The sequence below is a fragment of the Leptodactylus fuscus genome, chromosome 7, assembly GCF_031893055.1.
Source record: "Leptodactylus fuscus isolate aLepFus1 chromosome 7, aLepFus1.hap2, whole genome shotgun sequence".
Taxonomy (NCBI): Eukaryota; Metazoa; Chordata; class Amphibia; order Anura; family Leptodactylidae; genus Leptodactylus; species Leptodactylus fuscus.
In genome coordinates this window covers 135,233,859-135,378,037 of record NC_134271.1, presented here as the reverse complement: position 1 = coordinate 135,378,037, position 144,179 = coordinate 135,233,859, and the positions used below count along the sequence as shown (strand labels likewise).

Sequence of the window (144,179 nt, the reverse complement as noted above, 5' to 3'; positions counted from 1 at the left end):
TCTTATATACATGTAGAGGAGAGATATCTATCCAATCACAAAGCAGAAAGAAGATCCCTGGAATAATCAGAAGACCCCGGGGCCGGTATATGCCTGTTATATATGCATATAATTATCTCTATATGAGACCATGGTGATGTCTATGGAAATGTTCTATAATTTGTTCACTTAATTACATAGTATACAGATGACGTGTTAATAATAGAGATGAGCAAACAGTGTTCTATCGAACACATGTTCGATCGGATATCAGGCTGTTCGATGTGTTTGATTCGAATCGAACATCACGTGGCAAACTCCAAAAAAATTCGAATCCCCTCCCACCTTCCCTGGCGCTTTTTTTGCACCAATAACAGCGCAGGGGAGGTGGGACAGGAACTACGACACCGGAGGCATCGAAAAAAATCGGAAAAAGTAATTGGCTGCCAAAATCAGGTGACCTCCATTTTAGACGAATAGTGGATTTCAAATCCGGGTCATATGAGAATGTGAACTTTGTGACTAAGAGACAGGGATAGCTGTACAGGCAGGGATAGCTAGGGATAACCTTTATTTAGGTAGGAATGTTATTAAAAATAACTTTTTGGGGCTCTATCGGGTGTGTAATTGTGATTTTTGTGAGATAAACTTTTCCCCATAGGATTGCATTGGACAGCGCTGATTGGCCAGAGTACGGAATTCGACCAATCAGCGCTGGCTCTGCCGGAGGAGACGGAGTCTAAGGTCGGACCTGAATGGAGACTGGTGTGGAGCGATCTTAGACTCCGCCTCCTCCAGCAGAGCCAGCGCTGATTGGTCGAATTCCGTACTCTGGCCAATCAGCGCTGGCCAATGCATTCTATTAGCCCGATGAAGTAGAGCTGAATGTGTGTGCTTAGCACACACATTCAGCTCTACTTCATCGGGCTAATAGAATGCATTGGCCAATCAGCGCTGGCCAATGCATTCTATTAGCGTGAGCTGAGTTTGCACAGGGGTTCTAGTGCACACTCGGCTCTGCTACATCTGATGCACACTCAGCTCTGCTACATCTGATGCACACTCGGCTCTGCTACATCTGATGCAGATCCAATCTGATGCAGATCTTCGGCCAATCAGCGCTTGCTCTGCCGGAGGAGGCGGAGTCTAAGGTCGGACCTGAATGGAGACTAGTGTGGAGCGATCTTAGACTCCGCCTCCTCCAGCAGAGCCAGCGCTGATTGGTCGAATTCCGTACTCTGGCCAATCAGCACTGGCCAATGTATTCCTATTGGAAAAAGTTAGCTAGCGAAAATCGCAAGCTGACAGGGATTTCCATGAAATAAAGTGACTTTTATGCCCCCAGACATGCTTCCCCTGCTGTCCCAGTGTCATTCCAGGGTGTTGGTATCATTTCCTGTGGTGTCATAGTGGACTTGGTGACCCTCCAGACACGGATTTGGGTTTCCCCCTTAACGAGTATATGTTCCCCATAGATTATAATGGGGTTCGAAACCCGTTTGAACACTCGAACAGTGAGCGGCTGTTCGAATCGAATTTCGAACCTCGAACATTTTAGTGTTCGCTCATCTCTAGTTAATAATTTTGTGTATAAATGTTAAAAAAAAGCAAAAAAAAATAAAAATAAATTAAACACCATTTTTTTATACATTGTTACTATTACCTATAAATTTCTTTACTATTTTATAGAGATGAGCGAACACTAAAATGTTCGAGGTTCGAAATTCGATTCGAACAGCCGCTCACTGTTCGAGTGTTCGAATGGGTTTCGAACCCCATTATAGTCTATGGGGAACATAAACTCGTTAAGGGGGAAACCCAAATTCGTGTCTGGAGGGTCACCAAGTCCACTATGACACCCCAGGAAATGATACCAACACCCTGGAATGACACTGGGACAGCAGGGGAAGCATGTCTGGGGGCATAAAAGTCACTTTATTTCATGGAAATCCCTGTCAGTTTGCGATTTTCGCAAGCTAACTTTTCCCCATAGAAATGCATTGGCCAGTGCTGATTGGCCAGAGTACGGAACTCGACCAATCAGCGCTGGCTCTGCTGGAGGAGGCGGAGTCTAAGATAGCTCCACACCAGTCTCCATTCAGGTCCGACCTTAGACTCCGCCTCCTCCGGCAGAGCCAGCGCTGATTGGCCGAAGGCTGGCCAATGCATTCCTATGCGAATGCAGACTTAGCAGTGCTGAGTCAGTTTTGCTCAACTACACATCTGATGCACACTCGGCACTGCTACATCAGATGTAGCAATCTGATGTAGCAGAGCCGAGGGTGCACTAGAACCCCTGTGCAAACTCAGTTCACGCTAATAGAATGCATTGGCCAGCGCTGATTGGCCAATGCATTCTATTAGCCCGATGAAGTAGAGCTGAATGTGTGTGCTAAGCACACACATTCAGCACTGCTTCATCAAGCCAATACAATGCATTAGCCAGTGCTGATTGGCCAGAGTACGGAATTCGGCCAATCAGCGCTGGCCAATGCATTCTATTAGCCCGATGAAGTAGAGCTGAATGTGTGTGCTAAGCACACACATTCAGCACTGCTTCATCAAGCCAATACAATGCATTAGCCAGTGCTGATTGGCCAGAGTACGGAATTCGGCCAATCAGCGCTGGCTCTGCTGGAGGAGGCGGAGTCTAAGGTCGCTCCACACCAGTCTCCATTCAGGTCCGACCTTAGACTCCGCCTCCTCCGGCAGAGCCAGCGCTGATTGGCCGAAGGCTGGCCAATGCATTCCTATGCGAATGCAGACTTAGCAGTGCTGAGTCAGTTTTGCTCAACTACACATCTGATGCACACTCGGCACTGCTACATCAGATGTAGCAATCTGATGTAGCAGAGCCGAGGGTGCACTAGAACCCCTGTGCAAACTCAGTTCACGCTAATAGAATGCATTGGCCAGCGCTGATTGGCCAATGCATTCTATTAGCCCGATGAAGTAGAGCTGAATGTGTGTGCTAAGCACACACATTCAGCACTGCTTCATCAAGCCAATACAATGCATTAGCCAGTGCTGATTGGCCAGAGTACGGAATTCGGCCAATCAGCGCTGGCCAATGCATTCTATTAGCCCGATGAAGTAGAGCTGAATGTGTGTGCTAAGCACACACATTCAGCTCTACTTCATCGGGCTAATAGAATGCATTGGCCAGCGCTGATTGGCCAGAGTACGGAACTCGACCAATCAGCGCTGGCTCTGCTGGAGGAGGCGGAGTCTAAGGTCGGACCTGAATGGAGACTGGTGTGGAGCGATCTTAGACTCCGCCTCCTCCAGCAGAGCCAGCGCTGATTGGCCGAATTCCGTACTCTGGCCAATCAGCACTGGCTAATGCATTGTATTGGCGTGATGAAGCAGTGCTGAATGTGTGTGCTTAGCACACACATTCAGCTCTACTTCATCGGGCTAATAGAATGCATTGGCCAGCGCTGATTGGCCGAATTCCGTACTCTGGCCAATCAGTGCTGGCCAATGCATTCTATTAGCTTGATGAAGCAGAGTGTGCACAAGGGTTCAAGCGCACCCTCGGCTCTGATGTAGGAGAGCCGAGGGTGCACTTGAACCCTTGTGCACCCTCAGCTCTGCTACATCAGAGCCGAGGGTGCGCTTGAACCCTTGTGCACACTCTGCTTCATCAAGCTAATAGAATGCATTGGCCAGCGCTGATTGGCCAATGTATTCTATTAGCCTGATGAAGTAGAGCTGAATGTGTGTGCTAAGCACACACATTCAGCTCTACTTCATCGGGCTAATAGAATGCATTGGCCAGCGCTGATTGGCCAGAGTACGGAACTCGACCAATCAGCGCTGGCTCTGCTGGAGGAGGCGGAGTCTAAGATCGCTCCACACCAGTCTCCATTCAGGTCCGACCTTAGACTCCGCCTCCTCCAGCAGAGCCAGCGCTGATTGGCCGAATTCCGTACTCTGGCCAATCAGCACTGGCTAATGCATTGTATTGGCTTGATGAAGCAGTGCTGAATGTGTGTGCTTAGCACACACATTCAGCTCTACTTCATCGGGCTAATAGAATGCATTGGCCAATCAGCGCTGGCCAATGCATTCTATTAGCGTGAACTGAGTTTGCACAGGGGTTCTAGTGCACCCTCGGCTCTGCTACATCAGATTGCTACATCTGATGTAGCAGTGCCGAGTGTGCATCAGATGTGTAGTTGAGCAAAACTGACTCAGCACTGCTAAGTATGCATTCGCATAGGAATGCATTGGCCAGCCTTCGGCCAATCAGCGCTGGCTCTGCCGGAGGAGGCGGAGTCTAAGGTCGGACCTGAATGGAGACTGGTGTGGAGCGACCTTAGACTCCGCCTCCTCCAGCAGAGCCAGCGCTGATTGGCCGAATTCCGTACTCTGGCCAATCAGCACTGGCTAATGCATTGTATTGGCTTGATGAAGCAGTGCTGAATGTGTGTGCTTAGCACACACATTCAGCTCTACTTCATCGGGCTAATAGAATGCATTGGCCAATCAGCGCTGGCCAATGCATTCTATTAGCGTGAACTGAGTTTGCACAGGGGTTCTAGTGCACCCTCGGCTCTGCTACATCAGATTGCTACATCTGATGTAGCAGTGCCGAGTGTGCATCAGATGTGTAGTTGAGCAAAACTGACTCAGCACTGCTAAGTCTCTGCATTCGCATAGGAATGCATTGGCCAGCCTTCGGCCAATCAGCGCTGGCTCTGCCGGAGGAGGCGGAGTCTAAGGTCGGACCTGAATGGAGACTGGTGTGGAGCGATCTTAGACTCCGCCTCCTCCAGCAGAGCCAGCGCTGATTGGTCGAGTTCCGTACTCTGGCCAATCAGCGCTGGCCAATGCATTCTATTAGCCCGATGAAGTAGAGCTGAATGTGTGTGCTTAGCACACACATTCAGCTCTACTTCATCAGGCTAATAGAATACATTGGCCAATCAGCGCTGGCCAATGCATTCTATTAGCTTGATGAAGCAGAGTGTGCACAAGGGTTCAAGCGCACCCTCGGCTCTGATGTAGCAGAGCTGAGGGTGCACAAGGGTTCAAGTGCACCCTCGGCTCTCCTACATCAGAGCCGAGGGTGCGCTTGAACCCTTGTGCAGCCTCGGCTCTGCTACATCAGAGCCGAGGGTGCGCTTGAACCCTTGTGCACACTCTGCTTCATCAAGCTAATAGAATGCATTGGCCAGCACTGATTGGCCAGAGTACGGAATTCGGCCAATCAGCGCTGGCCAATGCATCCCTATGGGAAAAAGTTTATCTCACAAAAATCACAATTACACACCCGATAGAGCCCCAAAAAGTTATTTTTAATAACATTCCCCCCTAAATAAAGGTTATCCCTAGCTATCCCTGCCTGTACAGCTATCCCTGTCTCATAGTCACAAAGTTCACATTCTCATATGACCCGGATTTGAAATCCACTATTCGTCTAAAATGGAGGTCACCTGATTTCGGCAGCCAATGACTTTTTCCAATTTTTTTCAATGCCCCCAGTGTCGTAGTTCCTGTCCCACCTCCCCTGCGCTGTTATTGGTGCAAAAAAGGCGCCAGGGAAGGTGGGAGGGGAATCGAATTTTGGCGCACTTTACCACGTGGTGTTCGATTCGATTCGAACATGGCGAACACCCTGATATCCGATCGAACATGTGTTCGATAGAACACTGTTCGCTCATCTCTACTATTTTATAAAAAGACAACTGATTCATTTAGTCTGCAGTCAAGAAAAATGTCCTTAACCCCTTCCCAACATCCGCCATAATAGTATGGGGGATGTCAGGTATTTAAATATGGCGGCTGGTTCAGGAGTTGCCATAGCACTGGGTTGATGCCGGGTCTCTGCTGTATTATAAAGCAGACACCCGGCACTAGTGCCCACAATAATTTCCCACTCTGATCGCGGGCATTAACTCCCCTGGAGCCATGGTCAAAGCTGAAGGATGTGACAACTCGCCAGAGGCAATTGTGCGCCGCCATTTTTACGGGGATTGCCTGCACCCGAAGGGAGCCGACATCCTATTACTGTGACAGGCAGGAGTCTTTTGAAGGCTACCAGGTCTGTTTTTCATTATCTTCTATTGAGCTCTGCTCTATGCAGCCTGCAATAGAAGTGTCATTATATTGTATTGCTTTAGTAATCAGAACCCCTGGAGTTCAAGACCCTTCGGGGGTCTAATAAATACAAAAAAAAATGTAATAAAAATATTAAATATCAGCTACCTTTCCCTAGAACTCATATAAAAGTACGTAAATACTTTGTGCCATAATACTACAAGTGAATACTAAACACCATAGAAGGAAAAGAAAAATAATCAAAAGTGAAAACCTGCTGTTTTTTCTCTGTTTTGCATCTGATAAAAATTTGAATAAAAAGTGATCAAAGCAATAGACATTCCCCAAAATGGTATAACTACAAAGTACACCCGGCCAAATCTACATTGTTACAATGACACTAATCTTCTGATCTCTTCCTAACCCCTCAGGCTACTGGTTTTTCACCATGTCAGATATCATGGGCATGCAACCCGGGACTCCAACCTCCAATAGTAAGAGAGTGGCATGGACCATTATGGAGATATAGGACACTAGCTGCAATAACATCCCTCACTATCTCAATGTCCCGGTAACATTGTTTCCAGAGAACATTAGAATGAAGAGCCAACAATATAACTCAATGTATCCCATAATCACTCAGGATATAACTAGAACCCAGTGAGATCAGTCCTATCATTATTGTTATAGAGAGACATCTATGGTCCTATATATGTCACAAGGTAAGTGGAGAACTGTATGGATAAATACATCAAGACCTTCAATAACAATTCAGGTCGACTCTATACTCTAAACTTTCTAGAGGAGAGGTCCATAAGTCCCCTCACTAGATGTCAGGGCTCCATCACAAGGCTTCTGGTCGCTGAAGTAGAGAAATTAGGCCCCCAAGTGCAGTAGTAAAGGGGTCCCCACACTCTAGTGCTTGGAGCCCCCATGGGTCGAAGTCAGTTGTCATTGAACTCTAGTAACGCCTTACACAGGTAGCTGTTAATGGAAGGTCTATACATAATAATACAGTCGTCCTCCATTGAACAGTTCTTAAATTAAACCAAAGTGAAAAAGTGTAAAATAATACTGGATATTAGTAACAGTTGTAACAATGACTAGTCTATTGTATGTACCTTAGAATTATCACAAAATTATCCACATCAAGAATATGACATCAGTAATCCATGAAACTGCCCTGTATTGTATTGTCCTGGTAATCACCATGTGGTCACATGTAAAGATAATTCTGTATGGATAACAGGCGTATACCGGCCCCGGGGTCTTCTACTGACTGTTACAGATATCTTTATTTCTGCTTTGTAACTGGATAGATTTCTATCAACTACAAGTACAAGTCCACAAAGTACAAGGAACAAGTGTGCAATTACAAGGGACAAGTGTGTACAAGTACAAGGGACAAGTGTGCAAGTACAAGGGACAAGTGTGCAAGTACAAGGGACAATTGCACAAGTACAAGGGACAAGTGTACAAGTACAAGTTACTAATGCACAAGTACAAGGGACGAGTGCACAAGTACAAGGGATGAGTGCACAAGTACAAGGGACGAGTGCACAAGTACAAGGGACGAGTGCAAAAGTACAAGGGACAAGTGTACAAGTACAAGTTACAAGTGCATAAGGGACAACAAGGGACAAGTGCACAAGTACAATAGACAAATGTACAAGTACAAGGGATAAGTGCACAAGTACAAGGGACAAGTGTGTACCAGAGACAAGGGTACAGGTACAAGGAACAAGTGTACATGTACAAGGGACAATTGCACAAGTACAAGAGTCAAGCGCACAAGTACAAGGGACAAGTGTACAAATACAAGAGACAACTATACAAATACAAGAGACAAGTGTACAAGTACAAGGGACAATTGCATAAGTACAAGGGACAAGTGTATAAGTACAAAGGGGGGGCACATGGTGGCTCAGTTGTTAGCACTACAGCCTTGCAGTGCTGGAGTCCTGGTGTTCAAATCCCGCATTATATTACAGTACCAGTGAAGATACAATATGGCTGTTGGATTGTAATAAAAAAGTTATGGCTTACAGAGGGCAAGGAGTAAAAAAATGAATATAGCACTGGTGGGAAAGGGTTAACATTATACAGTCCTATGAAAAAGTTTGGGCACCCCTATTAATCTTAATCATTTTTAGTTCTAAATATTTTGGTGTTTGCAACAGCCATTTCAGTTTGATATATCTAATAACTGATGGACACAGTAATATTTCAGGATTGAAATGAGGTTTATTGTACTAACAGAAAATGCGCGATATGCATTAAACCAAAATTTGACCGGTGCAAAAATATGGGCACCTCAACGAAAAGTGACATTAATATTTAGTAGATCCTCCTTTTGCCTCTAGTTGCTTCCTGTAGCTTTTAATCAGTTCCTGGATCCTGGATAAAGGTATTTTGGACCATTTCTTTCTACAAAACAATTCAAGTTCAGTTAAGTTTGATGGTCGCCGAACATGGACAGCCCGCTCTCAAATGATCTGAAAACAAAGACTGTTCAACATAGTTGTTCAGGGGAAGGATACAAAACGTTGTCTCAGAGATTTAACCTGTCAGTTTCCACTGTGAGGAACATAGTAAGGAAATGGAAGACCACAGGGACAGTTCTTGTTAAGCCCAGAAGTGGCAGGCCAAGAAAAATATCAGAAAGGCAGAGAAGAAGAATGGTGAGAACAGTCAAGGACAATCCACAGACCACCTCCAAAGAGCTGCAGCATCATCTTGCTGCAGATGGTGTCACTGTGCATCGGTCAACAATACAGCGCACTTTGCACAAATAGAAGCTGTATGGGAGAGTGATGAGAAAGAAGCCGTTTCTGCACGTACGCCACAAATAGAGTTGCCTGAGGTATGAAAAAGCACATTTGGACAAGGCAGCTTCATTTTGGAAACAAAAATTGAGTTGTTTGGTTATAAAAAAAGGCGTTATGCATGGCGTCCAAAAAGAAACAGCATTCCAAGAAAAACACTTGCTACCCACTGTAAAATTTGGTGGAGGTTCCATCATGCTTTGGGGCTGTGTGGCCAATGCCGGCACCGGGAATCTTGTTAAAGTTGAGAGTCGCATGGATTCCACTCAGTATCAGCAGATTCTTGAGAATAATGTTCAAGAATCAGTGACGAAGTTGAAGTTACGCCGGGGATGGATATTTCAGCAAGACAATGATCCAAAACACCGCTCCAAATCCTCAGGCATTCATGCAGAGGAACAATTACAATGTTCTGGAATGGCCATCCCAGTCCCCAGACCTGAATATCATTGAACATCTGTGGGATGATTTGAAGCGGGCTGTCCATGCTCGGCGACCATCTAACTTAACTGAACTTGAATTGTTTGTCCAAAATACCTTTATCCAGGATCCAGGAACTGATTAAAAGCTACAGGAAGCGACTAGAGGCTGTTATCTTTGCAAAAGGAGGATCTACTAAATATTAATGTCACTTTTCTGTTGAGGTGCCCATACTTTTGCACCAGTCAAATTTTGGTTTAATGCATATTGCACATTTTCTGTTAGTACAATAAACCTCATTTCAATCCTGAAATATTACTGTGTCCATCAGTTATTAGATATATCAAACTGAAATGGCTGTTATAAACACCAAAATATTTAGAACTAAAAATGATTAAGATTAATAGGGGTGCCCAAACTTTTTCATAGGACTGTATGATCGAAATACCGCTCAAGACCAAGAACCAAAACTGAAAAGAGAAGATATAAATTTTTAAGGACTTTTGCATGACCGCAGACTAAATAATTCAATTGTCTTTTTATAAAATAGTAAAGAAATAAGAAATATATAAAATGATAGGAATTAGTAACCAAGTGTAAAACATGGGGTTGTGGGGTTTTTCACCCAAAATTAACATGACATCTGTAAACCATAAAACCTTGATTTGCAGAACAAATTCTAGAACATTTCCATAGATGTCACCATGGCCTCATATAGAGATAATTATATACATATATAACAGGCATATACCTGCTCCGGGGTCTTCTGACTATTACAGGGATCTTCTTTCTGCTTTGTGATTGGATAGATATCTCTCCTCTACATGTATATAAGACATTCCTGACATGAAGGTTAGCATTCATCTAGGCAAGGAACAATCCTTCTAATATTGTAGAGATATCTCAGCAACATGGCTGAGAAGATTTCCCTCCTTCTCCTCCTTTGTGTAGCCGGACCTGTGACAAGTGTCCCTCTATCTCCACCATTACAGGTAAGATCCATCTATATGTCTACACGACAGCAAGACTCTTACATAAGCTGCGGAGGGATGGGAGACTTATTGTATAAGTATATCTGTTTTTGTTGCACAGATATTGAAATGTTACTAATGATGACAAATATGTTTTTTTTTATTTTTTATAGATTTCCATTCCAGGATTAGAGGAATATGGTAAGAAGTCTACACCTGGTATTTGGGTTATTCTTAGGTGTCCGCACCTCTTATTAGTCTGCGAATGTGACTTCTCAGATTTTATATTTACTGAATATATATCGTTATTTAGTAAATTCATTAGGGTTGAGCCGATCTTGAGATTTCAATTTCAAGATCGATTTTAAAATCCGATTTCCGATCATTTTCCAGCCGATCTCGATCCCAATCTCGATCGTGAAATTTGCTTGATTGCTGATCAGAATACGATCATTTCCAATCCCAATCCTCAACCCTAGTCAATGGAAAAAGTCACGTTTAGGGTTCAGCCGATCTTGAGATAACCTCCGATCTCGATCCTGCTGGAAAAGATCGAGTTGGAATTCTGATCGCGATCGTGAAATTTACAGGATCGCTGATCGGAATCCGATCTTTTCTGATCCCGATCGCTCAACCCTAAAGTTCATAAAACATAATTCACAATATTTATAGAAAATTTTAAATATTATCATTACTTTTAAATTATTATTGAATAATAATAATAATAATAATAATAATAATAATAATACAACTAATAATAATAATAAAATAATAATAATATTAATATTAATAATAATAATAATAATAATAATAATAATAATACAACTAATAATAATAATAATAATAACAACTAATAATAATAATAATAATAATAATAATAATAATAATAATAATACAACCAATAATAATAATAATAATAATAATAATAATAACACAACTAATTATAATAATAATAATGCAACTAATAATAATAATAATAATAATAATAATAATAATAATAATAATACAACTAATAATAATAATAATAATGCAACTAATAATAATAATAATAATAATAATAATAATACAACTAATAATAATAATAAAATAATAATAATAATAATAATAATAATAATAATAATAATAATAATAATAATAATAATCATACAACCAATAATAATAATAATAATAATAATAATAATAATAATAATAATAATAATAATAATAATATGAATACAACTAATAATAATAATAATAATAATAATAATAATAATGCAACCAATAATAATAATAATAATAATAATAATAATAATAATAATAATAATAATAATAATAATAATAATTTCTGCCAATCCATACATGACAGACATGAATGCAACAGAGAACATTTGGAAAAATGCTCTTCAGTTTAGTTTACTTTCATACACCATTGTTGTAATGCTACAAATTAAGATAAGACGTCCTCAGACTATTGTATGTTGTACAGATGATGTCAACCATGAATAAATTAAATGGGTTTTATACTAGCACTAGGACATAAGCAGGAGAATCCTATTCAGGATCAAACAAACCACATGCAGATCCCGAGCCACTGGTTGGGGATGAAAGTCTTGGTCCACAATGTTATTAATCTAAATATAATAAGATGAAGATCATTACACAAGGTCCAATATACTAAGAAACCCTGGATCCAAAGTGTTCCAATTGGGAACATGGCGGCCGGGTCTGTCCTATACAGTCTTTCCATATAAGATCTTACAATAAGCCGATGCCAAGTGTCTGTAAGTGGAAATCAAAAATAGTATATATAGGAAGGAAACATTTACTCAACCATCACTTTCTATCAGGATCCGGTTACGTCACATTCTGATATACAAAGAGGGTTCTTTTCTAAATTTCTTCTGGTTTCCAGGACTTGAGAATTCGTTCGTATAGATGGACTTTGTAACCTGATCAATATTCTTCTCTAATTTTATAGAAAATACTTTAAATATGATCAAGACAATTTCAAGCTCTGACCCAGGTAAGATGACATCATATTGTCCTCTTAAACGATTTGCGGACATCACATCTTATAATATGTCATTTACTGCAAAAATGTTACATGTAAATACAATAACACCCTGAGATAAGAAAAATCTTCTGTTCTTTACTTTGTAGACAGGACTTAAATAGTAAATCCAATTTTGATGAGCTGATTGTCACATTTGACAGTGCAGTTGCTAGGGATGCATTACCTGGCACCCATAGGCTCTTTGAATAGGTTTACCTGCTTATACAGATGTAGCAGAGATAACCTGAACTTCTATTGTGTGATATCTTATCACAGAAGACAACATAAAACTATGAAATGTCAATAGAAAACCACTTTTTAAGGACTTCTCATTGCCTTTTGTCAAAAGTAATAAAAAAAATCAAGAATATTTTCTTGCTTGTTGCTGTCTTCTGTGACAACACACTGCAGCAATTCCAACAATTGCAGAAGTTCTAGATAAATCTGTTACATCACAATGTCCGGAGAAAATGTTACATTACAACTAGTGAGGTCAAGGGTCAAGTCATAACTAGAGATGAGTGAAGAGTAAAATGTTCGAGATTCAATATTCGTTTCGAGTAGCCCCTCAATGTTCGACTACTCGAATCGAATATCGAACCCTATTATAGTCTATGGGGGGAAAATGCTCGTTTCAGGGGTAGGCAACGTTCGATCAAATTATACTTACCAAGTCCACGAGTGAGGGTCGGGCTGGATCCTCCGAGAAGTCTTCTCCTTGCAGCGTCCCCGCGGCATCTTCCGGCTCTGAATTCACTCTGCCAGGCATCGGGCCTGGGCAGAGCCGACTGTGCATGCCCGCACTACAAGCGAACATGTGCAGTTGGCTTTGCCCAGGCCTGATGCCTGGCAGAGTGAATTCAGAGCCGGAAGACGCCGCGGGGAAGCTGCACGGAGAAGACTTCTAAAGGTAGGAGAAGAACCAGTGTTGATTGGCCGACAGTATAGCATTCGGCCAATTAATGCTAGTTCTGCATCAAAATTTTCCATTCGAATAGCGAGTGGTACTCGATCGAATACTACTCGCTCATCTCTAGTCATAACTACAACTAAGCTGAGGACAAAGAAAGGGGCGATACGGCTGGGACTTTATAAAATACATTCTGTATAATCTGGGATTCCATTTTATTCCTTCTATGTTTTGCCTCTTATTTAATGAATAGGGTTGAGCGATCGGGATTGGAAAAGATCGAATTCCGATTGAGTAAATTTCACGATCGCGATCCGACCCGATCTTTTCTAGCGGGATAAAGATTGGAGGTTATTTCAAGATCAGCTCAACCTAAAAGTGACTTTTCCCATAGAGAAGCATTGACTAGGGTTGAGGATTGGGATGGGAAAAGATCAGATTCCGATCGGCGATTGAGCAAATTTCACAATTCAGATCGGGATCAAGATCGGCTGGAAAATGATCGGAAAACATCTTGAAATCTCAAGATCGGCTCAACCCCTTTAATGAACCATTAAAGATGAATTATAGAATCATAACGGATGGCGGAATTTTTATATATAATGGTATTAAGCCGAATGGAAAGAATAACAGTGATACATACACTCACCGGCCACTTTATTAGGTACACCATGCTAGTAACGGGTTGGACCCCCTTTTGCCTTCAGAACTGCCTCAATTCTTCGTGGCATAGATTCAACAAGGTGCTGGAAGCATTCCTCAGAGATTTTGGTCCATATTGACATGATGGCATCACACAGTTGCCGCAGATTTGTCGGCTGCACATCCATGATGCGAATCTCCCGTTCCACCACATCCCAAAGATGCTCTATTGGATTGAGATCTGGTGACTGTGGAGGCCATTGGAGTACAGTGAACTCATTGTCATGTTCAAGAAACCAGTCTGAGATAATTCCAGCTTTATGACATGGCATTGCATTATCCTGCTGAAAGTAGCCATCAGATGTTGGGTACATTGTGGTCATAAAGGGATGGACATGGTCAGCAACAATACTCAGGTAGGCTTTGGCATTGCAACGATGCTCAATTGGTACCAAGGGGCCCAAAGAGTGCCAAGAAAATATTCCCCACACCATGACACCACCACCACCAGCCTGAACTGTTGATACAAGGCAGGATGGATCCATGCTTTCATGTTGTTGATGCCAAATTCTGACCCTACCATCCGAATGTCGCAGCAGAAATCGAGACTCATCAGACCAGGCAACGTTTTTCCAATCTTCAATTGTCCAATTTCGATGAGCTTGTGCAAATTGTAGCCTCAGTTTCCTGTTCTTAGCTGAAAGGAGTGGCACCCGGTGTGGTCTTCTGCTGCTGTAGCCCATCTGTAGCCTCAAAGTTCGACGTACTGTGCGTTCAGAGATGCTCTTCTGGCTACCTTGGTTGTAACGGGTGGCTATTTGAGTCACTGTTGCCTTTCTATCAGCTCGAACCAGTCTGGCCATTCTCCTCTGACCTCTGGCATCAACAACGCATTTCCGCCCACAGAACTGCCGCTCACTGGATGTTTTTTCTTTTTCGGACCATTCTCTGTAAACCCTAGAGATGGTTGTGCGTGAAAATCCCAGTAGATCAGCAGTTTCTGAAATACTCAGACCAGCCCTTCTGGCACCAACAACCATGCCACGTTCAAAGGCACTCAAATCACCTTTCTTCCCCATACTGATGCTCGGTTTGAACTGCAGGAGATTGTCTTGACCATGTCTACATGCCTAAATGCACTGAGTTGCCGCCATGTGATTGGCTGATTAGAAATTAAGTGTTAACGAGCAGTTGGACAGGTGTACCTAATAAAGTGGCCGGTGAGTGTATATTTATGATATACGATGACTATATTTTATACATGGCTTTAGTTGCAGATATTAAGGATACAGAAGAGCCCCAAAACACCTTTGGCAAAATAATCAAGACTAATAAAGGTAATAGATTATTTATAATTACCAGGAAATATAAGGGGGACATTATATAAATTATTACCCTATATCTCAAGTGTTTACAAGTAATTATTTTATTAATTTCTAAAAACAAAAACTAATTCTAAAGGTCATTACAGCTAGGATTGGTCTTCTAATTATTGTAGTATGTCTCACATGGGTGAAACAATAGCACATTAGATTATTCAAAAGTGCCTGGTGTGACGGCTGCGCCTCCTAGAAAACCTGACACATCACTAAATAAGCAATGATAAGAGAGTTCAGGTCTTTGGCCAGCATAAGTAAGTCTGTACTATAGCTAAGAAGTGTATTTGTAACATCCTTGCCCATCTGTGATTTGGCGCCATCCTCTGGCTGCATGTTGCAGATCAGGAGACATGTCCTTGCTTTGGGTTCCTCTCATAGTATCAGAACACTGTACTATTCCCTCACCTCTGTAACTGATTTTACACCATACCCATCTCCTTCACCTTGCTTTCCCTCTGCTCCTCTGACAGCCGATCTTCATATCAAGTCTGGGACAGGTCCTTCCTTCCTATTTGTTTGCTCCCATTCTCCTTGACACTTGCTATTGCCTTGTGCATGCTGGCTATTTACTCTTTACTTTTGGTTATCTCTATACATATTCCTGACCTTTGGATTTACCTTTGACTATTCTCTTAGATTTTTATTCTGTACTGTGCTGCTTGTCTGGTACCAACCCCTTGGCTAGCTGACTTCCGTTTTTGTGGTTGTTTGTATTATCTGTGTTCTGTGATCACTTATATCATAAGAAGGGACTGTCGCCTAGTTGTCTTTTGTTGCCTAGAGCAGTGGAGGCAAGTAGGCAACGATGAAGGGGGTTCAGGTTAGGGCTCTTTGTTTTGTCGCGCCCACCAGGGTTCACCAGAAGCTACTGGGAAATTGATCTTCTAGCAATTCACTTACAGTATTACAGGCTTCTAATATAAGATCAGTACAGAGTACAATGTAAGTAGATTGCAAAATGGCCTCCCATTGTAAACACGGCACTTGCTGTCCCCAGAATATCTTACCTACCTGAGAAGACATTGCAGAAACATCTCCTGTTTGTAAAATACAACGACATAATGTAACATGATACAAAGCAAAATGATATAAGATGAGTTAGAATAAGTTTTTGTTATTCTTCATAAGATTAGTGAAAGTCAATGTTCAACCATTGCTTCATACCTCTGTAATGTCCATGAAGGTATAATACTGTATAATATCATTTATAATGGAAATCTTCTTTATTTAGTGAATCCCACGGCCGTATATCATGATGACATGCTGATAAATCCCGGACGCAGTGCTACAACCTGTACAGATTGCTTGTGGCCCAAATCTACAGATGGGACGGTCAATGTGCCCTATGTAGTTTTCTCTAATTATAGTGAGTTTTTCCTCTTTATTTTATACCTATGGTGGTCCTGCCAACTGCCCAACACTGGATCACCCTATAAATATTCATGTCACCCCCAGGTTCTTGGCAACTCAGCTTGTTTAACAATTCAATGCAAGAATTTGAGACCCTTACCTGTGTGAGGTTTATACCCCGGACAACGGAGAACGACTACCTCAACATTTTGGATACAGAAGGGTAGGTCCTACTACTCAGACTGCAGATTTGGTGGAATAAAAGCTTTTTTAAAAATTTAGAAAAGTTATTATAGAAATGATCATAACATGTTATTTCTTCTATATATTCAGGTGTGTAGCGAATGTGGGACGAGTCGGTGGAGGTCAAAGAATTGGATTGGACGGTGGTTGTATGTACAGAGGAATTATACAACATGAGCTAAACCATGCCCTGGGCTTCTACCATGAACATATGAGAAGTGACCGTGATAACTATGTCACCATCATGTACCAGAATATACCATCAGGTAATGCCCACACCATAAATACATGGTAACATAGTAGATTATTTTTAGATATTAGATATATTTTCTGTAATACAGTTGATGTTCTGCTCATTACAATATCCAGTGTAATAGAAATCTTTTATCTTTCAGATTCTGTTTACAATTTTGCCAAACTAAACACCAATAACCTTGGTCTGGAGTATGACTATGGATCGGTGATGCATTATGACCCGTAAGACTGACATTAATAATAAATACTTAATAATATCTAGATACCATCGAGGACAAAGCTATAATACATCTGATCTATTCTGTTCTATGATGTATCATTTGGTCACATCCTTATGTCTCCTCCTTGTGTCTATCTCTGGCCAGGTGGGCATTCTCTAACACATCAGGACAACCCACTATTGTGACCATCCCCATCGCAAATATCCCAATTGGGCAAAGAGTTGGACTCAGTGTTCTAGATGTTTCTAAAATCAACAAATTGTATCAATGTGGTAAGTTCTTGCAGGTCTACAGTTTTCAAAAAGTTGTATCCAAGATCTATCAGCAAACCATATGAGACCAATAAAGATATTTTTCTAAAATATAAACATTGTTTCAATAATTTCTTCTTTTCCCTTTTAGATGTTTGTGCTAATTTACTGAATGAAGACAATGGGACTCTGACCTCAGCCAACTACCCATCACCCTACCCACATAATACCAACTGTGTATGGCTGATCAGGACGCCATCAAACCAGGTACAGTGATGAAGAACCGGAACTAGTATATCAGGTGGATCCGGTATATCAGGAAGGAGAACTCATATCACTACATGTATACAATCTTTCTCCTGATACATGGGGGTTATCAATAAACCTTCATTCAGCAAATCATACAAGGATTATTGTACCTCCTGCATCAGAAATATGGACTTGTGGTCCCACCATTATTATATACAGTACATAGAAAGGATTATATAACAGGGATTACAGGTTTACCCTTCCTCTGTATTGCTCACATGGATTATTCCTTCTATATATGACTGCTTATATCTACATTTACACTACAGTTGTCTTTATAGTTGAACCATCACTAGGTTTTATTTAACCATGCATTGAATTTCTATTTCTTAGTTTGATATATGTTTTATTCCTCCAGCAATCCTCTTTTATAATCTTATGATGTAACAAATATCAGGTCACTGAGTCCCATCCACAATGTTGTTTAATATCTATTCTATGCATGGATTTATTACTAAACAGTTTCAGTGTTTTTTTTTCTACAAATTGGAAATCTATTTTTTTTATTTTTTTTTTTTTATTTTTTTTTTTTAGATTTCCTTGAACTTTACTGCCTTTGATGTCCAGTCATCTCCCAATTGTGCATCTGACTATATTAGGATTTATGATGGTCCCACTAAGAACTATCCCCTGATTTTGGACAGAACTTGTGGGTCCGGACTGATCCCTCCGATTATTTCTTCTACTAGCCAACTACTGGTGGAGTTTTCCAGTGATGACAGTGTTGCTGGGGTCGGCTTCAAAGCTGTATACAGCTCAGGTATAGGATAACATTGTGATTGTCATATAAATAATTGTTATTTCATTGATGGCCTCTCCATAAGACGGATGAAACCATTGGAACCTTCATGAACAACACAAGAGATCAGACGATTGTTTTCCAGCTGATCATTTGGAACATGACAGATCAGCCAAAATATATATTTAACGCACTACGCACCATGCAATATAATCTCATGGACTGTGTTAAATATCAATGTAATATTTACTGAGTCAAATATTTTCTACCTCTCTAGTTCCCGATTTTTAGCCCTATAATTGCTTTGTGTAATGGGGCATTACTATATCAGGAATGTATCGGTCAGCTGAAAACAAGAAATATATAAAACTAAAAAAATCTTTTTATGTAATTTATTCTCTACAATATAATGTATGTTTTTCATAGTGCAATGTGGAGGAACCTTCTATACACCACAGAGAAACATTACTTCACCTGGATACCCCGTACGCTATTACCCAAACATGAGATGTATCTACACAATCACGGCCCCTGTTGGACGCCGGGTAGGTGTCACGGGATGGTTAGAGTCTATACTATAGGCAATGTGTAATATATATTTCATGTGGAATGTATTCTCTAACCTGTTATATACATCAATGTGTAGTTGGCTGATTGGGGTCTAGTGTGTTAGCACATTGTATGCAAATACCTCTAACTAGTGAGGACCAGTGAGGACAATGGGTGGAGATAATCTGATTGTGTCTCCAAGAAGATGTTGGATGGTGCATTGTCCACAGGAGACAGGGAGTCTGCTCTCCTTGGTATAGGTGAGGGGGGAAGGATCTGTGACTCAGCCCTTCCCACCCACAGATATAGGTGTAACAGTCTTAGTATATAGTATATAGCTAGCAGTTAGTATGTGTTAGCCGGCCTGTGCACAGCTCTGCAGAGAGCCAGGATTTAGTTACAGGACCAAGGAGCCAAAGCTATCATTGGATTGTGACTTCTGTGGACTTATTGTTGTTACGGTTGATGTGACCGCTGCCGGCTACTAACTTTGTGGATTACAATAAATTGCTGTTGTCTCCCGACCTCTTGCGTCCGTGTTGATTCAAAAGACCTTCCGGAGGAAGACGTATACCTTTGCTCCGTGACAACTGGTTGGCAGCGGTGGGATCAACAGTGGACAGCGAGATGGACTACAGCAGCTCAGCGAATAATGGAGCCACAACCTCAGAATACAGGAACTGGACTATGGCAAGTCTACAAGTAAGGGCCCGGGAACTAAACCTGAGTTACCAGGGAAGAACGAAAGAGCAACTGATCGAGGCACTGGAGGAGATGACCCTGCAAAGCGACCATGAGGAGGGCTGCCCCCAGGAGACAGTAGAGATACGGGAGTGGCAGGTACAGACCCAAAAGAGCAGATGGGTTGTTTTGTATGAGGAGGAATTGGCAGTGCTGGGGTAGAAGCAACTGCAGAGCAAAGGAGTAGAGCATTACAGAGGGCTCAGGAAACGGAGAAGGAGGAACAGAGAATGGCGCATGAAAAGGAGAGAATGGCGCATGAAAAGGAAAGAATGGCGCATGAAATGCGAATGGCTGAGATAACTACGCGGAATTATAATCAAACGTCGACCCCCAGCCCAACAGTGAGAGAACCACCATATGTCTCCCATAAACACTTCAAGACCTTTGATGAAGCGGCTGGGGATGTTGATGGATATTTTCAGGACTTCGAACACCAGTGCCGCCTGATGGAAGTCCCAGAGAAGGATTGGGTCCGGTATCTGGTGGGGCACCTACGAGATGGGGCTGCGGAAGCTCTCAGAGCCATGGACCCTAGTGATCAGCGGGACTATGAGGCCATTAAAAGAGCGGTGCAGAAGTATTATGCAGTCACTCCAGAGACCTACCGAGTTCAGTTCCGCTCTTTGCCTTACAATGGGGGAAGCTCCTTCCACATGTTCGCCCACAAGTTGAAGCAAGCATGCAAGCGCTGGCTAGAAGGAGAGGAGGCTGTCACAGTCGATAAGATCCTCCAAGTCATACTTAAGGAACAGTTCTTTTCCCAGTGCCCCGCTGAGATCCGTGAGTGGGTGCTGGAACGGAACCCAGCCACAGTGGAGCAAGCTGCTTCCCTTGCAGATGAGGGCCTGACCATCAAGCCGCAGTGGAAGAGGTTGTTTGCAGAGGAGCGGAAAACTACCACAGTCCGCCAGACACCCTTCAGCCAGCCACCCACCTTTCGTGCCCGGCCTCAGGATTACAATTCCCCCTCTACCCCTGCCCCAGCCCATCGGCCTCCAGCTATGAACAACCCTGTCCCTAGACAACGACCTACTGGAAGAATGCTAGAGCGCAGATGTTTTGGGTGCGGGCGGCCTGGACATTTGCAAGCTAGTTGCCCTGTTAACATGGGGGCACGGGCCACCGTGGCATCCCGGCCTATTCACTACCTGGGAACCACCCCTAGGACAGAAAGTTTGGCCCCATTTCCAGATGACTCCATGAATGACCCATCTGTTCCACCTCCAGGGGTCTATGGGATTCAGCCTTCCGCCACACATCCCGCAAACCTTCAGCGGAAGCACTTGCAGGAGGAGAAATAGATCTTAGGTGTCACTAGTTGGTGCGATGTCTTTATGACCTAATAACACCGCCCTCCTGACAGTACAGAGCCTTAGCCGCTGATCAATCCCAAAACTAAAGTGAAGATTACTCAGGAATTGTGAGGACTAGAGGAAAAATTCCAATTGTTCCAGAATCAGCGGAGCAGCAATGATCAAACTACGAGTTGCACTTTTAAACCCATATTGAGATATTGGCTAAACTTCTGTCCTTGAGAGTCTTGAAATATATTCCCAAACTACTTATTCTAAAGTAAATGGGTTCCATAAAAGATAACATGAGGGCAAATACAATACGGCCCGGCTTATGATGCCGAGGAGGCGTTTAACAAGTTTGCCTGGGATTTTCTGCAACAAACTCTCTATAAATTTGCCTTTTTCCATAATTTATTTCTGCAATATTTACTCCACAGACTTGTCTATTGACACATATTACAGATAATGTTCTCTCCCACACTTTCTATTAAAAAAAATGGTGCAGATATGGGTTCTCCTTGCTGTGCTCCTGTTGTAATATTAAGGGTGTAACAATACAGTAGGTGCTCAGACACATCTTACTTTCTAATAATGTTACCGAGTTTCAGATCTTCGAAGACATTGGTGAGATATCCAACCTTAAAGTAAATAGTGAGAAACCTGAGATATTGTAATATTCCGCCATTATTCCTCATTATTAGTTCCCATTGTATGTTATAGTGTGATGTAATATTCTGTATTACCATTGTGTTATGATAACATTACAATATCTGCTTCTTATCTCTACAGATTTACCTGACCGTCAGTGATTTCCAGGTGGAGTCTTTTACTTTCTGTGCAGTTGACTATTTAAAGATCCTGGATGGGACCAAGAGACTGGCCCCCCAATGTGGTGAAACTAAGATAAATCCCTATACCTCTTCTGGGAACACCTTGCAGCTGTTATTTGTTAGTGACAGCCGAAATGAGCTCCGAGGCTTCCAGGCATCATATAAATTTAGTGAGTATCACAGTCTCTTCTGTATATAGCCCTCCCATACACACTGTAGTACATTATCCCTATCATACTGTAGTACATTATCCCTATCGTACTGTAGTGTGAGCCCCTATAAGAATTAGATTTTATAAGCCAGACAATCCCTATAGTAAATATACCATATAGTAAGAAATGTTACATCTTTTTATGTCTTAAGGATATTGTATTACTCTGATAATCACATGGAAGGTAATGTATAGATTGATGTCCTGTATTTGATCTTCTAATCCATCTTTATGTCTTTCTCTACAGTATAACTGGAGATCACCGCACCCCGGAATACAGATTCATTCTTGCACTTTATTCCGGAAATGACATGAAGAGAAATCTCTATAATATTCTTTATTTTTTTCTACTTTACCAAATCCTATAGAATTAATACTGTATATAGGAAATAAGTAATGATTTCTGTCCCTTATAGACATTCCAATAAAGTTTCTATTTGCATTATCAATAATATTATCTTCTGTGTTTAACTCCTGAAATGTGACTGCATGGATGTTTGGAATAATGTGAGGGGGTACGGTAATGGCTGCCATGTCAATGTGTGTTTAGTATTATAACCTGATGAAGGCCATGATCAAGGACTACAACATAACGCTTTATAAGAAAGTTCATCTTAGCCTGGGACCCCACTTGGTGTAAACGCTGAGGTACTGTTGTCACGGAAATGTATTAAAACACGTGAGGTTTTCAGTCCCTACTCTAGTGAATACAGCAAAATACCAAAATGACCAGTTTATTTCTAATCTCCTCTCACTAAAATGCACCATTACTTCTATAGATGTAACTAAATTGACCAAATGGTTATCCCATTGTTAGAATGTTAGAATTTCCTGAGAAAACCCAGAATTTGCATTTTTTTGTAGCTCCTGATATAATTTGTGCAGAATCTCTCGCAATTCTAGGTTTGAGAATTGGTCTTTGGTACATGTATGAAACGGGAATGGTCATGATTATTCAAGTAATGGCCATCTAAGGTCTTCACATTCTTACCTGAGATCTGCAGGAAGTAGAAGTGAAGCCTACATTAACAACATGCCTCAACCGTACTTCTTGCAAATCTATTCTCCAGGATGTAATTACTTCTAACAGTGCCTCTGAATGTTGCCCTCTAGAGGGCAGCCTCCTTAACATCATGCATGACTCAGTTAAAAAGTCTATTTAATCATGATGCGGAGTTTATTGCAAAATTAGTATTTCTATTCCAAAATCCGCCACATTATGATTAAATAGACTTTTTAACTGAGTCATGCATGATGTTAAGGAGGCTGCCCTCTAGAGGGCGGCATACAGAGTGCACTGTTCTCCTAATTACATCCTGGAGAATAGATTTGCATATTTTTTACCCAGAATCCCTAGCGGAGCAGGAATGACTTGTAATTCTCCGTACTGCCTATGTAGGCACACACTCTCCCTGATGTGTACGATTATCCCCTGACCCTAAGAAATTGGCTGTGATTTAACTTCAATTAAAGCAGTTCTCCTTTGGTCCTCTCCTCTCAACTGCGTCATGTGATACAATCTTATGTTACTTCACAATAATACAGCAAATTTCTTCACTGTTCCTCACAGTTTAGTCCAGTAAAGGGTTTTCTATTATGTGGCAGTAGATTTCTCTGTACAGTACCATACTTCCCACTAGACAGGAGGTGGTAGGTCGATTCCCAGGTGCACAAAACATTGGCTGTACAGATAGTGGTGCCTTTTTGAGCTTCCCAAGAAACAACCAACTCTTACTGCAGCCTGACATTTTACATAAAAAGGTGGGAAAGTCTTCCAATAATAGAAACTTTCCTTCCATTTTTGGAAAATCGGTGCAATAACCCTTCAATGAGCAGTAATCGTAGTGCAAACTTCTCTGTTCCCAAAAAACAGTAGTGCAAGTGACAGAAAGTATTGGGAGAAGTAGGGTCCGAATGACCTATACTCATCCCCTTTATGATAAGGAATCCACCTCTAGTGGATGGAAGGTAGATCCCTAGGGCCATGAGTCCCACAGAATGACTGTTGGGGGCCTGAGAATAAATTCAGTAAACGAGACTCCCAGCATTTTCCAGAGGAGTTGGGCTCCCTAAGAAGTCCTCAAGTGGAGTATAGATCAGATAATTAATATAATTAATATTAATATAGTAATAATAATAATAATAATAATAATAATTAAGATAATTAATCTGCTGACTTCTCAGATCTTCAGAATCACTTCCACATATTCCTATTTCAATACTTATTCATTATGCGTAAAAATCCTTATTAACCCTATGAAAACAGTATATATTTTATAGCCATCATACAGAATAAAAACTAGCTATAACTGTATTTGCATATTCTTTGATACTTTCCAATACTTTTCTGTATCTAGATTGATATGTAAATGAGGTAACCTCAAGAAATCCTGAACTGTAATCAAGCTTGGTATTCATGAAAATGGTCTTACCATTGTTAATAACATGTTGTAATAAAACATTCCTTGTAATTAGGGTTGAGCGATTGGGATCGGGAAAGATCGGATCCTGATCAGCGATCGAGCAAATTTCACGATTGGGATCGACTGGAGAATGATCGAAAATCGGATTTTGAAATCTCAAGGTTGGCTCAACCCTACTGTATATATAATATACAATTAGGGTTGAGCAATCGGGATTGGGAAAGATTGGCTCCCCATCGACGATCGAGCAAATTTCACAGTTGGGATCGGCTGGAAAATGATCGGAAATCAGATTTTAAAATCGATCCTGAAATCTCAAGATCGGCTCAACCCTACTTGAAATGTTTATTGTGCATTTCAATACTAAAATATTTTTACCCAGTGTAAATGGGGTATCTACACTCACTGGCCACTTTATTAGGTACACCTGTCCAACTGCTCGTTAACACTTAATTTCTAATCAGCCAATCACATGGCGGCAACTCAGTGCATTTAGGCATGTAGACATGGTCAAGACAATCTCCTGCAGTTCAAACCGAGCATCAGTATGGGGAAGAAAGGTGATTTGAGTGCCTTTGAACGTGGCATGGTTGTTGGTGCCAGAAGGGCTGGTCTGAGTATTTCAGAAACTGCTGATCTACTGGGATTTTCACGCACAACCATCTCTAGGGTTTACAGAGAATGGTCCGAAAAAGAAAAAACATCCAGTGAGCGGCAGTTCTGTGGGCGGAAATGCGTTGTTGATGCCAGAGGTCAGAGGAGAATGGCCAGACTGGTTCGAGCTGATAGAAAGGCAACAGTGACTCAAATAGCCACCCGTTACAACCAAGGTAGCCAGAAGAGCATCTCTGAACGCCGCACAGTACGTCGAACTTTGAGGCAGATGGGCTACAGCAGCAGAAGACCACACCGGGTGCCACTCCTTTCAGCTAAGAACAGGAAACTGAGGCTACAATTTGCACAAGCTCATCGAAATTGGACAATTGAAGATTGGAAAAACGTTGCCTGGTCTGATGAGTCTCGATTTCTGCTGCGACATTCGGATGGTAGGGTCAGAATTTGGCGTCAACAACATGAAAGCATGGATCCATCCTGCCTTGTATCGGTAACGGTTCAGGCTGGTGGTGGTGGTGTCATGATGTGGGGAATATTTTCTTGGCACTCTTTGGGCCCCTTGGTACCAATTGAGCATCATTGCAACGCCAAAGCCTACCTGAGTATTGTTGCTGACCATGTCCATCCCTTTATGACCACAATGTACCCAACATCTGATGGCTACTTTCAGCAGGATAATGCGCCATGTCATAAAGCTGGAATCATCTCAGACTGGTTTCTTGAACATGACAATGAGTTCCTTGTACTCCAATGGCCTCCACAGTCACCAGATCTCAATCCAATAGAGCATCTTTGGGATGTGGTGGAACGGGAGATTCGCATCATGGATGTGCAGCCGACAAATCTGCGGCAACTGTGTGATGCCATCATGTCAATATGGACCAAAATCTGTGAGGAATGCTTCCAGCACCTTGTTGTATCTATGCCATGAAGAATTGAGGCAGTTCTGAAGGCAAAAGGGGGTCCAACCCGTTACTAGCATGGTGTACCTAATAAAGTGGCCGGTGAGTGTAGTTTAGTACGATTTTTTGGAAAACTGGTTAGCATGTCATAAAATAATAAAGACATACCTTACCGCTCTTCTACAACTGCTTCCTGGTCCTCCACCATTCATGGGTCCATTCACACAGAGTTTTTTGACGAGGAAAAATCAGCTTCAGGAATTAGGAAACTTTTTTTTCCTCCAGCACAGTTTATGGACCTTGAAAAAACCAGTAGTGGTTTTTGCAAATTCCGCGCCAAAATCCGTGCCCAAATCTGTGCCGAGGATTGACTGCACTTTTTTTTACAGGCGGAATTCACCTGAAGGAAGCTTCTTTTCTGCTAGCGTAAAAAAAGGGGAGGCATTTTTCCACATTGAATCTGACACGGATTCAGCACCAAAATCCTCGCAAAAAAACTCAGTGTGAACCCCGAGTCCATCCACGATGTTTCAACAAGTAGCCACAGCAGCCAAACACTGTCAATATTTCTTCATTAACTCAGCTGGATTCTCAAAATTATGGTATCCTCTTACTGGTATATGAGCTAAAACTGAAAATGAGATCCTAATGTTTTAGTGGTTTTTCCTCGTTTTAGTATTTCAAAAGTTTGTAATATCTCCTCCTCAATAATACTAAAAATGATGCCTTCTGTACTGTAGATGTTGTTCTGTGGATTTTTATGTCCTCTTGGATGAGTCATTGATGCGCTCTTGGAGTAATTTTGTTAGGTTGGCCAACCCAGGGAAGGTCCTCCACTGTTTCATGTTTTCTCCATTTATGGATACTAGCTTTCACGGTGGTAAGCCTTAGAAATGGCTTCCAAACCTTTTCCAGACTGATAGATGCCAATGATTTTGCCTCATCTGTTTTTGAATTGCTTCCGATTGGGGCATAATGGGTTGAGATAGTTTTACCTACTTTCTGTTGTCAGACAGGTTCTATTTAACCGACTTCTTGATTCTACAAGTCTAGCAGTACTCCAAAATTTTTTGTTAATATCAATTTTTGTTGGTAATCTGAAGTCTAGGAGATTCAGCCTTCGCATTAGGTGCTCCATAGTATTGTGATGTATTATTGATGCAATATTTTTGAGAGCCAGCACTAATATTAAAGGGATTGTCCACTTTCAGACTAATATATATATTTTTGTTATGTAGATTGTGAGCCCCACATAGAGCTCACAATGTACATTTTTCCCTATCAGTACGTCTTTGGAATATGGGATGGAAATCCATGCAAACACAGGGAGAACATACAAACTCCTTGCAGATGGTTTTTTGCCCTTGGCGGGATTTGAGCACCAGGACTCCAGCGCTGCAAGGCTGCAGTGCTAACCACTGAGCCACCGTGTGGCCCCACTTTCAGACTAATATCGTGAGACAAATGTTATTGCTTGTATAATGAAAAGTTAGATAAATTGCCAATATACTTTATGTCAATTCCTCTCGGTTTTCTAGATCTCTGCTTGCTGTCGTTCATTCTGCTCACTTTCAGTGGATAAAAATCAGTCCATGGTCATGTGATATATGGTTCATGGTAATGTGATGGACACACAGGTGCACAGATCGTTATATTCTCAGCACAAAAACCAGACATCTGCCTGGTAATGAGCTGTGCACGTGTGTGTGCATCACATGACCATGGACTGTATATCACATGACCATGGACTGTATATCGCATGACCATGGATTGTATATCACATGACCATGGACTGTATATCGCATGACCATGGATTGTATATCACATGACCATGGACTGTATATCACATGACCATGGATTGTATATCACATGACAATGGACTGTATATCACATGACCATGGACTGTATATCGCATGACCATGGATTGTATATCACATGACCATGAACTGTATATCACATGACCATGGATTGTATATCACATGACCATGGACTGTATATCGCATGACCATGGATTGTATATCACATGACCATGGACTGTATATCACATGACCATGGACTGTATATCGCATGACCATGAACTGTATATCACATGACCATGGACTGTATATCACATGATCATGGACTGATTTTTCTCCACTGAGAGTAAGTAGAATGAATAAAAGCAAGCAAAGATCTAAAAAAAAAATGTGAGGAATTGATACAGAAAATAGATTGAAAAATTGTATAATTTTGGTCTGAAAGTGTATAATCCCTTTAAGGATTTAAAGTATTCGAAGTTCCCATTCAAGAAATAACTAAAATTAATGTTAATACTTTGGAAGTAGATGAATTACTTATATAATGGGAGACTGGTATACATTCTAAATACACTATTACCTTTATTGGCTTTGACTATTTTGCGGCTCTTCTGTATCCTTAACATCTGTAACTAAAGGCGGGTAATTATACATCATATAGGTATCTGCAACTATTATCCTTTTTATTCAGTTTAATGTTAGTAAAGATTCTGATATAATTTATTACAGGAAGATTTAACATTAATTTAATTTATTTATGACTTATCCTTTAATGGTTTCATATGGGGAATCAAATCGCTTTAATATACACAGTCCAGTCATATTAATGTTAGCACCGCCTACTTTTGACGTCAATGTTAAATAACCAATGGCAGAAGGCACGTGTCATCAGCCATCTGGGTGCACTCATCATTGTGGAGGGCACGGTGGATCAACACAAGTATGCATCTATCCTTGCGGACCATGTTCACCCCCACAAGAGAATTGTTTTTCCTCGGGATGATGGCATCTACCAGCAGGACAATGCGACGTGTCATAAAGCTCGCAGTGTACGTGCGTGGTTGGAGGAGCACCAGGATGAGTTTACCGTACTCCCTTGGCAAGCAAATTCTCCGGACTTGAACCCAATCGAGAATCTGTGGGACCACCTTGATGGGGTTGTTCGCGCCATGGATGATCAACCGCGTAACCTAGCGCAGCTGGCCACGGCACTGGAGTCGGCATGGCTCAACATCCCAGTGACATCATCACAACATCCCCTCTCTTCCTGCACGTCTCGCAGCGGTCCGCTCTGCCAAAGGGGGTTATTCTGGATTTTGACAGTTGGTCACATTAATGGGACTGGACTGTGTATGTTTTTATACAAAATAGGACAATTGAGTTTCCACAGATTCAGAAATTTAATTTAAAACAGATTATATGAGGGATTTTGGATATTGAGAGTGTGTTCTCTGGCTCTGCAGTAATACTTCCCATGTATCTCCATAACGTATTGCCCCTTATTTGCCCCTAGCTCAGTTTTCATGGTGTCTTGACCGGATTAGTTTTAGTGGATCTGATTTCTAGGGACATATATTCTTACCAGCCTATAGACAGATGACAGATATCTATCCAATCCCAAAGCAGAAAGAATTGTCAAAGAATAGGTAAATCTTCTTGGCCATGTTGCTGAGATATCTCTACTAGAGATGAGCAAACAGTAAAATGTTCGAGGTTCGATATTTGTTTCGAGTAGCCCCTCAGTATTCGACTATTTGAATCAAATATCGAATCCTATTATAGTCTATGGGGGGAAAATGCTCGTTTCAGGGGTAGGCAACGTTCGATCAAATTATACTCACCAAGTCCACAAGTGAGGGTCGGGCTGGATCCTCCAAGCAGTCTTCTCCTTGCAAGGTCCCTGCGGCGTCTTCCGGCTCTTCATTCACTCTGCCAGGCATCGGGCCTGGGCAGAGCCGACTGCGCATGCCCGCACTACAAGTGGACATGCGCAGTTGGCTCTGCCCAGGCCCGATGCCTGGCAGAGTGAATGAAGAGCCGGAAGACGCCGCGGGGAAGCTGCACGGAGAAGACTTCTAAAGGTAGGAGAAGAACCAGCATTGATTGGCCGACTGTATAGCATTTGGCCAATCAATGCTGGTTCTGCATCGAACATTTACATTCGAACAGCGAGTGGTACTCGATCGAGTATGAATATTTCGAATACCATAGTATTCGATCGAATACCTACTCGATCGAGTACTACTCGCTCATCTCTAATCTCTACAATATTAGAAGGCTTGTTCCTCGCCTAGATGAATGCTAACCTTCATGTCAGGAATGTCTTATATACATGTAGAAGAGAGATATCTATCCAATCACAAAGCAGAAAGAAGATCCCTGTAATAGTCAGAAGACCCCGGGGCCGGTATATGCCTGTTATACATAGAGAATTATCTTTACCTGCGACCACCATGGTGACAACGAGGTTGATGCAATTCAGGTTGTTTTTATGGTTTATTGATATCTGTTTGTGATATTGATAATTTTGTGGACGTGTGATAAATCTAAGAAAAGAATCAAAATAATACCAATCTTTACAGCTGGTTACTAATACCTATGATTTTTTACGCTTCATTTTAATGGTTTAATTTAAAAATTGTTGAAGAGAGGACAACGGTACTATTAAGTCTGGCGTATATACAGGGTGTAGTTAGTACTATTTCATGGCTAACACTGAGCCTCACCTTAATAATAGATGCTGTCAATCAGATACTCCCGACAAAGGCATTTTCCATTTTTGTTTTTGACTCCCCACCTTCCAAACCCCATAACTTATATATTTTTCCATCCACAGAGCCATGTTTGCAGGACAAATTGTATTTTGTAGCAATAAACTGTGTTCATGCGACTTTCTTACGAGCTTCATTTTTCCAGAATTCACCTGTATTCTATGAGTTGGTACAATTCCCTTTCTGGAACTGGAACTCGAGTGTCCCTACAATAGTCATTGACTGTTAGTAACAAAAGTCTTTAAATACAGGAACTTTCACCTTCTCCCATACACACAGCACTACTATTTAGTTGTCGCCTACAGGGGGCAGAAGGAGAAAAAACATATTAGGGAGATGCACTTGTAACACAGGAGCATACCTTACTAATCTGTACATCTGTATGAGCCTCTTTAAATTTAGACAGTTGATGTACAGTACTTTTACTCATCATTGAGGAGTCAGGGGAGATTCAGTTGGGACACAGAGCAATCCTTTTACTGGTGGGACAGTTTATTTGGAAGATGTTTTACATTTCTATCTGAACTATATCTGTTAGGGAATTGCTAGATGGCAATTCCCCAGAAGCTACTGGAGAACCTTGGAGGAAGGGGCACAAGAAACAATGAGCCCTAAGCTGAAGCCCCCCCACTGTCCCTTCCTCTTGCCAGGCCCTATCCTATGTAATAGGCAGCAACTTGGAGACGATCCCTTCCTATATACGTGACACACAAAATGCAGACAAGACAACGAAGGGAGGTCAACAAGCCAGGGTTCGGTAACAGTCGAGCAATGCAGTGTCAAATCGAAGTCCAAAAGAATAGTCAATAGGAAAAGCCAAGGTCAGGATAAAGAATACAAGTAACTAAACAGCAAGAAAAACGCCAGCAAGCATGAGGCAATAGCAAGCACAGTGTGAATGTGAGCCAAGCATAAATAGGGAGGAAGAACCCGCCCTGGAGTTAATAGGTGAAAAGGCTGTCAATCACATGGCAAGACCAGAATTAACCACTTCATGAACAGAGGCAAACAAGGGCAGAAGACGGGTGTGGTGGAAATTCAATCACAGAACTAGAGCCGTGTTCACACAGTGCAACCAAAAACTTTAAGCAAGGAACCAAACTGCACACGCCTTCTGCACCGCCGTTTGCGAGCAGAGGGTGGTGCAGTGACCCGAACAGGCAGAGATGTTACAATATCCAAAATGGGATAACCTTAGAGTAGAACTGGGAAAGTCTTCTTGGTCCATTGTTGACATGTGGTGGAAGTCCCATCCACACGTGAACACTGAGGCAAGTTAGTGGCTAGAGATGAGCGAACACTAAAATGTTCGAGGTTCGAAATTCGATTCGAACAGCCGCTCACTGTTCGAGTGTTCGAATGGGTTTCGAACCCCATTATAGTCTATGGGGAACATATACTCGTTAAGGGGGAAACCCAAATTCGTGTCTGGAGGGTCACCAAGTCCACTATGACACCCCAGGAAATGATACCAACACCCTGGAATGACACTGGGACAGCAGGGGAAGCATGTCTGGGGGCATAAAAGTCACTTTATTTCATGGAAATCCCTGTCAGTTTGCGATTTTCGCAAGCTAACTTTTCCCCATAGAAATGCATTGGCCAGTGCTGATTGGACAGAGTACGGAACTCGACCAATCAGCGCTGGCTCTGCTGGAGGAGGCGGAGTCTAAGATCGCTCCACACCAGTCTCCATTCAGGTCCGACCTTAGACTCCGCCTCCTCCGGCAGAGCCAGCGCTGATTGGCCGAAGGCTGGCCAATGCATTCCTATGCGAATGCAGAGACTTAGCAGTGCTGAGTCAGTTTTGCTCAACTACACATCTGATGCACACTCGGCACTGCTACATCAGATGTAGCAATCTGATGTAGCAGAGCCGAGGGTGCACTAGAACCCCTGTGCAAACTCAGTTCACGCTAATAGAATGCATTGGCCAGCGCTGATTGGCCAATGCATTCTATTAGCCCGATGAAGTAGAGCTGAATGTGTGTGCTAAGCACACACATTCAGCTCTACTTCATCGGGCTAATAGAATGCATTGGCCAGCGCTGATTGGCCAGAGTACGGAACTCGACCAATCAGCGCTGGCTCTGCTGGAGGAGGCGGAGTCTAAGATCGCTCCACACCAGTCTCCATTCAGGTCCGACCTTAGACTCCGCCTCCTCCAGCAGAGCCAGCGCTGATTGGCCGAATTCCGTACTCTGGCCAATCAGCACTGGCTAATGCATTGTATTGGCGTGATGAAGCAGTGCTGAATGTGTGTGCTTAGCACACACATTCAGCTCTACTTCATCGGGCTAATAGAATGCATTGGCCAATCAGCGCTGGCCAATGCATTCTATTAGCTTGATGAAGCAGAGTGTGCACAAGGGTTCAAGCGCACCCTCGGCTCTGATGTAGCAGAGCCGAGGGTGCACAAGGGATCAAGCGCACCCTCGGCTCTGATGTAGCAGAGCCGAGGCTGCACAAGGGTTCACGTGATCACTGAGGCAAATCAGCGGCTTCAGCGGAAAGGGATCTGTGACGTCACAGACAGTGAGCAGATTCACTTTGAGAAGACGCCAGATCAGCCAGATCGGACCATGCCAGGAGGACATTGAAGTATCGGGGACAGGTGAATATGATTTTTTTTCACCTCCCCTAATGTTTATAAAAATCTATATTTTGCCTCTTTAAAAAATGAGATGTATTGAATTCACAGACACTACATCTCACGTATTTCTAACTTGATCTAAGATGATCCCATTTCGGAGGTAGTTCAGAGAAAATACAATTATCTGCCCCAAAACAGTATCAGTATTACTCTTGGTCCAAATAAACCTCTCATGAAACCTCAATGCCGCGTAAAATTACACGAGTATAACGATGAATATAACGTCAAAGAACCTCATACAGATGTAACCATTGGCATACAATTTGAGGCAGCACCCCCCTCCAATAGAAGTGTACCCCTACAAATTTGTTCCTTCTTCCTCTGTACCTACAGCACCAAGTATTTGAGTAACAGAGCTGTGGATGAATGGGGTGGGGGGCGGCAGAAGAGGGCTTGTGTAATATTGTACAAAACTAGAGATGAGCGAACAGTAAAATGTTCGAGGTTCGATATTCGTTTTGAGTAGCCCCTCAATATTCGACTACTCGAATCGAATATCGAACCCTATTATAGTCTATGGGGGGGAAATACTCGTTTCAGGGGTAGGCAACATTCAATCAAATTATACTTACCAAGTCCACGAGTGAGGGTCGGGCTGGATCCTCCAAGAAGTCTTCTCCGTGCAGCGTCCCCGCGGCATCTTCCGGCTCTGAATTCACTCTGCCAGGCATCGGGCCTGGGCAGAGCCGACTGCGCATGTCCGCACTACAAGCCCCCACAAGAACCCACATAAATGTGGAATACCCAATTTTTTTGACAAGGACCCAATACCATTAAAGACCAAGAACAAAACGCACAATTCAAACAGAAGAATTGAGCTTTTAGACATTTTGCAGGGCTTCAGGCCTTATAATACCTTTGTCCTCCCTTGAAATAACAAAAAAGTGTAGAAAATAATAGGTTTTAGTAACCACCTGCACAAATTTTGTATTTTTGCTTCAATTTTTCATGCATCCACAAAGTTACCAATATCACAAAAAATTCCATCAGTAACAAATGAAACTAACCTGAATTGCCTCGACCTGATAGTCACCATGTGGTCACATATAAAGGTAATTGTATGTCTATAATAGGCATATACCGGCTCCGGGGCCTTATTTTGATCATGCTTTTTTCTGCTTTGTGATTGGTTGGATTTCTCTCCTCTGCCTGTATATAATCCAGTCCCATCGTGAAGGTTAGCATTCATCTAGGCAAGGAACAATCCTTCTAATATTGTAGAGATATCTCAGCAACATGGCCGAGAAGATTTCCCTCCTTCTCCTCCTTTGTGTAGCCGGACCTGTGACAAGTGTCCCCCTATCTCCACCATTACAGGTAAGATCCATCTATATGTCCATAGTGGGAAAGTCATTTTTCATATGTCTTATAATCTTCTATTTATTCTGTTTTGTTTTTCAATATATGTATTCATTTTTATATATATATTTTTTTTACAATAGCCAATGACATTTGACGACAGTGGGGTCATTTATTTTTACTCAGTTACTATTACTAGATTTTTTTGGAGTCTGAATTTCATTGTGAGACATGCTACTAGCATTCTTGGATTAACTTCAATAAAGCTAGGGCAGCATGGTGGCTCAGTGGTTAGCACTGCAGCCTTGGGGTCCTGGGTTCAAATCCTGCCAAGGACAACATCTGCGAGGAGTTTGTATGTTATCCCCGTGTTTGCATGGTGACTCCCCCCAAAAGGAATATCGAATGCATTGACAAGAGGTGAGCTTATGAAAGCACACGGACCCCATAGACTATAATGGGGTCCGTGTGTTTTCTGCATGGTGTCCACACGAGTCATGCAGAGAGGAAAGTACTTCATGAACTAAGTTCCTCTCTACATGACTTGTTCAGACACCGTGCGGAAAACACACGGACCCATTATAGTGTATGGGGTCCGTGTGCTTTCGTAAGCTCACAGCTTGTCAATGCGTTCGGGATTCCATATGGGGGGTCCCCAAGCAGACTCCCCGAATGGAATACCGAACGCAGATGTGAACCAGGTCTTAGATATTTTCTATACTGTACATACAGTATATTACATTGTTACTAATGATTACTAATATTTTATATACAGCGTTCCACACCTGGATTACATCAATATGGTAAGTGCTATTCGGGCGGATCTTCGGCAACCTATAGTCCACATAGTTTACCTGCATTGACTGGTTTAATCTTCAATATTCTTATTTACGTCAATAGAAAATTCATTAACTACGACCACAAAAATTTCAAGATCTGACCCAGGTAAGATTTTACTATGTTTAATTTACAAGAGCATTTTTTATTAATAAAGAATCTTATTTTTTAATAGTTTTGGAACATCTTCTTCTTGTATCGAATATTTCAGTTTTACATTTAAGTTTGATGAACAACCTGAGATGGGACAATCTCTTATTGACTCGAGTATAAGCCGAGGGGGGGAAATGCTGCAGCTACTGGAAAATTTCAAATATTAAAATGGTCGGAGTTTTTGGGTGCAGTAGTTGCTGGGGGCTGGGGAAGGGGAGGGGGTGTTTTGGTTGTCTGTCTGCCCCCTCCCTGAGGTTGAGAAACTGCCCCCCCCACTTGGAATTCAGTCTGGCTGACTATAGGGGATCTGCAGTGCTGCTATTAACCCCTTCCTGACAGAACAGGAGCACTGCAGATCCCCTATATTCAGTAGACCGGGCACTGTCAGACACAGGGATACCTAATGTGTTTGTGTTTCACTGTAATTTTCTACTTTTATATGTATTCTAGGGAAAGGAGGGATTTAGAACTTTATTTACTTTATTTTTTTATTATATTTTTTAAAGCTTCTTTTTTTCACTATTTTATGGGAGATTCTATTCATTACTATTGCGGTCTGTCATAGAACGAAACCCTTCCCCCCCAAAAAAAAACAAAACTTGACTCGAGTATAAGCAGAGGGGGGGCTTTTTCAGCACAAAAACTGTGCTGAAAAATTCGGCTTATACTCGAGTCTATACGGTCAAGATACAACTGGAGTAAGGGCCGATAAGGGACAATGATGCATGGAGCTACAAGGGATCTAAGGTGAAGAGCCAGAGAAAAAACTTTATCAACATCCAAAAACTTCTGAATCTTTTGAAATGGAATTCCATTCTAAGCGGCCGCGCACCAAGGGGTTAAGCGCTGTGAAGATTTGCCGGCCGCTAACACGCATTCCTATGGGAGCGAAGTATTCGATGAATAGTTTCGAATACTATTCGCTCAACACTAAATTGGCAAATACAAGATTGTTCAGAGGTCTATACACTAAATCCCTTTTATATATTATACAGAATAGTATAGAATAGAATTCCATTTCAAAAGATTCAGAAGTTTTTGGATGTTGATAAAGTTTTTTCTCTGGCTCTTCACCTAAGATCCCTTGTAGCTCCATGCACCATTGTCCCTTATCGGCCCTTACTGCCCTTTGCCATTCTATTATTTGCCCTGTATTTAATGAACTACTAAAGGATAAGGCACGAATGACAAATATTAATGATAAATCTTCATATAGTAAGTTCTAGTAATGTAATTGATGGTGGAGTCATTATATACTTATATATAGATATACTTATGATATACAGTCCTATGAAAAAGTTTGGGCACCCCTATTAATCTTAATCATTTTTAGTTCTAAATATTTTGGTATTTGCAGCAGCCATTTCAGTTTGATATATCTAATAACTGATGGACACAGTAATATTTCAGGATTGAAATGAGGTTTATTGTACTAACAGAAAATGTGCAATATGCATTAAACCAAAATTTGACCGGTGCAAAAGTATGGGCACCTCAACAGAAAAGTGACATTAATATTTAGTAGATCCTCCTTTTGCAAAGATAACAGCCTCTAGTCGCTTCCTGTAGCTTTTAATCAGTTCCTGGATCCTGGATAAAGGTATTTTGGACAAACAATTCAAGTTCAGTTAAGTTAGATGGTCGCCGAGCATGGACAGCCTGCTTCAAATCATCCCACAGATGTTCAATGATATTCAGGTCTGGGGACTGGGATGGCCATTCCAGAACATTGTAATTGTTCCTCTGCATGAATGCCTGAGGATTTGGAGCGGTGTTTTGGATCATTGTCTTGCTGAAATATCCATCCCCGGCGTAACTTCAACTTCATCACTGATTCTTGAACATTATTCTCAAGAATCTGCTGATACTGAGTGGAATCCATGCGACCCTCAACTTTAACAAGATTCCCGGTGCCGGCATTGGCTACACAGCCCCAAAGCATGATGGAACCTCCACCAAATTTTACAGTGGGTAGCATGTGTTTTTCTTGGAATGCTGTTTCTTTTTGGACGCCATGCATAACGCCTTTTTGTATGACCAAACAACTCAATCTTTGTTTCCAAAATGAAGCTGCCTTGTCCAAATGTGCTTTTTCATACCTCAGGCAACTCTATTTGTGGCGTACGTGCAGAAACGGCTTCTTTCTCATCACTCTCCCATACAGCTTCTATTTGTGCAAAGTGCGCTGTATAGTTGACCGATGCACAGTGACACCATCTGCAGCAAGATGATGCTGCAGCTCTTTGGAGGTGGTCTGTGGATTGTCCTTGACTGTTCTCACCATTCTTCTTCTCTGCCTTTCTGATATTTTTCTTGGCCTGCCACTTCTGGGCTTAACAAGAACTGTCCCTGTGGTCTTCCATTTCCTTACTATGTTCCTCACAGTGGAAACTGACAGGTTAAATCTCTGAGACAACGTTTTGTATCCTTCCCCTGAACAACTATGTTGAACAATCTTTGTTTTCAGATCATTTGAGAGCGGGCTGTCCATGTTCGGCGACAATCAAACTTAACTGAACTTGAATTGTTTTGTAGAAAGAAATGGTCCAAAATACCTTTATCCAGGATCCAGGAACTGATTAAAAGCTACAGGAAGCGACTAGAGGCTGTTATCTTTGCAAAAGGAGGATGTACTAAATATTAATGTCACTTTTCTGTTGAGGTGCCCATATTTTTGCACCGGTCAAATTTTGGTTTAATGCATATTGCGCATTTTCTGTTAGTACAATAAACCTCATTTCAATCCTGAAATATTACTGTGTCCATCAGTTATTAGATATATCAAACTGAAATGGCTGTTGCAAACACCAAAATATTTAGAACTAAAAATGATTAAGATTAATAGGGGTGCCCAAACTTTTTCATAGGACTGTATGATTACTATATTATATACATGTTTTTAGTTACAGAAGAGCCTCAGGGAACATTTAGCAAAATAATCAAGGCCAATAGAGGTAATAATTCCCTTATAATACCTACCAGTATATATAAGGGACACATTATATAACTTATATCATACAGTAGATGAGATGATTCTTCAAATGAATATTTTATTTGTAAAATATATATTTATATTAAATATAGCAATTAAAAAGTAATATTTTTTTGTCAATTAGCAAATCCCATGGCCAACCATGATGATGACATGTTGATAAGTCCTGGACGCAGTGCTACAACTTGTACAGATTGCTTGTGGCCCAAATCTGAAAATGGGACGGTCAATGTGCCCTACGTATTTTCCTCTAATTATAGTGAGTTTTTCCTCTTTATTTTATACCTATGGTGGTCATGCCAATTGCCCAACACTGGCTCACCCTATAAATATTCATGTCACCCCAGGTTCTTGGCACCTCGACTTGTTTAACACGTCTATGCAAGAATTTGAGACCCTTACATGTGTAAGGTTTGTACCCCGGACAACGGAGAATGACTACCTCAACATTGTGTCTTCACACGGGTACGCTCTACTATGGAGATGTGTTCAAGCTCGGTTAACTAAAAGCTTATAATAAATTCTAAGAGTAAATGTTTGAATCAAGTGAAACAATAGGAAATCGCTTATTCTTTTTATGTGCTGAGGATTATTGGAGATTTATCATTTGATCATATTTAATTACAGTTTATAACATTATATCACAGTTTATAACATCAGGGTCTAAAAGGGTCTTCCAAGGACTTGGATAGTGATGACCTACACTAAGCATTGGTTACGAGTATCAGAGTGGTGGAAGCCCATCACCTGGTAATCCCACAAATCAGAGGATTGAGAGTAACAAATTGCACAAAATTGTGCTTGCTGCAAGTACACAGCTCTGTACACTATGTATTGGCTATTAGAGATGAGCGAACAGTAAAATGTTTGAGATTCGATATTCGTTTCAAGTAGCCCCTCAATATTTGACTACTCAAATCGTATATCGAACCCTATTATAGACTATGGGGGGAAGATGCTCGTTTCAGGGGTAGGCAACGTTCGATCAAATTACACTTACCAAGTCCACGAGTGAGGGTCGGGCTGGATCCTCCGAGAAGTCTTTTCCTTGCAGCGTCCCCGTGGCATCTTCCGGCTCTGAATTCACTCTGCCAGGCATCGGGGCCTAGGCAGAGCCGACTGCGCATGCCCGCACTACAAGCAGACATGCGCAGTCGGCTCTGCCCAGGCCCGATGCCTGGCAGAGTGAATTCAGAGCCGGAAGATGCCGCGGGGAAGCTGCACGGAGAAGACTTCTAAAGGTAGGAGAAGAACCAGCGTTGATTAGTCAACTGTATAGCATTCGGCCAATCAATGCTGGTTCTGCATCAAACTTTTCCATTCGAATAGCGAGTGGTACTCGATCGAGTACGAGTACTTTGAATACCGTAGTATTCGATCGAACACCTACTCGATCGAGTACTACTCGCTCATCTCTATTGGCTATGCCAGGTTCAGTTCCAAATTCCATGGGAATTGAGTTGTTCCATTTACTATAATACCAGATTTATTTCTCATGCTTTATTATTCACATCACTGCACTTTTCATATGAGTAATAATAACATGTTATTTCTTCTATATATTCAGGTGTGTATCATATGTTGGACGAGTCGGCGGAGGTCAGAGGGTTGGAGTGGATATAGGTGGTTGTATGTACAGAGGAATTATACAACATGAGCTAAACCATGCCCTGGGCTTCTACCATGAACATATGAGGAGTGACCGTGACAACTATATCACCATCATGTACCAGTACATACCAAAAGGTAATGCCGTCCCCATGAATACATCATTAAATATTCTCTAATGTTTTTGTTGTGTTGTGGTCATTACAGTAACCAGACTAATAGAAATCTTTTGTACTTTTAGGTTCAGTTTCAAATTTTGCCAAACTAAACACCAATAACCTTGGTCTGGAGTATGACTATGGATCGGTGATGCATTATGACCCGTAAGATTGTCATTTTCTGACACTGTAGATACAAGGGGCAATTCTATTATAAAATCTGATCTATTCTGTTCTATGATGTATCATTCGGTCACATCCTTATGTCTCCTCCTTGTCTCTATCTCTGGCCAGGTGGGCATTCTCTAACACATCAGGACAACCCACTATTGTGACCATCCCCATCCCAAACATCCCAATTGGACAAAGAGTTGGACTCAGTGTTCTAGATGCTTCTAAAATCAACAAATTGTATCAATGTGGTAAGTTCTTGCAGGTCTACAGTTTTCAAAAAGTTGTATCCGAGATCTATCATCAAACCATAAGAGACCAATAAAGATATTTTTCTAAAATATAAATATGATATTTATTTGTCCCCTTTTAGACGTCTGTTCTAATTTACTGAATGAAGACAATGGGACTCTGACCTCAGCCAATTACCCATCATCCTACCCACATAATACCAACTGTGTATGGCTGATTAGGACGCCATCAAACCAGGTACAGCGATGAAGAACCAGAACTATTGGTGTACAAAGCTTTATTCCTACATAAAATTACATATCTATTTGAAATCACAGTCTAATTTTCAGTACAATGTTCCAAACTTGTGTCTTTGGGTCATAGGCGGCAATTTTCTTTCTCCAAACATGGCGAGTTGAGTTAATGCCAAAGAGCTCAATTTTTGTCTCATCTACAAAAACTACAAAAATCTGTTTATTTTTTTAGGTTTCCTTGAACTTTACTGCCTTTGATGTCCAGTCATCACCCAATTGTACATCTGACTATATTAGGATTTATGATGGTCCCACTAAGAACTATCCCCTGATTTTGGACAGAACTTGTGGGTCCGGACTGATCCCTCCGATTATTTCTTCTACTAGCCAACTACTGGTGGAGTTTTCCAGTGATGATAGTGATGCTGGATTCGGATTCAAAGCTTTATACAGCTCAGGTATAGGATAAAATCCTCTTTGTATATTAAGAATAATTGGCCTATCCTTAGTAGGGAACAAACCACTGAGACCTTCATGGTCAATGCAGGAGATCTACCAAATGTTTGTCAGTCGATCCTTTGGAACATTACCGATGCAGCAAAAAATTCCAATCTCGTGGAACGTGTTAAATTTTAATTTTGTATTTCCTGAGTGCAATGAATATTTGCTACATCTGTTGTTCCCAATTATTGCTCCTTTAATTGCGTTGAGATTTCAGGAAAGTATGGTCAGTCTCCAATGATAAATAAATATTAGAGATGAGCGAACACTAAAATGTTCGGGGTTCGAAATCCGATTCGAACAGCCGCACACTGTTCGACTGTTCGAACAGGTTTTGAAACCCATTATAGTCTATGGGGGGAAATGCTTGTTTCAGGGGTACGCAACATTCAATCATATTCTACTTACCAAGTCCATGAGTGAGGGTCGGGCTGGATTCTTCTCCCTGCGCAGCGTTCCCGCGCCCTCATCCGGCCTTGAATTCACTCTGCTAGGCATCGGGCCTGGGCAGAGCTGACTGTGCATGTCTGCACTACAAGTGGACATGCGCAGTCGGCTCTGCCCAGGCCCGATGCCTGGCAGAATGAATTCAGAGCCGGAAGAGGACGCGGGAACGCTGCGCAGGGAGAAGACTTCTAAAGGTAAGAGAAGAACCAGTGTTGATTGGCAGAATGTATAGCATTCTGCCAAAAAAACACTGGTTCTGCATCGAATCTTAACTTCGAACAGCTAGTAGTACTCGATCGAGTACAAGTATTTCGAATACCGTAGTATTCGATCGAATACCTACTTGATCGAGTACTACTCGCTCATCTCTAATAAATATACATTAAAATAAAAAAATAAAAAGTTTTTATTTAGTCTATTCACTCCAATAAAATGTATGATTTCCCAGTGCAATGTGGAGGAACCTTCTATACACCACAGAGAACCATTACTTCACCTGGATACCCCGTACGCTATTACCCAAACCTGAGATGTATCTACACAATCACGGCTCCTGTTGGGCGCCGGGTAAGGACTTTATTTTTCAATAGAGTTAAAAAAAGCATTGTGTTGTTTCCACTGAATTTTTCAAGGAGTTATAACAAATTATAATTATGTCATGATAACCTTACAATATCTCTGTCTTATCTCTACAGATTTACCTGATCGTCAGTGATTTCCAGGTGGAGTCTTTTACTTTCTGTGCATTTGATTATTTAAAGATCTTGGATGGGACCAAAAAGTTGGCCCCACATTGTGGTGAAAAGAAAATAGGTCCCTATACCTCTTCTGGGAACACCTTGCAGCTGCTATTTGTTAGTGACAGCCGAAATGAGTTCCGGGGCTTCCAGGCATCGTATAAATTTAGTGAGTATCACAGTCTCTTCTTTACATATCCCTCCCATACATACATGTTCTCCAGTTCCTGTAGGCCATAATGTCTGAGAAGGGAGATGTTCTATGTAACTGTCCTGTATTCTATCTAATAGGTGGGGGGCTCTGGTGAGCCTTAAAAGAATTAGATTTAATAAGCCAGACAAACCCTATAGTAAATATACCATATAGTAAGAAAAATGTTACATCTTTTTATGTCTTAAGGACATTGTATTACTTTGATAATCACAAGGAAGGTAATGTATAGATTTCCATGTCCTGTATTTGATCTTCTAATCCATCTTTATGTCTTTCTCTACAGTATAACTGGAGATCACCGCACACCGGAATACAGATTCATTCTAGCACTTTATTCCGGAAATGACATGAAGAGAAATCTATATAATGTTTTTGATTTTTTTCTACTTTACCAAATCTAGAATTACTATATTTGCATTAATAAATTATTTATGTCCCTTAAATACTCAGTTTGTCTAAAAAAATAAATTGCCCGAATAAAGTGTATATTTGTATCATCGATGTTCTGTTCTTTATTTACTACTGTGTGAATATATGTGATAATTAGAGATGAGCGAGTAGTATTCAATCGAGTAGGTATTCGATCGAATACTACGGTATTCGAAATACTCGTACTCGATCGAGTACCACTCGCTGTTCGAATGTAAAAGTTCGATGCAGAACCAGCATTGATTGGCCGAATGCTATACAGTCGGCCAATCAACGCTGGTTCTTCTCCTACCTTTAGAAGTCTTCTCCGTGAAGCTTCCCCGCGGCGTCTTCCGGCTCTTCATTCACTCTGCCAGGCATCGGGCCTGGGCAGAGCCGACTGCGCATGTCCACTTGTAGTGCGGGCATGTGCAGTCGGCTCTGCCCAGGCCCGATGCCTGGCAGAGTGAATTCAGAGCCGGAAGATGCCGTGGGGATGCTGCAAGAAGAAGACTGCGCGGAGGATCCAGCCCGACCCTCACTCGTGGACTTGGTAAGTATAATTTGATCGAACGTTGCCTGCCCCTGAAACAAGCATTTCCCCCCCCATAGACTATAATAGGGTTTGATATTTGATTCGAGTAGTCGAATATTGAGGGGCTACTCGAAACGAATATCGAACCTCGAACATTTTACTGTTCGCTAATCTCTAGTGATAATGTGAAGCCATGCATGTCATGTAGATGCCTGGTTGGCCAGAGTCTTCTTTCTGTAAAATATACAATACCCTGATTTTCCTTGGGGTGTGACCAAGCTGACTATTTCTCAATCCTCCAATGTCTTGCACATACAGTGTGTCTTGTTCGGCATGCCAGGAGCAGCCTATCCCAAGGTAGTTAACTGGATACCCAAGGAGGCAATCTGGCTGGCACCGTACATCCTCACTCTGCCTTATGGTTGGCCTGCATAACACTTGTAGTTTCAGAGTAGAACTCCGCCTCCAACTCCATCTCAATCTGCACATTTTATGGTAGCAATTTGTTCAGAGACTTTGCTTGTTCTGTACATTGTTATCTCTAGATCTCTATGTATAAAGATAACACAGACACTGATACAGCATTGTTCTAGTCCTTATCACTTGTAGAAGGCCCCAATAGCCATCAAACTCAATAAAGAAAAGAAAATATAGGTGGTTGGGAACAGAGATTTACATCACCAGCCCATGCACTGCAGGAGGCGTGATGAGCACATTTGGTATTAGTGACTAATTGTTACGGTTCTGTGTATATATATATATATATATATATATATATATAATTAATATTTTTTAACGTTGACCGAACCGCTAGACTGTAAGACACTGCAGTGAGGTCCACAGGCCCCAGCAGGGCAGCTGTCTGTCTGCAAAGTTAACTACCAGTTAAACTGCACTGGCAGTGGTGTTTGTGTGATTCATGTGTGAACAGCCTGCAATCAACTCTCGCCAGTTAACTTCACTGGGAGAGTGCAACTTTGTATAGCTGCTGAGTGACGCCTAATGAGGCCTTGCAAAAGTCATCTGCAAACTATCATCAGAGAGATGGACCCAGCACCTGCTTCACCCAGCTACACAGGAAAGGCTGCCAGGGGTTAACCGTCACCCCTGGTCAGCAACACAAAGGACTCCACAATAGCTTGGAGCTACCAAGTTGGTGGGCAGTTCTATAGGCAATTCACGTCCCAACCAGCAGAGCTAAAGAATCCTAACTTAGATCCCTGACCTGACAACCTGCCTTTCACAGGAACCTAGCCCTGACCTCCTGTCCCAATTTTAGTTAAAGTGTGAGCACCCAGTGGGTGTCAGCTCACACTATATAAAGGCAAGTGCCCGCCCAACAGGGGCAGTGGTCATGACCTCACCAATCATGCTCAGTATGGACAAAATGGGACTTAGCCTCTGAGCGGCTCCAAAAGGTCTGAGCATGCACAGTAGGCCGGAAGCTGGACTTAGACTCACACCTCACTGCATGACAACGAGGACGAGGGTTGGATTGTCTCGCAGGTGGCGCTATGCGCTGGCCGGGACCCCATCCTAACACTAATCTTTAGGATAGCTCATCAATATTTTACCCACAAAACTCATTTCATACCTTAGATGCCCTAAATAACCAACTTAGGGTAAGGTTGAGCCATGGTGCCTGATTAATAACAAGAGGTGTGCCATGGCCCTTTATTTCTGATAACCATGGAAGATCTCAACTTTTTAACCCTACCGACCATGTTGATAGCCTATAGAGATGAGCAAACACTGTTCGGATCAGCCGATCCGAACAGCACGCACCCATAGAAATGAATGGAAGCACCTGTGACGCCGTCCGCATATCGCAAGCTGACAGGGATCCCGACCAGATAGAGCCCCAAAGAGCTGGGTGAGTAATATTCCACCCTAAATAAAGGTAATCCCTAGCTAACCCTGCCTGTACATCTGTCCCTGTCTCACAATCATATAGTTCACAGTTCCAAATTAAGCGAATGGTAAATCCACCATTCGTCTAAAGTGGAGGTCCACCTGATTTCGGCAGCCAATGGGTTTTTTCTATTTTTTTCGATGCCTCCGTTGTCGTAGTTCCTGTCCCACCTCCCCTGCGCAGTTATTGGTGCAAAAAACATGCCAGGGAAGGTGGGAGGGGATACAAATTTTTACTGCGTTTGCCTCATGGTGTTCGATTGGAATCAAACACCTCGAACGGCCTGATATTCGATCGAATATGTATTTGATTGAACGGCGTTCGCTCATCTCTAATTTACAATTCTACATATCTTTCTATACTTCCTATGTCTAAATGTTAAAAACTATTTTGTAATTTCAAAAAAATTCTTAAAAAATGCATCTGACAAACAAAATACCACTTAAGAACCTGAAAAAAAAAAAAATGAAAAGAGAAAGAATATTTCTACAATGTCACGTGTAATAGCTCACTTGTGTTCTCTATAAGAGTTTTTAAACAGTAAGAAAATCTTTAGACAATGACAGGTGCCAGTAACCGGCCGTAGAAATTGGTATTTTTTTGTTTTTCTTACGTTTCACACGTACGCATAAAATCATCAATGTGACAACAATGTTACATTGGTAAACCATGAAAGTATCCGGAATTGTATCTCCACCGTATTCACCATGTGGTCACATCTAAGATAATTATATATGTATAACAGGCGTGTACCAGCCCCGGGGTCTTCTCCTGACCATTACAGGTACCTTTATTTCTGCTTTGTGATTGGATAGATTTCTCTCATCTGTGTGTATGCGGAATTTCTACTGTAAAGGTTAGCATTCATCTAGGCAAGGAACAATCCTTCTAATATTGTAGAGATATCTCAGTAACATGGCCGAGAAGATTTCCCTCCTTCTCCTCCTTTGTGTAGCCGGACCTGTGACAAGTGTCCCTCTATCTCCACCATTACAGGTATGTTCATATTGGAGTAGTATTTTTGTATGTGTTTTGCTATCCATTCTATTTTTTTCTTTTAATTGATTTCTTATTTTTTATTTATGTATTTATTTATTTATTTATTTATTTATTTACAAAAATTTCTGACATCAGAAGAAAATGGGGCCTTTTTTTAAATTCAATTACTTTTTAAATTTTTTATTTCAATTACTTTATTTTTGGAACGTGCATTTCATTGTCATATGTGAGATATACTAGTGGCATTCTGCGAATAACAACCCTAAAGTGAAAAAACCCAAAAATTATCACCAAAATTGTATAATTGTTCATGTTGTTGAGAGACCAGGGATAGTTATGTTTTAGGGAATTTTCTAATTCTTGCAAAATTTCACTTATTGGATATTTTCTGTAAGGGAACTATCAGCATATTGTAAGAATTGATGCAAAAATTCTATTAATATTTTCATATATTGTAGAATTTTCTCTTCACAAATATTCAGTTCACGATTTACATTTTTGCATCAAATTCCACCTAATGTTTTAAAACATGTTTTTACAGCAGACATTTTCTATTTCGGTCTGTTTCGGTTGTACATACAGAATATTACCTGGTTACTAATGGTTACAAATATTTCTTATACAGAGTTCCATACCTGGATCAGAAAATTACAGTAAGAACTCTCTCAGTGTTATTTGAGCCATTCTTCAATGTCCGTGCTTCTATTCTTTTTCCAATTTTAGTGAATTCTTAAAACATTTTGTGATATTGATATTTAATTTTTTAGATAAGTACTCAGCTTTCTAAGGATCTATGCATAAGTCACGAAGAGATAGTCAACAAATATAATGGATTAACAAAAAATAAAGCTTGCATAAAATGTCTATAAAATTAGAAATTTTTAAATTGAATTTCTGTTTTTATCACACATATCTAGTTAATAATAAACTTTTACCTCAGATCTGCTTTATTTTAATATCATTTTGTAAAAATTATTTTTGGAAATTAGAAGTCTTTAGGAGGAATTTTTCACATTTTCAACTAAATTTCTAAAACGTACATTATTATCACCAATCCAGTTCTAAAGTGTGTTAGAGGGGCCTAAATGTATTAAAATCACTTCCCTTGTATATTTTATTTATACCTTTATCATATTTAGAGGTTTCAGTTATGTATCCCCTTTCTCATGCTTAATGTCCATGAACGTGTAAGACTTGATAATATCATACAGTGGATTAGATGATTTTTTTTTCTATAAATTTTTGAATTTGAAAATACAAATTTAATATTGCATTTAAAATGTCAATTTTTTTTTTTATTTAGAAAAATCCATGGCCATACATAATGGTGACATATTGACAAGACCTGGACGTAGTGCTACAACCTGTACAGATTGCTTGTGGCCCAAATCTACAAATGGGACGGTCAATGTGCCCTACGTATTTTCTTCTAATTATAGTGAGTTTTACTTTATTTTATTCTATACCTATGGTGGTCATGCCAACTGTCTTGTCCACCATTGTACTTATCGTAGAAATATTCATGTCACCCCCAGGTTCTTCACACCTCAACTTGTTTAACACGTCTATGCAAGAATATGAGACACTTACATGTGTGAGGTTTGTACCGTGGACAACGGAGGATGACTACCTTAACATTATGTCTTCACAAGGGTAGGTTCTACTACTCAAACGTCTTCAAGTTTGCTTGACTAAAGATTATTTATTTAAAAATATAGAACTGAATATTTGGAAACTTTTTTACGCTTAAGTGAATGAGGATCGGTGTACGTGCACTAATCTATAGGATAATTTGGTAATGGAGGCTTATAGTTTGATTATTTTTAATCACAATTTGGAACATTTTGGAAAAAGAAAGCTGATTGCAAGTAATATTGCCACATTATAATATGGAGGTGTTGATTACTTGTGGCCTGACTTGGTCAACCGTAGTTGAAAGCCATTGGAAGAAGTAATTTTAGAACTAGGTTCTTCCCAGGACCTGGATATTGATGACCTACCCTTTGTGTAAGTTACAAATATCAGATTGTTGTAGACTGAACAACTAGCTGGTTGCTGGAAGTACATAGCTATTACACTTGGCTTGGCCATACCAAGTTGTTTCAGCTTAGTTCCAATTAATGTGAATGGGAACTTAGCTGTAGTAACAAGAATGCCCAATATACAGTGGACAGAACGGAGGTTTCTGGCAAGCTCTGCACACTGTGCTATGTTACTTCTGGTGGTTACTGTTTCTGCTATTACTTGATCAGTGAGGGTGCCGGGACATGGAAGATATTAGTGTTACGGTTCTGTGTATATACAGTATATAAGAATAATAATGAACACAACCAGAACCGCTAAGCTGCAGAGCACTGCAGTGAGGTCCACAAGCCCAGATGGGCAGCCGTATGTCTGAATATGAACCACCAGTTAAACTGCACTGGCAGTGATGTTGTGCGGCACCAATGTGAACAGGCTGCAACAGACTCTGTCCAGTTAACTTCACTGGGAGCGCGTGCCTGTGTATAGCAGTTAAGTGAAGTCAAATGAAGCCTTACAAGAAGCACCTGCTAATTACAGCAGGGGAACCAGGCCCTAGCATATTCTTCACTCTGCTTCACAAACAAGACTGCCAGGGGTTAACTTCACTCCTGGTCAGTCACACAAAAAACTCCTTAACCTGCAAGGAGCTACACAGCAGTTAGACAAGAAATAGGTGTACTGATTCCCACTGGCAGAGCCAAGGAATTCTAACTTGGTCCCTAGATAGCTCCTGCCATTGACTGGAACCTGGTCCTAACCTCCTGTCTCAAAGTATTTCTAGTCAAAGTGTGTGCATTGGGTGGGCGTCGGCTCACACTATATAAAGGCTAGTCCCCGCCCAACAGGGGCGGTGGCATGACGTCACCGATCATGCTCAGTATGGCCAAAATGGGACTTAGCCTCTGAGTGGACCCAAAATGTCTGAGCATGCTCAATAGGGAGAGAATGGCACTTAGCCTCTGAGCGGCTCCAAAATGTCTGAGCATGCTCAGTGGGCCGAAAGCTGGACTTAGACTCCAGACACCTCACTGCACAACGCCGAGGGCGAGGTTTGGGTTGGCCAGCAGGTGGCGCTATGCGCTGGAAGGGAAGCCTGCGGGACGCAATCCTAACAATTAGTAACTTATCCTAACATTAAGTCATCATTATACAGTATATGGCCTGGAAAATCCCATAAATGTGCTATATGACTACATAAGATTACTAATAAAGCCTTATTTGCTCTATAAATTCAGATGTGAATCATTTGTGGGACGATTGGGTGGAGGTCAGAAGGTTGGAGTGGACATAGAGGATTGCATGTACAGAGGAATTATACAACACGAGCTAAACCATGCTCTAGGATTTTACCATGAACATATGAGGAGTGACCGTGATAACTATGTCACCATCATGTACCAGAACATACCAGCAGGTAATTCCCACACCATAAATACACAATTCATCACTTTAGAGCCTATATCTCTGGGTCAGGATTGGTCTTATTTTCAAGGGTTTTTTACATGTGGATTTGAGGGCTATAACAATTTTTATGTTTGGGTTATTTAATAAACTTTTACATCTTTTTTTCGGTGACAGATAGGTTATTTTTTGAATGTTTATGCTACAAAAAAATTTTTAAAAATAGTTTTCCCTCCACGTTACGATAATTTTTATGTAACTGATTCATAGTGTTGTGTCTCTGGGGGTCGCGCTACAGCCTTTGATATGGACTTAGTATTGTTTTGGGGATTTTTTTGTTACTTTTAATTTTCTTTTTGATTTACATAAGGTCATAATAGACCTTCAGGGGCCATTTTAACAGCCCTTTTTCCCCAGATACATTTAACGCCAGTTGCAGGAGGGATACAGCCTCCTAACCTGACCTGGAGAGCTGATCTATGTCCTCTAGGACCCAGAATCTCCTACAGTTCCAGGCTCCTGGTGGATAACGTGGCCACCAGTTCAGAGTGGAGTCAGATCATGGCGGCTCCCATAGCTATGTAACAACAATTGGGAAGGCAGTGATGGTAATAACTGTCCCTGCCTTCTCTAGAGGTGCTCTTGCTGTAGCAACATTCATCTTTGCAGTTGTGCAGTTGCATGGTGGGTATGTTTTTGCAGGGTTAAAAGTGGACAACCCTTAGGGAGTCAATGGGCAGTCCGTAACTGGGTAAATGCATTTGATGTTGTGGTCACAACACTAACCTGTCTTATAGAGATATCTTGACTTTTTAGGTGCTCTTCCAAATTTTGACAAACTGATCACCAACAATCTTGGCCTGGAGTATGACTATGGATCAGTGATGCATTATGATGCGTAAGATCATCAATTGCTGGCAACATTAATAATAAATAGATACAATAAATGCCAAAGCTATTTTAAAATTTGGTATATTCTGTTCTATGATGTATCATTCGGTCACATCCTTATGTCTCCTCCTTGTCTCTATCTCTGGCCAGGTGGGCATTCTCTAACACATCAGGACAACCGACTATTGTCACCATACCTAGGCCAAACATCCCAATTGGACAAAGAGATGGACTCAGTGTTCTCGATGTTTCTAAAATCAACAAATTGTATCAATGTGGTAAGTTCTTGCCCGACTAAAGTTTTCAAAAAGTTGTATCCAAGATCTATCATCAAACCATAAGAAACCAATAAAGATATTTTTCAAAAATATAAACATGATATTTATTTGTCCCCTTTTAGACGTCTGTTCTAATTTACTGAATGAAGACAATGGGACTCTGACCTCAGCCAACTACCCATCATCCTACCCACATAATACCAACTGTGTATGGCTGATCAGGACGCCATCAAACCAGGTACAGCGATGAAGAACCAGAACTATTGATGTGCAAAACTTTATTTTAACATGAAATAATATATTTTTTTGCTTAAATCACAGTCTAATATTTAGTACTAGGTTCCAAACTTTGTGTTGCCAACCAAGTGTTGTGCTGAGGTCCTGTAATGGTGACTCATAGAAGTGAGGTGTGATCTGTGGGTCTTGGCCGCTGTACGGCAGCCACTGACTCTTCCGACACTTTGAATCCTTTGCATCAGAAAAACACCTGACAAATGTTTGTCATTGTCGATACTGTTTAATCAATGGCAGAATAAGAGGCAAAATAAACGCGAATAAAAGGCAGAAAAATTTGACTACAGTCTAAACACAAGAAAAACAATGGTGTGCTCATTGTTAATGTAGCTTTATTCACTATCGAGTTATTGACTTGTCACATAAGTGTCAATAACGCGATAATGTATAAAGCTATGTTACAAATGAGCACACCATTATCTTTCTTGTACAATTCTCCATTTGTTTGATGTGTCACATGACCCCCTTCCCATTGAAAAAATTAAAGTTGAATCCAATATGGCGGCTTTGCAGATGGCTGCCATGGACCTCAAATGTTTCTCCCCTCCCATGTACTAATATGCCACAAACGGTAAGGTGATATCAGCAATAGAGATGAGCAATTAGTTAAATACTCGATATTCGATATTCGTTTCGAGTAGCCCCTCAATATTCGACTACTCGAATCGAATATCGAATCCTATTATACTCTATCGGGAAAAAATGCTCGTTTCAGGGGTAGGCAACATTCGATCAGATTGAACTTACCAAGTCCACGAGTGAGGGTCGGGCTGGATTCTCCGAGAAGTCTTCTCCGTGCAGCGTCCCCGCGGCGTCTTCCGGCTCTGAATTCACTCTGCCAGGCATCGGGCCTGGGCAGAGCCGACTGCGCATGCCCGCACTACAAGAAAATGGCCGCTTATAGTCAAAGCGGCCATTTTCTTGTAGCGCGGGCATGTGCAGTCGGCTCTGCTCAGGCCCGATGCCTGGCAGAGTGAATTCAGAGCCGGAAGATGCCGTGGAGACACTGTGCGGAGAAGACTTCTAAAGGTAGGAGAAGAACCAGCGTTGATTGGCCGACTGTATAGCATTCAGCCAATCAATGCTGGTTCTGCATCAAATTTTTCCATTCGAATAGCGAGTAGTATTCGATCGAGTACGAGTATTTTGAATACCATAGTATTCGATCGAATACCTACTCGATCGAATACTACTCGCTCATCTCTAATCAGCAACAACTTCCATTTTATCTGGGTATATCCAAATGTATGACCCACCCTGTATATGTAAAGTATTGTTAAGTGTACCCATGATCGATCTAGGATATTTTTATTTACCCTAACTTGTATTTTTATTTTTTTTTTTAATGCGAATGTTCAAGGCATCCTCCAACAATTATCATCATTGTTTATTATCTATTACTATGTATTAGGTCAATGTGCCCCAACATAATAATAATAATAATAATAATAATAATAATACCTATTATTATTAGTATTATTAGTAGCAGTAGTATTTATTTATTTTCATTTTTACTTTTAGGTTTCCTTGAACTTTACTGCCTTTGATATCCAGTCATCACCCAATTGTGCATCTGACTATATTAGGATTTATGATGGTCCCACTAAGAACTATCCCCTGATTTTGGACAGAACTTGTGGGTCCGGACTGATCCCTCCGATTATTTCTTCTACTAGCCAACTACTGGTGGAGTTTTCTAGTGATGACAGTGTAGCTGGGGTCGGCTTCAAAGCTTTATACAGCTCAGGTACAGTATTAAGATTTTGTTCATCTATCTAGAATAATAATTGCTTGCAATTTTAATAGTCCAGTACAATGTATTTCATATTGAGATGGGTTTGATGCCATTTTCCAAAATTTCCGACTTTAGGGCGCTAAAATAAAACTTACCTTTTTGGTTGTACCCAGACCACGCACCATCTTCTTCTGCTCCAGGTCAACGAAGGGGAGCTATCCTATGGGGTCAGGCAACATCAACATGATGATGACCCTACATTGTCATCACATATGCTATAGCATCAAAGCTTAGAGGCAAAAGACCTGCGCCAAAGAGGAATTTGGAATTTTTGCCATTTGAATACAACGGTCTAAAAACGGATTCAGTTTCCATCTGTGGCTTTCGTAATTGTTCTGCATTCCTTTGGGAAATATTCAAGAATCTGTCGTTTAAAAATGTGCAAACTTTATTGAGTTTCCTCGTGAACAAAATGTGTATCAAACATAACTAAACCTTCCATGGATTCTTGAATACATTGAAATGAATCAAATTCCATTTTACCAATTGATGGCGACCGGAAATCAAGTTTCTGTAGGCTGGCGTCCCATGATGCAAAAGCACAGTGTTTTACAGTACCTGCAAAGTGGATGGGATTAGCTAGAATCCCATTGCAAATGCTAAAAAACGTTGCGCAGTACGTTGCAGAAAAAAATCCAGACAGGCCCCAAAGAAAATCTGCCATAAATTGTAATGTTTTTTTAAAATCTTCAAATGAGTTTGACTTTTTAATAATAACAGGAAACACAATGTATACATTGTATTGTATACACCTTCTATACAAGATTTTCTAATCCAGCTTTCTATTTCTTTCCCTACAGTATAATGGAGATCATCGCACAACAGGATACAAGTCATACTAACGCTTCATTACGGAAATATTATCAAATTGTCCTCTAGTTTAGCAAATTATAATTACTAGAGATGAGCGAACACTAAAGTGTCCAAGGTTCGAAATCCGATTTGAACAGCCGCACACTGGTCGACTGTTTGAACGGATTTTGAACTCCATTATAGTATATGGGGGGAAATGCTCGTTTCAGGGGTAGGCAAAATTCGATAAAATCATACTTACCAAGTCCACGAGTGACGGTCGGGCTGGATTCTGCTTGAAGTCTTCTCCCTGAGCAGGGTCCCCGCGTCCTCTTCCGGGTGGAATTCACTCTGCCTAGGCATCCAGCCTAGGCAGAGCCGACTGCGCATGCGCGTGCGGCTCTGCCCAGGCCCGATGCCTGAGCAGAGCAGACTGTGCATGCGCGTGTATGCGCGAGCATACCCGCGCATGCGCAGTCGGCTCTGCCTAGGCCAGATGCCTAGGCAGAGTGAATTCCACCCGGAAGAAGACGCGGGGACGCAGCGCAGAGAAGACTTCGGAAAGGTAAGAGAAGAACCAGCGTTGATTGGCAGAATGTATAGCATTCTGCCAATCAACGTTGATTCTGCATCGAACATTAAACTTTGACCAGCTAGTAGTGTTCAATCGAGTACGAGTATTTCGAATACCGTAGTATTCGATCGAACACCTACTCGATCGAATACTACTCGCTCATCTCTAATAGTTACCTATTACGTATAGAATAAGTAATGGATTGTGTCCCTTAGATACTGGTTTAGACTGAACAAGTCATTGCAATAAAGTTTCCCTTTGCTTCATCTATAATGTTATAGTCTGTCTATAACTGCTGTACTTTGACTATATGTGTATGTATGATAATGTAAAGGTTTACAATATTACCTGCATCTAAATACCTGCCAATAAAGTATGATGGAGATAATGGTCGAGTGCTAGAATACATCGCTTATGGTAAGAGTCCATTTTGAATTTGTCTTATTTCTTAAGGAATTTTCTATGTCACTTGTGTACTTTTCCGCATGGCCTCTCCTGACACCTCGGTATAATACTTTGTGTATGACACAAGCATAAAAACAGGAATGATCACACCTTTAGATAATGGTTTTACGTTTTTCAGAAATTAACTCTTTGGCACATGGCAGTAGAGATGAGCGAGTACTGTTTGGATCAGCCGATCCGAACAGCACGCTTCATAGAAATGAATGGATGCACCTGGTACTTCCGCTTGGACGTAGCCGTCGCGCTTAACCCCCCGCGTGCCGGCTACGTCCATTCATTTCTATGCGAGCGTGCTGTTCGGATCGGCTGATCCGAACAGTACTCGCTCATCTCTACGTGGCAGTATGCAGTATCGTGGCAGTGGGTAACAAGATCTAGCTAATAGAGATGAGCGAACAGTAAAATGTCTGAGGTTCGATATTCGTTTCGAGTAGCCCCTCAATATTCAACTACTTGAATCTGAATCGAATATCGAACCCTATTATAGTCTATGGGGGGGGGGGAAATGCTCGTTTCAGGGGTAGGCAACATTCGATCAAATTATACTTACCAAGTCCACGAGTGAGGGTCGGACTGGATCCTCCGAGCAGTCTTCTCCTTGCAGCGTCCCCGCACTACAAGCAGACATGCGTAGTCGGCTCTGCCCAGGCCCGATGCCTGGCAGAGTGAATGAAAAGCCGGAAGACACCGCGGGGACGCTGCATGGAGAAGACTTCTAAAGGTAGGAGAAGAACCAGTGTTGATTGGCCGACTGTATAGCATTCGACCAATCAATGCTGGTTCTGCATCGAACTTTTACATTCGAACAGCGAGTGGTACTCGATCGAATACGAGTATTTCGAATACCGTAGTATAATACCTACTCGATCGAGTACTACTCGCTGGCCAGTGGCTGGCCCATGGCTGAGAATGGGCCTCTTTAGGCTAGCTGATAATAATTGCCTATAGATGGGGCTGAGTGTACATTAATGAGAAATAAAATGAACTTTTTTAATTTTAGCAAATGGCTGCAATGAAACAAAGAGTGAAAAATTTAAAGGGGTCTGAATACTTTCCGTACCCACTGTATATCTTATGAAGGCCCCAATGTGGAGTTGAATCAACTTTTGGTTTCTAGGAAAAGTGTTATACTCCTGCATGGCGTCATGTTTTTGTATTTTTTTATCCTGAGTATCACCCACAATAGAATCAATCATTATTTATTTTTGCTTCTTAATAAATTTGTCTTCTGAATAGAGATGAGCGAACACTAAAACGTTCGAGGTTCGAAATTCGATTCGAACAGCCGCTCACTGTTCGAGTGTTCGAATGGGTTTCGAACCTCATTATAGTCTATGGGGAACATATACTCGTTAAGGGGGAAACCCAAATCCGTGTCTGGAGGGTCACCAAGTCCACTATGACACCCCAGGAAATGATACCAACACCCTGGAATGACACTGGGACAGCAGGGGAAGCATGTCTGGGGGCATAAAAGTCACTTTATTTCATGGAAATCCCTGTCAGTTTGCGATTTTCGCAAGCTAACTTTTCCCCATAGAAATGCATTGGCCAGTGCTGATTGGACAGAGTACGGAACTCGACCAATCAGCGCTGGCTCTGCTGGAGGAGGCGGAGTCTAAGATCGCTCCACACCAGTCTCCATTCAGGTCCGACCTTAGACTCCGCCTCCTCCGGCAGAGCCAGCACTGATTGGCCGAAGGCTGGCCAATGCATTCCTATGCGAATGCAGAGACTTAGCAGTGCTGAGCCAGTTCTGCTCAACTACACATCTGATGCACACTCGGCACTGCTACATCAGATGTAGCAATCTGATGTAGCAGAGCCGAGGGTGCACTAGAACCCCTGTGCAAACTCAGTTCACGCTAATAGAATGCATTGGCCAGCGCTGATTGGCCAATGCATTCTATTAGCCCGATGATGTAGAGCTGAATGTGTGTGCTAAGCACACACATTCAGCTCTACTTCATCGGGCTAATAGAATGCATTGGCCAGCGCTGATTGGCCAGAGTACGGAACTCGACCAATCAACGCTGGCTCTGCTGGAGGAGGCGGGGTCTAAGATCGCTCCACACCAGTTTCCATTCTGGTCCGACCTTAGACTCCGCCTCCTCCAGCAGAGCCAGCGCTGATTGGCCGAATTCCGTACTCTGGCCAATCAGCGCTGGCCAATGCATTCTATTGGCGTGATGAAGCAGAGTGTGCACAAGGGTTCAAGCGCACCATCAACTCTGATGTAGCAGAGCCAAGTGTGCACAAGGGTTCAAGTGCACCCTTGGCTCTGATGTAGCAGAGCCGAGGCTGCACAAGGGTTCAAGCGCACCCTCGGCTCTGATGTAGCAGAGAATGCATTGGCCAGCGCTGATTGAAGCAGAGCTGAATCTGTGTGCTTAGCTCAACTACTCCACCGGTGTAGTTGAGCTAAACACACACATTCAGCACTGCTTCATCACGCCAATAGAATGCATTGGCCAGCGCTGATTGGCCAGAGTACGGAATTCGGCCAATCAGCGCTGGCTCTGCTGGAGGAGGCGGAGTCTAAGGTCGGACCAGAATGGAAACTGGTGTGGAGCGATCTTAGACTCCGCCTCCTCCAGCAGAGCCAGCGCTGATTGGCTGAATTCCATACTCTGGCCAATCAATGCTGGCCAGTGCATTCTATTGGCGTGATGAAGCAATGCTGAATGTGTGTGCTTAGCTCAACTACGCCGGTGGAGTAGTTGAGCTAAGCACACAGATTCAACTCTGCTTCAATCAGCACTGGCCAATGCATTCTATTGGCGTGATGAAGCAGTGCTGAATGTGTGTGTTTAGCTCAACTATGCCGGTGGAGTAGTTGAGCTAAACACACACATTCAGCACTGCTTCATCACGCCAATAGAATGCACTGGCCAGCGCTGATTGGCCAGAGTACGGAATTCGGCCAATCAGCGCTGGCTCTGCTGGAGGAGGCGGAGTCTAAGGTCGGACCAGAATGGAGACTGGTGTGGAGCGATCTTAGACTCCGCCTCCTCCAGCAGAGCCAGCGCTGATTGGCCAAAGTACGGAATTCGGCCAATCAGCGCTGGCCAATGCATCCCTATGGGAAAAAGTTTATCTCAAAAATCACAATTACACACCCGATAGAGCCCCAAAAAGTTATTTTTAATAACATTCCCACATAAATAAAGGTTATCTCTAGCTATCCCTGCCTGTACAGCTATCCCTGTCTCATAGTCACAAAGTTCACATTCTCATATGACCCGGATTTGAAATCCACTATTCGTCTAAAATGGAGGTCACCTGATTTCGGCAGCCAATGACTTTTTCCAATTTTTTTCAATGCCCCCGGTGTCGTAGTTCCTGTCTCACCTCCCCTGCGCTGTTATTGGTGCAAAAAGGCGCCAGGGAAGGTGGGAGGGGAATCGAGTTTTGGCGCACTTTACCACGCGGTGTTCGATTCGATTCGAATATGGCGAACACCCTGATATCCGATCGAACATGTGTTCGATAGAACACTGTTCACTCATCTCTACTTCTGAATAACCCAAGAAACCAAAAATCATAACCAATAACATTTGTTTCCTTCCCCATATAAAAGTACAGTTCAGGAAGAGTTTTGAGCCATCTAGTGGCCATTACCCTGCAAACTATCTACTTTTTCTTTTGCTTTGTTTTTTTACTGTTTTTATATAGATGATTTTTTTTTATGTCCTTATACTACAGAATTGTACTATAAACACTTTCAATATAAGACAAGAAAAAAGCGGAAAAATAAAACCATTGCATTATATTACTGTATTTTTGTGATTTAAAGGGATTCTACCATAAAAATGCTATTTTTTGTTCCTAACACGTAAGAATAGCCTTAAGAAAGGCTATTCTTCTCTTACCTTTAGATCTCTTCTCTGCGCCACCGTTCGGTAGAAATGCCATTTTTTTCTGTATGCAAATGAGTTCTCTCAAGACACTGGGGGCGTCCCCAATGCTGCGAGAGAAATCTCCAGCTCCGCCTCTATCTTCGCCTGGAACAGACTCTACCTGCGTCTTCTTCCAGCGCTGGCTTCAAACTTCTAGGCAGTCAGCTCTGCCATCGGGCCTCGGGCAGAGCCGACTGCGCTTGCCCGCGGCAATTTTTCTGTGGACAATTACACACTAAACTAGTGTAAGTGACCATTTTCTTGTGGCTGCTTACACAGTAAGCTGAGGTAAGCGGCCACAAGAAAATGGCCGCGGGCATGCGAAGTCGGCTCTGCCCAAGGCCTGACAGCAGAGCTGACTGCACATGCCTAGAAGTTTGAAGCCAGCGCCGGAAGACATTGCAAGGAGAGGCTGTTCCAGGCGAAGATAGAGGCGGAGCTGGAGTTTTCGCTCGTGGCATTAGGGATGCCCCCAGTGCTGTTTGAGCGCTGGAGACTGCCCCCAGTGCTGCGAGAGAACTCATTTGCATACAGAAGGAAACCGCGATTTCTACCGAACAGCGACGCAGAGAAGACATCTAAAGGTAGAAGAAGAATAGCCTTTCTTAAGGCTATTCCTACATGTTAGGGACAAAAAATAGCATTTTAATGATAGAATCTCTTTAAGTCTAACAAACTGCCTTTAAGCCCATGCCTTTGTTTTAGCCTAATAGGAATACAATCAACCATTATCAATTATAGTTGACATTAGATTCCATTTTTTCCAGCTGTACATCTGGGTTTTGTTATGTCAGTCCAGGTAGCTGCAACGGGGCTAAGGGATAGCAGTAGGGAATCTCGCCCTGCACTACTCCCACTAGCTATCCCGGTCCCTGCCTCACGGGTGTGGGTCGGCTGTACTCAGGCTAAGCCTGACCCCGACAGCTCCTCTCTCACTGATTCCGTAGGCCTAGAGGGAAGTGGGAGAAGGAATGCCCTATAAGACCTCTAGGGACTGGAGACTAAAGGGGGTCACCCCTAACGAACAAGTGAAGCTGCTACTGACAGGGACTGACAAGGGTGTGCGCTGACTTACAACACAAGCAGCACACAGGAAACATGTGGGAAAGGATTCCCCCAAACCAATATGGGAAGGTACCTTACACTAGGAAACAAACACAGGGAAACTGAGTAGAAATCAAAGGATAAGGCAATTCACTCACACAGTCAATTATACACAGAGGGAGGATTGGTGAACACAGAAGGGAAAACACACAAACCAACTCATTCACCCAAACCTCCCAAAAACCAACCACGGAACTTCCTCTATCCCAGAACACCACCTACTCCTCCTGCTAAGGCCTAGCTCTGTAAAAGCGACACTCAGCACAGAACCATGGGAGGCATGGGTTTAAATACAGAGTAGAGACCACTCCTCCCAGGTGCAAATGGGAGGACAGACTAATCAACCAGGAGATAAAGCTGCCTACCATCAGTGCGCACGTGCAAGTCAGAAGGTGTGCACCAATACCCACGACAGGGCAACCCCGCAGTGCCAGGATGCCACCCCAGACACCGCGCAGCCAAAAACTCCCCAGGTAAGAAAAATAGAAAGCAATGAACCAAAATACTCCTAACAGGTTTCATGTTGGGTTTTGGCAGTCATTCACATTAGGTATTAGAAACATTGCTGTGTTTGAGAACTGTCTGTAGGCAACTCTGACAAATCTCCCCATTCCAGGTCATTATGTTCATAGTTATACCAAATTTATATAATTATTGTTATTTTTTTTAATACTTTTACAAAAATCCAAAATTGAAAAATGAAACCTAAAAAAAAAAAAAAAAAAAAAAAAAAAATTAGGATAGAAATTACTTACGCTAGGTTTACACTTGCGTTCAGCTGTCCGTTCTGTGCTTTCCGTCTTCTGCATGCCAGAAGACGGAAAGCACAGACCAGGTCGGGCCATGAGCGGTGGTGAGCGTTTTATGCTCTCCACCGCGAAACCGGATTTTTTAATCCGGACAGAGTACCGCATGTCCGACTCTGTGTCCGGATTAAAAAACCCGGTTTCGCGGCGGAGAGCGCAAAACGCTCACCGCCGCTCACGGCCGGACAGCTTTCTCACCCATTCAAATGAATGGGTGAGAAAGACTCCTGCAGGTTTCCGTCTCTTGCTCTGTTTTATGCAGGAAACAGAAACCTGCAGAACGGAGACCTGGGCGCAGATGTGAACGAGCCCTTAGCATTAACTTTGTATTATGGACAGAACAAAAAACTGATGAAATCTAATGAAAAATAATTTGAAAGCCGTCTTACTTATTGTGAAAGTCGTCTTACCTGCTTGGTCCAAGCATGACAAGAGGTTTATAGCAGAGAGTCTAATGTCTCTAGGCTATAAGCCACCAAACAAGGGAAATCCTACAGATATAGTCAAATAAATAACACGGCTGCACAACATGAATTATTATTTATTAGTTAAATAGTAAAAAGAACCAAAAAATCATCACTTTTTAACAATACAGTCCTATGAAAAAGTTTGGGCACCCCTATTAATCTTAATCATTTTTAGTTCTAAATATTTTGGTGTTTATAACAGCCATTTCAGTTTGATATATCTAATAACTGATGGACACAGTAATATTTCAGGATTGAAATGAGGTTTATTGTACTAACAGAAAATGTGCAATATGCATTAAACCAAAATTTGACCGGTGCAAAAGTATGGGCACCTCAACAGAAAAGTGACATTAATATTTAGTAGATCCTCCTTTTGCAAAGATAACAGCCTCTAGTCGCTTCCTGTAGCTTTTAATCAGTTCCTGGATCCTGGATAAAGGTATTTTGGACAAACAATTCAAGTTCAGTTAAGTTAGATGGTCGCCGAGCATGGACAGCCCGCTTCAAATCATCCCACAGATGTTCAATGATATTCAGGTCTGGGGACTGGGATGGCCATTCCAGAACATTGTAATTGTTCCTCTGCATGAATGCCTGAGGATTTGGAGCGGTGTTTTGGATCATTGTCTTGCTGAAATATCCATCCCCGGCGTAACTTCAACTTCGTCACTGATTCTTGAACATTATTCTCAAGAATCTGCTGATACTGAGTGGAATCCATGCGACTCTCAACTTTAACAAGATTCCCGATGCCGGCATTGGCTACACAGCCCCAAAGCATGATGGAACCTCCACCAAATTTTACAGTGGGTAGCAAGTGTTTTTCTTGGAATGCTGTTTCTTTTTGGACGCCATGCATAACGCCTTTTTTTTTATAACCAAACAACTCAATTTTTGTTTCCAAAATGAAGCTGCCTTGTCCAAATGTGCTTTTTCATACCTCAGGCAACTCTATTTGTGGCGTACGTGCAGAAACGGCTTCTTTCTCATCACTCTCCCATACAGCTTCTATTTGTGCAAAGTGCGCTGTATAGTTGACCGATGCACAGTGACACCATCTGCAGCAAGATGATGCTGCAGCTCTTTGGAGGTGGTCTGTGGATTGTCCTTGACTCTTCTCACCATTCTTCTTCTCTGCCTTTCTGATATTTTTCTTGGCCTGCCACTTCTGGGCTTAACAAGAACTGTCCCTGTGGTCTTCCATTTCCTTACTATGTTCCTCACAGTGGAAACTGACAGGTTAAATCTCTGAGACAACTTTTTGTATCCTTCCCCTGAACAACTATGTTGAACAATCTTTGTTTTCAGATCATTTGAGAGTTGTTTTGAGTAGCCCATGATGCCACTCTTCAGAGGAGATTCAAATAGGAGATCAACTTGCAATTGGCCACCTTAAATACCTTTTCTTATGATTGGATACATCTGGCTATGAAGTTCAAAGCTCACTGAGGTTACAAAACCAATTTTGTGCTTCAGTAAGTCAGTAAAAAGTAGTTAGGGGAATTCAAATCAATAAAATGATAAGGGTGCCCATACTTTTGCACCGGTCAAATTTTGGTTTAATGCATATTGCACATTTTCTGTTAGTACAATAAACCTCATTTCAATCCTGAAATATTACTGTGTCCATCAGTTATTAGATATATCAAACTGAAATGGCTGTTGCAAACACCAAAATATTTAGAACAAAAAATGATTAAGATTAATAGGGGTGCCCAAACTTTTTCATAGGACTGTATATAAGACAATTGTTCAACAATAGAATAATCAAAGTGACCCGAATGTAGTAACCATGACCTACAACCTTTAGCCCCGGCGGGTATTTACCCTCACTGCTTCTTCTGGGGTCTTAACAATGGTAGTCCAAATTAAAAGAAGTCTTCAGACCTTCATAGACCCTGAGTGACCACTGAGAACTGTGATTGGGCCTCATTGGACATTGGATTCACGTAGACACAAATGAATGTTTAGTCCATGTAGGATCTCATTACTTTTTGTCCAAAAATATTTTTGGCAAGAAACTATGCTTAACCTACACGTATGTGAATGTATTTTTAACGCTTAGTGCACATCTGCACCCTGTGAGCGCTCAGGGATTCCATTCCCCATTCTGCTTTAAAAACACATTTTTCGAGCAGAACCTGGGTGGAAAATGGGTGGACCCCATTAAAGTCAATGAGTTCCATGAGTTTCCACGGGTAACCTCTTTTAAAGCAGATTGAGTTTACGTTTACATCTGGGTTTGGGTTTCAGTTCAGGGAATCCACTTGGGGATCCACCAAATGGAAAAACTACCATGTTTTCCCAACTATAAGACATCCCCCAAAAGTAAGGCATGGGATAGGTTTTGTTAAATTGTCTAATATAAGGCACCCCCCGAAAATAAGACATCCCCCCCAAAAAATGCAGCCGGCAGAACACTGTGCACGATGTTCCGTGTGCACAGGTATGCCGGCTGTATCCTCTGCTGTGATACCACTGTTCCTGCTGCTGTAAGATGAGCTGGGAAAGCATCGTATGCTGCGGGGAGTCCACTCTCCCAGCTCATCCCACAGCAGCCGGAACAGTGGTATCACAGCAGAGGAGGCAGCCAGCTTTCCTGTGCACACGGAGCACAGCGTTCAGCCGGCTGCAATGCCCACTAAAAAAGGCTCTACAGCGCAACCGCCGGAAGCCTCACTAATCTCCGCTATGCCCCTTCCACCACTTCCACCACCGTGACCAACAGCAGCACCAGTGCTGCTATGAAGATGGGGAAGGTAAGTAGCATACCTCCCCCCTTCACCTCCTAGACCACCTACAACCGGCAGTCATGCCGGAACTCCACTAAGGAAGTGCAGGCATGACTGCCGATTGTCCCCCACTCCAGCTGCTCCATAAGACATCCCCCAAAAATAAGAAAGGTCATATATTTCGGAAGAGAATTTAATATAAGACACTGTCTTATTTTCTGGGAAACATGGTATCTGCATAAAAATAATGTTGTTATCTAAGAAAACTCGTGGACCCCATAGTCTATAATGGGGTCCGTGTGGTTTTCGCTCAGTTTCTGCACGAGAAATGCAGAGAGAAAGGTACTGCTTCTACGATTTTTCTCTCTTCATTTCATGCGGATTTTCCAAATGTAGAGGTGAATCGGGCCTCAGGCCCCACGTGGTGGAAAGTCTGTTTTTATTGTTTTGCTGCATTTTTTTGAGGAGTGGATTTAGCAGAAAGGAGAAGTATAAGAACTTCTGAGACATTTCCCATTCCTTTCAAGTCACTCTTGACTCTTTGTTGGCCACATTTCATATGACTACATTTTTATTCATGGATTAATGTATTGAATTCCGTAGACAAAGCATGTGGCCATCCTGAGGACCTGTACGTATCCACAGAGATGGATTAGATTGAGGCGAGCAGGTTCTTATCTTCTGGAACCTGAAGAACTGCTCTAATGAATTAATAACATGTAATTATGGAAATCAGACTCTAGAAAGCACTTTAGATGGGAAATACAGTTCATGTAAAAGCATCAAAAGGAGAAGGATCTTTTATCTTATAGATTAGCGGATAGAAAGACAATCTCTAAAGAAGAGCCAGGTCTATTGAGATGGAGTTCCACAAGTTTCTATCAATACCTTAGGCTTATTCCTTGACTGTACAAAGGATGTGTCCCTGTACTTATACTATAAGTATACTCACACTCAGAATGGTATGGATTTTCTATGGGGAAAATATAAAGAGCAAGTTCCCTTTTCATGCACATTGTAGGATTCCATTAAGGATTGTTTGATTTGTTCCCCTTTGTCAATCACTCTTCAGTACTGTTCTTCTACAACAAAATATATCATGTGATTTGTATCTATGGCCAACATATACAGTTTTTCTTTTAGACAGGTTTGATAACTTTGCGTTGTTAAATACAATTTCCATGTAAATCACTAGAGATGAGCGATTAGTACTCGATCGAGTAGGTATTCAATCGAATACTACGGTATTCGAAATACTCGTACTCGATCAAACACTACTAGCTGTTCGAAGTTAGGATTCGATGCAGAACCAGCGTTGATTGGCAGAATGCTATACATTGCCAATCAACACTGGTTCTTCTACCTTTAGAAGTCTTCTCTGCGTCCCCGCGGCGTCTTCCGGCTCTGAATTCACTCTGCTTAGGCATCGGGCCCGGGCAGAGTCGACTGCGCATGCCCGCACATGCGCAGTCGGCTCTGCCTAGGCCTGATGCCTAACAGAGTGAATTCAAGGCCGGAAGAGGACGCGGGGACGCTGCGCAGGGAGAAGAATCCAGCCCGACCCTCACTCATGGACTTGGTAAGTAGAATTTGATCGAATGTTGCCTACCCCTGAAACGAGCATTTTCCCCCATAGACTATAATGGGGTTCGAAACCTGTTCGAACAGTCGAACAGTGTGCGGCTGTTCGAATCGGATTTCGAACCTCGAACATTTTAGTGTTCGCTCATCTCTATAAATCACATTTAATAGAATAGTCCATGCAGGAAGGTGGGAGGTAGACTGAGAAGTCCTGTCTCAGCAGGTACAGTTAGCACTATGTACCATATTTCACCAAAAGTAGGACACCCCCCGAAAGTAAGGCATGCGGGGGGCTTCTGATGAATTGCCTAATATAGACCCCACCCCCCGAAAATAAGGCATGCCCAAAAATCTTTGCAGTCAACTGAACACTGTGCGATGTGCTCGGTGTGCAAAGGAAATCCAGCTGCTGCCTGTGCTGTTGTGTCCACTGTTCCTGATGCTGTAGGATGAGGTCTCCCAGCTCATCTCAGAGGCAGCAGCCGGCTTTCCTGTGCACACAGAGTACAGCATCCAGCCGGCTGCTGTGTCAGTGAAGTGAGGATAGCTAAGCCCTGCCCACGAAAGGTCCGCTAAGCCCCACCCCTGAAGGCTCACTAAGTCCCGCCCACCACTGCCGGGATGAACAGCAGCACCAGCGTTACTATGAAGATGGGAAAGGTAAGTATGATACCATCCCCCCCTCCCCTACACTACACTACCTACAAGCAACAGTCATGCTGACGCTCCGCTAAGGAAGTGCCGGCATGACTGCCGGTTGTCATAAGACATCCCCCGAATATAAGGCAGGTCCTATATTTAGGACGTCAATTTAATACAAGACACTGTCTTATTTTCGGGGAAACACTGTATGTCTACTTCATCCTGTCTCTGATTGGCTAAAGTGGTTACACCATGTGATCGCTGCACCATGTGATCGCTGCAGACAAACAATAAGGAGTCGTTGACAACAAGGCTTCCCTTTGAGACATGGTTCTGGTGGTGTTTTAAAGCTGAGAATCTCTGCTTTAACACTGCACCAAGATTGTTCTTCTCTGTTCTATGCAAACGGAGATACAGGCAGATAAAGACAGGGGAACTGGACCTGTATCAGTAACTCCCATAGCTCCACTTCTGTAGCACAAAGAACCACAAACCTGTTTTGTTTTTGATCCTTTAAGAATGCTGGGTAGTTTTATGTTAATGCTTGGCGACTTTTCTCACATTTCCCTCCCCACCTTCCAAAATTCATAATTCTTTTAAATTTTCCTATTGACATAGCTATTAGAGATGAGCGAGCAGTATTCGATCGAGTAGGTATTCGAAATACTCGTACTCGATCGAATACTACTCGTTATTCGAATGTAAAAATTTGATGCAGAACCAGCGTTTGATTGGCTGTAAGCGGCAATTTTCTTGTAGTGCGGACATGCGCAGTCGGCTCTGCCCAGGCCCGATGCCTGGCAGAGTGAATTCAGAGCCTGAAGACGCCGCGGGGACGCTGCACGGAGAAGACTTCTCGGAGAATCCAGCCCGACCCTCACCCGTGGACTTGGTAAGTATAATTTGATCGAATGTTGCCTACCCCTGAAACGAGCATTTTCCCCCATAGACTATAATAGGGTTCGATATTCGATTCGAGTAGTCGAATATTGAGGGGCTACTTGAAACGAATATCGAACCTCGAACATTTTACTGTTCGCTCATCTCTAATAGCTTTGTGAGGGCTAATTCTTTGCATGACGAGATGCACTTTAATTTTGCACTATTTTGGGGTAAATAAGTTTTGATGGGCATTTAACAATATTTTTTTTTTTTTTTTTAGCATCTTGTGTTTCCAGTGTTCTCTATGCTTTAAGAATGACATGGCAGCTTTGTCCAGCGAGTCATTCGGATTACGACAATCCCGTATTAACATCACTTTTATCATGTTTTACCGATTTTACAAATAAAAGGTCACTTTTAAATGAATATAATGAATCTTCTTTATTCTGACGCCTAAACTTTTTTTGTTTTTTTTTTACTGTCTTGTTGATGGAGATACTGTATGTCAGGGCTCTTTATTTGCAAGGCTAGTTGTAGTTGGTACCAATGTTTGCGGAATATTTTTTTTTTTTACGGTATTCACCGAATAGGATAAATAATGGTATTTTTAGATAGTTTAGACTTCTACGCACATGGGGATACCCAATATTTTTTGTGTTTTTTAAAGTTTTTATTTGTTTATATTTTGAACTTCAACTTTTTTTTTTTCAATTTTACCTGTCTGGATCCTGGGATCTCTGATTCCCAGTGCAATGTACTATAATATATTGTATTGCAGCACATCCCGCATAGGCTCGCTATGTGTAAGGGAGATAATCAGTAACGAGGCCATTGCTCTGCATCTTAGCTGCCATGGCCACCCCTCGGACCCTGAAATCTTATTGAGGTGAATCCAAGGAGTGACAGGGGAATCTCTTGACCCCGGTCCACTTGGATGCCATAACTACTATTGCTTACAGCATCTGACCTGGGCCTCGGATGTGCATTTGGGTGCCCGAAGTAATGCCGCATGCACAGCTCCTGTGGCTGCGGCCTTAGGGTAAATTCACATGGGGTTTTTTAGACAGGGTTTTGAGGCTGTATTCGCCTCAAAACCCTGACCGAAAAGACGGCTCCCATTGAAATCAATGGGAGCTGCTTAGTTCTTTTTTCCAAGAGCCGGAAGAAGCGAGGTGCTCATTCTTCAGGCGCGATTCGGCCTGAAGACAAACCCTCCTCTGGACTAGGTCCATTCATTGGGCCTAATCCGGAGCGGAGTGTGAGGCTGGATACCGATGCAGTGCACCGGCTTTCAGTCGCGACTACCCGGCTTTTGGATCGGAACCTGAGGCAGCCTCCACCTTAGGCTCCGATCCAAAAAACCCCACATGAACTTACCCTTACAGTGCCATACTATTACATGGCTGAACGTAACTATACAAGGTAATAGTACTGTGCAGAGCAGGAAGGGGTTAAATGTTATATGTTTTTAGGCACTACAGAGCCTAACATATTGGTATCCGAATTTATCGCATCCAGTCTCTTACTGTGACTTTTTTCAGTTAACTTGCATACTCTGAGGTGTTTTTTTTTTTTTTTTTTTTTTTGTTAAATGGGGATTCCTAACCTACAAATAGAACAAGTCTTACAACTTATATAATCTCACAAAGCGAGGATAAAATTGGAGCCAAAGGCAATTTACCTTCATTACGTAGAAAAACTCGTATTCGTATCTTGTACAGACATCAGAGACTCTTCCTTTTCTTTCCTTGCTCAGGACTAATGTAACAAAGGGAAAGCCGTCAGGTTTATAAAGCTGTATAACCTCTTTAACCCCTTTTACCACATTGATTTTTCATTTTTTTTCCTCCCTACTTTACAAAAGCCATAACTTTTTATTTCTCAGATTCACAGAGTCAGAGTCTATATAAGGCCTTATTTGTCGGACAAATTGCACTTCATAGTAACACCATGGCAATCTGGGGAACAAAAATCAAAATGGAAATTTATATCGTTTTTGCTATAGTTTAACACTTTTACAAAAAAAAAGGGAGACAAGTTTTATTAATAACATTTTGGGAATTATTTAACATTTTTATTGCTATTTCTTTAGACAAAAAAAGGCAATTTTCACATTTTGATTTTTGTTCCTGATTTTTGTTCACCATATAGGAAAGAATTATATATGTTTTTAAGTCAGGGTGATTTTTTTATGGAAATTTTTTTTATCTATTTTTGTGTGTAATTTAAGGATAGAGGGTGAGTTCTACTTTTTTTTTTTAGGGGGGTCTGATCACCCACACAATATACTTCAATACAACTGTATATGGCAGTGCATAATAGAACCTTAGCAATGACAGGTCTGTCATTGCAACCGATCATTGGCATCTAATAACAATCGCAGAGGCGGTGGTTAGACCCAATATGGTGGTGCCCATACACTGCTCCTATTTAGGTGTCATATGTTTCTAAGGGGTTAATGCCTGTTGGGTAGACTGAAGATGATTTGTAAATCCAGAGGTGTTGAAGTTTCTGGGACCCAATACAAAGTCTGTAAAGGCGCACTTACTTACCATGGACCAATTAGCATAGTGGAATATTTTATGTGGCCATGGGACCTTTGGGCTAGTACCCCAAATGGTGAAAGCGCTGCAGTTTGCCCGCAATGTAAATGTTGTGGAAAAAAAGTGGCGTTTCATGGTTCATGCAAAATGGATGGGATTCTAGCAAATCCCATCTACATTTTGTGGGAAAATACATGTATCGGACATGCTGCAATTTCTAAATCCGTTGCGGTTATGGAAATCTCAGCATGTACAAAAATGCTAGTGGTTCCTCAATAGGTATAATTGAAGCAGAAAGTCTGTAGAGGAAACCACTCCATGGGGCCTTAGCCTTAGGGTCTATCCCCATGAGTAAATCTGTAACAAATGCAGATCTATATTTCCAATTTCATCCATCTATATAATACAAATAAATAGGGATAGGTGAGACAATTTGTTAATAATAAAATTTGAACTGAAATTTCCAAAAGTTTTGGGTACTCAAACACCAAACTTTTGGGGTTCGTCACCCATGAAACACTATCAGACAGTGGGGTCTCCTCAAACCCCAGAGTATAATGTGGAAGCCTAGAGAATGTGAGTGAAACTAACAAACATTTCCACCCACCTCACCATTTCTACTCACGCATGTTGTTATGATGGTGGTTCTCAGCCTTGTGATATTGATGTCCCCATATGACTGCTATGGCCCAATCATAGGACCTGCCTGACATCAGCCAGAAGAGGCCTGAAGTAGATGCTCAGAAAGCCACCAAGATGCCAAACAAAAGTGAAGCAGGGTGCGTATAACTGTTTGTTATTTTCCCTCACCTCCTCTGGGCCTCAACTTATGTATAATAATTAGAGATGAGCGAACAGCGTTCGAATGAGTACATGTTCGATCGCATATAAAGCTGTTCGAGATGTTTGATTTGAGTCAAACACCAGGTGGCAAACTCACTAAAAATTCGATTCCCTTCCAATAACTGCGCAGGGAAGGTGGGACAGGAAATACGACAATGGAGGCATCGAAAAAAAATCTGAAAAAGTAATTGGCTGGCTAATTCAGGTGATCGCCGATTTACAGTCCTATGAAAAAGTTTGGGCACCCCTATTAATCTTAATCATTTTTTGTTCTAAATATTTTGGTGTTTGCAGCAGCCATTTCAGTTTGCTATATCTAATAACTGATGGACACAGTAATATTTCAGGATTGAAATGAGGTTTATTGTACTAACAGAAAATGTGCAACATGCATTAAACAAAAATTTGACCGGTGCAAAAGTATGGGCACCTCAACAGAAAAGTGACGTTAATATTTATTAGATCCTCCTTTTGCAAAGATAACAGCCTCTAGTCGCTTCCTGTAGCTTTTAATCAGTTCCTGGATCCTGGATAAAGGTATTTTGGACCATTTCTTTCTACAAAACAATTCAAGTTCAGTTAAGTTTGATAGTGGCCGACCATGGACAGCCCGCTTCAGATCATCCCACAGATGTTCAATGATATTCAGGTCTGGGGACTGGGATGGCCATTCCAGAACATTGTAATTGTTCCTCTGCATGAATGCCTGAGGATTTGGAGCGGTGTTTTGGATCATTGTCTTGCTGAAATATCCATCCCCGGCGTAACTTCAACTTCGTCACTGATTCTTGAACATTATTCTCAAGAATCTGCTGATACTGAGTGGAATCCATGCGACCCTCAACTTTAACAAGATTCCCGGTGCTGGCATTGGCCACACAGCCCCAAAGCATGATGGAACCTCCACCAAATTTTACAGTGGGTAGCATGTGTTTTTCTTGTAATGCTTTTTTTTTTGGACGCCATGCATAATGCCTTTTTGTATGACCAAACAACTCAATCTTTGTTTCATCAGTCCACAGGAACTTCTTCCAAAATGAAGCTGGCTTGTCCAAATGTGCTTTTTCATACCTCAGGCGACTCTGTTTGTGGTGTGCTTGCAGAAACGGCTTCTTTCTCATCACTCTCCCATACAGCTTCTCCTTGTGCAAAGTGCGCTGTATTTTTGACCGATGCACAGTGACACCATCTGCAGCAAGATGATGCTGCAGCTCTTTGGAGGTGGTCTGTGGATTGTCCTTGACTGTTCTCACCATTCTTCTTCTCTGCCTTTCTGATATTTTTCTTGGCCTGCCACTTCTGGGCTTAACAAGAACTGTCCCTGTGGTCTTCCATTTCCTTACTATGTTCCTCACAGTGGAAACTGACAAGTTAAATCTCTGAGACAACATTTTGTATCCTTCCCCTGAACAACTATGTTGAACAATCTTTGTTTTCAGATCATTTGAGAGTTGTTTTGAGTAGCCCATGATGCCACTCTTCAGAGGAGATTCAAATAGGAGAACAACTTGCAATTGGCCACCTTAAATACCTTTTCTCATGATTGGATACACCTGGCTATGAAATTCAAAGCTCAGTGAGGTTACAAAACCAATTTTGTGCTTCAGTAAGTCAGTAAAAAGTAGTTAGGAGTATTCAAATCAATAAAATGATAAGGGTGCCCATACTTTTGCACCAGTCAAATTTTGGTTTAATGCATATTGCACATTTTCTGTTAGTACAATAAACCTCATTTCAATCCTGAAATATTACTGTGTCCATCAGTTATTAGATATATCAAACTGAAATGGCTGTTGCAAATACCAAAATATTTAGAACTAAAAATGATTAAGATTAATAGGGGTGCCCAAACTTTTTCATAGGACTGTATATGAATAGTGGATTTAATATCTGGTTCATATGAGACTGTGAAATATGTGACTGTGAGACAGGGATAGATGTACAGGCAGGGTTAGCTAGGGATTACCTTTATTTAGGGGGGAATGCTACTCACACAGCTCTTTGGGGCTCTATCTGGTTGGGATCCCTGTCAGCTTGCGATATGTGGGAGCTGAATTTTTCCCATAGGAATGCATTGACCAGAGTTGATTGGCCGAATGTCATACAGAGTACAGCATTCGGCCAATCAATGCTGGTTCTGCCAGAGGCTTGTCTGTGAGGAGGCAGAGTCCAAGGTCAGACCAGAATGGAGACTGCTGTGGACCTGGACAAGCTGAAAGGGATCCCGACGTAATACAGTGACTTGGGCATGTTAGATGCCCCCAGACATGCTTCCCCTACTGTCCCAGTTGCACTCCAGGCTGTTGGCATCATTTCCTGGGGTGTCGTAGTGGACTTGGTGACTCTCCTGAGTCGAATAGTAGTTTCCCTCTAAACAAGTATTTATTCCCCATAGACTATAATGGGGTTCGATGTTCAATCGAACAGTATTGAACGGCTACTCGAATCGAACTTCAAATATTTCACTGTTCGCTCATCTCTAATAATAATAGTACTTTCATCCAGTTTTATTACAAAAATTTGGTCCAAAATGAACCAGAAGTCTGAACTTCACTAATGCTCATCGAAACAAATCTTATGAGATTCACCCATCTCTAATACCTAAGTAAAATAATGAACTCAAAAATCATTTTGGTCAGTGGTCCTAAGATAGGGGCCTTTCACGTCTCGTTTTTCATCACCTTTAATAGGACCTTTCATGGGTTTGGGCACAGGCAGTTCTATATACTGCTGGAAAGCTGACTGAATTCAGCGCACTGTCGCCCCGGGTAAAGTGCTTTCGGTCCCGGTACCGTAGCTCTTTACGGTCAGAAGGGCGTTCATGACAGTCTGTCAGGAATGTCCTTCTCCACAGCAGCGCCTATCGCGCTGTACTGTGTGAGCGGGGAGGAACGCCCCCTCCCTCCATTCACAGTGCTCGTCCATAGACGAGTATTGTCAGGAGGGGAGGGAGACGTTCCCAAAAAAAACAGATCGTTTTTTATTTAAGGTTCTATTCAGATAATGTTTCTTCCAAGTAAAAAAACGGATGGCTATCCATTACATAGATATTGGATTCGTTTGGGGTTTTTTTCCGACCGACACAAAAGTATGGTATAGTAAGTTTTTGTGTCGTTCAAAAAAAGGACAGCAACACGTGTACAATTTTTTTTATCATTGATGTCTATGTAAATGGATGGCCATCCATTTGATTCTATTTTTTTGCATCCGTTAAATGGATGTATGTAATACCCGGGATAGGACTAGGACCTAACATTGGCTCATGGCCAACAGTTTCCATTGGTATTCATCCTTTTTTGCATCACTTTTCTGCACCTGTAAAATTCACCAATTAATCTGACGATCACAAAGTGATGGGAATGGCCCTTTAGACATCCATAGTAAAGTGCCCTGCTTAGCAAAATCTTCATACCTTGTCATTTCCTTAAACCTGAGGAACCAGACTGAGTAACTAATAACATGTAATTATGGACACCAAGAAAACAATCCCTTTTACATTGTAGATTGGTGTGAAGCCATTACCAGACAAGGATCTCTTACCTTAGATTAAAGGACTTGTAGACAATCACAGAATGATGGTCATATTAACTAGGACGGAGTCTCACTACAACGAATGTGCTTTCCATTAAGCTGAAACTGTTACCCCATACTTTGTATAAGACATATACTTGGACTCATACTCGCGATGTTATGTATGCTAAACTTTCTCTAGGTCAAATATCGTATAAGATAAGGGGCTTTTTGATTTATAATATGGTACAAACGTTTTAGGCAGATGGGTAAAAATTAGAGATGAGCGAGTAGTATTCGATTGAGTAGGTATTTGATAGAATACTGTAGTATTCAAAATATTCGTACTCATTCGAATACTACTCGCTATTCACAGTAAAGATTCGATTCAGAACCAGTGTACAGTGCACAGCATTCGGCCAATCAACGCTGGTTCTGCCGGAGGCTCGTCTGTGAGGAGGCGGAGTCTAAGATCGGACCACAGCAGTCTCCATTGTGGTCCGATCTTAGACTCCGCCTCGTCACAGATGAGCCTCCGGCAGAACCAGCGTTGATTGGCCGAATGCTGTACACTGTATAGCATTCGGTCAATCAACACTGGCCAATGCATTCCTATGAGAAAAAGTCAACTCCCGTATAACCGCAAGCTGCCAGCTCTCCCGAATAGCAAGGACGAGCCTGCTGTATACACTGTATAGCATTCAGCAAATCAACGCTGGTTCTGCAGGACGAGTAAGGGCCGGTTCACATTAGCGCTTGCCTCCCATCTGGAAGGAGTCCGCCGGAGGACCCCCCACCAAACGGAATATCAGCGCAACTGCAAGAGCTGTGCAGTTAAAGCGCACAGACCCCATAGACTATAATGGGGTCCGTGTGCTTGCTGCGCACTGCCCGCACAAATCATTCGTGTGGGCTGTGCACTGCAAGGACACGGACCCGTTATAGTCTATGGGGTCCGTGCGCTTTAACTCCACAGCACTCCTCCTAAACACTCTCCTCCTGCTACTCGTGGACTTGGTGGCTCTCCTTTAGTCGAATAGTGGTTTCCCCTGAAACGAGCATTTTTTCCCATACACTATAATGGGATTCGATATTCGATTGAGTAATCGAATATTGAGGCTCTACTTGAAACGAATATCGAATCTCGAATATTTCACTACTCGCATATCTCTAATAAAAATACTGCAATGAACGCTTTCAGAAATAGAAGGGTTCATAGTTAAGATTTGTTGTCACCTTTACCCTTTGCCTTCCATCAATTCTTGGTACACTTGAAGACAGTTTTGAAGGAACTTGGCAGAGAGGTTGTTAACTTGTCTCCACCATCTTGGAGAGCTAAGCACAGATCTGTGGCTGTAGACTTGTATCAATCCTCCTATTTTATCATGTAATCCCAGACAGACTGGATGATATTGAGATCACGGCTCCATGGGGGCTGAATCATGACTTCCAGTACTCCTCCACCAAACTATGGCCACATGAAACATAAACACTTCTATGTTTGAAAAACATTCTTGGGCTGAGGCCCCACGTTGCAGAAAGGCAGCTTATTTTGTTACAGATTTTGTTGCGTTTTTTGAGCCAAAGTCATTAATGGGTTGAAGAGAAGGAAGAAGTATAAAAGCTTCCTATATATTTCTCATTCCTTTTGTATCCACTACTAGATTTGGCTTAAAAAAATGCAACAAAATCTGCACCTTGGTTGTGAAAAATTCACAACTACTGAATACACATCAGAACCGTTTAACAGAGGGTTCCTATCTGGGTGGCAACAGCCGCAGGATGGTATCACCCAAGGGTGTCAGGAATATACCAAAAGACTGAAGATGGATCTGCAAAAGTTTGCCAGGAAAGACCGCACTTCACCCAGAAATGTTCAATCAGGATTCTTCTTTATGCGTCAACAACACACACAACGCGTTTTGGGGTAAAGACCCATTGCTCAAGTGTACATGAACAAAAAAAGTGCTTTTTTGTGATCAACTGTAGCTGCATATTCCGATGCTAATCCCAGTGTGGTTTCAACAGATGATATCTCTGGATATAAAAAGGAAGGACTGTGATCTTGGTGTCATATGAGAGAAGAGAATCTCACATTTTGTATGACACCAGAAACACTGTTTCACATTTTAGAATGCCAGATATATATATATATATATATATATATATATATATATCTGTTTGAATTGACCTCCCAGCAACAGCCATTGCACAAGAGCTATACACCCATACTTCAGTAAGAAGCCCCATACAAGGGACTATGACAATACACGGTTGTGTGTATGAGCCCATAGAAAGGAATGGGTAAGTGTGCGAGAAATGAAAAACACGATTTATAGGTCTACATGCCGGACTTTTCATCCTCAGTTTTCAGTGAAGTTCCCAATTCCTAAAGAAAATAGAGACGTGATTAGGATAATGAAGTTGTATTGTTATAGCCCAGCAGGTGGGTCACTTTCCCTGGGGGCTTATTGGATGGTCTGTCCTATATAAGAAGGAGCCATCAGTGAGAAGGACAGAACACAGGCCTCCTGACAACAAGATGAAGCAAAGCATTCGCATCATTCTTCTGGCCTGTCTGGTTGTTTCTGTTACAAGTGTACCTGTAACCAAGGTGAGACCGTGAACGGAATTCTAATTTACTGTTAAAGTCATTCTATCTATCTATCTATCTATCTATCTATCTATCTATCTATCTATCTATCTATCTATCATCTATCTATCTATCTATCTATCTCATATCTATCTATCTATCTCCTATCTATCTATCTATCTATCTATCTATCTATCTATCTATCTATCTCTCTCTCTCTCTCTCTCTCTCTCTCTACATCCATCCATCTTATCTATCCCATTGCTATCTATCTATCTATCTATCTATCTATCTATCTATCTTCTATCTATCTATCTATCTATCTATCTATCTATCTATCTATCTATATATCTCCTATCTATCTATCTATCTATCTATCTATCTATCTATCTATCTATCTCCTATCTATCTATCTATCTATCTCCTATCTATCTATCTATCTATCTATCTATCTATCTATCTATCTATCTATCTATCTATCTTATATCAATGTATTTGTTCTCTTCCGTTTATCCCTTATTCTCTAAGTAAAATGTTGTGCATCTATTTTATAATGTCACTAAATATAACGATTTTCTTCCCGCCCAGGAGAGCACAGATGAAACAAAACAAACTATCGGTACGTTTTATACTTTTCATGGCTTTCATGTATTCTCAGAAACTTTAAAGACATTTCTTGCATATGTGCTGTCAGTGAGCTCTGAGTTTACAATATCCAGCACACTGCCCATTATTTTCTTATGGCCCCATACACATGTCTTAGTATTATCGCAGGTCTGTGCAGGGGCATTAAGTCCCAAAAAAGAAACTCAGCCTGTATTTCAGCCCAGGCTCATTAGTAAATGAATGGGTCATTTGAGGGCACAGACGGCGCATAGATAGCCATGTGGACCAATGCTGATTCTTCATGAAAGCATACATGGGCATGTAGCCTTAGTCTTAGGGAAATGAAGACTAACCATTTTATTATGTAAACTTACAGAAATTTCCTATATTGTGATTCATCAAGACGGGTGTACTGTATATATGGTCTTGATAATCCCCTTGTTGGTGGAGGATTTGCCTGATTTATGAAGATGAAGGCCTTATAATAAAAATTGATTTTACTATATTTACAGATAACGACAAACTTTCTACTGATATCTTTTCCCAGATTGTTGAAGTAAACAAAGGTACAGTAAAATTATTCTTATATAATACTTATATTGGTAAAATTATACTTATATTATACTGGTAAGGGCTCGTTCACATCTGCGCCCGGGGTCTCCGCTTTCACGTTTCTGTTTCCTGCCCGAAACTGGGCAGGAGACGGAAACCTGCTGGCATTTTTCAAACCTATTCAAATGAATGGGTTTGAAAAGTGTCCGTCCGTGAGCGCCAGTGATCGTTTTGTGCTCTCTGCAGCGAAAACGTTTTTTTAAATTGGACACAAAGTCGGACATGCAGGACTTTGCGTCCAGTTTAAAAAAAAAAATGGTTTAGCAGCTCAAAATGCTTACTGGCGCTCACGGCTAGACCCGGTCTGACAGGTTTCCGTCTGTTGTATGCAAAAGACAGAAACCTCATAGCGGAGACCCGAATGCTGCGTAAAATTATACTTGTTAGCAGTTTTTTCCTTGCCCAGAACCCTAGCCAGAGGGTTTATAAGGCACATGGTCACCAGATGGTTACAAAGCTTTAAGGCTAAAGCCCCATGTTGCAGAAACGCAGTGGTTTTTGTTGGAAATGGTGCACCAATTAGGCTATCTAAAAACATGATGGCAGACCGTATAATGTCCCAGACTATGGACTATGCCTGGTTAGATATCGAGTTTTATGGTGAAAGGCTCCCTTTATGTTGATCCAACCTACATTTTTGATAGTTGAACGCAATCTATTGTTTCCTGCTAATCTCTATCGAGAAGAGTCAAACTGTAGCCATTGGATTACTCCTTAAAGAGGACCTTTCATCAGATCCGGCACAGGCAGTTCTATATACTGCTGGAAAGCTGACAGTGCACTGAATTCAGCGCACTGTTGGCTTTCCCGATCCGTGCCCTGGGTAAAGCGCTATCAGTCCTGGTACCGTAGGGCTTTACAGTCAGAAGGGAGTTTCTGACAGTTAGCCAGGGATGCCCTTCTGCCCAGCAGTGCCTATCGCACTGTACTGTGTGAGCGGGGAGGAACTCCCCCCTCTCTCTCCTGATAATACTCGTTTATAGACGAGCACTGTGAGCAGAGGGAGGGGGCGTTCCTCCCCGCTCACACTGTACAGCGCTATTGGCGCCGCTGGGCAGAAGGGTGTCCCTGGCTAACTGTTTGAAACGCCCCTTTTGACTGTAAAGCGCTACAGTACCGGGACCGATAGCGCTTTACACCGGGCACCGATCGGCAAAGCCAACAGTGCGCTGAATTCAGCACACTGTCAGCTTTCCAGCAGTACATAGAACTGCCTGTGCCCAATCTGATGAAAGGTCCTCTTTAAAACTGAAAAACTCTCATGCACTTGCCCCATGTGCAGTTTGGAAATCCCGTCTTTCCATTCACTTGAATCTGATAACACATTGCAGTATAATATCACACAACAAAAACAGAAAGGTTCTCTCCACTGTATACCATACCTCCCTCAATTATATGTGTATATGCTATGTATGTATATACGTATCATCTAGTAATATTATATATGTCAGGTATTAATGGTACTGTATGTACTTATAATGGTAATATGAGTGTGTTTGATATAGCAGTACTATGTATGTGGTATAAAGGTATGTGTATGATGTTCTATTTTATAGTGGGAAAAAAATTAAGATACGTTTTGGAAATTCTACAAGCATCGGTATAATTTTGTAGCTATTAACGTCATTGCTCAGTTACTCTACCAGATGGAGGTCCATCCTCTATCTCTACAGATCATGCTCATAGATGTTTTCCTCTCCTACTAAGAGCTCATGAACAGCACGTTACTAATAGTCCAAGGGGATATATTGGAAAGGATAAGCCGGAATGCCGGTAGCTGTAGAGCCTGCCTATGGCCAAAATCTGGAGACGGGACTGTCCAAGTGCCTTATACCTTAGATTCAAGATACAGTAAGTTACAACACTTCATTCTCTAGTAATATATGCATTTATAGTGAATAACTCTCATTGGAAGTGCCATGTCCATCCTTAAATATTGTCCTCTTTCTCTAACTAGATATTAACCAGCAGAACCTATTTACAACCTCAATACAAGAATATGAATCATTGACGTGTGTGCGCTTTGTAAATAGGGCAACAGAAGACACTTATCTTTACATCTCTTCTACTGGGGGGTAAGTTTTAGGTTCACAGTAAGTGGCATAAAGCTCTGTATGGCCAAGATGGAATGGAACGCATGTAGACTGTAAGTACTGTCAGCAGATTACATATGTAAAGTTTAAAACCTATTTAGTATGTAGGATTATTTTTTATTAGTATGATTTTGTATATTTTTTGAGCTACCATAAAAAAATTTGGAATTGGGATTATTTAAAACCGTTATTTTATTTAGCTTCTACAGTTTCCATGGACACTCATTGACAAAAATTAAAAAAACAAGGGGCCACACGGTGGCTCAGTGGTTAGCACTGCAGCCTTGCAGCGCTGGAGTCCTGGTGTTCAAATCCCGCCAAGGGCAAAAAAACATCTGCATGGAGTTTGTATGTTCTCCCTGTGTTTGTGTGGATTTCCATCCCATATTCAAAAGACGTACTGATAGGGAGAAATGTACATTGTGAGCTCTATGTGGGGCTCACAATCTACATTAAAAAAATAAATAAATAAATAAATAAAAAAAAAATATATATAAAAAAAAACAAAAAAAAACACCCAGATAGAAATGTTGGATAGCTACAAAACTTGAGTCTTGCTACAAGTAGCATAAAAGTGCTCACTATTCTACCCTATCACAAGGCTCTCGGGCTTCTTTTGGGTAGTGTACCTCTCGGTGAGATACATTATTGAACTGAAAGAAGCAACTTTGTAGTTTAAATACATTTCCCAACATGTAAGCCTAACCCAGCATTTACATACACTGAGTTTCAGCTGTGAAACTCGATCTGTGTGTTGGCCAGATTTACCCATCTTAACATCATGCCTGGAGGGGGACTCCTAGCGACAAAAGGTGCAAAAAGGTAGAAAAAGGTGGCACTGCTAATTCTCGAACCAAAGGTTCACCATTGTCTGTAATATATCAAACAACAAACCTTAATATGGGACTTGACAATTGTCTTTGCCACTAGTGTGGTGGTGCTCAGCAACCCAAAGTGTACGTAAATATAGCAGGAAAAAAAGAACAAAAATGGGGGGACACTCATCACATGGCAGAAAATCTTCTTAGAAACACAGTCCTTTATTTAAAGTGCATTAAACACATCTCCTGGGAGGGAGCGATAGCATCGTAGGCAAAGAGGCAACAGCCGTTCCACGCTCTCCAAAGCGCTTTCTCAAGCCTTGTGTGCAATACAAAGTGCATGAGGTCACAGGTTTAAATGCAACAGGTCTTAATCAGGTTTAATTCCTGAATTCCTGATTAAGACCTGTTGCATTTAAACCTGTAATCTCATGCACTTTGTATTGCACACAAGGCTTGAGAAAGCGCTTTGGAGAGCGCGGAACGGCTGTTGCCTCTTTGCCTACGATGCTATCGCTCCCTCCCAGGAGATGTGTTTAATGCACTTTAAATAAAGGACTGTGTTTCTAAGAAGATTTTCTGCCATGTGATGAGTGTCCCCCCATTTTTGTTCTCTTTTCCTGCTATAGTTATTTTTGCTGCTAGGAATCTCTGCCTCTCAACAACAGACTATCCTGTATCAATTAGGACAGTATGAAGTGTAATACAATGTCTGGAATATGGGAAAGGAAGAACAGAGAATTCCAGACATTTTATTACACTTTGTCAGTTCTGTTGTCCTATTATACTAGCATGGGCTATACATTTGGCACATCCATTCTCCCCTCAGTGGGGGGTGTACACCAGCTCATATTACATACTCACCTGTTCTACCAACTCTACTTACTACCACTAATTGGTCCTCACATTGTATTACTTCTTGCCCTACACCTTTATATGAAGTTTGCTGCTTGATCTTTTCATTAACATCACCATTTGTTCTAGCAATTCTGCCCCCCAATCCGTAAACCACGCCCCCTTTTCCTAACCCCTCCCCTGCAGATGCCGGAGCGCTCAGCGTCTGGGAGGGGATCTATTTAGTTCACACTGTTCAGAGTGTGCGGTAACAGGTTCCCACGCTCTGACAGTGGACTTTACATGTAAGTGCAGTTAACTCTATACAACCTGCTCAGTATTGTGTACACAACTCCCCTATTCTGCTGACCACTACATATCTCTACTACTACCACTATCATCATCAGTATCATTCCGCTAGACCATTGTACTGTCTATATACTGTCTATATACTGCATTCACATATTGTAACCATTTATATTCTCTGTGTATATAGATATATCTAAATGAGGATACAACCCTGTCTTCTAAACTGGTTTATTACAAGTGGTTTGATAATTTCACATTATTTTACTATGTTATAGTGTTATGAATATGCTAGGTGGATTATACATTGGGTATTCTTTCTATTGTTGTTATAGTGGCCTGAGGAAGATGCTAGATCAGCATCGAAATGCGAAGCCTTCTTTTACCTCTGTCTTTGGAACCAATAAAGTGATTTTATTAACCTACATCCACTCAGTGGCGCTCTCATACCCAGTTTTTACCATTTTCAATTTTTCCCTTAACTATTTCCAAGCACTTAGCAGAAGGGAATTTGGTGTCATGGCATCCATTATGTGTTATGTGATTGACAACCAGCCACCCTTTGCACTGGTGTTATGAACGAGAAACCTAGACTGCTACAGACTTGTACTGTATTGTCTTTAGCAACAAACACATTCTGTTTGGGAACTGACCATGATCATGTTATAGTATGGAGGGTTTTTGGGTAATCCTGTTATGGACCCTTTGCCTTTCAAGAACTGTTGTAGAGTCCATCCACTAATCAGTCAGCCCGTAATGACGAAGCTCCTAACACATTTATTTCTCTTTCCGTTATTCCAGTTGTCTATCCAGAGTTGGACGAGTGAGAGGAGCTCAGTCCGTAAATATAGGAGCTGGCTGCATGTACCGAGGGATTATACAACACGAATTAAATCACGTCTTGGGGTTTTACCATGAAAATAGCCGGATGGATCGTGATAACTATATCACTGTAAACTACACAAACATTTCACCAGGTGTTGTGTACTTCAAGGGGATTTCAAGGATTTTGGAAATGGTTGTAATACTTTTTAACATGTTTTCTTAAATGGCATTCACACTACCGATGCTGACTGCCACGGGGTTTCTGTTGTAAACCCCGGGGAAACCGGACAGGGGACGGCTTGCCGGCAGTCAGCTTTAATACTCATTGCTTTGAATGGGTTTTTAAAGGTGACCGCAAGTGTTCTTACGCGGCCTCTCCGCCTGGAAACCATTTTTTTTTTGTGCATGGACACAAAGTCCTGCATGTACGACTTTGTGTCCGTGCAAAAAAACGGTTTCCAGGTGGAGAGGTCGCATAAGGACCTTTAAAAACCCATTCAAAGGAATGAGTAGTAAAGCTGACCGCCGGCAAGCCGTCCCCTGTCCAGTTTCTGGTGTAAACCCCAGGGCAGACAGCAGTGGTAGTGTGAGCACAGCCTAATGATACACGTGTTATGCCATTTTATTGAGATATATATATATATATATATATATATATATATATATATATATATATATATATTAGTGTTGGCCAAAAGTATTGGCACCCCTGCAATTCTGTTAGATAATACTCAGTTTCTTCCAGAAAATGATTGCAAGCACAAACTCTTTGGTAATAATATCTTCATTTATTTTGTTGCAATGAAAAAACACAAAAGAGAACGAAAAAAAAAGTCAAATCATTGATCATTTTACACAAAACTCCAAAAATGGGCCGGACAGAAGTATTGGCCCCCTCAGCCTAATACTTGGTAGCACAACCTTTAGACACAATAACTGCGCACAACCGCTTCCGGTAACCATCAATGAGTTTCTTACAAGGCTCTGCTGGAATTTTAGACCATTCTTCTTTGGCAAACTGCTCCAGGTCCCCCCTGAGATGTGAAGGGGGCCTTCTCCAAACTGCCACCAAGAGATCTCTCCTCCCCCACAGGTGTTCTATGGGATTCAGGGCTGGACTCATTGCTACTAGAGATGAGCGAACAGTGTTCTATCGAACACATGTTCGATCGGATATCAGGGTGTTCGCCATGTTCGAATCGAATCGAACACCACGTGGTAAAGTGCGCCAAAATTCGATTCCCCTCCCACCTTCCCTGGCGCCTTTTTTGCACCAATAACAGCGCAGGGGAGGTGGGACAGGAACTACGACACTGGGGGCATTGAAAAAAATTGGAAAAAGTCATTGGCTGCCGAAATCAGGTGACCTCCATTTTAGACGAATAGTGGATTTCAAATCCGGGTCATATGAGAATGTGAACTTTGTGACTATGAGACAGGGATAGCTGTACAGGCAGGGATAGCTAGGGATAACCTTTATTTAGGGGGGAATGTTATTAAAAATAACTTTTTGGGGCTCTATCGGGTGTGTAATTGTGATTTTTGTGAGATAAACTTTTTCCCATAGGGATGCATTGGCCAGCGCTGATTGGCCGAATTCCGTACTCTGGCCAATCAGTGCTGGCCAATGCATTCTATTAGCTTGATGAAGCAGAGTGTGCACAAGGGTTCAAGCGCACCCTCGGCTCTGATGTAGCAGAGCCGAGGCTGCACAAGGGTTCAAGCGCACCCTCGGCTCTGATGTAGGAGAGCCGAGGGTGCACTTGAACCCTTGTGCACCCTCAGCTCTGCTACATCAGAGCCGAGGGTGCGCTTGAACCCTTGTGCACACTCTGCTTCATCAAGCTAATAGAATGCATTGGCCAGCGCTGATTGGCCAATGTATTCTATTAGCCTGATGAAGTAGAGCTGAATGTGTGTGCTAAGCACACACATTCAGCTCTACTTCATCGGGCTAATAGAATGCATTGGCCAGCGCTGATTGGCCAGAGTACGGAACTCGACCAATCAGCGCTGGCTCTGCTGGAGGAGGCGGAGTCTAAGATCGCTCCACACCAGTCTCCATTCAGGTCCGACCTTAGACTCCGCCTCCTCCGGCAGAGCCAGCGCTGATTGGCCGAAGGCTGGCCAATGCATTCCTATGCGAATGCAGAGACTTAGCAGTGCTGAGTCAGTTTTGCTCAACTACACATCTGATGCACACTCGGCACTGCTACATCAGATGTAGCAATCTGATGTAGCAGAGCCGAGGGTGCACTAGAACCCCTGTGCAAACTCAGTTCACGCTAATAGAATGCATTGGCCAGCGCTGATTGGCCAATGCATTCTATTAGCCCGATGAAGTAGAGCTGAATGTGTGTGCTAAGCACACACATTCAGCACTGCTTCATCACGCCAATACAATGCATTAGCCAGTGCTGATTGGCCAGAGTACGGAATTCGGCCAATCAGCGCTGGCTCTGCTGGAGGAGGCGGAGTCTAAGGTCGGACCTGAATGGAGACTGGTGTGGAGCGATCTTAGACTCCGCCTCCTCCAGCAGAGCCAGCGCTGATTGGTCGAGTTCCGTACTCTGGCCAATCAGCGCTGGCCAATGCATTCTATTAGCCCGATGAAGTAGAGCTGAATGTGTGTGCTTAGCACACACATTCAGCTCTACTTCATCAGGCTAATAGAATACATTGGCCAATCAGCGCTGGCCAATGCATTCTATTAGCTTGATGAAGCAGAGTGTGCACAAGGGTTCAAGCGCACCCTCGGCTCTGATGTAGCAGAGCCGAGGCTGCACAAGGGTTCAAGTGCACCCTCGGCTCTCCTACATCAGAGCCGAGGGTGCGCTTGAACCCTTGTGCAGCCTCGGCTCTGCTACATCAGAGCCGAGGGTGCGCTTGAACCCTTGTGCACACTCTGCTTCATCAAGCTAATAGAATGCATTGGCCAGCACTGATTGGCCAGAGTACGGAATTCGGCCAATCAGCGCTGGCCAATGCATTCTATTAGCCCGATGAAGTAGAGCTGAATGTGTGTGCTAAGCACACACATTCAGCACTGCTTCATCACGCCAATACAATGCATTAGCCAGTGCTGATTGGCCAGAGTACGGAATTCGGCCAATCAGCGCTGGCTCTGCTGGAGGAGGCGGAGTCTAAGATCGCTCCACACCAGTCTCCATTCAGGTCCGACCTTAGACTCCGCCTCCTCCAGCAGAGCCAGCGCTGATTGGCCGAATTCCGTACTCTGGCCAATCAGCACTGGCTAATGCATTGTATTGGCTTGATGAAGCAGTGCTGAATGTGTGTGCTTAGCACACACATTCAGCTCTACTTCATCGGGCTAATAGAATGCATTGGCCAGCGCTGATTGGCCGAATTCCGTACTCTGGCCAATCAGCACTGGCTAATGCATTGTATTGGCGTGATGAAGCAGTGCTGAATGTGTGTGCTTAGCACACACATTCAGCTCTACTTCATCGGGCTAATAGAATGCATTGGCCAATCAGCGCTGGCCAATGCATTCTATTAGCGTGAACTGAGTTTGCACAGGGGTTCTAGTGCACCCTCGGCTCTGCTACATCAGATTGCTACATCTGATGTAGCAGTGCCGAGTGTGCATCAGATGTGTAGTTGAGCAAAACTGACTCAGCACTGCTAAGTCTGCATTCGCATAGGAATGCATTGGCCAGCCTTCGGCCAATCAGCGCTGGCTCTGCCGGAGGAGGCGGAGTCTAAGGTCGGACCTGAATGGAGACTGGTGTGGAGCTATCTTAGACTCCGCCTCCTCCAGCAGAGCCAGCGCTGATTGGTCGAGTTCCGTACTCTGGCCAATCAGCACTGGCCAATGCATTTCTATGGGGAAAAGTTAGCTTGCGAAAATCGCAAACTGACAGGGATTTCCATGAAATAAAGTGACTTTTATGCCCCCAGACATGCTTCCCCTGCTGTCCCAGTGTCATTCCAGGGTGTTGGTATCATTTCCTGGGGTGTCATAGTGGACTTGGTGACCCTCCAGACACGAATTTGGGTTTCCCCCTTAACGAGTTTATGTTCCCCATAGACTATAATGGGGTTCGAAACCCATTCGAACACTCGAACAGTGAGCGGCTGTTCGAATCGAATTTCGAACCTCGAACATTTTAGTGTTCGCTCATCTCTAATTGCTACCACTCTACAAGTCTCCAGGGCTTTCTCTCAAACCATTTTCTAGTGCTGACCTGAAGTGTGTTTTGAGTCCTTGTCCTGCTGGAAGACCCATGACCTCTGAGGGAGACCCAGCTTTCTCACACTGGGCCCTACATTATGCTGCACAATGTGTTGATAGTTTTCAGACTTCATAATGCCATGCACACGGTCAAGCAGTCCAGTGCCAGAGGCAGCAAAGCAACCCCAAAACATTTTTCTTTTCTTTGAAGGCCTCTTTTTTTCCCCTGTATACTCTATGTTGATGCCTTTTCCCACTTTTGTCTCATCTGACCAGAGAACATTCTTCCAAAATGCTTTTGGCTTTCTCAGGTAAGTTTTGGCAAACTCCAGCCTGGCTTTTTTATGTCTCTGGGTAAGAAGTGGGGTCTTCCTGGGTCTCCTACCATACAGTCCCTTCTCATTCAGACGCTGACGGATAGTACGGGAGACACTGTTGTACCCTCGGACTGCAGGGCAGCTTGAACTTGTTTGGATGTTAGTCGAGGTTCTTTATCCACCATCTGCACAATCTTGCGTTGAAATCTCTCGTCAATTTTTCTTTTCCGTCCACATCTAGGGAGGTTAGCCACAGTGCCATGGGCTTTACACTTCTTGATGACACTGCACATGGTAGACACAGGAACATTCAGGTCTTTGGAGATGGACTTGTAGCCTTGAGATTGCTCATGCTTCCTCACAATTTTGTTTCTCAAGTCCTCAGACAGTTCTTTGGTCTTCTTTCTTTTCTCCATGCTCAATGTGGTACACACAAGGGCACAGGACAGAGGTGGAGTCAACTTTAATCCATTTCAACTGGCCGCAAGTGTGATTTAGTTATTGCCACCACCTGTTAGGTGCCGCAGGTAAGTAACAGGTGCTGTTAATTACACAAATTAGAGAAGCATCACATGATTTTTCAAACAGTGCCAATACTTTTTACCACCCCCTTTTTTATGTTTGCTGTTGAATTATATCCAATTTGGCTTTTTGACAATTTTTTTTGTGGTTTTCCATTGAAGACAAAATAAATGAAGATAATAATACCAAAGAATTTGTGATTGCAATCATTTTCTGGAAGAAAATGAGTATTATCTGACAAAATTGCAGGGGTGCCAATACTTTTGGCCAACACTGTATGTTGTGTGAACTATAATAATAATATTATAATAATATAATGTAGTATTTTATTTTTTGTTTTTGCAGGTTCTGAGAACAATTTTGCAAAAGTGGGTGGAAATACTTTGGGCCTCCCATATGATTACGAGTCAACAATGCATTATTCCAAGTTAGTATAATAAAGGGCAGCAGAACTCTGTATATCATCATGTTAGTCCCACATATAGCTAGGCTTGGGTCACCTGAATCATGAAGGTGTTTCCCCTTAGGAATTGGTACCTCCAAAACGGAAATACTGCCATATTTTCAATATACAAATGAGCTTTTTGGAGCAATAAGAAAGTTACATCTTTCGAACCAAGGTAAATCCCACATTGCTTCAAAAAAGTCCTTTGTATGATTGACTAAGGCTAAGGCAGGAGTCATGTGGTCCAGAGTTGGATTTTTTTTTCTGCAACCCCTGCCATTTCCCACCAAAAAGTACAGTTAGTTTTGGTGCCTGATGTGCTATTTAGGCTCTGTAATGTCTGATGGTGGTGTCAGGCAGGGAGGTGTGATTCAGAGCTCCAGTCAGAGCCAGCCAGTGTCAGAGCTCAGAATCACACCCCTTGTCTGCTCCTGCCTGACACTGCCCTCCTGACAATACAGAAACTAAATTGTATATCAGATACCAAAACTAACTGCATTGATTGCTCAAGAATGGCGGGAGCTACAGAAAATATTCCAACTGAGCCAGAATAAATGGAGCAGCACCTATGAACTGATATAAAGAGCTGGACGTGTTGGAGGTGGTGAAAGGTCCTCTTTAAGGAACCCTATGTTAATAAAGATGGGGTTCTTTGTTCGGGACCCTCACCTATTAGCCAAAAGGAAGAACAACTACAAACTACATCATTTGCTGATTTAAGGTAAATTTAGGTGATGCTAAAATGTTTGTCATCAATGTTCTAGCTGGTGAGGACTCGATAAATAACAAGTGAGAAGCTCTAAAGACTTGTCATGTATCTCCAATGAACACTTTTCTTTTGTTTTAACTTTAGGTATGCGTACAGTAAGTATGATTCATATCCCACTATTGAGCCTATTCCTGACCCAGATGTGCCTATTGGACAAAGAGATGGACTTAGTGTCTTAGACGTGGCAAAAATCAACAAATTGTACAACTGCAGTGAGTAAATTGTAACTCAGCTTCTGAACGTAAATTTGTAGCAATTAGCAAAAGAATTGCTAACTCCCCATGACATTATACACAGTCCAGTCATATTAATGTGACCGCCGCCTACTTTTGACGTCAATGTCCAAACAATGTCCAAACAAGCCCTCGTACGGTCATATCAACATGAAATTTAAAATGGGACAACAGAGAAAGCAGAAAAAGAACCGTCCTAAAATATTGAAGTAAAAAAGATTAAAAAAGAGCTGTTAAAAGGACAGATTGAATTTCTCTTGTAGTAATATACAGATAGGTCCAGAATTATTTGTACAGTGATACAATCTTCATGATTTGGGCTTTGCAGCCAACACATTGGAGGAGCACTCAATGAGCGCTGTATACACGGCTATGGGCGCCGCCATGATGCGGCCACCCTCTGACCCGGCAGTCACGTGATCCACTGGGAGCAGCGTCTTGCAAGAGCTTCTGGGTCCTACAGGACCCAGATCAGCTCTGTATGCTGCGTAGACAGCGTGCAGGAGGCTGTATTCCTCCTGAAACTGAGGCTAAATGTACCAGCCCCAGTTATAGGGGAGATCAGCCTCCCTAACAAAAAAAAAAAAGTGATCAGATGTCCCCAAAGGTCTCTTATCACCTTATGGGGACACAATCTGAAAAAAATAAAATAATAATAATAATAATAATAATAAAAAAGTTTTTAAAAAATTAAATAAAATAATAAAAAAATAATAATAATACGCTAATAAAACGCCGTTATTAAAGGTTATAGCCCCACCCCTGACGACACCATACAAAATAAAAATTACCGTAACTGAGAGGAAATACTATTTTATAAGATTTTTCAGTAGCACTTTGTATTATTAAATAAAAAAATTAAAATAAATTGAAAACCAGACACATTTTCCCTCCTATTATGTTTATATTTTCCCGGATATAAAAAAATATTAAAACACATTCGAAAATAAAAACAACATAAAAATAAAGCCCTGTGTGTCCCCGAAAAAAGACGCAAAAATTAGTTGACTGAGACATACGAGAAAAATGTTACGGCCCCCAAAACCGCACAGACAAAATAAACCTAAAATGTGTCTGGTCCTGGACCATAAATTGGCCCGGTACTGAAGTGGTTAAACTACTGTTTTTTTTGGTTATGACATCACAGAATAAAGATAAAATATTGAAATGTTCAAATATTTTGAAAATGTAAAATCGATAAGGGGTGTTTTAAGTTGTTTTTTTTTTTATATTTTTTTTTATGCCTGTCTATCAGATGTGTGCAGCACCCTGCTGAATGCTCCAAGTGGAAGTTTCACCTCTGATAACCATCCAGCAAATTACTCTAACAACATGAACTGTCTTTGGTTGATCAGAACCCCCGATAATCAAGTGAGTTAGATCATAAATTTACCAATATTGCATTTTCTTGCTGTTAGTAGATTTGTTTTGGATTAAATAAGTTTGTCAGTAACCAGAAGTGCAATAACACTATTATTATTGGTAGTGCTGGAGAGCTGCAACATCGGTTCCCATAAAGGGATCATTTTTAGTGTCTATTTTCTACTTTCAATTCTTTATCACTTTTCAACTGGCAGGCACACTGATAGTTTTGGAGCATTTTAAATGTTAAAATGTGCAAAAACCAGTGTCAATGTAGTTTATGGTTAAACTAGCAGTTTGTTTACCATTTGTTTTTCCATAGACATTCATAACTTCAGCCTTTTACCTTGGAAAGCTAGAAATGGACTAGATAGAGTCCTAGGAACCCTGGCAGTGTCATACACTATGTTTTATAGAGAGGTTCCTAGGAGTCCTGACAGTATTCTACACTATGTTTTATAGATAGGTTCCTAGGAGCCCTGACAGTGTTATACACTATGTTTTATAGATAGGTTCCTAGGAGCCCTGACAGTGTTATACACTATGTTTTATAGATAGGTTCTTAGGAGCCCTGACAGTATTCTATACTATGTTTTATAGATAGGTTCCTAGGAGCCCTGACAGTGTTCTACACTATGTTTTATAGATAGGTTCCTAGGAGCCCTGACAGTGTTATACACTATGTTTTATAGATAGGTTCTTAGGAGCCCTGACAGTATTCTATACTATGTTTTATAGATAGGTTCCTAGGAGCCCTGACAGTGTTCTACACTATGTTTTATAGATAGGTTCCTAGGAGCCCTGACAGTATTATACACTATGTTTTATAGATAGGTTCCTAGGAGCCCTGACAGTATTATACACTATGTTTTATAGATAGGTTCCTAGGAGCCCTGACAGTGCTCTACGCTATGTTTTATAGATAGGTTCCTAGGAGCCCTGACAGTGCTCTACGCTATGTTTTATAGATAGGTTCCTAGGAGCCCTGACAGTGTTCTACACTATGTTTTATAGATAGGTTCCTAGGAGCCCTGACAGTGTTCTACACTATGTTTTATAGATAGGTTCCTAGAAGCCCTGACAGTGTTCTACACTATGTTTTATAGATAGGTTCCTAGGAGTCCTGACACTGTTCTACACTATGTTTTATAGATAGAGTCATAGGACCCCTGACAATGTTCTACACTATGTTTTATGCCAATTTAAACTCTGTTTTGTGGCAAACTTATTGAACCAGAAACAAATCTTTAGACCCGACCACCCAAAACAAAAAATAATTTTCAGGGTTTCGCCCATCTCTGCTTAACACTTTTCCCTTTTTTTCCTACCATAAACAGTGTTATTCTTGTATATAGGCTATTTTCTAGTCCTATATAACCCTTTTAAGTTTATAAATGAAAGTTAAGGTATATGCAAATTAACTGTATATTTAGGAAGATGTTTATGATTTTTCTTATAGGTTTCTTTAACATTCAATAACTTCAGCATTCAGAACTCTAAACACTGTATCGCAGACTATATTAGAATCTATGATGGACCCAGTAGGAGTTCTCCTATGATACTGAACAGAACATGCGGCAACAAGTTATTACCCACAATCATTGCTTCCACTAACCAGATGCTGATTGAATTTGTCAGTGATGGTAATATCACATCTTCGGGATTTAATGCCTCATACAGCACAGGTAGGTATCAAGCAAAGGCTGATAAAATGTATATAAAAGTCCACAAAACACAATTTACACCTGATTTTTTTAAACAAAAATTTAAAAATTATCTTAATGGAATTTGTAAATAGCTTAAAACTATTATAAGAGAATGGTAAGGGCTCGTTCACACAGGGGGCGGTGGGGCGGATTTTGACCATATTTTGACTCTGGGAGCCAAGTCAAAATATGGTCAAAACCCGCCTGCCACGATGTTCCCCCACCCTGGAGTCAGCTCAAATGAATGGACCGACGCCGGAGGTTGCTGTTGCCAGGCGGAAGCCACGGCTCAGCGAGTCACGGCTTCCGCCTGAAGAAAGGGCAGCTCGCTTCTTTTTTTCCGCTATCGGCAGTTTCTGATAGTGGAAAAAAGAACGCTAGTGGTCTCCATAGACCACCATTTTAAAGGGGCGGATTATGACGTGGAATCCGCTGTCAAAATCCGCCCCTTTGGCTCCGTTTTGTTTTTATCAAAGTTTGTCATTGCACCCTACACTTGAGCAAATAGTTAAGGTGGCAAAGTGTAACTTTATGTACTTCTGTAGATGTCTACTCTCGAACCAACGTAGGGTGTGTTCACACTCTGGAAAATGAAGAGCAATTCCTCTTCATTTTCCACTGCCACCATTTTTGCTATGGTCTATCCATGATGTGACGCCGATGCAGTGCATTAGCATTCCATCACGGCATCCCGCTCCTGATTAGGCCTGGATGAATGGGCCTAATCAGGAGGGAGTCTCGAGCCATGGACCCCGTGGCTGATTCAGCTGTGGAATCTGCAGCAAGACCGAGCAGGACTCTTCTTTTTTCCGTGTCCTGCTGCATTCTCTGTCTCACATTGAAAACAATGGGAAGCAGATTCCGGGAGGAATCTGCACTGGATTAGGGGGTTAAATCTGCCCCCAAATCTGTGGCAAATTCCTCCATGTGAACACACCTTTACTTATTACAAGAGGTTTTCCAGCTTACATGACTGAAGACCTATTCTTCAGTTAGGTCATCAATTAAAGACACTAGACCCCCTGCCCAATTTGTATATCTGACGATATCCCCTCAACCCTGTTGAAGACTCTCACCTCTACCAGGTCAGTCCTCTCTGCGCCAAGCTGATGAGATGCAAGAACATCGAAACAGCTGTCCTTGGCTGAGAGATTGTACCTGGTAAAATCCCAACATCATTGCAAACAAAGGCCTCTGAGAAGGTCGGCATGATGTTAAAGGGAGCGCCCTCTATTGGTTTGCTTGACTGAGACTCTGTCTTCCTAATTACATTATGGAAGATAGACTTGCACATTCTCAGTGAGCGCCCTCTATTGGTGTGCATTCTTGAGGCACTGGCTTCCTAATTACATCATGGAAGTCAGATTTGCATATTCTTCCCATATCAGATAAATGGAATTTTAAACTAATAGAAGAGGTCTATTTTTAAATTTAGAAGTCAAGAAACTCATTCAGCATTCCTCTTTGTTATAGAGTAGAACAAATGGCACCCCTAGAGTGGCTTCCTGGTATTACATGAAAAATATGCACTTGAACAGCGAATACAATTTTGCAATTACAAACATAAATACATTTTGCAATGTGGGCCAAAAACTTCTGCAACTAGTCTATAATGCCAATTAGTTGGAACATTTGCTATTTTTGTTACTGTATTCCGTACCGTATATTGTATTCCGTATTGCTATACCTTTAATGTTCACATTCTATCATTTTAGTGCAATGTGGAGGAACCTTCTTTGGTGCAACGAGTAAAATCACATCTCCGGGTCTCTCTTCTGGGTCCTACCGTCCTAACCTAAATTGTGTTTTTAATATTTATGCACCTATAGGATTTAAGGTGAGTTATATGATTTAATATACTGAAGACATACATTGTAGACTCATCATATTTTTCATCTAATATCTACATACAATTTTTTCACTCTCGTTTCCATAGATAAAATTAAAAGGAAGCTATGATATAGAAAATACTCAATTTTGCTATGCTGATAGGCTGACGGCTTATGGCAGTGGGGTTGTAGGATCACCCAGATATGTATATTGTGGCACAAGTACGTTTTCCATTTCTTCAACTGGTAACAAGTTGCTGTTGACGTTCCAATCTGATATATTCAAGGAGCAAGGAGGCTTCAATTTGACCTACTCATTCGGTGAGTAAAATTTCTCCTATTTTAATTCTTTGATATAACTTTCATACTAGAGGCATATACCGTATATACTCGAGTATAAGCCGAGTTTTTCAGCACAGTTTTTGTGCTGAAGAAGTGCTCCTCGGCTTATACTCGGGTCATTACGGTAATTTTCTGGAAGCAGGCCAGGATAGCAGACCCCGCCCCCCCACCGCTCCATCAAACGCTGGGTGACGTGGCCACGTAAGCTCAGGCCCGCACCCGGCGTGTGCCTGCTTTCTGGCATGCAAGCAGAAGTACCGTAAGTACTTCTGCAGTTTTTAATGTACAGCATCGCCAAGCTCCTGGCAGGAGAGCGGCGATGCTGTGGGCCCCGGCACCCGCCCCGGTGTCTGTATGCCGGGTCTGAATGCCGGGTCTGTAAATGTAATGGCGCCGCTCTGCAGAGCGGTCGCCATAGAAACCGGCACCTCCGCTGTAACGCTTACAGCGGAGATGCTGAAGCTTATGCCTGCGATCTCTGATTGTAGGCATAAGCTTCGGCATCTACGCTGTAAGCGTTACAGTGGAGGTGCCCTCCGGAGATGTCCTCCCCCCTTCAAGTTTAAAATTAGCCCCCGCGGCCGGTCCCCACCGGCCCCACACCTTTAAAGTTGCAGGCCGGCTCCTGCGCAGCGAGCTCGCAGGATCCGACCTGTTCCGATGACAGCTGGGAGCCTGATGAAGGCTCCCAGGCCTGTCATCGCTACATTACTATTGCAGTTGGTCTATGACCAGCCGTATTAGTAATGTAGAGAATCTCCCATAGACGGCAATATACTTGTATGATCGCAGGTTCAAGTCCCCCGGGGGGGGGCTAAAAAAAAAATTAGTAAAAAAAAAAAGTTTTAAAAAAATATAATAAAAATAAAATAAATAAGGGCGGGTTCACAGCACCCGATCTGTTATACAGGTTTCCGTTTTGTGTCGGCAGAAGATGGAAACCGACATTCAGTGTCTGTGGGTGAGCGTCTTCTGCTGTCCATGAATGGGTTTGAAAACTGCCTGCCGGTTTCAGTCTCCTGCCCAGTTTCTCGGGCAGGAAATGGAAACCTGCATAACGGAGATCGGGCGCTGGTGTGAACCTGCCCTCAAAGTAATAAATGACTGTGACACACATACACATTAGGTATCCCTGTGTCTGAAAGTGCCTGGTCTACTGAATATAGGGTACCTGCAGTGCTTCTATTCCGTCGGGAAGGGGTTAATAGGATCTCTGCAGATACCCTATATTCCAAGTGGGGGTAAAAAACCCAGTCCTCAAGCTCAGGGAAGGGGCAGACAGACAACCAAAACACCCCCTCCCCTTCCCAAGCACTTACTGCACCCAAGAACTCCGGCCATTTTAATTTTTGTAATTTTCCTGTAGCTGCTGCTTCCCCCCCCCCTCGGCTTATACTCGAGTCAATAAGTTTTCCCAGTTTTTTGTGGTAAAATTAGGGGGTTCGGCTTATATTCGGGTCGGCTTATACTTGAGTATATACAGTACTTCACTTTACCATTCCCCTATATCGACATCTGTTGATCTGTATATCTTGGAATTTGTTTTAAGAAACAATCTTGGTGATATCCCGGCTTCTCATTGTGTGTCCTTAATTTTCGACTTGCAAAAAACGGATATTACAAGAGTGACATTCACCAATATGTTACTAACAATACAGTAATGTCTTCTGAAAGGGGTTAACTCTTCAGTATGGGTCATAAATACCTGATAGGGGGCTGAGACCCGGCCCCAAGGCCGATCATCTGTATGGTGCCACTTCCGGCACCAGTGGTGGTCACAGTAGTTGGGCCCAAACAATCTTGAGAGGGGATAATATGAAATGTTAATGGTGGGATAACCCAATTTAGTGACACATAACATATATGTCAAATTTATTATACAAAAATCAAATTTTGATAATTCCACTTTTATTTTTATTTTTTTACAGTGAAGTGACAACTTGAAGACAAAATGGTGATGGCTGGAAGACCTTTCGTCTGCATTTTTTAACAGATACGAAGGTGTTATGTGTACTATACACTGTTTATCAATTGTACATATGTATGTGCATTGTAGAGGATTCTTGAACTTGGACTTGGATTTTTTTTTTTAATCGAATATTTGAATTGAATGAATACCTCAATAAACTTTATTATATGGCGTTTGGTTGAAATTTACTAATCAAAATGTTCCATAATTCTGTCCTAATTTGTGCCAAAAACTAGAGAAGAGCGAACACTAAAATGTCTGAGGTTCGAAATCTGATTTGAACAGCGGCACATTGTTCGACTGTTCGAATGGATTTCGAACCCCATTATAGTCTATGGGGGGAAATGCTCGTTTCGGGGGTACGCAAAATTCGATAAAATTATACTTACCAAGTCCACGAGTGACGGTCGGGCTGGATTCTCCTTGAAGTCTTCTTCCGGCGCAGCATCCCCGCGTCTTCTTCCGGCTGGAATTCACTCTGCCTAGGCATCGGGGCCTAGGCAGAGCCGACTGCGCATGCACTGTCATGCGCGGACATGAGCAGTCGGCTCTGCCCGGCCCGACGCCTGAGTAGAGCCGACTGCGCATGCGAGGGCATGCCCGCGCATGCGCAATTGGCTCTGCCTAGGCCGGATGCCTAGGTAGAGTGAATTCCAGCTGGAAGACGCCGCGTGGACGTTGCACAGAGAAGACTTCTAAAGGTAAGAGAAGAACCAGCGTTGATTGGCAGAATGTATAGTATTCTGCCAATCAACGCTGGTTCTGCATCAAACCTTAAACTTCGAACAGCTAGTAGTGTTCGATCGAGTATGAGCATTTCGAATACCGTGGTATTCAATCGAACACCTACTCGATCGAACACTACTCGCTCATCTCTACCAAAAAGCTAACATGACTTAGTGCTATATTTTTGATCATTTAGACTGAAGTTTCACGTGGTGTAGATACTTTACAAAAACATTTTACAGTCCTCATCCATACATGCGCATTGGAGACGCTGTTTTGGAAATCACAGCATGTCAATTATACCTACGGAAACACTTGCGGGCAGGTGGCCAATAGACAGCAAAATAAATATCCCCAACAGCCCATTAGTCTGTTGTTCTGGCCCTCTAAGAGACGGGAACAATGCAGATACAGATGTGCATACAACACATATCAATAAATAATAGACAACATGGGTTTGCTAATCACTCATGTTGTCAGACTCACTGATTCCTTTTTATGTATAGGTGAGCAGAAGCCTACAGTGACAGCTGTAGATATAGTGATTTTGGCACCCACATAGTTGTTTATATTCTAGTACGACCTATGTTGAGCCATTGGAAGGCAAATAACACCATGAGGAGAATTATAATTGCCCTATATTTCCATAGGCGAAAGCTTTCTTCCTTACTCCACCTGGCACTGAGTGAGAAAAAATCCATGGGGGGAATGAAACTGGGATCCTCATGTGTGAAACCAGACCAGACCAGTAGGTTAGACACAGACTCATTGGATAACTCATTGATGTTTCTGGGCACCAATTTATACAAAGGATGCCCTGGAGTTAGAAAAGCTACAAAGGAGAGCCAGAAATGTCAGAAGGAGTCATGAAGGACCTTAGTAACTCTAACATTGGAAATGGGTCCAATTCCCTCCACCCGGAATCACATTCAATTTACAGCAACTGTAAAATGTTGCATTTTCGTAACGTGGAGCTTCAGCCTTACGGTCTCTTAAACAGCCTGGGTTACAGGAAGGGACTGGCACATGGCATTCCTGAAACCGCAGCGTGACAGGTACAAAGAGAAATTCTAGGCTTTGGAGTCCAGTGATAAACCCTTCTTGATAATAGAAAGCTATCTCTGTACACAGACTAATATGAAAGGCTGTCAATCATTAAGTGAGACCACCCACTGGACTCTTAAGCCTAGCATCGGCAGGAATTAAAGTGAAGTACAAGCTATATGGAATCTTTCCTCATAAAACTAGATATTAATCTGTTCAGCTCCCCCTGTTCTAAACCATATCCTCAGTATAGGGATAACATTCTCATGGTGATAAGTTCTAGAGATGAGAGAACACTAAAATGTTCGAGGTTCAAAATCCGATTCGAACAGCCGCACACTGTTCGACTGTTCGAATGGGTTTCGAACCCCATTATAGTCTATGGGGGGAAATGCTCGTTTCAGGGGTAGGCAACATTTGATCAAATTCTACTTACCAAGTCCATGACTGAGGGTCAGGCTGGATTCTTCTCCCTGTGCAGCATCCCTGCGTCCTCTTCTGGCCTTGAATTCACTCTGCTAGGCATAGGGCCTAGGCAGAGCTGACTGCGCATGCGCGGGCATGCGCAGTCGGCTCTGCCCAGGCCCGATGCCTAAGCAGAGTGAATTCAGAGCTGGAAGAGGACTCGGGGACGCTGCGCAGGGAGAAGACTTCTAAAGGTAAGAGAAGAACCAGCGTTGATTGGCAATGTATAGCATTCAGCCAATCAACGCTGGTTCTGCATCGAATCCTAACTTTGAACAGCTAGTAGTGTTTGATCGAGTACAAGTATTTTGAATACCGTAGTATTCGATCGAATACCTACTTGATCGAATACTACTCGCTCATCTCTAATAAGTTCCCTTTAAATCCAAAATAACTTAGCTTTTGTTGGTCAACCCATCGACCCTAGAAATGGAAAAAGTCCAAAAAATTCACATTGTAATTAATCCATTAGATGGACTATCAGACCCTCTAATGTGACAATAACAAAACCAAATATTGTATTGTCCTCTGCTTTGTAACATGTGACCACCAGGTGAATATATAGGACCCTCAAGTTTTTATTAAGTGACTAAGAGTTAACAGGAAAAATCAGGCTACCATGACCAGAACATAATGACACTTGCAGGCGTCATATAAAGCAGGTGAGCATGAAAGACAAACAGACAGTGAAAGCTGAATGTCTTACAATATCTGAGAATAAGCAGAACTCGCACCGGCAATAGACTGAGGATGGCCTGCTAGTTAGTTTGGCAATGAATTAGTAAGACTAATTACTGTATGTTCTAAGTGGCTTTTGTAGGACACGTCTAGTCTTTTTGGAAGACTCCACATGCCTGAGAAGGTGGTCTCTCCTTAAGGAGTGACATCATCCCCATAACCTGCTATAGAAGTCTCTCACCTCTACCAAGTTAGTTTTCCCTAGGCTGTGCCGAAGAGATCCAACCAGATTGAAACAGTGCTGTCCACAGCTGGGATACTGACTTGGCAAAATCCCACATCATTGCAATAAAGGCTTGTTGGAAAGTTGGGCATGATGTTCAAGGGAGCTACCCCTATAGGGCAACAAACAGAGGCACGGTGTCCCTATTTACATCTTGGGAAACAGATTTGCATATTTTTCCCACTGTAGATCATATAATACTGTGTAGGGGCCGCTACTTTTTTACCTCTTTTCTTTTTGTCCCCATAGGGAAATGAAGCAGCGATATTCTTCAATAGGTATATGCTCCAATACCCGTGTATTGCAGTGTATAGGAGGCTGTCAGCCCATGCAGACACATAGGCTGACAGTCATCATTCAAGGCAGGATCTACCAGGTATACGGAGGGACAACGATGGGGCAGACTCGGAGTCTCTGCTCACACTTCGGGCTGCCAAATAGGGGCAGTGGCACCCATTGAAAATATCACGGGGGACATGGGGGGTCATGGGGACCTCAATATATAATAAAACCCCTGAGATGCCATGGCTATGTTTGACTATGGCATCTTATGGGTTAACACCTGCAATCAGAGCTCAGTAGCTAAGGGGCTACTCTGGGATATTATACTGTGTGGAGGGGGGCCACCATTATAGTGTTTGTAAATGGGGCATTATACTGCCCAGTGTTTTCTAGTTATGCCCCGATTATTACTGATTATTATTATTATTATTATTATTATTATTATTATTATTATTATTATTATTATTATTATGTTCACATGGTGAAAAATGAAGAGGAATTCTATTTCATTTTCCGCCATCGGCATTTTCGCCATGGTCTAGCCATGATGGGATGCTGATGCAGTGCATGTACATTCTGTGTGGCATCCCACTGCCAATTAGGCCCGGATGAATGGGCCTAATCAGCAGGGAGTTTCGAGTCATGACTGCCGTGCTACGGAGTCCACGACAAGATCGATCAGGGCGCTTCTTTTTTCCACGTCCTGCAGCGATCTTTGCCTTTTATTGAAAACAATGGGAGGAAGATTCTGGGAGGATTCTGTCCCAGATTCAGGAGCAAAATTTCACCCAAATCCGCGGCAAAGTCCTCTGTGTGAGCATTCCCTAATATAGTTCACAAATGGGATACGGGGTGTAAGCACAAATGTCTGTAAAAACTGGATGGAAAAATTTACTCTCTCTTTATATATGTGTATGAGAATCTTCTCAATGTTTGGGGCCATTGGAATGTCTAATTGTTCCAGATGTATCTGATTAAGATAATGGATATGTATTTAGATGTCATTCGCCCACAGTACATTGTCCTGGATGAAACTCTCTAGAATTTATTGATATGAGTGTTGATTGGACAAGAACATTGTCTCTTCCTTGATATAAAGGAAAAGCTTACAAATAGCTACAACATAGAGCACCAGCAAGGGAGAGCGAGGGAGCGAGAAAGAGGGAGTGGAGATCTGACGGAGACTCTGAAACCAAGATGAAGCAAAGCATTTCCATTATGTTTCTGTCTTGCCTGGTTGTTTCTATTACAAGTTTAGCTTTAGCCAAGGTGAGGAAACAAAATGACTGTTTCTACAGCTCATATATATAAATCCATCAACTATCTATCTTTGTAGTTCTCATATTCCAGCTGTATACATGCATAGTTGTAAGTCTATCCCTAAACAGTATTATAGGGAGTCTCTTGTATCGTAGGAAGTCTACCACCACTGAAGTCACTTTCTAAACCCCTTATATGCTGTATTGTATTTAACTAGAAATGAATGTGGCATGTTCATTATGGTTAATATTCATGGGGATTGGGGGGATTTCTTAACATTGATGTTTTATATGCTTGGAAGATGCTTGCGGCAAATTAGTGCACAGCTATTGCTATCTATCTATCTATCTATCTATCTATCTATCTATCTATCTATAGAGTTGTTTTATATGCTTGGAAAATGCTTGCAGCAAATTAGTGCACAGCTATTACTATCTATCTATCTATCTATCTATCTATCTATCTATCTACCTGAGTCATTTTATACGCTTGGAAGATGCTTGCGGCAAATCTATCTATCTATCTATCTATCTATCTATCTATCTATCTATCTATCTATCGAGTTGTGTTATATGCTTGGAAGATGCTTGCAGCAAATTAGTGCACAGCTATTACTATCTATCTATCTATCTATCTATCTATCTATATGAGTCATTTTTGTATGCTTGGAAGATGCTTGCGGAAAATTAGTGCACAGCTATCGCTATCTATCTATCTATCTATCTATCTATCTATCTATCTATCTATCTATGTCCTATCTATCTATCTATCATTTATCTATCTATCTATCTATTTATCCATCTATCTATAGAGTTGTTTTATATGCTAGGAAGATGCTTGCGGCAAATTAGTGCACAGCTATTACTATCTCTCTCTCTCTCTCTCTCTCTCTCTCTCTCTCTCTCTATATATATATATATATATATATATATATATATATATATATATATATAAGAGTTTACTTTATGGTGTTACTTTCAGTAACTCAACCTCGGAGGTTTCATAAAAAATATACAAATCGTTTTGCACCTATAAATCTTCCAAATTTCTGAAAATTTTTCAAGAGAAAATTGTCTAATGACCCCATTGTTCTTTACTAGAGATGAGCGAACAGTGTTCTATCGAACACATGTTCGATCGGATATCAGGGTGTTCGCCATGTTCGAATCGAATCGAACACCGCGTGGTAAAGTGCGCCAAAATTCGATTCCCCTCCCACCTTCCCTGACGCCTTTTTTGCACCAATAACAGCGCAGGGGAGGTGGGACAGGAACTACGACAACGGGGGCATTGAAAAAAATTGGAAAAAGTAATTGGCTGCCGAAATCAGGTGACCTCCATTTTAGACGAATAGTGGATTTCAAATCCGGGTCATATGAGAATGTGAACTTTGTGACTATGAGACAGGGATAGCTGTACAGGCAGGGATAGCTAGGGATAACCTTTATTTAGGGGGGAATGTTATTAAAAATAACTTTTTGGGGCTCTATCGGGTGTGTAATTGTGATTTTTGTGAGATAAACTTTTTCCTATAGGGATGCATTGGCTAGCGCTGATTGGCCGAATTCCGTACTTTGGCCAATCAGCGCTGGCTCTGCTGGAGGAGGCGGAGTCTAAGATCGCTCCGAACCAGTCTCCATTCTGGTCCGACCTTAGACTCCGCCTCCTCCAGCAGAGCCAGCGCTGATTGGCCGAATTCCGTACTCTGGCCAATCAGCGCTGGCCAGTGCATTCTATTGGCGTGATGAAGCAGTGCTGAATGTGTGTGTTTAGCTCAACTACGCCGGTGGAGTAGTTGAGCTAAGCACACAGATTCAGCTCTGCTTCAATCAGCACTGGCTAATGCATTGTATTGGCGTGATGAAGCAGTGCTGAATGTGTGTGTTTAGCTCAACTACACTGGTGGAGTAGTTGAGCTAAGCACACAGATTCAGCTCTGCTTCAATCAGCGCTGGCCAATGCATTCTATTAGCTTGATGAAGCAGAGTGTGCACAAGGGTTCAAGCGCACCATCAACTCTGATGTAGCAGAGCCAAGTGTGCACAAGGGTTCAAGTGCACCCTTGGCTCTGATGTAGCAGAGCCGAGGGTGCACAAGGGTTCAAGTGCACCCTCGGCTCTGCTACATCAGAGCCGAGGGTGCGCTTGAACCCTTGTGCAGCCTCGGCTCTGCTACATCAGAGCCGAGTGTGCGCTTGAACCCTTGTGCACACTCTGCTTCATCAAGCTAATAGAATGCATTGGCCAGCGCTGATTGAAGCAGAGCTGAATCTGTGTGCTTAGCTCAACTACTCCACCGGTGATGTTGAGCTAAACACACACATTCAGCACTGCTTCATCACGCCAATAGAATGCATTGGCCAGCACTGATTGGCCAGAGTACGGAATTCGGCCAATCAGCGCTGGCTCTGCTGGAGGAGGCGGAGTCTAAGGTCGGACCACAATGGAGACTGGTGTGGAGCGATCTTAGACTCCGCCTCCTCCAGCAGAGCCAGCGCTAATTGGCCAAAGTACGGAATTCGGCCAATCAGCGCTGTCCAATGCATTCCTATGGGAAAAAGTTAGCTTGCGACAATCGCAAGCTGACAGGGATTTCCATGTAATAAAGTGACTTTTATGCCCCCAGACATGCTTCCCCTGCTGTCCCAGTGTCATTCCAGGGTGTTGGCATCATTTCCTGGGGTATCATAGTGGACTTGGTGACCCTCCAGAGACAGATTTGGGATTCCCCCTTAACGAGTATATGTTCCCCATAGACTATAATGGGGTTCGAGACCTGTTCGAACAGTCAAACAGTAAGCGACTGTTCGAATCGGATTTCGAACCTCGAACATTTTGGTGTTCACTCATCTCTATTCTTTACAGATAAAATATTTGGTAAAAATGAATTTGTGTGTCTGTTTTCAAGGCAACTGAATACAGTATATCATTGTTCTTCCCACTCAGGGTAGTAGAGATTCCCCCAAAAAACGGAAAGGTAAGTTTTATACGTTCATGACTGTCTTGTATTATGAAACGCTGTACGTCCTTCTTATATACGGTTCTTTAGTGCTTCAATATCTTACCATTTTTAACCCCTTCCCGCCGATGGCACTTTTTGACTTCCTGACCAAGCTCGATTTTTCAAAACGGACATGTGTCACTTTATGTGGCAATAACTTTGGAACGCTTTAACTTACCAAAGTAATTTTGAGATTGTTTTTTCGTAACACATTTTAGTGGTAAATTTTGGTTGATATGTTTTGTGTTTAATTATGAAAAAATAGGAAATTTGGTGGAAATTTTGAAAAATATGCATTTTATAAAGTTTGAAATGATGTACATTACATACAGATAGTCAGACCGCCAAAATTATATCCTAAATCTCATGTCCCAGATCTCTGCTTTATGTCGGCATCAAACTTTAGTCACCCTTTTATTTTTTACGGACATTAGAAGATTTACAAGTGAAACAACAATATTCAAAATTTTCAAGAAATTTCCAAAACCCATTTTTTAAGGGCCTAATCCAGTTATGAAGGGGTTTTGAAGACCCTTGTATTAAACCCCCCATAAATCACCCCATTTTCAAAACTGCACCCCTTAAATAAGCCAAAACAACATATACCTAGTAATTTAACCCTATAAGTGCTTAACAGGAATTAATACAAAATGGAGGTGAAATTTTCAAATTTCATTTTATTTTACTAATATTTTTGTTTAGCCCTAGAATTTGCACATTCACAAGGGGTTAAAGAAGAAAACGCATCCCACAATTTGTTATGCAAGTTCTCCCGACTACCATAGTACCCCACTTGTGGGTGTAAACTAATATATGGACGCACCGCGAGACACAGAAGGGAAGGCGCGCCAAAGAGCTTTTAGAGGGCAGATCTGGCTGCGATCAGTTTCAGGAACCATGTCGCATTTACAAAGCCCTTGAGGTTTCAAAACAGTGGAAACCTCTAGAAAGTGACCCCATTTTGAAAACCGCACCCCTCAAAAAATTTATCAAGTGATGTCGTGAGCATTAGTAACCCCGAAGTGAATATGTAAGCTGTGCGGAGTAAATTGGGTACACCAAATCCCATTCTATTTTCCCACTAGCTCCTATGACATGGACGGGGAAGAGGGGCATTCTGGGGGATCAGCGCTGCTGTATTATCTCTCATAAGCTCTAAATATGGGGGGTCCCCTGAAAACGCTCGCACCGCTTACACATTTCCTTCTAGTCGCAGCCACTTATGTCCTAATGATTTGGTGACTTTTAGGGTTTTTGTCTTCACATTGTACAAGGTAGATTTTTATTTTTATTTTCTGGCAATGTGGCCATATGAGGGCTTGGTGTTTGCGGTATTAAATGTACTTCTCAATGCCACCATTTTGGTGCCTGTAACTTATTGACTACATTTTATTAACTCTTTCTGGCTGGGATGTAAAAGGAAACATCAATTCTGGCATAATTTTTTAGCATTTATTTTTTTTCCCGTGCAGCATACAGCATAAGTAACATGTTACCTATATTCTGCAGGTCGGTACGGTTACGGGGATACCTCATTTATATGATTTTTTATATGGGGAAAAAGGGATTTTTGGGGCATTATTTATTTGTAATTTATTTTAAACTTATTTAAACTTTTTTATTTTTACTTTTTTTTCACTTTTTTTTTCTGTCTCCATGGGGGATTGAAGCAGTGATCGGCTGATCACCGCTTCACTACATATACGCTGCAATACACGTGTTACACGTGTATTGCAGTGTATAGGAAGCTGTCAGCCTGTGTAGACGCACAGGCTGACAGCTTCATTTACGGCAGGATCGGCCAGGCGCGAGGACGGGGTAAGTGAAGGGGCAGACCCGGGGTCACTGATCAGACCCCGGGCTGCCCCCTACGCACACCGGCACCCCCCGAAACCGGCACGGGGGGTGCCGATCGGCACCATGTTATGTTGAAACCCCGGAGGTGCCGGTGGTCATGTTGACTGCCGGCAACTCAGGGGTTAACACCCGCGATTGGACCCGGTTCCGACCGCGGGTGTTACGGAGCATTGTCAGCCGTGTATCACGGCTGTCACCCGCTGTGCATGGTGCGCACACAGTTTCTGTGTGCGCACCATGCATCCGCAGTAATAGTACGGCGGTTTGCAGGAAGCCCTTCCCTGCAGCGCCGTACTATTACGGCGAATGTCGGGAAGGGGTTAAGATATACCCTTACTCCCATTGTCCTCCTTGAAAACCAACACAGTTTAGGTCAGATCTTCTCTCTTTATGTCCTCATAGCCTAATGTAATCTATAGGAAGGAAACAGATTATATAAAAGGATGAAAGCTTAACCCAAGAGGTCGATATAACACGATAACACTATTGTCTAGGGATAATACTGTAATGAATCAGACCAATAGATTACTGAGTATGAAGTTTGACATGAAAGTCCCGAAGACGTCACGGTTCGGTAGAGCCCATCTCTCCAGCCATCTTCTTAACTCCTTGTAATACACTGAAAAAACAATTGACTCATAAGAATGCTTCAAGTACATGTGTGTCTTATAAGTTCCCGGATTTCTCAGGTCTCCGATTTGTTCTTGTATCCTTGTTTTTCATTTCGCTATAGTGCATTGTACATTTCCAATATCACATATGGTATAGTGAATATAATAAACATAGGAGGCATTACTGGCTTGGAATTAAGCTTGGGGAACGTCTAGTTCACTAGGAACAAACCTGTTACCATTATTGGGTATACTCTTTGTATATTGTCTTATCCTCTCAGGCTAAGTTTATATTGGTGCCGGCCTGTCCGTTGTTCTGGACCATAACAATCGACAGGTAGACTGGAATGATAGCAGATACATACAGAGCCTAATGGAGGCCAATGACTATAATGGGGTCTGTAGTGTCCGTTACTTTTTTGCGTTGTTGATCTCAGGCAGAAACTGCAACATGGGGCCATTAATTTAAGGGGGCACACAGGAGGAATTATTATTTGGGACTCTGCCACCATGAAATTTGCTATTACGCTATCCACAAGGCATTGTAGGGAAAATTATTCTGTGCACCCATTCCTTTAGATAAGTCAATAGATGTACCTATTCATTGTGGAAGCTGATTAAGGGGATATTGTCACTCCTTCAGGAGAGACCACCTAGTCAGGTATGTGGAGTCTTACAAAGCCATTTTCTCTCCACTGTGCGGGATTATGGGAAGAATATGCAAATCTGTTTCCCAAGATGTAAATAGGGAAACACTGCCTCTGTATGCTGCCCTCTCCACAGCCGCTGTGGGTCATAATAGAGGTTACAGGGGCCACAGTAGAACCTTCAAGCTCTATTTTGCCCCACAGTTTCCCACCCAACTATTATACCCCACAGTTGCACACCCATGAACTATTAATATACTCAATGGTCCGCTGAGACCCCCAAGTATAATAATCGGAGACCCAGGGGAGGTGAGGGAACATAATAAACACTGTTACTCTCCTCTCCGGAATCTCATGTTAATCCTAGCAGGCTTTGGGCCTTTATGGTAATGTCCCAGATGTCACGAGGTCTGGGATATGACCATATAGGCCCAAAGTCTGTGCTAGCAGTACCATACAGGCCCAAAGCCTGTGGTAGCAGTAAGATCCTGTTAAAACTAGCACAGGCTTTAGGCCTGTACGGCAACAGTACTCCCCGAGTATAATAATAGCGGTAGTGGGATTGCGGCCTGCCCTCCATGGCCTATAGTACAAGGGGAAGCAGGGGCGGCAGTGAGCAAGCCTGGGTAGGTTGATAAATAGGGGGATACTCCAGCAGGTAGCAGCCTATTATATAACAAAAAAAAGTTACTTTTCTTACCGACCTCACGCTTGATGACGCCACCTGCGCTGAGATGCAGACATCTAAAGCAACGCAGGAGAAGGCCTCTTGGATTGCTTTAAGAGTGGCCTTCTTCTTTAGTTTAGGCAAAAAAAGTAAAAATCGCCGTGGCTGCGGCCCCCTCCAAAGCACCGCCTGAGGCAGTCGCCTTACCTCACCTCATTAGAGGTGCAGCGCTGTGTATACTACACAAAACTGGACCATGGGGTCTTTTTTGCTATCAATCTTCCACTTTTTTGAAGAGGACTATCATGTCTTCAAGAAAGTGTGGTTTTATATACCGCTAGAAAGCCGTCAGCTCGCTGAACTCGACTTTCGCGATATGTGCCCCAGTGGTGGAGATATTGGTGTTGTTAGTTTCAGCACCGATATCTCCTCACTGTTAGAAGGGCGTTCCTCATATCTCAGCATCATTCAAGCAGTAGAAGAGGGGACGATCTTGCTCTATGACCACCAGATGCCATGATTACTATTGACTCCGATGGCTAGTTCTGTTTCCCAGCTATGTCAAGATCAGCCAAGTCCTGGAAGTCATGCCGCCGGCACAGCTCCTATTATGGTGCTGAGAGCTAAGTACACACTCAGTTCAATGCAATAGTACAGTGCAGAGCGGGAGGGGGTGTACATTTGATAGTCCATGTGTCAATACATTAAACATTGCTTAGATTTCTGGTTGATCTCTATGTGTATTTTGATCCTTAGAAGGAAATTACACAAAGATTATTTCTTCCTAATGTCCCTGTATTCTATATACCTACTCCCAGCTCTAATCATAGTGACACATCTGCATTGTATTAAGCTAGACAATACAATATGAGATAACACCACATTAGAACAAATAGTCCCAGGGCTTAGACTCCAGACTGATAGTTTACAGATATGTTCTCTCTGTTCTCTCTGTGCAGAAGTTTGAGAAAAAAAAAAGTTTTTGACTTTTCGAAGTGCACAAATGTAGCAAAGTTTAAAGGGATCAGTCAAACACAATTTTTTCTATATACCACATCGGAATAGCCTTAAGAACGGCTATTCATCTCCTTCCTTTCATCATCTTCTCCACGCCGCCGTTTGCCTACAATCCCGTTTCATGTCGATATGCAAATTAGCTCTCTGGCAGCACTGGGGGCACGCCCCAGTGCTAAAACAGCACTGGGGGGGGGGGGTCCCCAATGCTGCGAGAGAACTCTCTCCAGCGCCGCCTCCAACTTCGCCAGCAGTATCCTCTTCAGCCTCTTCATCTGTAACTTCTAGGCTTCGGGCCTTAGGCAGAGCAGACTGTGCATGCCCACAGGCCACGAGAAAATGGCCGCTTACAATACTGCCCAAGGACCGAGGCCTAGAAGTTACAAGCCACCGCCAGAAGGAGAAGAGGAAGAGGACGCTGCTGACGAAGATGGAGGCGGCACTTCAGAGAGTTCTCTCGCAGCATTGGGGACGCCCCCAGTCTTCTCTAATATAGTATGGTGGATGTCGGGAAGGGGTAAGGGGTTAAAATACAGATTATATTAAAAGAGGCAGGTGATATGTGTCTGATTTTTTTTGGTTCTGACTATGGGAAAACCCATTTATGTGAATGTGAGTCTGTGAGGGTCTCTTTTGTCTAAGAAAGGGTTGGTTGTTCATGTGTGCTTTTTGGTACTGATGGGCATGGCAGCTATTCTGCTAGTTACATAGACTTGAATGGATAAACCATTCACACTGGAGACACAGGATTCCTGTTCCATTGTGGGGATTACCAATGGTCCCGGTAGTCACGACCCAGCAATTACAAACCCATCACCTATCCTGTGGTTAGTTCTCATCAGAAATACCCTATAAAGAGGTTTTCTGTTTAATTTTTGATATTATATGGAGTGATAAACTTAACAAAGTGGTACTCACCTCTCCCTGGGCCTCAATCTAGGGGCTGTGTTAGTTGACCGCTGTTGCCACTGGTAAGGGAAGCTCAGAAGAGGCGATAACCTGTTTATTACCCGTATGGTCCTACTAGTAGCATTACTAAATAATAACAAAAATGAAACAGACAACCCTCATATTCAGATATAACTTTATAAGACTACATAACTTCTGTAACTTATTCGTGCAATTCTTTTCATCCATTCTACTCTTCTATTATGTTTTTACTATATTTACAGGCAGAATCCAAGCTCATCTTTTCTCTAGGATTCATGAAGTCAACAGAGGTATAGTAAATGTATGACATGTCCATATACTGATATGACGTGACCATATACTGTAGGCTTCATAGCCATTAGATTGTTGCCTAATTTGCAATTTGCTATACTTTAAGGGCCAGTTCACACGGAGTAAAATGGCGTGTATTTTGGAGTGTAATTTTACACGTGTAAAATAAGACTCCCATTGACCTTTGACATTTTACACGTGTATTTTGGAGTGTTTTTTTTTTTTTTGCATGAAGTCAATGGGAGTCTATGGGAGTCTCATTTTACACGTGTAAAATTATACTCCAAAATACACGCCATTTTACTCTGTGTGAATACACTTTACTGTTCCCTATTAGCAGTCAATAATAAGAAGAAGTTCACAGCTCCAAATGTAAAAACATTCATGTACTTGCCCCATATTGGTTATATAGGATGACTGTGTCTGGAGATTCTGCCACCCCCTTCCCCTTCCTGCATGTGTTCCTTTAGGGCCTATCCCTAAATGCTGCACTAACTCTCTCTCAGCCACCCCCCTCCCCCTCTGTCACTCCATTACAAAACCCTCTGGCTCACTAAGCCTAGCCCCTCCCACTCCCACTAGTGATCCCACCCATTATTAGCTTCTCCCATTCTCCCCGTTTCCCGAGGAAGAAGGGGAGGAGCCATTCCATGGACACAGGAAGGCTGGTAAAAATTGCAGGGGATAGGGGAAGGGGAAGAATGATGGTGACTAGAGATGAGCGAGTAGTATTCGATCAAATACCTAGCTTCCATAGGAATGCATGTAAGTGGCCGAACACCAAGGGGTTAAACGCATTGACTATTTGATGCGCTTAACCCCTTGGTGTTCGGCCGCTTACACGCATTCCTATGGGAGCGCGGTATTCAATCGAATACTACTCGCTCATCTCTAATGGTGATGTTCTGCCGTCGGGCCTCGGGCAGAGCTGACTGTGCATGCCCACGGACATTTTCTTGTGGCCGCTTACCCCATCTTACTGTGTAAGCAGCTACAAGAAAATGGCCGCTTACACCAGTTTACTGTGTAAGTGGCCACAGGAAAATTGCCACGGACATGCACAGTCGGTTCTACCCGAGGCCGACAGCAGAGCTGACTGCGGATGCCTAAAAGTTTGAAGCCAGCGCTGGCAGAAGAGGTGACGCTGGAGAGTTCTCTCGCAGCATTGGAGACACCCCCAATGCTGTTTGAGCACTGAGGACTGCCCCCAGTGCTGCAAGATAACTCATTTGCATACAGAAGAAAACCGGGATTTCTACCGAATGGCGGCGCGGCAAAGACATCTAAAGGTAGGAGTAGAATAGGTTAGGGAGAAAAAAATTACATTTCAATGATTGAATCCCTTTGAATTAAAGGGTTGTTCAGAATTACAACTTCCTTTGGGCCTACTTGCAGCATATGTCACTCTCCTAGTGATGTCAGGCCACATGGGCACACCAAGCCTGACCACTATGGGGGGAATGAGTGTTCATAAAGCATATACTGTATTATCAACTTCAATACGACAGATATATTTACAAAAGGGGTCACATGTAATGCACCAGATAGAGTGAGGGGTATATTATGTGAACAAGAAAAAGCAAATAATCATACAAACACACAAAAAATATTTTGCAATACATGCAAAAAAAAAAAAAAAAAAAATTGGTAAATTCCATCAAAATAATCTATTTCCAGTATAAATGAAGATCACGTTTTGAACTGTTCCAATAATAAAATTAAAAAGGAGATACTTTAATGACGATGCTACTTTTTATTCCTTTTGCTTGTTCGTCAGATGTGTGCGGTACATTACTGAATACTGCAAGAGGAAGTTTCTCCTCTACAAACGTTCCGTCTAATTATTCTAACAACACGAGCTGTGTCTGGTTGATAAGCGTTCCAGAAGAACAAGTGAGTTTCATCACAAATTTACCAAGCACTTGGGTTACATTTCCTTACTGCTATAGGACTCATTTGTAGATTATGAACCCCAATGTAAAATCTGTAACAGGGCCACCACCTGCCAAACTGGTCCCTTCGAGCACCAAGGTCCAGGTGTACAGTAACTCCATCTTTGGAATCCTCTGTAGCTGTATCCATCCATACTATTGCTACAGCATGGACACAGTCAGTTACACCAGGACCCGGGTGCCTAAGGGTGCCATATAAGAGTACACTAGCATTATGAATAACACATGATACATGGGGACCTTCTTACATAATTTCCATTTTTGGCCAAGAATCTTACAGATACTCCTCTTGTGATTTGATTATCAAAGTCAACCATGTTTGTTAAAGATTTCTGAAACACTATTACTATGTATAACCCAAGCCTTTAACTGCTTCTTGTCAGCATATTGTAGCCTCAAACCAAATGACATGACATTTTTCATAAGGGGTCCTGGCACACCCCAAAGATAGAGGTGCCAGGACCCCTCGCTCTTCTTGCTTACTTTCCCAAAAATAAGGGCACAGAAGTCGGGAACGAGCATGATAGATGTACCCATCAGCTCAGTTAACCTATTAGATTTGGATAGTGAAATGTCGGCAATCTAGACATTATCATTAGAGATGAGCAAGTAGTGTTCGATCGAGTAGGTGTTCGATCGAATACTACGGTATTCGAGATACTCGTACTCGATAGAACACTACTAGCTGTTTGAAGTTTAAGGTTCGATGCAGAACCAGCGTTGATTGGCAGAATGCTATACATTGCCAATCAACGCTGGTTCTTCTCTTACCTTTAGAAGTCTTCTCCGTGCAGCGTCCCCGCAGCGTCTTCCGGCTGGAATTCACTCTCCCTAGGCATCCGGCCTAGGCAGAGCCAACTGCGCATGCATGGGCATGCCCTCGCATGCGCAGTCGGCTCTGCTCAGGCGTTGGGCCGGGCAGAGCCGACCGCACAAGCGCAGTCGGCTCTGCCTAGGCCCCGATGCCTAGGCAGAGTGAATTCCAGCCGGAAGACTCCGCGGGGGCGCTGCACCGGGAGAAGACTTCAAGGGAAATCCAGCCCGACCGTCACTCGTGGACTTGGTAAGTAGAATTTGATCAAATGTTGCCTACCCCTGAAATGAGCATTTCCCCCCATAGACTATAATGGGGTTCGAAATCCGTTCGAACAGCCGAACAGTGTGTGGCTGTTCAAATCGGATTTCAAACCTAGGACATTTTAGTGTTCACTCATCTCTAATTATCATGACTATCCTAGACTATATGGGAGCCTGACTACGCTCCCTGATCTACAGAGGCATCTTCCTAAATAGAATAAATAAAACATGTAAATAAAATTTTTTATCTTATATCATACATTAGAGATAGGCAAATCGGATTCCAAACCGGATTCCGAATATTCCAAATGTCAATTCACGTTTGATAAACTAAAATGTCCACCTCATTATACTCTGGAGTCTAGAAGATGAAATCCTCTAAAGACACATTGGCCAGGTAGATCAAATCTGCTATTCTGGAGGTTTATAGATTAGCAGATCTCTCTATACCAACTACACAAAGGGCACATTCTACACGTTCCACAACTTCTTCATAGGCTGAGAATACACAAATATCTATTCTGAATATTTGTATTGCTGATTCTTGGAGCTCTTCCTCTACCTTCATGAAGTGTTACCGCCTGGACATCCACTCCGAAGGTCAAGCCTTTGGCACAGCAGTACTTAATATGGTTTCCAAAAGATGATCTGCCCACCATAGGTCGCTAGCTAGGTCCCTTCTTGGGTGCCAAAGGATAAAAATTGGCAAAATTGACAAAATTGGGTTTACATTGAATTTTAGTTCTGTGCTGCCTTTGGAAAGCAAGTAAAATTCTAGGTATACTCAATTTTGACTATGTTGCTGTAGGCACAGAAGCAGTACCCAATCCATTTTTATAACAGGGACCTGACTCCTGATTCCACCAACTTTACTGAGATTGTGCGATCAATAGTGATCAGGGCATCTACGATGTTACACAGGAGAGTAAACTGTGATGAGAAGTTTCCATACCAGCTAGGAGGTCCAAAAACTAGAAAATAGACACCTAGAAACGTACAATGTGTATATATGTGTATAAGTACAATCTTTCTAATCTCCTATAACCTCTTTAACTATAGAATATTAACCATCCATATTTACAAGGATACTTATGACTTTTCTTTTAGGTTTCTTTAACTTTTGATAACTTCAGCATTGAGTACTCTCCAAACTGTTCCTCAGACTATGTTAGAATCTATGATGGACCCAGTAGGAGTTCTCCTCTGCTACTGAATAATACATGCGGCAACACATCATTACCTGCCATCATTGCTTCTACTAACCAGATGCTGGTAGAATTTGTAAGGGACAGTAATAGTGCATCTTCGGGATTCAGAGCCTCATACAACCAAGGTGGGTATCAAGAACATGTTGTTAAAGTCTAAGTTCTAGTTCACAAAACGTAATTTAAACTTGAATTTTGAAACAAAAAAATTGCTCCTTGAAGGTCAACTTGAAATGTCTGCTGACACCTTCCTTCTTGGATCCACATACAGATATGTCCACATTCAATGGTTCCACAATTTGGTTAATTTGTCTTGAAAGAAATTCAACACTATATCTCAACATGGTAATAAAACCTTGAAAGGTTGCAATCCACCCACCTCCACTGGGTGGTCATACATAGACAGAAGTAGGTCAGTTATTGCACCAGCCTGGGGGGTAAGCAGTGTGCAGATGATGAAATTAGAGGCAGGCCCAAGATGGTGGCCTCACTGGTTATGGTGGCTTTTGGAGCCCATTCCTCTTAAAGTTCTTAGGCCAGCATAGTGGTGTAATATGACATTGAGGTGATGATACTGCTACTTGTCTCCCATGTGGTGTTATTTAGGGTAGCCTTGGGGCAAATGGAGGCACAAGAGACAGGGTGGCAGACTGGAAGATAAACAGGCATAGCTCGGGGCTCAGTTTACATGATTCAGTTTTATCCAGTTACAAAGCAACATGGAGACACATCAACTTACAGCAGTGGCTTTTCCTCTTCACATCTTCCTTAGTCCTCTGACCCTTTCCACCAATGTAATCATGGGTGACCCTTGAGGCCTAGCTCTACTTCCAACCACTCCTTGGAAAATGTAGGGCACATAATGGGCATGGATGTCTATGTTTTCACACTGGTACAGCAGTGGAGATGTTCAATATACAACAAGTTGAGGAATTTTTGGGTCTGTGAGTATGGGGTCTGATGACACGGCCTGCATAGTTAGCCTGAAGAGTTGAAAGTGCTCTTCCACAATGAAACATTATAAAAAGGCATTGTGCATGAATAATACCGGATAGTTCCTCGCATTGGTCCAGTGGTGCATTTTGATGTCACTTTGTGAGAGTTTGTCAAAAAACCATGTTGTGTTTAGAAAACCAACTGCCTCGTATAGTATGAGTAGCTCTTTGGTATGGAGTAATACAATGGCACTCCTTCCATGGTCTTTGTTATTACATGATAACCAAACACTTACATTGGCTCCAAGCAATGACACCTTCCTTAGTCAACTTGTTTGAGAAGAATCCCATGATCATAAATGGAGCTAGACAGACAAGACTATTAACAGAGTGGAATGGTAGATTTCGATGTGTTAAAGCTAGGTCAGTCCATAGGTCTTAGCCTAGAATTACGAATCACATAATGGAATGTTCTTAAAAAAAATTAGTTTGGTGTTGTTCCCAAATACCAAGGAATGCTGAAGCCCAAATATCCTTCTACCATATAAGCAGTAGTACTAAAATGGGACTTGCATGGGAACAAAACGACATATACAATAGGAGGTGTTCAGTAATGGATGAATGGATAGATGATAGATAGATAGATAGATAGATAGATAGATAGATAGATAGATAGATAAATAGATAGATAGATAAATAGATAGAGTCCTATGAAAAAGTTTGGGCCCCCCTATTAATCTTAATCATTTTTAGTTCTAAATATTTTGGTGTTTGCAGCAGCCATTTCAGTTTGCTATATCTAATAACTGATGGACACAGTAATATTTCAGGATTGAAATGAGGTTTATTGTACTAACAGAAAATGTGCAATATGCATTAAACCAAAATTTGACCGGTGCAAAAGTCTGGGCACCTCAACAGAAAAGTGACATTAATATTTAGTAGATCCTCCTTTTGCCTCTAGTCACTTCCTGTAGCTTTTAATCAGTTCCTGGATCCTGGATGAAGGGATTTTGGACCATTCCTCCTGACAAAACAATTCAAGTTCAGTTAAGTTTGATGGACGCCGAGCATGGACAGCCCGCTCTCAAATCATCCCACAGATGTTCAATGATATTCAGGTCTGGTGACTGGGGTGGCCATTCTAGAACATTGTAATTGTTCCTCTGCATGAATGGCTGAGTCGATTTGGAGCGGTGTTTTGGATCATTGTCTTGCTGAAATATCCATCCCCGGCGTAACTTCAGCTTCGTCACTGATTCTTGAACATTATTCTCAAGAATCTGCTGATACTGAGTGGAATCCATGCGACCCTCAACTTTAACAAGATTCCCGATGCCGGCATTGGCCACACAGCCCCAAAGCATGATGGAACCTCCACCAAATTTTACAGTGGGTAGCAAGTGTTTTTCTTGGAATGCTGTTTTTTTTTGGACGCCATGCATAACGCCTTTTTGTATGACCAAACAACTCAATCTTTGTTTCATCAGTCCACAGGACCTTCTTCCAAAATGAAGCTAGCTTGTCCAAATGTGCTTTTGCATACCTCAGGCGACTCGATTTGTGGCATGCTTGCAGAAACGGCTTCTTTCTCATCATTCTCCCATACAGCTTCTCCTTGTGCAAAGTGCGCTGTATAGTTGACCGATGCACAGTGACACCATCTGCAGCAAGATGATGCTGCAGCTCTTTGGAGGTGGTCTGTGGATTGTCCTTGACTCTTCTCACCATTCTTCTTCTCTGCCTTTCTGATATTTTTCTTGGCCTGCCACTTCTGGGCTTAACAAGAACTGTCCCTGTGGTCTTCCATTTCCTTACTATGTTCCTCACAGTGGAAACTGACAGGTTAAATCTCTGACACAACTTTTTGTATCCTTCCCCTGAACAACTATGTTGAACAATCTTTGTTTTCAGATCATTTGAGAGCGGGCTGTCCATGCTCGGCGGCCATCAAACTTAACTGAACTTGAATTGTTTTGTAAAGAGGAATGGTCCAAAATCCCTTCATCCAGGATCCAGGAACTGATTAAAAGCTACAGGAAGCGACTAGAGGCAAAAGGAGGATCTACTAAATATTAATGTCACTTTTCTGTTGAGGTGCCCAGAGTTTTGCACTGGTCAAATTTTGGTTTAATGCATATTGCACATTTTCTGTTAGTACAATAAACCTCATTTCAATCCTGAAATATTACTGTGTCCATCAGTTATTAGATATATCAAACTGAAATGGCTGTTGCAAACACCCAAATATTTAGAACTAAAAATGATTAAAATTAATAGGGGGGCACAAACTTTTTCATAGGACTGTAGATAGATAGATAGATAGATAGATAGATAGATAGATAGATAGATAGATAGATAGATAGAATGGTTGGTCCATGATGTAATTTACCTCAGACATCTGCAATGATTTTGTACATAACTATAATAAAACTCTAGAATTTAATTCCATTTACATTGCATAATCTCCATTGTATCATTTTAGTGCAATGTGGAGGAACTTTTATGGCTGCAACAAGTACAATCACATCTCCAGGTTACGATGCAGGGTTCTACCCACCCAACCTGAACTGTGAATTTAATATTTATGCACCTCCGGGCTACAAGGTGAGTTACTTGATCCCATGTTAATATATATCACAGAATCATCATACCATAGACAGCAAAACCCTCTGCAACATGACCACCTAAAATTGCAGTATAAAGTGGTTTTCTAAGGAAAATGATCTTCTCAAAGAAGGCAACCAGTATTCATTATACGATCATTGACAAAATAATGCAGATGTACGGGAACTCAGTCAGCACTACATTAAAAAAGACATGAATCTGTAATGCAAATCACTGCATGGGCTCAGGAATACTTCTAGAAAGTTGCTGAGACTGGCATCCTATCTGGTCCTATCAATGCTTGATTGGTGATAAATCCGGTGACCAAGCTGGCCAAGAAAGTGCTGCAATGGCGGAGACATTCCTGGAAAACCCTTGTTCTGTGTGGGTGAGTTGGAAGCCCTGCCATGAGAGGCACACATTACTTAGTTGTTAGTGTCCCTCATGTCAGTAGATTTGGCCGGCTGTCATATGATAGTTCCCCAAATCATCAAGCCAAAAATTGGGGCAGCACTCTACAACAAAGGCCGGATTGAAGTAATCACTCGGAGGCCTCCATTCTCAAACCCAACTGTCATTGGATTAAAACAGAACCTGGGTTCATTATTAAAATCTATATGGTTCTACTCTGAAGAGGTCCAGATTTTTTTGCCCACAATACCACTGCAAAAGGAAACAATGTTGGTTGTCAATGGCAAGACATGTATTAGCATCCTAACACCAAATTTCCTTCTGGAAATGATTTTGTGAAGTGATCAGAATGTTTAATGGGCCCCCTTAGCCTCCAGGGCCTAGTAGCATTTCCTGTAGCTATGACCTTGGTGCCATCCATGTCTGGATGGTGGACAAGGAAACTTTGGGCACTACTTCTGTTTGTCAACGGATCAAACAACTTGGGGCCTGTCTGGAGCCGGTGTACCCTCACATAACTAGTGTTCCCAAAACCTCCTAAGCGCTAGGTTAGATGGTGCTAGATAGCTGGCAATGTGTTCAAACAACCATCCTGCGTTTCAGATTCCAATGATACACCTCTCCTTTCAAAGACTGTGAACTGAAAAAAATGTCTCCGAGTGTGCTGTAGGGTCATGGCTATCAGTCAACGATCTCTCACCAAGAGGTACACAACCCAAAAGTAGCCTCTGAGAGCCTTTTTTAAAGTTTTTTTTTGTCAATTAGTATAGATGATTAGAGATGAGTGAGTACTACTCGATCGAGTAGGTATTCGATCGAATACTACGGTATTCGAAATACTCGTGTATACCACTCGCTATTCGAATGTACAAGTTCGATGCAGAACCAGCATTGATTGGCCGAATGCTATACAGTCGGCCAATCAATGCTGGTTCTTCTCCTACCTTTAGAAGTCTTCTCCGTGTAGCTTCCCCGCGGCATCTTCCAGTTCTTCATTCACTCTGCCAGGCATCAGGCCTGGGCAGAGCCGACTGCGCATGTCCACTTGTAGTGCGGGCATGCGCAGTCGGCTCTGCCTAGGCCTGATGCCTGGCAGAGTGAATTCAGAGCCGGAAGATGCCGCGGGGACGCTGCAAGGAAAAGACTGTTCAGAGGATCCAGCCCGACCCTCATTCGTGGACTTGGTAAGTATAATTTGATCGAACGTTGCCTACCCCTGAAACGAGCATTTTCCCCCCATAGACTATAATAGGGTTCGATATTCAATTTGAGTAGTCGAATATTAAGGGGCTACTCGAAACGAATATCGAATCTCGAACATTTTACTGTTCTCTCATCTCTATATATGATGGAACTGAAAATCTACCACAGGAAATTTGGTATGGATAAGTCGGTGGCCATCTCCAAGAAGTTATATTTTGGGCAAGGTTCTCTGTATCTAAATTCAATTTTTCACCATTCTAATATTTTATTGTGCACCCCACTCTCTCGTTTTCATAGATAACACTAAATGGAAGCTACGATATACAATCAAGTCAATTTTGCTATGCCGATCGGCTGACTATTTATGGCAGTGGAGTGGTGGGAACACCCAGATATATATATTGTGGCGCAAACACATTTTCCATTCGCTCAACTGGTAACCGAATAATGATGACGTTCCAGTCTAATGTATACGGAGAACAAAGAGGATTCAACATGACGTACAGTATCTGTGAGTACAATTTTCTTGCTTTGCTTTTGTTAATAATCACATTATATAATTTTAATATTAAAGGCAGATTATTGTTTCAACCATTTACTTGGTATCATTTTGTATAGATTAGATGGATTGTTAGGCTATCGGGGTAGGATTGGCGACGATCCCACAACTAGCAGAAGTAAGCAGTGCCACCTTCACTGCAGTATTACTAGACACAGTTATACACCTACAGTAGTGACCCCTTATGGGTCACTACAAACTGTAGCGAAGGAGATAAAAAATTCCAAAAAGCACCCCTTCCCCTTTGTTTCATTGATCAGTGGGCATCCCATTGTTAGGGCTACCACCAGACATACAGTACTGTACAGTACCGGTTTATCCCATGGATAGGCAGATTTGCCCCTAAGATGCTGAAATTCATGGCAATCACTGCATCTGGATGGTTTGGTGGGGTGCCCCCTTTTTTAAAGGGATCCTATCATTAAAACACAATTTTTTTTCTGCCTACCATGTAGGAATAGCCTTCTCCTACCTTTAGATGTCTTCTCTGTGCCGCCGTTCCGTAGAAATCACGGTTTTCATCGGTATGCAAATGAGTTCTCTCGCAGCACTGGGGGCGGACCCTAGCACTCAAACAGCACTAGGGGCATCCCCAGTGCTGTGAGAGAACTCTTTAGTGACGCCTCCATCTTCTTCAGGAACGTCCTCTTCACAAGTCTTCTTCTGGCACAGGCAGTCAAACTTGTAGGCCTTGGGCAGAGCCGACTGCGCATGCCCACAGGCCACAAGAAAATGGCCGCTTACTTACTGTGTAAGTGACCATTTTTCTTGTGGCCGTGGGCATGCTCAATCGGCTCCACAAGTTTGACCGATTCATGAAGAAGATGGAGGTGTCGCTGGAGAGTTCTCTCGCAGCATTGGGGATGCCCCAGTGCTGTTTGTACAGATTCCCTTGTGGGACAATTAAAAAGACAAAAAAGATATGGACTTCATAATGCAGTGCCCCCAAGAAATTGTTTATTTTTGCACAATGACATTTTCTTTACTAATAGTGGTAAAAAATAATAAAACCGTAGTGATCCACCAGAAAATGCTGCCGTGTCATTTTTTTTTAATACGGAGTGAACACCATAAAACCAAAACACAAAAATAATGACAGAATTTTAGATTTTTTAATATGCGGGTTACTCAAAAAATCAATGAAAGCTAATCAAAACCTTACATGTAGAAGACAGAGATGGAAAATATGAAAAAAGTCCCCATTAGCGGTGTTCCCGGTGTGGTCACAGGATCATCATGTATACCAGACAAAGCCATCTGTGCTGCCCAATCTTCAGGAGTGCCATCTTCTCCTTTTCTTACTGTTCTCCTCTCTGCAGTCTCCGCCCCTCTCCTGTGTGCACTCTGCCAGTTTGTAGTGCAAGTGAGTGATCAATCTCTCCAACGTATTGCCAAGTTAAAGGGAGAGTGTACAGATATCTGCCCAGCCACTGTCTGAAGGATTTTGATTGACCATGCTAAGATCCAGATAGCAACCGTGCAGGTGTCCTTACACTCTCCTTGTATAGCAGCAATACATAGAGAGCATAGATCACTCGTGAGTAGAAATGAGCAAATTTTTCAAAAAATCAATTTGGCGGTTTCGCCGAATTTTACGATGCTATTCAATTCGATCTGAATTCATTTGCGGTGAATCACGTTAACCCCTTTCCGACATCCGCACTAATAGTACGGTGCTTCTGGAAAGGTCTTCCTGCAAACCATGCGGAAGCATGGTGCGCACCCTGCTTTGTGGGTGTCACCCATATGTAACGGCTGACACTGTCCTCTAACACCCCTGGTCAGAGCTGAGCTCTGATCGCGGGTGCTAACCCCTGAGATGCCGCAGTCAAAAATGACCGTGACATCTTGTTGGTTTTATTATATGTTGGGTTCCTGATCGGCCCCATCACAACATTTTTGGAGGGTGCTGTCATGATTAAAAATAAAGAATACGGATACACACCTGTCCTGGGCTCAGAATCCACTCCAGAGCTCTTCTGGACAGTGACTGAGGCTTACTCCCCATACATCACCGCTGGGGCCTGTGATTGGGCCTCTACGGTCACATGAGGTGCGATGATGTTATTACTTCGGAATGCTCCACATGACCACTGGGGCACAATCACAGACCCCAGCAGTGAGGCCTAGGCAGCAGACCTCAGTCACCGGCTGGAAGAGCTTTGGAGTCAATGCTGACTCCAGGACAGGTTAGTATCAGTATTTTTTGTTATTTTTAATCACAACGGCACCCCTCAATCTTGCCACGGAGGGTGACATGGGGTCATGTAGGGGACATGGGGGGGACATGTAGCATGTAGCACGTAGCATGTAGCATGTAGCACCCCCTTGGATGCCACAGTCAAAATCCTCAATTGGAGCTGTGTGCTTTGTTACCACAAAATGTGAGGAAATCCGAATTCGATGCGAATATGAGCACATGAGCACTACATATTGGCACTGTCACACACTGCCCACAAGAGAGGACTGATGTTCCTAATATATGATGTCACAAGATTTGAGTAGGGTGATCATATTACAAAAAAATGCATTGGCCTAGCTGACTAAAACATTGTTGTAGCAATCTCAAAAGGTATGAGTCCTGGACAACCCCTTTAACTCTATTTTATTACAAGTTATTAATATCTCATAATGTATTACTCATGGAGGTAAAAAATAGGTCAATTACGGTAGATATCAGCCATATAGACATTGCATGGATACCATATGCAAAATTGTTTACAAAATTCTTGGAATTTCAATCTACAATAATTTGGATTATTCATTCATTCATTCATTCATTCATTCATTCATTCATGTATTTATTTATTTATTTATTTTTAAGCCAAGTAATAACTTGAAGAAGAAAACTGAAGAAATCCCTCTATGGAAAATGGCTATGACTAGATGACTTCCCTCTTCACTTCATTTGACTCTTTCAAATTTGCAGAACACGAGAATTTAATAACCATTTTTAATACTTTGTATCATTTTGCAACATTTTCGAACCTAGAAATCAATTTTTAAAAACATTTTTAATTTTGACTATTTAAATCGAATGTATTCCTCAATAAACCCGATGCTTTGTCTATTGTGAATTTAGTTTTTTTGTTAATGTAGATTGTGAGCCCCATATAGGGATCACAATGTAAATTTTTTTCCTATCAATATGTCTTTGTAGAATGGGAAATCCACGCAAACATGGGAAGAACATACAAACTCCTTGCAGATTTTGTTCCTGGTGGAATTCGAATCCAGGACTCCAGTGCTGCAAGGCTGCAGTGCTAACTAGAGATGAGCGAGTAGTATTCGATCGAGTAGGTATTCGATCGAATACTACGGTATCCAAAATACTAGTAGTCGTCGTCTCTGCCCAGGCCCGATGCCTGGCAGAATGAATTCATTGCCGGATGAATCCAGCCCGACCCTCACTTGTGGACTTGGTAAGTATAATTTGATTGAATGTTGCCTACCCCTGAAACGAGCATTTTTCCCCCATAGAGTATAATAGGATTCGACATTCGATTCGAGTAGTCGAACATTGAGGGGCTACTCGAAACGAATATCGAATATCGAGTATTTAACTACTCGCTCATCTCCAGTGCTAACCACTGAGCCATCGTGTTGCCCCCACTATTGTACATTTAGTGTCATTATTGAACTGTATGATCATAAACAAGATTATTGATTTATTTCTTAACACTTTAACCCCTTCTCTCCGATGGCATTTTTCAATTTTCAAATTTTGTTTTTGACTCCCTGCATTCCATACTACAGAACTTTGTTATTTTTCTATTTACAAATACAAATGAGGGCTTTGTTTTTACAGTGTTCACTGTGCAACCAAAATGACATGTCACATGTATTCTATGGATTGGTATGATTCTGGGGACACCAAATTTCTATATATTTTTTTTATGTTTTAACGCCTTAATTTTTTTTTAATGTTTTCAAAAATAAAAATGTCTGATGTTTTGATTGTTTTTTATTCAAATTTTTTATGGGAGGCAAAATGGTTAAAAAAAAATCTGGTTTGGCTCTCTTGATGTTTTTTCCTACTTTGGCATTCAGTGTCTGGGAAAAATATTTTTGTATGTTTGTAGACCGGGTGTTTTTGTGGGGGGGGGTTTTCGTTGTTGATTTACTTTTATTGCAAATCTAGGGAAAGATTGTAATTAGGAAGCCAGTGCCTCAAGTATGCACACCAATAGAGGGCGCTGACTGAGAATGTACAAGTCTATCTTCCATGATGTAATTAGGAAGACAAAGTCTCAGTCAAGCACAACCTATAGAGGGCGCTCCCTTTAACATCATGCCGACCTTCTCAGAGGCCTTTGTTTGCAATGATGTTGGGATTTAACCAGATACAGTCTCTCAGCCAAGGACAGCTGTTTCGATGTATTTGCATCTCGTTAGCTTGGCGCAGAGAGGACTGATCCGGCAGAGGTGAGAGGCTTAGGCAGGGTTGAGGTTTGTCATAGACCACATAACTAGTGATATCAAAGTGACTGCAAAAGATGTGTCTATGGGTATATCAGATAGAAGAGGGTGGTAAAAAACAGCCTTCTAGAAAAAAAACACTGAATTGTCAATTTTTTTACGCTTTTTAGCATTAAAAAATATGGTCTAAAAATGTATTGCAAGGACCTTTACAACAATTATCCCTTTTTGGGAAGTAGGGAAAGGTTTGATGTATGGAAAGTGAAGGCTGTCTCGGGGTATGAAACAATAGTAACAGCATTGAAGTAAAGTATGGAATGGAATAGACAAGGCAGGAGATGATGTCTTGGTGTTTGGTGGTGGTGGCAGCAGTGGCAGGACTATATGGAAAAGGACTGATAAAGGCAGGAAATGATGTCTTGGTGTTTGGTGGTGGTGGCAGGACAATATGGATAAGGACTGATAAGGCAGGAGATGATGTCTTGGCGTTTGGTGATGGCAGCAGTGGCAGGACTATATGGAAAAGGACTGATAAAGGCATGAGATGATGTCTTGGTGTTTGGTGGTGGTGGCATGACAACATGGATAAGGAGTGATAAGGCAGGAAATGATGTCTTGGTGTTTGGTGGTGGTGGTGGCAGTGGCAGAACAATATGGAAAAGGACTGATAAGGCTAGAGATTAGATATTGAGTGAACAGTAAAATGTTTGAGGTTCGATATTTGTTTCGAGTAGCTCCTCAATATTCGACTACTCAAATTGAATATCGAATCCTATTATACTCTGTGGGGGGAAATGCTCATTTCAGGGGTAGGCAACATTTGATCAAATTATACTTACCAAGTCCACGAGTGAGGTTCGGGCTGGATCCTCCGAGAAGTCTCTTCCGTGCAGCGTCCCCGCGGCATCTTCCGGCTCTGAATTCACTCTGCCAAGCATCTTGCATGGGCAGAGCCGACTGCGCATGCCCACACTACAAGCGGACATGTGCAGTTGGCTTTGCCCAGGCCTGATGCCTGGCAGAGTGAATTCAGAGCCGGAAGAAGCCGCGGGGAAGCTGCATGGAGAAGACTTCTAAAGGTAGGAGAAGAACCAGCGTTGATTGGCCGACTGTATAGCATTCGGCCAATCAATGCTGGTTCTGCATCAAACTTTTCCATTTGAATAGCGAGTGGTACTCGATCAAGTACGAGTATTTTGAATACCATAGTATTCGATCGAATACTACTCGCTCATCTCTACTAGAGATTATGTCCCTCGGAATGAAATACAATGGACAGGTAGACAGTGGTGGTGGCATCACTGAGCCAGTGATAAAAAGCGAGCACCACCCCAATGTCAGCAAAATCAGATGTAATTTTGTGGGTGTGTAAAATTCCCTTTGGATCGATGTCTGATTCATTTTCACAAATTTAAGATTTTCTCCAATTTTGGACAACAATGTCATACTCTTCAGTAGTGATTACTTGTAATACACCAATCGTGATTAACATTCAGAAGCAGAAACAGATTCCTTTATTTTGCTTTTACTGTGAGGTTCTAGACTCTCCAATAGTCATCCCTTTGCTTGATGCTAATGATATACTTGTAAAACAATAAAGCAATTATCTCACCAGTATGTCTAAAGACTAGAACCAGATTTGTATTCAAAGAGTTTTTGATATCTGTGTGACTACCTACTACTACTTTACTCTATTGAAGAAGCCTTACTGAAAACTGAAGATGGAGCTGACGAGGAGAACAAGGACTAGGAGAAGTGGACAGTTGGCTCAAGTCTAGATCATTATGAACTGATTCATTCATTTTTACATGGGACAATACACCTCAGCTGCAAAACTACACAATAGTGGTCTAGTGGGCAAAAACCACCTGAGAGGTTGCCTTTAAGAAGTTAAACTACATATGTACAGTATTTGTCCCTTGAAATAGAATTTGGTTAGAAATTCAATGTTGCAACATGCTAGCAAAACCCTTAACAGGCTGCAACTCACAAAGCAACCACTTTGACACATATAGCATATTATCTCGTGAATGATAGCGTTGTTTCGAAAAGATGACACATATCTGGAGATGTCTAACCAAAATCAAAGGTAATAACGAACAAATCTGTAGCTCGAAGTAATGTTATAAAACGGAAAAATAAACATTATCTGACAAAGTTTCTACCACTTCAACATCAAATGTCCGAGGTCTCTAACCAGTTTTTGTTAAAATATCAGGACCGATGACCGGGCATAGTACCATGTGACTGATACCACAAACCACTGGTTCCAGTGGTGAAGCTAGTATAGATAACATGTAACCGTAACCGATGAGTCCAGTGGACATTTTTTTCTGCAATAAAATCAATGATAAATCTCTGCTATTGTGTTGTTTAAAGATACATGTTTTTGAATATTTTATGAATATTTTATGAATATTTTTCTAAATTTTTCTACATTTTTGTAGGTCGAATATATAGTTTTCAAATTACAGTACAAACTATACGGTCACTATAAACCCTGTATACAATGAATCCACAGCTCATGTTATATCTTTTGTACTTCCAGTATACATGTACATGTCATACACTATGTGATTTATGTTTCTTCAGATAAATCTTACTAATCCGTCCTTTATGCTATGATTAATTTCTACAATATTTCTTGACAAACCTTCAACCTGAGTCAAAGTAATGGAAATGGAAATGCAAACGACCAGCCATGTAACGAGATCTTGGCTTCACAATGTTTTGCAAATTATTGGATTACATGGCGTTGGAAAATATTGCAAATGTTTCTGAACATTTAGGAGATTGAGGAGATGCAAAACTAAATCTGACTTGTCTACTTGAAAGCTTTTGTTCTTCTCCCAGAATTTCTTTCATAATACATTTCTTAAGAATTTTGGCGCCTTTCTGTGAAATCCTGCATTTCATTATTATTTCCCTTTCTTCTCTATTGAGCTCTCTTCACTGCTCAAAAGTTGCTTAAAACTTAAGTCACACTTGAAGGAGTTGTTCAGGGACACAAGAAGCTTGAATATGTCTCTTATACTACATAAATGTATAAAAGAGAGGTGGAGAACAAAGAGGAAGATGCTGGGACTAGTGACAAGACAATACATAGGACATTACACGTAGACTACATTGGGGTCCATGTGGTTTCCGTTCAGTTTCCGCAAGAAACATGCGGAGAGAAAAGTCCTGCAAACAGCGCTTTTCTCTCTGCATGTTTTGTGCAGAAAACACACAAACCCCATTATAGTCTATGGGGTCCGCGGGTTTCCTTAGGTAACCACTTTTTTTTGAATATAGGTTTTCATTTGGGGGTCCCCAAGCGGACTCCCTGAATGGAAACTTGAACACAGATGTGAACTCGGCCTTACTGTCACTTTGACATATTCAACTATGTGTTAGGATTGGGTCCCGCAGGTTGCTATCATAGCGCACAGCACCACCTGCATGTCAGTCTAACCATCCAGCTTTCACCATACTGAGCATGCTCAGACGTATTGGAGCTGCTCACAAGCTAAGTGCCATTTCTCCCCTACTGAGCATGAGTGGTGAGGTCATCACCACCGCCCCTATTGGGAGGGGACTTCCCCTTAAATAGTGTGAGCCGACGCCCGCCAGGTGCTCACACTTTGACTAATATCTCCTCTAAGTCCACGGAGTGAATGACAGTAGTTTGCAGGGATAGGCTCCAGTACTCAGGCAGGTTTCAGACTAAGCTTCTGTGTGGGGTTCCCCTGCTTCTCCTGGGTGCTGTTAGGTAGGACCTGTAAACCCTGAACTGTTAGAGCTACACCAGGGCTAGGAGCGGTAGATGCCATTCCAGCTTGTAGATCTGTGGCAGGTACGGTCTCTGAGATAGCCTATGTGTACTGTCTGACTTCATGTATGGCTCCTAGCTGTGTGCGGGAGCATGGGTGTTTGATTGCTCCAAACTGTGTGCGGGAGCATGGGTGTGTGATGTCTCCAAGCTGTGTGCAGGACCATGCAAACTCCCCTGGTAACTCCAAGCTGTGTGCAGGAGAATGTTCTAAACTTCCGTGGTGGCCCCTAGCTGTCGCAGGGGTAACTGTGTGTGTTTGCTGGCCTGGGGTGAGTGTTAACCCTTGGCAGCTGTGTGTGTTTTACTTGTACTAGTGCACCTGGCCAGTGAGCTAAACTGGCAGGGTTTTAGTTGCACCTTGTTCACATGGAGTGTCGCACTGTACACACTGTTCACATTGAGTTCAGGCTGCAGTGTCTTTGCAGCTGTTCACATTAAGTACTGCGCTGCAGTGTCTTTGCAGTAGTTCACATTGAGTTCAGACATACAGCCGCCCACCATTGGGCCTGTGGGCCTCGCTGTAGTGTTCTACAGACTAGAGGTTCGCTGTAGTGTTCTACAGACTAGCGGTTCTGTCATGACATACTGTTGCCCACTAGGCCTGTGGACCTCACTGTAGTGTTCTACAGCTAAGAGTTTCTGTAGTTTAAAAAAAATATTTATATATATAAATACACAGAACCATAACACTATGTTTGCCTTGGAGAGCTAGAAATGGGTTAGATAGGAGGGCTCTCGTGTGACATCTGCTGAAAAAAATCTACACACTCAGGGGCGTAACTACCGGGGTAGCAGTGGTAGCAGCTGCCACAGGGCCCGGGACATGAGGGGGCCTGGTGACAGGCACTACCACAAAAACTATTATTATACTCAGGGGTCTTTTTAGACCCCCGAGTATAATGATTGGAGGCCCAGGAGAGGTAAGGGAACATTAAAAAAAAAACAGCGTTACTTACCTCCCCGGGCTTTGAGTTCTGCACGGGCTCTGGGTTCTGCACAGGCTTTGGGCCTACTTCAGCGACGTCCCTGACATCACATGACCAGGCCTTCATCCTTATGTATCGTAACGCAGGCCCCCAGGTCACGTGACATACCGGATGTCATTGAAGACTGGCTTCCATCAGCAGGAAGCTGTCACAGTTTACAGGGAAGCAGGTAACCCTGTACAGGGATGCAGCAAGATTTTAAGGAAACAGGATAGGGAAAACTGTCCCTACTAGAGATGAGCGAGTAGTGTTCGATCGAGTAGGTGTTCGATTGAATACTACGGTATTCGAAATACTCGTACTCGATCGAACACTACCAGCTGTTCGAAGTTTAAGGTTCGATGCAGAACCAGCATTGATTGGCAGAATGCTATACATTCTGCCAATCAACGCTGGTTCTTCTCTTACCTTTAGAAGTCTTCTCCATGCAGCATCCCCGCGGCGTCTTCCGGCTGGAATTCACTCTGCCTAGGCATCCGGCCTAGGCAGAGCTGACCGTGCATGCGCAATCGGCTCTACCTAGGCCCCGATGCCTAGGCAGAGTGAATTCCAGCCGGAAGAAGACGCGGAGACGCTGTGCCGGGAGAAGACTTCAAGGAGAATCCAGCCCGACCGTCACTCGTGGACTTGGTAAGTATAATTTTATCGAATGTTGCCTACCCCTGAAACGAGCATTTCCCCCCATAGACTATAATGGGGTTTGAAATCCGTTCGAACAGTCAAACAGTCTGCGGCTGTTCGAATCGGATTTCGATCCTCGGACATTTTAGTGTTCGCTCATCTCTAGTCCCTACACTACGGCAGCTTGCTAATCCCTGCCTGCAGGTGTTGGTCAGCTTACCTGGAATAGCCCCGGCCCTCGACATCGGTCGTTGGGGTCCCATGTCAAAAGTTTGCCATGGGGCCCCGGCATTCTTACTTATGCCACTGGTCACACTTCCAGTTTTCCATGTCATGTGAATGTAGACTAAGTCTGGTATATAAAATATAAGAATTCATAAATCTCCCCTCCATTTGCAATAAGAAAAGGATCATCAGTTCAGCACGTTGTTTGCTAAAATTGAAGGATGCAAATTTGCAAGAAGAGAACAAATTCAAATTTTTTCGGATGACATCCGGCACTATTTCCATGAACATATCAGTTTCTGCTCATTGTAAAACATATACAGTGTGCATATTGTGCCCAGTTAAATATAACAGAGAAAGCATCTAGTACTAGGTCACAAACAAGACATACGAGGCCACCGAAGCAAAATGCTGCCAGTCACAAAAATTTTCATGGTCTTCCTTGATGTTTCCACGTCACTGGTTTCTCTCTTGGCGCACATGTTCATCCTTTCGGTGAATGCGATGGATACAGCCAAGTCAAGAAGACTTCATTTAGGAGATTGGCTAATTTGTAACATCTCCGTAGTCAATATTTTCACTAATATTCTGAATATTTGTGAAGATTTTCTTCTAACACTAGGACTGACAACCATATCTGTAGAAGTTGCCAATAAATGTTTTTTGGTTTTATACCTGACTCTCAGTTCCAGCTATTTCTGGTTTCTAACCTGGCTTTGTTTTTACTTCTGTCTCACAATTGTGAAGATCAACCAAAGATTTTACATTTACCTACAGAAAATGTTTCCAAAAATTGTCTCATGCCTTATTGTTTTAACTGTCCTGGAGTCGTTTCTGTCCAGTTTTTTTTCAATGTGGATCAATTCACAAGCCTTCTTCTCTAATGGCACCTTTACGGAATATGAACATACAAAGGCAGTGGTGATGTACGGAAGGTTTACTCCGCACATTGAGTTATACAGCGCAACATTTTCTGTCTCATTTATCATTTTTTATATCTCAGCTTTGAGCATAATATTCTTCCTTTATAAACACATGAAGACGATAATGGACAATACTGAAGGACTTAGGCACGTTCCCAATGTCCAAGCTCATGTTCGGGCTATTAGGACCATTCTTTTTCTGTTGGCGATTAATATCCTAAACCTTGTTTCTGGAGTCTACTGGTTCACTTTAAATTTAACCAACGTGTACCTGTATGTCGCAACTGTATGCGCGATCATCAGTAACATATTCTTGCCATTCATCCTTATAAAAGGAAACAGTAAGCTGAATAAGGTGTTTCAAGAATGGACCCAAAACTGTTTTTCTTCTGGATGAAGAGACAATTCTACATTTTATAACTGGTACATATTGTATTTTCATAGCAACAGTTATACAAATGATATGCGAACCTTCCAAACTATTTTAGAACATATATATATATATATATATATATATTTATTCAGCCTGAGACTTCGTCGGCGTGCAGTTGCCGTCAATGATCTGCCTGCGCCGGCATTTCGGCAGCTCTTAAGCTGGCCTGCCGCTGAACTTGTTCCATGCCTGTGATTGTTTCGGCATCTCAACAGTTCGCTGGCACGCCATATAAAGGACGTGTTGTTGGCTTTGATGATCCACCTGCTGGGCGTTTTGGCAACTCTCAAGTTGGCCTGCCGCTGAACTTGTTTCTTGTGCCATGCCTGTGATTGTTTCGGCATCTCAGCAGCTCGCTGGGACGCCATATAATGAGCGTGTTGCTGGAATCAATGAACCACCCGCTCTAAGAGCCACTTGATGCCTAGCTTGCTCAATCTTCCTCAGCTCCGCTTCAGGAGACGTGTGTTGACATCTGGCTAGGTCTCGTTTTTTGAGAATTTTGCGATAAATTGCGATAAATTCGATTTTTTTTGTTTTCCCGGCATGTTTAAAATTGGGAAACTGTCATCTTGGATTAATTCCTCGAATCTCATGATCTGATTGACTTTGTCTACCCAGAATTGTGTGGTAGGTGTAATGGTTTGCAGCCAGAACAATGGGATTACAGCCTTGGCTACTTCATCAAGATGGGTGACTAAATTTGACTTGGAATGATGGAATATAGTTTTCAAATTAATGTACAAACTATAAATTCTGTATACAATGAATCCACTGCTCATATTATGTCTTTTGTACTTCTAATATAAATGTATATACGCTGTGTGATTTATATTCAAATCAATCTTTCTACTCAATATTTTATGCTATGATCAATTTCTACAATATTTCTTGACAAACCTTCATCCTGAGTCAAAGTAATGGAAATGGAAATGCAAACGACCAGCCGTGTAATGAGATCATGGCTTCACAATATTTAGCAAAATATTGGATTACACGACCTTGGAAAATATTGCAAATGTATCTGAACATTAGAACTATCGAGGAGATGCAAAACTAAATCTGACTTATCTACTTGAAAGCTTTTGTTCTCCTCCCAGCATTTCTTTCATAATACATTTCTTAATATACTTTGTTAATAAATTTTGGCTCCTTTCTGTGAAATCCTGCATTTCATTATTGTTTCCCTTGCTTCTCTATTGAGCTCTGTTCACTGCTCAAAAGTTGTTTAAAACTTAAGTCACACTTGAAGGAGTTGTTCAGGGACACAAGAAGCTTGACTATTTCTCTTATACTACATACATTTATAAAACAGAGGTGGAGGACGAAGAGGAAGATGCTGGGCTGAGTGGCAAGATAATACATACTGTGTTCATTGTGATCAAATTTGTCTAATAAATGGGTGAAATGACTGTATAACACCCCAGTGGACAATGCTTATGTTATTTTGCACTATTCTGTTTGTGCCCTGTTTTTTATTGTATATGCCAATGTGTATATACTGTATATGGTTCCACTACTTCCCTATGTTGTTTATCCCCAAGTATTAGGACATTCCACAGTGGAATGGTACTATCCTCCTTTTAGGAAAGATTGGAACAGCCCAACCAAATGTTGTCAGAGGTAAGAGTATGGCCGGGTTCATTGCATCGGCATCCAGTCACAGCACTCCAATCCGGATTAGGAGGGAGTGGAGGGAGTGCCTTCAGGGGGATTCACCTTGTGAAGCATGTTGCTTCTTTTTTCCGGTAGCCAGAACAAATGGCTCCCAGAAAAGAGAACTGTCTGGCTGCCATTGATTCCGATGGGAGATGGTTTTTTGGTCAGGATTTTGAGGCGGATTCGGCCTCAAAATCCTGACCAAAATACCCCGTGTGAACTCAGCCTAAGAGACTCTAAGTCTCCAAAGCAATCTGGTTGACTCTTCTGTGTGGTGAGACATTGTTGAGGGAGAGACCATCAGTTCATAGATGTGAGGTGGGGTTCTTTTAAGAGTCTGATCTCAGCTACAGTCCCGAGAGAGGTAAGAATTTGCGGTCAGCCTCCTGAGAGTGAAGAAAGTGCTGAGTTGGAGGAGAATGGAAGATTATGAAAGATAATCTGTTTTCCTTTAGCCCAAACAGCAGCACAACTGGGGTATTCCTGCCCCTATGAGCTGTTAGAACAGGTGGAACTTTTAATTAACTAACAGCTTTAACCCCTATAAGAGGCTGTAAGACCTGCTCCTCCCCCTGTGTTAGTACAAAAGTATAATATACAAATACAAAATTACAATGACAAAAAATTGGGAGGGAGCCTTGTGCTGCTGTTTGGGCTAAGGGAAAACAGATTATCTTTCATAATCTTCCATTCCCCCTACGCCCATCCAGCAGCACAACTGGGGATTTAGCAAGTATAGGCTTTTACCCTAGGGTGGGTGATCCTGGTAGGCTGATGCCAAGACAGACTGTCCAAATGCTGTGGAATCCGCCGAACGCCAGTCCAGTCTATAGTGCCTGGCGAAGGTCAGCTGCGAACTCCAGGAGGCAGCGGCACATATCTGTTCCAAGGAAAGGCAGCGCCTTTTTGCCCAGGACATCGCCACTGCTCTGGTGTCATGGGCACGGACAAACTCTGGTACCGGAAGGTCTTGAGCACATAGAGAGCAGATGATGGTTTCCCTGATCCATCTTGACAAGGTTACTTTAGATGCTTTGAGACTTCTGTTGTGGCCAAACACATTTATCAGCAGATTTTCTGACCTTCCAAAGGAGGATGTGCGATCCAGGAAAATACACAATGCTCTGACCAAGTCCAGCTTGTGCATCTTCTCTTCCCACTCTGAAGTGGGAGAGGGAAAAAAGGCCAATAAGGAGATTACCTGGTTGATATTCTGAAGGGTAGGTACCTTTGGCAAGAATCCCAGGACGAACCTTAGTTGTACCCTGTCTGGGAAGAAGGTTATAAAGGGTTCCGAGGCCGCTAATGCCTGTAGTTCTCCAACCCTTTTAGCAGAGGTTATTGCCAATAGGAAGGTAACCTTGTACGACAGGTATTTCCAATCCACTTCAGATAAGGGTTCGAAAGGGGAAAGCAGAGCCCCTGTAGAACCACAGCCAGGTCCCACTTAGGGACTGGAGGCTGGATAAATGCTTCCTCTTGGAAGTTGTCTGTCTCCGGGGAGGAATGACGGAAGAGAAAGAGGAGGACATGCTGAAGAGAAAAAAATTTGAGAAGTCATTTAAGGCCTCAACTAGGGATCCTTTATCCCTAAATCCACCCCCCTCCTGCCCACCTAACAATTACATGGTTTAGACCACAAGGAACACCTAGGGATAACCGAGCTTGAACACAGGAAGTGAGCAAGCAAAGAATGGGAGGCAGAGGGGAGTTTAAATAGGCCCACGGGAGAGGGGCGGGGCAAACACCGGGGCCCGAAAAACTCCAAAACACACTTAAATGTCCCCCCCCCGGGCAGACAGATGGACTGGGGGAGAACAAGAGCCTTCCCTCTCCCTAGTACAAGGGGAGGGAAGGGAGAAAAACAAAAAGAAACCGCCAATTCGGTACAGGCCGGCTGGAGCTGGACTGCGCAGGTGCAGCACCTCCGGAAGCGGAGGTTGCACCGCCCGCTGGAGAAACAAGCCGCGCACTCCGGGTTCCACACAGGAACTCAGAGCAATGTAGTTCCTAGCCCGCCTCTCTCCCTGCAAGGGGCTGGGGGGGAGAGAACTGGCTCACCGCCTAATAAAGCAAGCCGGACAGCAGGTAGGCAACACACAGAAACCGGAGGGAGAGGGGGTCCCTATAAGAGACCAAAACACCTCTCCCCCCTCCACCTGTCCTTTCCCACAGGACAGAAAAAAACACAGGGGGAGGAGGTCTTACGGCCTCTTATAGGGGTTAAAGCTGTTAGTTAATTAAAAGTTCCACCTGTCCTAACAGCTCATAGGGGCCGGAATACCCCAGTTGTGCTGCTGGTTGGATGTAGGGGGAAGTTGATATTTCCCAGAGGCTCACATCCTGGACTTTACATTACACAGGTAGTCCAATTGGAACTCATATAATAAGAAGTAATGTCTTAGGAGTACCGTACAAGACAGCACTTATGTATAATATGCCAGATTTTGATACATTTTTTGAGCTAGATGATGTACTATACTGGAATCAATGACAAGTAGATGTGAAGGATGATTGCATCTCCCCAGTATCTCTATAGTAATGAGTTTCTTATTGACCCGTACCACAGACATGGCTTCTTCACCTGGTTATGCTGCTCCTTATCTTTGCCCTGACTTGTTGGTAGTATTGCTGGAGTATTTCTTACCCAAGAGGATATGTGCATGCTATACCTCCTAATATCTGTGGTCACTTCATATGCTACCAAATAGTAATTTATTTCAAACCGCTGGTTACAAACCCTCTGTCATCTATGAGCAGGCCATTTAGCGGTCTATCATGAAGATCTACTTATCCCTACCAGTTGATCTCCTGTATTGCAACAATTGCATTACACAATGACTTGAGGATGGAATTAAGCCAAGTTCCTGAAATTTGATTCTGGTCTAATTCAATGGATTAGACTCCCAGATTCAATTAGGTCAGAATCAATTTCATTTTAATAAAAAGTTCCCCAATTGGCCATACAAAACATGCCTGACACTGTAAGGTCTCCTTCAATTTTATTTAACCCCTTTCAACCTCTTTAATGCAAAGACAACATTAGTAATGTCAAAGTGACAAACATATATGACAATGGCAAAGGGATGGTAGCCACACACTTATTAGGTTTGTAAAATAAAAAATATCCTGTCCAAAAATAAAATATTTTTGAAGGTAGACGATAGAGATGAGCAAAGAGAATTATAATAAACTGATTAAGCCAAAAATTTTCCTTCAGTTGTGTGAGGAGCGGATGATGGAAGAGCGGAGTAGGAGGTCATTGGAGGATCTGAGGTTACGTGTGGGCAGGTAGTGGGAGATTAGTTCAGAGATATATGGAGGGGACAGGTTGTGGATGGCTTTGAATGTTAACGTTTAGAGATGAGCGAACACTAAAATGTTCGAGGTTCGAAATTCGATTCGAACAGCCGCTCACTGTTCGAGTGTTCGAATGGGTTTCGAACCCCATTATAGTCTATGGGGAACATAAACTCGTTAAGGGGGAAACCCAAATTCGTGTCTGGAGGGTCACCAAGTCCACTATGACACCCCAGGAAATGATACCAACACCCTGGAATGACACTGGGACAGCAGGGGAAGCATGTCTGGGGGCATAAAAGTCACTTTATTTCATGGAAATCCCTGTCAGTTTGCGATTTTCGCAAGCTAACTTTTCCCCATAGAAATGCATTAGCCAGTGCTGATTGGCCAGAGTACGGAATTCGGCCAATCAGCGCTGGCCAATGCATTCTATTAGCCCGATGAAGTAGAGCTGAATGTGTGTGCTAAGCACACACATTCAGCACTGCTTCATCAAGCCAATACAATGCATTAGCCAGTGCTGATTGGCCAGAGTACGGAAATCGGCCAATCAGCGCTGGCTCTGCTGGAGGAGGCGGAGTCTAAGGTCGCTCCACACCAGTCTCCATTCAGGTCCGACCTTAGACTCCGCCTCCTCCGGCAGAGCCAGCGCTGATTGGCCGAAGGCTGGCCAATGCATTCCTATGCGAATGCAGACTTAGCAGTGCTGAGTCAGTTTTGCTCAACTACACATCTGATGCACACTCGGCACTGCTACATCAGATGTAGCAATCTGATGTAGCAGAGCCGAGGGTGCAATAGAACCCCTGTGCAAACTCAGTTCACGCTAATAGAATGCATTGGCCAGCGCTGATTGGCCAATGCATTCTATTAGCCCGATGAAGTAGAGCTGAATGTGTGTGCTAAGCACACACATTCAGCACTGCTTCATCAAGCCAATACAATGCATTAGCCAGTGCTGATTGGCCAGAGTACGGAATTCGGCCAATCAGCGCTGGCTCTGCTGGAGGAGGCGGAGTCTAAGGTCGGACCTGAATGGAGACTGGTGTGGAGCGATCTTAGACTCCGCCTCCTCCAGCAGAGCCAGCGCTGATTGGCCGAATTCCGTACTCTGGCCAATCAGCACTGGCTAATGCATTGTATTGGCGTGATGAAGCAGTGCTGAATGTGTGTGCTTAGCACACACATTCAGCTCTACTTCATCGGGCTAATAGAATGCATTGGCCAGCGCTGATTGGCCGAATTCCGTACTCTGGCCAATCAGTGCTGGCCAATGCATTCTATTAGCTTGATGAAGCAGAGTGTGCACAAGGGTTCAAGCGCACCCTCGGCTCTGATGTAGCAGAGCCGAGGCTGCACAAGGGTTCAAGCGCACCCTCGGCTCTGATGTAGGAGAGCCGAGGGTGCACTTGAACCCTTGTGCAGCCTCGGCTCTGCTACATCAGAGCCGAGGGTGCGCTTGAACCCTTGTGCACACTCTGCTTCATCAAGCTAATAGAATGCATTGGCCAGCGCTGATTGGCCAATGTATTCTATTAGCCTGATGAAGTAGAGCTGAATGTGTGTGCTAAGCACACACATTCAGCTCTACTTCATCGGGCTAATAGAATGCATTGGCCAGCGCTGATTGGCCAGAGTACGGAACTCGACCAATCAGCGCTGGCTCTGCTGGAGGAGGCGGAGTCTAAGATCGCTCCACACCAGTCTCCATTCAGGTCCGACCTTAGACTCCGCCTCCTCCAGCAGAGCCAGCGCTGATTGGCCGAATTCCGTACTCTGGCCAATCAGCACTGGCTAATGCATTGTATTGGCTTGATGAAGCAGTGCTGAATGTGTGTGCTTAGCACACACATTCAGCTCTACTTCATCGGGCTAATAGAATGCATTGGCCAATCAGCGCTGGCCAATGCATTCTATTAGCGTGAACTGAGTTTGCACAGGGGTTCTAGTGCACCCTCGGCTCTGCTACATCAGATTGCTACATCTGATGTAGCAGTGCCGAGTGTGCATCAGATGTGTAGTTGAGCAAAACTGACTCAGCACTGCTAAGTCTCTGCATTCGCATAGGAATGCATTGGCCAGCCTTCGGCCAATCAGCGCTGGCTCTGCCGGAGGAGGCGGAGTCTAAGGTCGGACCTGAATGGAGACTGGTGTGGAGCGATCTTAGACTCCGCCTCCTCCAGCAGAGCCAGCGCTGATTGGTCGAGTTCCGTACTCTGGCCAATCAGCGCTGGCCAATGCATTCTATTAGCCCGATGAAGTAGAGCTGAATGTGTGTGCTTAGCACACACATTCAGCTCTACTTCATCAGGCTAATAGAATACATTGGCCAATCAGCGCTGGCCAATGCATTCTATTAGCTTGATGAAGCAGAGTGTGCACAAGGGTTCAAGCGCACCCTCGGCTCTGATGTAGCAGAGCTGAGGGTGCACAAGGGTTCAAGTGCACCCTCGGCTCTCCTACATCAGAGCCGAGGGTGCGCTTGAACCCTTGTGCAGCCTCGGCTCTGCTACATCAGAGCCGAGGGTGCGCTTGAACCCTTGTGCACACTCTGCTTCATCAAGCTAATAGAATGCATTGGCCAGCACTGATTGGCCAGAGTACGGAATTCGGCCAATCAGCGCTGGCCAATGCATCCCTATGGGAAAAAGTTTATCTCACAAAAATCACAATTACACACCCGATAGAGCCCCAAAAAGTTATTTTTAATAACATTCCCCCCTAAATAAAGGTTATCCCTAGATATCCCTGCCTGTACAGCTATCCCTGTCTCATAGTCACAAAGTTCACATTCTCATATGACCCGGATTTGAAATCCACTATTCGTCTAAAATGGAGGTCACCTGATTTCGGCAGCCAATGACTTTTTCCAATTTTTTTCAATGCCCCCAGTGTCGTAGTTCCTGTCCCACCTCCCCTGCGCTGTTATTGGTGCAAAAAAGGCGCCAGGGAAGGTGGGAGGGGAATCGAATTTTGGCGCACTTTACCACGTGGTGTTCGATTCGATTCGAACATGGCGAACACCCTGATATCCGATCGAACATGTGTTCGATAGAACACTGTTCGCTCATCTCTATTAACGTTAATAGCTTAAACTCAATTCACTGGGCTATGGGTAGCCAGTGGAGGGACTGGCAGAGGGGAGCAGCTGATGAAGATCGGGGGGTGAGGTGGATTAAGCTAGGAGCACAGTTTAAGGTGGACTGGAGGGGGGCGAGGGTGTTAGCTGGGAGTCCATGGAGAAGGGTGTTGCATTAGTCTAAGTGGGAGATTATGAGGGCCTGGACGAGCGTCTTAGTAGTTTCAGGGGTGAGGAAGGAGCGGATTCGATGGATGTTCTTGAGCTGGAGGCGGCAGGAGGTGTTGAGGGTTTGAACGTGTGACTTGAAGGATAGGTCAGAGTCCAGGATTGGTAAGCAGTAAAGACCAACTCCTAGTTTTTGGAAATCAAGATGTGTCTATACCGTGTTTTTAACCACATAGTGGGCATGGGCTTCACTAGAATCCTATCCACTTTGCCCTGACTGTAATTTGCTGCAAATCATGGCATTTACGTCCCTTGGGGACCTGACCTAAATGGTCAAAACTGTAAATAAATAAATAAATCAAAAAAAGCAACAGCACAGTGTATGGTTAAACTAGGAGTTGGTCTTCACTGCTTACCATCCATTTTCCCATAGATGTACATGTTATTGTCACTTAGGTTTGGCTGGTTTGCCTTGAAGAGCTAGAAATGGAGGGCTGGAAATGGATAGGAGGGCTCCCGTGTCCGTTTAAAAAATGGACGTTCCACACACAGTTTTCACTGTCATGTGAATGTAGACTATGTCTGGTATATGAAATATCAAATTTTAAAAAAATCTCCCCTCCATTTGCAATAAGAAAAGGATCATCAGTTCAGCACGTCGATTACTAAGATTGATGGATGGAAATTTGCAAGAAGAGAATGAATTCAAATTTTTTCGAATGACGTCCAGCACTATTTCCATGAACATATCAGTTTCTGCACATTGTAAAACATATACAGTGTGCATATTGTGCCCAGTTAAATATAACAGAGAAAGCATCTAGTACTAGTTCACAAACAAGACATACGAGACCACCGAAGCAATATGCTGCCATTAATAACAATTTTCATTGTCTTCCTTGATGTTTCCACGTCACTGGTTTCTCTCTTGACGCACATGTTCATCCTTTCGGTGAATGCGATGGATACAGCCAAGTCAAGAAGACTTCATTTAGGAGATTGGCTAATTTGTAACATCTCCGTAGTCAATATTTTCACTAATATTCTGAATATTTGTGAAGATTTTCTTCTAACACTAGGACTGACAACCATATCTGTAGAAGTTGCCAATAAATGTTTTTTGGTTTTATACCTGACTCTCAGTTCCAGCTATTTCTGGTTTCTAACCTGGCTTTGTTTTTACTTCTGTCTCACAATTGTGAAGATCAACCAAAGATTTTACATTTACCTACAGAAAATGTTTCCAAAAATTGTCTCATGCCTTATTATTTTGACCGTCCTGGAGTCGTTTCTGTCCAGTTTTTTTTCAGTGTGGATCAAGTCACAAGCCTTCTTATCTAATGGCACCTTTACGGAATATGATCATACAAAGTCATTGATGATGTACGAAAGGTTTACTTCGCACATTGAGTTATACAGCGCAACTTTTTCTGTCTCATTTACTATTTTTTATATCTCAGCTTTGAGCATAATATTCTTCCTTTATAAACACATGAAGACGATAATGGACAATACTGAAGGACTTAGGCACGTTCCCAATGTCCAAGCTCATGTTCGGGCTATTAGGACCATTCTTTTTCTGTTGGCGATTAATATCCTAAACCTTGTTTCTGGAGTCTACTGGTTCACTATAAATTTAACCAACGTGTACCTGTATGTCGCAACTGTATGCGTGATCATCAGTAACATATTCCTGCCATTCATCCTTATAAAAGGAAACAGTAAGCTGAATAAGGTATTTCAAGAATGGACCCAAAACTGTTTTTCTTCTGGATGAAGAGACAATTCTACATTTTATAACTGGTACATATTGTATTCTCATAGCAACAGTTATACAAATGATATGAGAACCTTCCAAACTATTTTAGAACATATACTAGCTTTTGTCTGCATGTTGTTGGTGTTGGCATTTCGGCAGCTCTTAAGCTGGCCTGCCGCTGAACTTGTTCCATGCCTGTGATTGTTCCGGCATCTCAACAGTTCGCTGGCACGCCATATAAAGGGTGTGTTGTTGGCATCGATGATCCACCTGCTAGGTGTTTTGGCAACTCTCAAGTTGGCCTGCTGCTGAACTTGTTTCTTGTGCCATGCCTGTGATTGTTTCAGCATCTCAGCAGCTCGCTGGGACGCCATATAATGAGCGTGTTGTTGGCATCAATGAGCCACCCGCTCTAAGAGCCACTTGATGCCTAGCTTGCTCAATCTTCCTCAGATCCGCTTCAGGAGAAGTGTGTTGATGTCTGGGTAAGTCTCTTTTTTTGAGAATTTTACAATAAATTGCGATAAATTCAATTTTTTGTTTTCCCGGCATGTTTAAAATTGGCAAACTGTCATCTTGGATTAATTCCTCGAATCTCATGATCTGATTGGCTTTGTCTACCCAGAATTGTGTGGGAGGTGTAATGGTTTGCAGCCAGAACAATGGGATTATAGCATTGGCTACTTCATCAAGATGGGTGACTAAATTTGACTTGGAATGATGGAATATAGTGGTGTAATGAGATCTTGGCTTCACAATGTTTTGCAAAACACTGGATTACATGACCTTGGAAAATATTGCAAATGTATCTGAACATTAGAACTATCAAGGAGATGCAAAACTAAATCTGACTTATCTACTTGAAAGCGTTTGTTCTCCTCCCAGAATTTCTTTCATAATACATTTCTTAATAAACTTTGTTAATAAATTTTGGCTCCTTTCTGTGAAATCCTGCATTTCATTATTGTTTCCCTTGCTTCTCTATTGAGCTCTGTTCACTGCTCAAAAGTTGTTTAAAACTTAAGTCACACTTGAAGGAGTTGTTCAGGGACACAAGAAGCTTGAATATGTCTCTTATACTACATACATTTATAAAACAGAGGTGGAGAACAAAGAGGAAGATGCTAGGCTGAGTGACAAGACAATACATACTGTGTAGAGATGAGCGAGTAGTACTCGATCTATGGTATTCGAAATACTCGTACTCGATCGAGTACCACTCGCTATTCGAATGTAAAAGTTCGATGCAGAACCAGCATTGATTGGCCGAATGCTATACAGTCGGCCAATCAACGCTGGTTCTTCTCCTACCTTTAGAAGTCTTCTCCGTGCAGCTTCCCCGCGGCGTCTTCCGGCTCTTCATTCACTCTGCCAGGCATCGGGCCTGGGCAGAGCCGACTGTGCATGTCCGCTTGTAGTGGCCGATGCCTGGCAGAGTGAATTCAGAACCGGAAGATGCCTTAGGGATGCTGCACGGAGAAGACTTCTCAGAGGATCCAGTCCGACCCTCACTCGTGGACTTGGTAAGTATAATTTGATCGAATGTTGCCTACCCCTGAAACGAGCATTTTCCCCCCATAGACTATAATAGGGTTCGATATACGATTTGAGTAGTCGAATATTGAGGGGCTACTCGAAACGAATATCGAACCTCGAACATTTTACTGTTCGCTCATCTCTAATACTGTGGTCATTGTGATCAAATTTGTCTAAAAAATGGGTCAAATGACTGTGTAACATCCCAGTGGACTCTGCTTATGTTATTTTGCACTATTTGCATATGTTTGCACTGTTTGTGCCCTGTTTTTTATTGTATATGCCAATGTACATATACTGTATATGGTTCCACTGCTTCCCTATGTTGTTTATCCCCAAGTATTAGGACATTCCACAGTGGAATAGTACTACCCTCCTTTTAGGAAAGATTGGAACAGCCCAACCAAATGTTGGCTGAGGTAAGAGTATTCAGTTCAAGAGGGTTCAGTGCTTCGGCATCCAGTCACAGCACTCCAATCTGGATTAGGAGGGAGTGGAGGGAGTGCCTTCAGGCGGATTCACCTCGTGAAGCATGTTGCTTCTTTTTTCCGGTAGCCAGAACAAACGGCTCCCAGAAAAGAGAACTGACCAGCTGCCATTGATCTTGATGGGAGATTCGGCGGATTCAGCATCAAAATCCTGAACAAAATACCGTGTGAACTCAGCCTAAGAGACTCTAAGTCTTTAAAGCAATCTGGTTGACTCTTCTGTGTGGTGAGACATTGTTGAGGGAGAGACCATCAGTTCATGGATGTGAGGTGGGGTTCTTTTAAGAGTCTGATCCCAGCTACAGTCCCAAGAGAGGTAAGAATTTGCTGTCAGCCTCCT

At 42.4% G+C, this 144,179-nt stretch overlaps 3 protein-coding genes across 3 annotated transcripts; all 3 read left to right on the top strand.

Annotated features, from left to right (window-relative positions):
- Nucleotides 1-15,085: 15,085 nt before the first annotated feature.
- LOC142213377 (embryonic protein UVS.2-like) lies at nt 15,086-23,174 on the top strand. The gene is made up of 11 exons (XM_075281694.1): nt 15,086-15,171; nt 16,445-16,569; nt 16,659-16,776; nt 16,887-17,062; nt 17,192-17,273; nt 17,417-17,544; nt 17,675-17,790; nt 18,367-18,592; nt 18,998-19,116; nt 21,949-22,159; nt 23,104-23,174. Exons 1-11 carry the CDS (start codon nt 15,086-15,088, stop codon nt 23,172-23,174), a joined length of 1,458 nt encoding a protein of 485 aa, XP_075137795.1.
- Nucleotides 23,175-36,833: 13,659 nt separating this feature from the next.
- On the top strand, nt 36,834-54,342 carry LOC142213376 (embryonic protein UVS.2-like). Its single transcript, XM_075281693.1, has 18 exons — nt 36,834-36,864; nt 38,553-38,620; nt 38,783-38,900; nt 38,989-39,106; nt 40,209-40,387; nt 40,491-40,572; nt 40,702-40,829; nt 40,952-41,067; nt 41,296-41,521; nt 42,460-42,578; nt 42,707-42,917; nt 48,120-48,254; nt 48,352-48,469; nt 50,077-50,255; nt 51,059-51,140; nt 51,284-51,411; nt 51,534-51,649; nt 54,301-54,342. The coding sequence occupies exons 1-18, from the start codon at nt 36,834-36,836 to the stop codon at nt 54,340-54,342; spliced, it is 2,196 nt and encodes a 731-aa protein (XP_075137794.1).
- Nucleotides 54,343-76,643: 22,301 nt separating this feature from the next.
- LOC142213375 (embryonic protein UVS.2-like) lies at nt 76,644-126,595 on the top strand. Its single transcript, XM_075281692.1, has 19 exons — nt 76,644-76,647; nt 76,782-76,957; nt 77,525-77,555; nt 78,055-78,108; nt 79,862-80,005; nt 80,112-80,229; nt 83,010-83,185; nt 88,413-88,494; nt 89,366-89,493; nt 90,770-90,885; nt 92,336-92,561; nt 94,298-94,419; nt 94,519-94,732; nt 112,255-112,370; nt 114,315-114,431; nt 114,614-114,839; nt 118,132-118,253; nt 120,442-120,544; nt 126,546-126,595. The coding sequence occupies exons 1-19, from the start codon at nt 76,644-76,646 to the stop codon at nt 126,593-126,595; spliced, it is 2,325 nt and encodes a 774-aa protein (XP_075137793.1).
- The last annotated feature ends 17,584 nt before the right edge of the window (nt 126,596-144,179 follow it).

What these genes read in the sequence shown, in the direction of transcription:
- LOC142213377 (XM_075281694.1), top strand. Translation starts at nt 15,086, where the DNA reads ATGGCTTTAGTTGCAGATATTAAGGATACAGAAGAGCCCCAAAACACC. An exon ending in CAACAAATTGTATCAATGTG is followed by an intron (nt 17,545 to 17,674) that starts GTAAGTTCTTGC and finishes TTTCCCTTTTAG; the next exon opens with ATGTTTGTGCTAATTTACTG. An exon ending in CGGCCCCTGTTGGACGCCGG is followed by an intron (nt 19,117 to 21,948) that starts GTAGGTGTCACG and finishes TTATCTCTACAG; the next exon opens with ATTTACCTGACCGTCAGTGA.
- LOC142213376 (XM_075281693.1), top strand. Translation starts at nt 36,834, where the DNA reads ATGACAAATATTAATGATAAATCTTCATATA. An exon ending in GAGGTAATAATTCCCTTATA is followed by an intron (nt 38,621 to 38,782) that starts ATACCTACCAGT and finishes CCCATGGCCAAC; the next exon opens with CATGATGATGACATGTTGAT. An exon ending in GTACCAGTACATACCAAAAG is followed by an intron (nt 40,388 to 40,490) that starts GTAATGCCGTCC and finishes TTGTACTTTTAG; the next exon opens with GTTCAGTTTCAAATTTTGCC.
- LOC142213375 (XM_075281692.1), top strand. An exon ending in TCAACAATGCATTATTCCAA is followed by an intron (nt 88,495 to 89,365) that starts GTTAGTATAATA and finishes TTTTAACTTTAG; the next exon opens with GTATGCGTACAGTAAGTATG. An exon ending in TAAGCGTTCCAGAAGAACAA is followed by an intron (nt 112,371 to 114,314) that starts GTGAGTTTCATC and finishes ATGTTGCTGTAG; the next exon opens with GCACAGAAGCAGTACCCAAT.